The sequence below is a fragment of the Heterocephalus glaber genome, unplaced genomic scaffold (assembly GCF_053883595.1).
Source record: "Heterocephalus glaber isolate CG9 unplaced genomic scaffold, H.glaber_assembly_v1.0 deba00001509, whole genome shotgun sequence".
In the NCBI taxonomy this organism is placed as follows: domain Eukaryota; kingdom Metazoa; phylum Chordata; class Mammalia; order Rodentia; family Bathyergidae; genus Heterocephalus; species Heterocephalus glaber.
Genome location: NW_028258325.1, coordinates 58,639,475 through 58,783,653, shown reverse-complemented (window position 1 = coordinate 58,783,653; position 144,179 = coordinate 58,639,475). Strand labels below are relative to the sequence as shown.

General features: G+C 36.5%; 1 protein-coding gene, 1 long non-coding RNA gene and 2 pseudogenes across 4 annotated transcripts; 2 read left to right on the top strand and 2 right to left on the bottom strand.

Moving 5' to 3' along the window:
- Positions 1-9,588: 9,588 nt before the first annotated feature.
- LOC147825191 (UDP-glucuronosyltransferase 2B17-like) lies at positions 9,589-19,711 on the bottom strand. Of its 2 annotated transcripts, none has more exons than XM_087187757.1 (6): positions 18,934-19,711; positions 17,554-17,702; positions 14,464-14,595; positions 12,674-12,761; positions 11,631-11,748; positions 9,589-10,731 (listed from the first exon to the last, which is right to left on the bottom strand). In XM_087187757.1, exons 1-6 carry the CDS (start codon positions 19,658-19,660, stop codon positions 10,452-10,454), a joined length of 1,494 nt encoding a protein of 497 aa, XP_087043883.1. In that variant the 5' UTR covers positions 19,661-19,711; the 3' UTR covers positions 9,589-10,451. The 2 variants fall into 2 exon arrangements, with proteins under 2 accessions (XP_087043883.1, XP_087043882.1); XM_087187756.1 differs by having other exon boundaries at positions 11,631-11,850; positions 18,934-19,710.
- Positions 19,712-48,228: 28,517 nt separating this feature from the next.
- Positions 48,229-49,386, bottom strand: LOC147825190 (ubiquitin-conjugating enzyme E2 D3 pseudogene; annotated as a pseudogene).
- LOC106009805 (coiled-coil domain-containing protein 152-like) lies at positions 49,258-57,842 on the top strand (annotated as a pseudogene).
- Positions 57,843-58,400: 558 nt separating this feature from the next.
- Positions 58,401-128,159, top strand: LOC147825189 (uncharacterized). 2 transcript variants are annotated; one of them, XR_015441392.1, is made up of 3 exons: positions 58,401-59,045; positions 71,295-71,393; positions 119,323-128,159. It is a non-coding gene; the product is annotated as an uncharacterized LOC147825189 (long non-coding RNA). The 2 variants fall into 2 exon arrangements; XR_015441393.1 differs by lacking the exon at positions 119,323-128,159 and adding an exon at positions 117,043-119,316.
- Positions 128,160-144,179: the final 16,020 nt, after the last annotated feature.

Sequence of the window (144,179 nt, the reverse complement as noted above, 5' to 3'; positions counted from 1 at the left end):
ATAAAAATAAAATAAATTAAAATAAAATGAATCTTTAAAATCTTCTTATGCCTCCAGCTGGTAGAACAGGATTGTGTGTTGGAATCATTGCACAAGCTATGTAAAAATCAAGACACTAAAATTATGCTTTTAACTTCCTCATTGCACTTTCTTTAACCTATGCAGATATAGAAAGAAAATTAGAAGAATTTTGACCCAACCACTTCCACAAAGGCATTTTGAAATTTTCTGTAGACCAGCTCTTGAGTGAAACAGAATGAACTAGTGAAAGTTATTTTTAAGTAAAACCATCCTAACTCTTATGTATTGTACTAAATATAAACAGCAAAAAAAAGACAAAACACATTTACTCAAGAAGATGTACAAAATCTTGACAGGAACAGTAAAAGTCTGTGGCATTTAGACACTTTCACAAGTCACTGTGATAGAGATCCTGTTATAACTAGATGCTTTTATTAAGACCACAAAGATGCCACTCCCTGCAACTTCCAAAGCAGGACCATGATATCTTCTTGGGTTGAATAGGCTACTGACTTCTTCCACACATATTGTCTATCATTGTATTGCATAGGCTAAATTCCAGGTAACCATCATCAACAAAAGTCTTTCTCATTCCATGCACACAATAATATGGCAAAGTTGTCATTGGCACAATCCAATGAGTACAATGGGGCCTAGCCCACTCATATGTTTCAAAATGAGAGAGGGGATCTAAAAAAATAGATGCTAGTGCAGTGCCTTTCTCCCAAAACAAGGATGCCACTGCAACTGATATATGGACCTGCTCCCACCTCTTGTGACAAGGAATCAAACACAAACCTCTCCCCAAGGTTGTTTACTGAATTTGAAAAAGTTTGAGGTATGTCAAGCTTAAGAATACTAATAATTTTATGGGTGTGCATGTTGGTGTGTGTGTGTGTGCATGTGTGTGTGTGTGTACATGCACATGAACAAACACATAATAGGAGTCTTCTCTCTTCATGAAAAATAAATGAATCCAACATTTCAAATCAGCCAAAAGGTAGAATGACAATGTCAAAAACAACACCAAATGTGTGAAAAAAGATTTTAAAAATCATTATAAAAAAGAAAACAGTCCTGGGAGTTGTGAAAACAAGTAACAAAATTTTTAAAAAGAGAACCTAAGTGGCCTGACCAATAAATTTGAAATAGCAAAGGAACTTGAACTTCAGGAAATGCAGATTTTATAAGCACACTCTCTCCCAAAACACAGAGAAATAAGGGATGAAGTAAAGTAAAGAGAATCTAACATAATGTTGAGGAACACCATTTTCTCTGCCACCAAAGTGTTAGGGCCAGAAGAGGAAGAGAGAGAAAGGAACAGAGAAAATATTCAAAAAATATTGCCTGAAACATTCCCATAAATGATGACAAACTTTTACCTCAGATATATTTAAAATTTTGAAAAATATAAATAAAATCGGCTAAAACACAAATATGTCAAGGAGAAATGCTTCAAGAGAAAGCCAGAAAATCTTTCATTACCAAGAAAAACAATAATACATGCACAAATCATGAAGACTTTTCCAGAAGATTAACAGGGAAATAGAAGATCTGAAAAACACTATAAAATGAATAGAACTACAAATATTTAAATTTAGAGTCCTCTTGAAAGAAAATGTACAGTCATCTCAGATATACATTTACAACTCCAAGGCTGCGCCACACAAACATTATTTTCAAATCTCAGTCAAGGTAAATGAATTCAAATCAAAGTATGTGGTGAGACCAAATAATAATGAAGTTAAATTAAGTAATGAAAAGAGACTTGAGAAAATCAAAATTGCATGAAAAATCAACAACATAATCCTAAACAACAAGTTTTTGATAGAATCAAAAGTATAATTAGAACATAATTTATGGATTTGAAAATATACCTAAACTAGTGGTAAAACACCACCATCTAAATGCCTATGGTAAAAGAGAAGAAAGATCTGCTTCTCTATGGTTGGGATTGGGCAAGTCAGTCTGTTCTCTTTTCTTGGTTACCCAAATTACAAAAGCAAGGATTTGGACGATATGTATGTCTCTACATATATTCACTACACAAATACATTCCACATCATGATGTGCTCCACCAAATAATCCAAGTTTCAGAAAAATGGAGAGTCCACAGTTATCTGGTCTTATGTAACAATTTCCAATATTAAAATGCAAATGTCTGAAATCTTGATCCTGTAGACCTTGCTCTATCTATTAACCCTGCCTCCACTGAATTCTTCTTAGGTTTCTGATGAGAATATTTATTTCAGATTGCCTACTTACATTGAAATCTTGATGTCCAATTTATTGCTATGGAATTTTTTCCACTACAAGTGGATGTTTCAGGAAAACATTCTGCATTTTAAAATTTCATCAAATATGAAAGTATTGAGTAGTGAAATTTAGAATGTTGTCAAAATGGGTTATTCCATAGTAAAGAAGAAAATAAAAAGAGGCAAAAATAAAAGATCAAAAACATATGGTAATACATCTTTAAAAAATTCAAAGCTACGAAAAGGAAAAAGGAAAGACTAGTGATGATTGGATCAACAAAATGAAACTGAATTCTTTCAAAGATGAGCATTTATTATCACATCTTTAAAATGAATGATCTGAAATAAAAAGAGCATGGAGAAATAGAGATCTGAGAGTAGAGATATTGCTAACAATGACAATAAAAGCCAGAGCAAACAAATTGAGAGAGAGCACCATAAGGAAAAAATGTGACAAATGAGATTAGATGTTCAAATCACAATAAAAAACATGTTCTGTAATGAATACTAAGGAAGAAAGAAAATCTAAATACTGTCCTGTACAAAAACAGAAACAGATTAAATTAAAAATCAAAATCTACATACAAAGAAAATCCCAGGCCCAGATGGCCTTACAAATACACTTTTTATTTAATTATTTACTTACTTATCTATTTATGGTTCCAATGCATGATAGTTAGATTCATTTGGGAAACTGATACTCCAAGGAATCATCTTTTCTTAATTATTTTAAGTTCTTTACTCCCTTCCCTGATTTCTCTGTTGTCTACTTCCCCTTTGGCTTTCCCTTCTCCAAAAGATATGCTTTCCTGTCTTGACAATATCTTCTTTACTTTACTCTGAAATTAATTTATGTTTTGGATTTCTCATATGGGAGAAACCATGCAATGTTTAACTTTCTGTGTCTGACTTACTTTACTTAACATCATGGTCCCAAGATACATTTATTTTCCTGCAACGGAGATGGCTTCATTCCTCTTTATGGCTGCATAATATTCATATTTTATCTGCTTTGTTTTTCAGTTCATTTGTTGATGGCATTCTAGGCTTTTTCCAAATCTTAGCTCATGTGAATTGTACTGCTATAAGCATAGGTATGCATATATCCATGAAATACAATGTTTTAAACTATTTTTTGGCATATTCCCAGGACAGGTATAGGTGGGTCAAATGTAATTTCTATTTTTAGCTGTTTTGAAAAATCTCAGAAGGTTTCCATAGAAATTCTACCAGTTATTTCCACCAACAATATACAAAGTTTCATCCCCCCATACACATATCCTTCCCGATATTTTTTGCTCTTTTATTCTTGATGATGCCCATTCTTACTGGAATAAGATGGAATCTCACAGTTGTTTTGGTTTGAATTTACCTAATGGCTAAAGTAATTGAATATTTTTGTGTATTTATTGACAATTTTTAATTCATGTTTAGAAAAGTGTCTATTTAGCTCATTTGCCTGTGTCCTGATTGTGTCATTCATATTGGGGGTGTTAATTTTTAGTTTTTTATATATTCTAGATATTAATGCTCTATCAGAAGATTATTATACAACATTAAATATGCTGTCTCCTCTCTTTGATGCCTGTTTCCTTTTCTGCGCAGACAGTTTTGTTTTGTTTTTGTTTTTAATTTGATATAATCTCATTATTATCATTGGTATTGTTTCTTGTGTTGTTAGAGTTTTGTTCTGGAGGAATTCTTTTCATGTGCCTATGGCTTCTAATGCTTCCCATATGTTATCTTCCTGGATTTTTAGAGATCCTATTTTATACCCCTGTTTGATCCACTTTGACTTGATTTTAGTAAAAGGTGATTAAAAAACTATCTAATTCCATCTTTCTACTCGTTGATAACCAGCTTTCCCATCATCCTTTGTTAAAAAGTTATCTTTTCTCCACTCTATATTATGTCCCCTTTGTCAAAGATGGGATTACTAAAGGTACATGGGCTGTTTCTATGTCTTGTACTATATTCCTTTGTTCTACATGTTTCTTGTTGTGTCAGTATCATGTTGTTTTGTTATTAAGGTTTCACAGTAGAATTTAAAATCTGCTGTTGCAATTTCATTCACTTTGTTCTTTTTGTTCAAGATTGATGTGGCTATCTGTGTCTTTTTTGGTGTGATAGAAATTTGGGCATTTTTCTATTTTTACAAAGAATATTACTGATATTTTAAAAGACATTTCATTGAATCTAAGTACATTTTTATTACCATTACTATTTTAATGGTGTTAAATCCACTTATGCACGAATATAGGATATCTTTCCATTTTTCAAGATTCAGATCCTGAGCTTTCATTAGTTGGCAAGTTTTTAATTATGTTTTCAATTTCGATTGGTATTGGGTCATTTAGAATTTTTAGGTCTTCATTTCTTCTGTGTTTTCCATCATTTTGGTGTATAGGTTCTCCAACTAGTTATTGATGATCCTTTGTATTTCTGCTGGGTCTGTTTAATGTCATCCTTTTCATTGCTAATTGCAAGGATTTGGGCCTTTTCCTTCCTTTTTTTATAAGGTTGGCTAAGGATTTGTCAGTTTTGTTTATTCTTTCAAAGAACCAACTTTTGGCTTCATTGGTGTTTTGTATTGCTCTCTTAGTCTCCACTTCATTGATTTCTGCCCTGATCTTTATAATTTCCTCCCTTCTATGGGCCTTGGGTTTGTCCTGCTCTTCCTTCTCTACAAACATAAGAATCAGCATCAAGTTGTATAATTGAGCTTCTTCTGTTTTCCTAATGTGAGTATTCTCTGCTATGAATTTCTCTCTTAAGACTGCTTTCATTGTGTGCCATAGATTCTGATATGTTGAATTGGCATTGTCATTTTGTTGTAGGAACTGTCTGATTTTGTTACCTTCCTCTGTGACACATTGGTTATTCAGAATTGTGTTGTGCAGTTTCCATGTGTTTATGAACTTCTTGCACTTTCTTTTGCTATTGATCTCCAATTTCATCACAGTATGGTCTGACAATTTGCAGGGGATAAAGTCAATTCCTTTGCACTTACTTAAACATGCTCTATGAGTGAGTATGTGGTCTATTTTAGAGAATAACCCATGTGCAGGTGAGAAAAATGTGTATCCTGATTTTTTTGTGGAGGAAAACTCTGTAAACATGTTAAGTTCATTTGTTCAAGAGTTTGAGTTCTAGTATATACTTGTTTATTTATTGTCTGGTCGATTTATCTATTTGTGAGAGTGTGGTACTAAGGTCCACAACTACTATTGTATTAGAGATTATAAGATTTTTCATGTCCATTAGTATTTGTTTTATATATTTGGGTGCACTAGTGTTTGATGAATAGATATTAATGATTGTAATCACTTCCTTTTGGACTATTCCCTTTACAAGGATGTAGTGTCCTTCTTTGTCTCTCTTAATCAGTGTTGGTTTGAAATCCACTTCATCTGCAAAGAGGATAGCTACTCATGCTTTTTGGGGGTGTTACTTTCATATGGAGAATTGTTTTCCACCCTTTAACTTTCAGTCTGTAAATTTCTTTTTGAATTAAGTGTGTTTCTGGTATGTAGCACATTATTGGGTCTTGCTTCTTGACCCATTCTACCAGTCTATTTATTTTGTTTGGTGAATTGAGACCATTAACATTGATGTTTATAATTGATATGTATTGACTTTTCCTTGTCATGACTTTCTTTTTATTGCATTCTCCCCCTTTGCATTTAATTTCTTGACATGCCTGATGGATTCATTCTTCAGGGCTTCCTGGTGTTGTGATCCTCATTGTCTTTTCCTAGGATACTGTTTAAAATTTTTTGGAATGCTGGTTTGGTATTCATGAAGTTCCTAAGCTGCTCTTTGTCAGGAAAGAATCTTATTTCTTCATCAATTTTGAAAGGTACTTTTGCAGGATACATGAATGTGAGATGGAAGTTGTTTTCCTTATGGTTGAAATATATCACTCCATACTCTTCTTGCTTTGTGGGTTTGTGTTGAGTGGTCTGCAATGATTCTGATGAGCTTTCCATTGTATGTGATTTGTTTCTTTTCTCTAACTGCTTGTAGAAATTTGTTCTTCTGTTGGGTTTCTGCAATCTTAACAATTACATCCCTATATGTAGATTTTTTTTAATCAAGGCTAATTGGAATCCTGTATGCCTCACTTACATCAGTCAAGTATTTTTCTCTCTTTGGAAAGTTTTCTGCCATTAATTCTGTGAACAGTTTTTTATGTCATGTGTACTCTCTCCTGTTTCTTCCTTTACTCCAATCACTCTGATGTTATTCTTCTTTGCATTGTCTAGCAGTTGTTGGATTGATTTCTCATGGCCCCTTACTATTTTTAAGAATTTTTTTCTTTTCCTGCTCACTAATGGAAATCCTATCTTCTATACCTGAAATTCTATAATAACATTGGCTCATTCTGCTCAGTAAACTTTCAATGGAGTTTTTAATGTCTTGGAATTCTGTTTGCATCTGTTTTATGGATTCCATTTGTTTCCTATGCTGGGATTCCATCATATTCCTTAGCTCTATTTTTTTAAATCTGTGTCCACTGTAGATGTATTAATCATGTCTTGTACTATGGGCACAATCTCTGCTGTTATCTGAGAATTTTTTTCTGATTCCATATTTTCCAGTTCCCCTTTTGCTGCCAGTTCAGGCTAGTCCAGGTTGTTAAGTATCAGATTGTTCCTCCTGGTAGTCCTTTTGGTTCCCTTATGTGATTTGGAAGTTTTGGAACTTATTTATGTGTCTTCTTATTTCAACAGATGCAGCCTGCTGTGTCTTTATTGAAGGGACCATTTGCTCACCCAGTGATCTTGAATTCTTAGCCAGACACTGAGCAGCCTTTACACTGGTGATCATCAGTACACCAATTCCTGGTTTCAGAGTGGTGGACTTCTAGATCCTCGAGTTGATCTGTTGCCTGCGAAGGCTTCTGGCTGGGGCTCAAGCACACTTGGGATGGTATTTAGGTGTACCTCTCACTGCTGCCCCTACGTAGCTATTGTCTGGGAGGGCCTTTGTTTGGGAACTGTGCACCCCAGTTTCTGTTGTCTACACAGGCTTTGGATAGGGTCTCCTCACATTTATCAATGGTATTGGTGCAGGCCTCTGGTTATTGGTTGTGTGCCTGTGTAGCTCATCTCCAGGCTGGTACCTGGCTGTGGTCAATAGTATGACATGACTCTGGCTGAAGTCTGAGTGCCATGCAGGTCCTCTCTGGGCAGTCTCCTGGCCTGGGAGTGTGTGCCAGAACCTCTGGTGTTTTGTGAGGCCCAGCTGGGATACACTTGTCACCACAGTGCTCTGGGTCACACAGCTGATAACTGGCATCTGGACTCCCTGATGGAATGATGGGCCTGATGTGGGTTTTTTTTATACAATGGTGTACTACACTGGCACAAAGAAGGATATGTTTGAGACATATCTACCTAAGTAGATGCACCTTGAGACCATACTCTTAAGTGAGAAAAATTGAACACACATATTTAAATACTGCATTGTTTCTGTGGTGCAAAAATCCAAAACGGTAACTACAGACCAAAATGTATAATGGATATTGGGAAATGGTAAGAAAATGTTCAAATGGGGATAGTCACAAGGGAGGGAAAGGAAGGAAGGGACAAGAAAAAAAAGAGAATAGAAGAAAAAAATGGAAACAAAGCTTTTGTAATAAGGAAGAAAAGAGGGGTTGAAGGGAGAGGAGGGGAATGGGAATCAAAGAAGAAGGAGGATGCATCATTTAATTATACAAATTCATTATGAATGTTATCATCATATAGATATATATTATAAAATATACCAGTATAATAAACTTAAAAATTTTTAAAGCCAATCAAATATTTTTTACCATATATGAAGAATCAGTATTATCCATCTATCTCTATTATCTAATATTTTCAGGAAGATGTAGTTTAACAAAAAAATCATCATTTAATTTTCAGAGAGTATTGCATGAAGAAATTATAAATAGGTTAAAATTTCTATCAGGTAGTATATGTACAGTATCATTAATGTTCAGAATAATGTTTATGCATAAGTGTTCTTCTGTTTATACTTGTCAGATATCCAAAGTTTAATAAAAGAATATGACTATCACTTCCTCTTCTTGACAATTTAACATAATTTATTTCATTAAAATTAATTGTAATTTATAAAAATGAGTGTTTTAAAAGTCATTTGCATATGTCCAAAGGATAATTGGATCTATCTTCCAACAAACTGTAGAAACATGTCTCTTTTTTGGCAGAGAACTGCTCTTCAATTGGTTTCTTTATTTTCTGTGAGATGTTTTCCACAGTACCTTGTGAATCCACACATGATGACTATATATATTTAAAGACAAGATGTGGAAAATTTTGTGCAATTCATGTTGCTTTCTAGAAGATAGGAGTTTAAAATTGCCACACACAATATTTGGCCCTTTGTTCCATCTTGAGTTTTTTTTCATGTGTTTGGACAGAAAAATAAACACAAAAGTGGCATGAATTTTTGATTTTTTTATCCCCTCATCATGCAATGTCTTGAAGTGTTAGAAGCATTTGACTGAGAAATTAGATATACAACTGGAGGAGGAGCAAAATGTAATATAATCTAGTGGCACCAAACTAAATTTTTAGAACCTCAACTAATATTCCTAAAGTGACAAATTCCCTGTTTTTTATTATTTTTTTGGTCTTACTAATTAGTTACAGAAGATGATTCATTAAGACAAAAACAGAAGCTAGAGATTATTCAGGGCTTCATGTTGAAAACTTCTTTCATCCTTCTCATCTAGGCTAAGACCAAGTTACAAAGTTTCAGAAAAGGAAACTAATTAGGACAAACAAAACTTTGTGAATCAAATTCAAACTTCATAGGAAATATTTCCTGTTTCTTAAGGGATTCGCACTATTAACTCTCCTATATTATAATATATTTGCCTTATCAAATTGCTATGAAATTTACTAAATTCACCGTGCTTTTGCTCTGCCTTAAATTGTTCATTATGTACCTACAAGTAATTTTACTCTTTCTGTTACTTCTTTCCTAATGAAAATGTGATTCTCCCAAACTCCAAACTGTACTTTGTCTAACCCCATTTGCAGGCCATTTTCAGAATTTTTGTATTTTCTTCCACGATAATTTTTCCATTTCACTATATTTCTACATTTCCCTTTGGTTTCCATTCTTCACTTCCACAAAGTCTCTTCTTGTGCCCAAGAAAACAATTGTCATATTTGTGTTAGTAGAAATTGAGCTCCATTTATATTAAATTGTCACTCCCCTACTTTAGTTTTCTGAGAAAATGTCTCACTACTGTTATCTAATTTCTATCTCTGGTATTCTTTGACATACACAAAAGTCAAGAGGACTACATTTTATTTGAATAGAAAAATGTCTCTGAAAATATGATACAATAATGCTTTTCATAAATCAACAGAGTTTGTGGCCATGTGTGACCTTTGGTGGCATGAAGGATGAAAAGATTACCTACAGATGAGACTAAGTTCAATCTACTGAGAGGGTCAGAGGAGCTGTTTCTGCACTGCAAGCACCCAAATCCACTAAACCAAGATCTCTCTGGGTTTTATTTAGAATATCAATATTAGAGAAAAAAGTAGGAGAAAAGCAGTTTGGGCCAGGAGCTGTCTCAAGGCTAAGCACTTTTTCTTGGGGAAGTGGGAAGGACATATCCAGACATAATATACTTTACAAATCTAAACTTCTTGTTGTTTACCCATTTGACTCTCACACAGCCTGTGTGATTTTGCCAAATTTAACAATTCATTCCTCACAGAGCCTGTGTCCTTTTCATCACACTGTTAAATTGTGTCATCTCACCCAAACTGTGTGTCTTTTGCCTATCCATGTAGTTATTAGGGGTAATTTTGCCTCATATTTTAACTGTTCACTTACCACAGATACTATGCCATTTTGTCCCTCAGTTTAATCAATCACTCCTGGGAAGTTTTCCCACATGAGGTTTAAGTGAGTTTCATTTTTAAAAATATCTATGGTAAAGTACAAGTGAACAGTAAAATAGAATTAATATAGGAACTCTGAAATCAGAATTACATATTCCTTAAACAAGATTACACTATATAGGTAAATCAAAAAGGCAAAGGTGTTGTAAATCATGGAGGATCATCTTTGTTGTGTTTTGATCCATGGTAGTTAATGTAAATGAAATGGTCTCATTTCTAATGCATTAAACCCAAAGGAGATCTACTCTCTCTTTTGCTTCTTTCCCTTCTTCACAAACTTTTGAGAACAAAACAAGCAGCTTTTTATGACAAGGAAAGTAACGGTTGCCACACAAGCCAGTAGGAACCCAATCACATCCAGTGAGTGGTACTGGTACCAGGTGAGGTTTTGGGCAAGTGGCCGCAAGTGCTTGGCCCCTTTGTGGCGCATGACAAACTCAATCCAGAAGACTGCTCGGTCCAAGGGCTTCACTGGCTGATCATGGTGAATGGTGGACAACCACATAGCATTCTCCTTATAGCTGAAGGAAAATTAAATAAGGTTAGAATTATTTCAAAATGGTAGAATGTGAATTTTTGGAAGTGGTAAATGTGAATGCAAAAAAATGTTAAAAGAGATTGTTTTTTCAGGAGTCATTTTAGAAAACTTAATAATTTAGAATTTTTAAACATATCGGATTTAAAGATGTGAACAGAAAGGCTGAGGGAGCACTGTTATTTCTAATCTAGAGATTAAAATCAGTTCTTGCCCCAAAGTAAAACAAACACAAACTAACAAAAACATATGACATATTCATGAGACTTACAACTAGTACTATACAGTAAAAACCTGTTAATAGACCTGCCATACAAGGTTCAAATCTGTACCACAGTATGGACCAAAAGGAAAATCTTTGTCAAGTTTCATATTACATGTGTGAGTAAATTTCTTACGGATTGCAGAACTGACCAGAAGGCAGTTTTGAAATTTTCAGTAGTTCAATCATTAAAACTATAAAACAGATGGTTTTCTTTCAATACAGTACTGACTCTTATTTCTTGTCTTTTTATACATATCTCTGTTTTGAGTTCATAGATACATGGAAAGGATCACACCCTTACCACATTCATGGTTCCTGTTTCATTGTTTCCTTTATGTTACTTGTCATTCCTCTGTGAAAATCCTCAATGATTCCTCTCATTCAATTTACAGGCTATTTTAACATTTTACACTCTGCCTAAACCTTGCACAAATATTTGAAATAAGAACAGTGAAAAAATTTATCATGACCAGGAGCCTTGTGTCTAATGATGACTTCAGCATTCAAAAAATTTGTATTTCATTATTTTCATTTCAGACTCGGCTACTTCCTTGGCCTTCATGTGAGAACTTATCTCTAAGTAGAACATGGATTGTAAAAAAAAATTTTTTTGTACTCACGAAGTGTTGTTAAGGACTGTGTCCAGTGCATTTAGCAATTCTGTACTTGATAATGTTATGAATTCCACTTTAACAGCTGCTCCTTTAGCCTTCATGTGAGCAATGTTATCATGTTGTTCTGCAAACAAAGGAATGCCCACCATAGGGATTCCGTGGTAGATTGCCTCATAAATACCATTGGCTCCACCGTGAGTGACAAAAGCTCTGGTGTTTGGATGACCTAAGATTATGTGAATATCAGCATAATAATTAGTTATAAATTTTAAAAATACAATGAGAAATGTACAATATGAGTCCATCTTATGGATAAAGAATTTGCATCTGTATAACTACAGTGACAGTCACAGTAGTCCTCCTGCCTCAGCCTCCTGAGAGCTGAGTTTACAGGTATGCAGCAACACACCTGGTACAATGTCATTCCTTTTGTGTCTCAGATAAAGAAACCAAAGGAAAGTGAATGCTACCAGCAGATATGCTTTACAACTGTAACAATGAATACATGATTTCCAGGAAAAATACATATACTGTGATTAAATAAACCAAGTGACATAGTAATAGGATCACATGTTTATCAGAACTTGTTTTCTTAAAAGGGTAGTTCATCCACTACTTCTGATGTGAAAGTGTGTAAGTCAGCAAGATGTGACACTGGGACCAAAGAGAGTGAATTATTAAGTCAGCATAAAAGTGTGAATGCTTTCCCATTGGAAATACAAAGTCATTGATAATAAATCAATTGTTATTTTGATTAATATTTATAAACCCCCATTTCTCTGGAAAGACAGGTGCAAGCCAACCCGGGAAATTATTATGTCCTCTCTGAGGAGCAAGGGATTTAAAATGAAATCTTAATATTGTTTCGATGGGCAACAAAAATCAGCTACTCCTATTCATTCTGCTTATCCCAAGATTGCAAATATATATAATGAAGTTTGGTTTTAGCTTTGATTTTCTAACAACAAATGTTCCCTGGTTTGCTCTATCTTGAGCTATCATCATTCTTACTGATTTAGGTTTGCAGTATTTGTTCTCCAGTATCTTACCAAGTAGATCATTTTGAGGGAGCCACTTGTACAACCGAGTGTTGGGTCCTAAGGTATCTGGTTTCTTGCCATCAAATCTCCAAAGAACCTGTTAGGTGAAGACTGCATTATATCATATGTTGAATTGTAGAATTTAGACACAAACAAGGTAAGTGCCTTTTGCTATGTAGATTCTAAAACTGAGGACAGGAGGTTAAACATTAAGAACTATGAATATACTCAGACAAATAGAACACAAATAGAACATATTCTATACTTAGTTTTAGATTTAATCATATTTAATATAATCATGTTTCACACAGAGTGACATAGACAAATAAGATACTACATGCTAAATTAAAATATTTTAGACATTGCTATTAAAGCATTTAAATAATTTAAAATATTAAATATTTTCAAAATATAGAAATTGGCAAAGAATTAGTAATTTCTAATGGATTGCATCTTCATTATCATACATGTTTACAATAGTAGCTCTCTAGTTCCAATATTAATACTGACCTATTTTTAAAAGATATCACTATAGTTTATTTTTAATCATTTTTTGCACAAGTTAACATATTAGAATTAGATGCATAAAATATCATTTCTGATGTGTAAATTGTGGAATCTACACAACCAGGTTTTGTCAGAAATCATTTAATTGATTTTAGGAAGTGCATGTAAATTGTTTTGAATTAAAATAATTAATCCTTAATTATAAGAAAAGTTTCAACAGGTATTCTGATCAAAAATCTATAGTATTAAAGCCACTGCTGGGATGATAAATTAAATTTACAAAATAGAGCTAGTTTGGAGTTCATAAAGTATGTAGCTTTTCAAAAATAATTCATATTTTAATGTGCTTAAATTTTCTTCATCTAGTTCTTTTTTCTTCCAAGACGCAATACAAAATAATCTCAGCCTAAATTCACACTATTTGCCATAGCCTAAGAATTTCATTACCCTGTTTGAAAATAAGGTACTGGGTTTGGAAATGCCAAGTTCTTCTCTTAAACTGGACCAACACTTACAAATATTTCAGCTCTATTTACTGTGGGTGTGTTGAAAACAACTGCAGGTCCCCAGCTGAAAGCTGGCATAGGGGAGTACAAAGCTGTTGTATTGACAATAAATAAAATCTACTGTAGTACACAACTATTCAGAGACCGAAGATGAATTAGAAATGGTAGAAAATTAATCCCTGTTTTATATTATAGCGTAGGCATCTGAACATCTTCCCAAGACAGGCTGCTTTCACTTTGACTCTTTCCCTTTTGCTTTCTTGATTGGGGGGACATTAAACTGATGGGATAAAAGCAGAGTCCTCCTGAAGCATACTTTACAATGCACAGGTTCCACTGTGAGGAAAGAAGACAACTCCATTCCATGTTTTACATCTTTCTGATTCAGATATGGATTGTGCCCATTCCAGCTAGTCTTCATCATTTTTTAATTAACATGGATGAGAGGATTCATGGATCTTCAATTGGCTCCAGTTGCTATTTTCTGCTCTCAATATCCCCCTAAAATAAACACCAAAGTCTATTCCAAAATTAGGATAAATTAAAAAGTGGAGCTAACAAGGAAATCCTAACCTGCATGATCTATTCCCAATCCCTTTCAATACTCACTTAATATTATTGTGATACTGCATTTTTAAATAAAATTTAACTCTTTCTGAAACATTGCTAATGTATACAGTGCCTTCACTAACCCTATAGGAAAAATGAGCACTTTTTTGAAAGCAGATCTTTGCAGGGCTTAATGACTTCTTTAGTGGATGTTTGCCATTGAGATACTTTGCCCACCTTTTGTGGAATCTGTGCAAGGGCTGAGGCAATCATATTGGCCCTTTCTGTTGTCATGTTGCTGACCATGGACCCCAGAGAAAACACCACGACACCATGTTCTCCAGAGCTCTGCACAAAGTCTTCCATTTCCTACAAATCATTTACTCAGAAAAACAAAACAACAGCACAGTAAATACTATTTAAAATACTGTAATTACAAAAATGAAAATGATAAAATCAAGAATTAACAGCAATTATTAAAACGGTCTGATAAAATACACTTAAGACAAAGTGATATCTTCAGAATTACAGGTCAAGCTATAAAACTACTAATGTTAATATTTTTGTGCAGTCAATATTCCAATTATTTCTTATAAAATCAAAGTTTTATATTTCATTTATATTATATGATAATCTTTAGAAAATTGTGATTCTCATTTATGTTTCCAGTTTACCCAAGAAAAAGAGAGTGAATTTATTCATTTACTTTACATTATCCTTCTCATCTCATAACCTTATTATGGCTGATTTGTTATTAAACATCTTTGGTGAGACAATTATAGTGCTGATATATAAAATATATTCTATATATAAATCTTACTTTCTATTATGGCTAATTTAGTGTTATCAAGTTTTAAGGAAAACAATTCAGATGTTGTACCAGACACATATTTCATTATTTAATCATTCCCTAAAAGTAGAGGTTTAAGTTACTTTTAAGGTTTTTTTTAAATAAATAATCACTAAATAGATAGATTTGTGCATCTTGATTGATTTTCTTCACATATATTCCAATGAACAACTTATAACAAATGGTATAAATTTTGTTAAGATGATCCAATTTTGTAATATTCTATTTTGTGCAACTTAATAACAGCTATAATTATGTAATTTTTGCCATTTTTAGAATTATTTCTTTGTCCTTTTCTGATATTTCCTGGTCTTTCTAACACTGTTGCTTTTTAATCAAGAAATTCAGATGTATAGACAATATTGCTTAGTTATGCACTAATAATGCCTCAAATATTGGACTTCTGGAGTTATTGTGCAGTCTAAACAATTGCATCATTGGAGGGAGACGGATTTAGCTCAGTGGTACAGCCCCTGCCTCACAACCACAAGGTCCAGAGCTCAATCCCTGGTACCACATATTAAAAAAAGGATATTGCATTTTAACCACATATTCATATTTCAGTTTTATATTGTTGCTAATAAGAAGGTAAACAAAAAGGACTTGCAAAAAGATCACATATCCTGAAACAATACAAAATGCCTCATTACTATATATTTCTTAAAAGTATGACATCGATTTTAAATATACAACTATGGTGTTTGTTCTTAATGAATATCATTGTATATACTGCCAGAATAATTTTGTGGTTCACGGTAAATCAATTTTCAAACAAATCACAGGAATTATGAAGTGTTTAATACCTAAGCAGTGCACTATTACTCTGCACTTGTTTTGCCAGGTCATGTTGATGCCAAGAGCATGTCACTGGAGGGACCTTTACTGAGGTATCCTACCGGCTTGGCATACAGCATTAAATACCTGTTTTGAGAAAGTAATCCATTCCTTTGTACACTGAGATGTAAAACTCTAGGATCTGAATTGAGGAATGGTTTCAATGCTATGAGCAAGGCATGGAGATGTTAGTTAGGGTTGGAAACAAATATTGCTGGGGCCTCACAGGTATGCTATTGACCAATACTCTTTTTTTTTGTAAGGTAGAATACTATCAAAGAACTTCGGTTCTTCTGATAAAATTTACTCATTTGATCTTGTTCATCTCATTGCCTGAAATTCCACATTTACTTTCAAAGAAATCAATAGGATCTTTTCACTATGACTTTACATGAGATTATCATCTTAAACTGTTGGGTTTTCAGTTCAAATTTAATGTGATTATTTTATCAAATATTAAGTAATAAAAAGATAGTAATGATATCAATAGACAACCATTAATTCTGAAACAATTACTAAATGCTACAAATACTTTCCTTTAGCTATTTTATGTTTTATCTCCATAACAGTCAATTTGAACTTCTACTGTGATTATCTGAGTAGGTTTTCGACATGTGTGCGTACCTAGTCTACATTTCATCATGTGTTGCCTGAACTCTTGCAACTACCTTCTAAATGCTTCCCATTTCTACCATTCTGCATCTCTGCAATCTAATTCACTAATGGCATCTTCAATGATTTATTTTATTTAAAAAAGGGAAATCACATCATCTGTTTCCTTGGGTCAATGTTTTTTGGTGTCAAACATTATTTTATTAGATATTTTTCACTCTGTCATCTGGTTCTAAATTAGCTATCTAGCAAAATTAGCATCCTCATAAAATAAGCTTGCAGTTCTTGGGAATTGTTCCTACACTCTTTACTGGTGTCTGTTTTGTGTTTTTCTCTACCCCTCATCCCATACATATTCTTGGACCTTGTTTGTTTATTATCATCATTGTTATTACTTTTACTGGCACGGTTTCTATAATCCCCTTTGAATGTTTTCTTAGTAATACAATGCTTTCCTTTAAAGATATGCTTCACACAACTTTTATTACTTAAATATACTCTATCTTTCAAAATAGTATACAAGATATGTGAGAGGAGAGGACACTGTGTTTATACTGTTTCTAGGATTATTTTACACTTACTGGCCATGTACACTAGTCACTTTATAGACTTTGAATGAACAAATGAATGATAGTGAGGAATAATGAGGACCATAATTAATAGACTCTATTCTGAGGACCTCCTAATCATCCCATATTTTTCTAATGGTAGTGAAATGCAGATACTTCTGCTGAAATAGATTTATAAGTTTTCTTTTTTTAAAAAAAGAGTCTTTCTCTACAGTCAAGGCTGTCTTTGAATTTTCTATGCTGATCAGGTATGGTTGAACAGGTGGTTCTTCTGCCTCAGCCTTTGGAGTTCTGGGATTATATGGATGTGCTGTCATTCCCAAAAGAAATATTGGTTTCCAATTTGCAAGATACTTGTCTGTTTCCCACATATTTCTCACTGTGTGTCAAGACTCTCAATGAATAGTGCAGAGCATTCCCACAGAAATTTAAAAGTAAAACTAAATACAGGACTGTATTTACCTTAGGTAGAGGTTTGGCAGGTTTGCAATGGAGTCCTCCAACAAAATCAAAATTTGGTAAACTAGGGTGAGGGAATTCCAAATCCCAGTAGCTTCGAATGAGCCACATTTCTGCCTTTGCAGTTGTGTCATATATTGTAGTGCGTTTTCCTGAATGGAGGAAGAAAAAAGAGTAAAACCTGGGCAATTACATAACTGTAGAGTGAATATATCATATATTTTAAAAGATGTAGGAATAACGTATGAGTTGACTGTTCATTGACCAAAATATATTGACATATGAACAATAAAATTTTTGTGTTTTATCTGTGGCTCAATTGTGTCTTTGAGTAAGAATGAGGTGAGGCTATGTCTCTAGTATTACTTCAGTATACTCACATTAATAAGCAGTCATCAAAAATTATTATACAATTAAGTATCTATTCCTGTTTCTCTAAAGCTATCAACATAACAGATGCAAATGTAAACAAATGTTCCAGGTTCAGAGTCAAGTAATCCTAGTAAAATTTTGGAGCCAGCTTTTCAGAAATTCCTTCATGTCTACCATTTACAAAGCTGGTACCTGACCCAAGTGGCATGTGAGATCTATAAGATTATGGCTCAACTTTTTGTACTACCCTTGCTTTTGGTTTATTTCAGCAGCTTAATAATATGTACTTATCATTTGCAAGCATTAGGAATCATCTCTTGGAAAATCTGTAGCAATTGCAGAAACAGAGATTAAGCTCATTGTTTTTTCAAATTGAAAAATATAATCAAAAACACTACATGGATGTCCAAATTTCTACAAATTTTAAAACTTAAAATGGATGATTGGTAAGGACTTATCAGAGGATGTTGAATCATTGGAATATGCAAGTTATACTTTTTAAGTCTCGGATAAAACACTGCACATTTCACAAAAGTAAAGGTATATTTCAGATAGAAAAGAAAAAAATAGTTATTTCTGGTAAGGAATCTGATCTCCTCATGAGAAAACAGTTCCCTCGATGCTATTAGATAGTTTTGCTTGAAACATGAGTAACTCTTCAAACTATTTGTCTTCATTCATAAAGATATTAGGGAGGTGCCTAATGACTTTTATTGTAAAATAAAAAGAAGGTGAAATTGATATGAAATTGCAAATTTAAAGCCTGAGTGCTTCACTGTGGAATTGTGTGAACTCCTGGAATGATCTATATGAATTACAGGCAAATTGCTGCAATATGACAACATAATGTAGATATTTCTTTTATATCTGTCAAGTGACAAATGATTATACTTTTTACATCATCATGTACATACAAAATACAAAGTCCTCTTATTTTATGCTCATCCAAGCTCACTTGAAAAGGTACAAGATAGTAAAGACTTCACTCTAATAATTAACAGCATGACTTACCTAAAACTTCACTGTAAAGCTGATTCCACTTTTTCTCATTAAGCATTTCAACCCAAAAGTCAAAATAAAGCATACATATCATGTTTTTTACCCTTTCCATGAAAGTCATTTGACCACCTAGTCCTGACATTACAACAGGTACATAAGAAGGAGGAAGTATAAGGCCTCCTCCAAATTTTTCCAGTTGGAAACCAGGAGAGGCCCGGAGAGTGTACACAAAAGGTATTTTTAGTAGCTCAGCCACCAGCTCACCACAGGGAGCAATGGGATCTGCAAGAAGGACATCAAATCTTGATTCTTGGAGTTTATTCATAAGTATCTTGTTTGAGACTGTTTCTTTACATAAATTTTGCCAAGTATCAGAAAATTCTTTAAAAATTTTTTCTACTTCTGGGAAATATGCAAAACATGAACTTATTGACCCCAAATTCATCCATGTAGTGATCCACTTAGTGAAATATTTTTCCCAGTCATCTCTACTGGCAGAGGTAGTAAAAGTTTCAAATTTAATTCCAGATGATGAATTAATATCAACAAAAATGAAACTTGAAGGTCTCAGAACTGTCACCTCATGTCTCCTCTGGATAAGTTCCTCTAGTATATTCTTTATATTCATCCAGTGGCTGTAGTCCATCGGCCATACAAGCACCTTTCCACAACTTCCAGAGTTGAAATAAAAACTCATTTGTAGCAGCAGCAGAGCTGAGGTCCATTTCATGGACATCATAAATTCCAGTATTGCTCTCAAATTGTGCTATCTTCTATCTTTACTCATGTTTATATTTATGGAGAAAATCAAAAGTTAAAAGATAACTTGTACTGATCAAAGTACATATATCTAATGGATAAGCATGAGTACTGGCAGCACAAAGAAAATACAAATATAAATGATGACAGGTTTTTATGAGAGCATTTTAGTTCTCTATTATGGTTTAGTGATCTTGGCTACCTTGGGGGTAAATAAGCAACAAGCATCAGTCACCTGTATTATGTAAGTGATATTCTGAAAGAGCAGTGTTAAATATAAAGTGACAGTCCCTGCAATCTTGTAACATGGATCTAGAAATACAGTAATTACACTGATCACAGGCAATTCTTGGATATCATGATTCAAGAAAAGTTTTGTAAGAAATTTGATCATGTATAATTTACATATGTACATTTTACTAATTTAAAATGTGTTATTCAGTGTTTCATAATATTTTTACAGAAATATGTAACATTCTAATTCTTAATTCTCAGTAGTATATACTGTTCCCTTTCTCAAGATATCAGCTGGATGTCTGAGTATACCATAGGGAGCAGGGAAAGGGGACATTACTAGAACCACTGCAGATAAGTTTTCCATGAAATCACAAGGTGAATTAGTTTATTAGACAGAAAAGATTGAAAAAATGAGACTTAAAGAAGCTATGCCTTGGGCCTGATCAGTGCTATTCTTGGCAGCAAAGATGACAGCCCTGAGCTTGCCACACCTTTATTCTGGACATCAGGAGAAACAAATGCAAGAGATGACTCAGGGCAGACAGCATTCAGTATATCAGGAAAGTATCAAATGTAAAAGGTCACTCAGGGGGCAGAAGTGGTGGTGGCAACAGCAGTGAAAATCCTAGAACCATGAGGAACTAATCAGATGAAGATTTCCTTCCACCCAGGATGACTCCATATGGTATAATCTTGTCCGGAAGCATCAGGACACCACTGGACCATTGACATTTTAGGTGTGACTGGAGGTGAAGATGGAGTTTTGTCTTGACATGCTGTAGCTGGCCTGTAGGTGGGAAATCTAGGCCCTAATGAAGATTTAATTGTGAAATGATTTTTCCACAAAATTGTGTAGAATTTCTCCCCAACATACAATGCTTAGACTTCTTCCTCTTAAAACAAAGGACTAAAACAAATAAACAGTGATTTCCCTAAAATATTTGAGGCAGAGTGCTAAGGTAAAGTGAGCATGTGGCAATATTTTGAACAGCAGATATTCACAATGGTGTAAGAAGAGAACTAAGCACAGACCAGCAATTGTTCTGTCATTTGAGTTTGAGAACAACTGGGAACAAAGAGGCACTTGTTAGGAAGAATATCAGCAGGAAGACCCTGGTAGTTCCATTCAGACCACAGATACCTCGGGTATTTGCTGCTGAAAATGATTGTGACCCTGAGGCTACTTTGGCATTGTTCCAGGTTACCTTATGTGGTGTTGCCCCGGGAAAAGTACCTTTCTACTGTTGCACACTTTACTACCAATACTCCTACTATACAGGTGACTCTACCCACCTGAGTGATATTTAAGTAACTGACCAGCTTTCCCAGTATCTCAGCTCAACCAACTCTGAAAACTAATCAAGTGTTGCTGCTCACACTCCCACAGCCTTGGAAAATAGGTGGAAACTCCACCCTGAACAGCTCAGCCTATGGAATACCCACAAGGAAAATATTGAATACTCTGTCCATGTCCCTGCTGTCCTTGTTTCATTTCAGTGTTTTCCATTCTCCCACCCTTGATGCTGAAAAACGGCTTGGCATTCTGAGGAATTTGCTCACAGAAGCATTTGGGAGTACACACAAAACACAATCCACTGTCCAGTAGTCTCCCCCCATGGATAGGATACAACTCCATCACCTGTGATGGATATATGTAGGGATGAATGTTCTATCACCCTGGCCAGGAGAAAGACGTGGCATTTCCTCTACACATCTATTCCCCTTACTCTGTAGATTCATATGTTCCACAGATATCCTCACCGAAGTCCCCATATATGTACACATACCTCTAGGCCTTAACAGCCACTCTTACTTTTGAGGACAGACAGTCCATTTCTATGACTGTATACTTTTAAATTCTGATTAATACATCCCTTTTTGTGTCTTACTGACAATTCTATTTTGTGTGAGGGAAATATTGAATGTGCAACCTGTCCTGTGGATGAGGTGAGTCAAGGCTCCCCATCTCCACTTCATGGACTTCCTTGGACCCTGTTTGGTGACAGTTTTCTCAATTCTAATATTTAAATACATTTAAATAAAAAATAAAGAATATTGAGCACATGGAAGGAAGCTTCTGGCTAAACATGCCAATGCAGGTATCACAGAAGAGGAGGCTTTGGGGTGGACATGACCCCACTCTAAGCACAGAGGAGGAGGCTCCTGGACCAACATACCACCACTCCCAGCACAGAGGAGGTGAGCCTCTTGGGCCCCAGCAGCAACCACCCACATTAAAGTGAGAAAACACATAAATAAGACTCAAATCCAGACTTCCAGATCACCTACAGGAAACTCGAAAGGGAAATGAGATGGAATACTCTGATAATCAACCACCTGGACTCCCTTAACTGGTGAAAAAAGAGGATCTACAAAAACTGAAATCCAAAATAATTTATCAGATAACAGGAGAGATTGTGCCCATAGTGCAAGACTTGATAAATAAATCTAGATAGGAGCTGAGAAACATGATGGAATCCAAACATAGGAAAAAACTGGAATCCATAAAACAGATGCAAACAGATTTCTGGTAGATTAAAAACTCCATTGAAAGTCTACACAGCAGAATGAGCCAATGTGAGGACAGAATATCAGATATAGAAGAGAGGATTTCAATTAGTGACCAGGAAAAAAAAAACTGCTTTACAATTATAAGGGGTCGTGAGAAGTCAATCCACTAGCTGCTACACAACCCAAAGACAAATAACGTAGGATTAATCAAACTCAGTGAAGAGGCAGAAGAGAGTACAAATGACATAAAAAAAAAATTCACAGAAGCAATGGCAGAAAATTTCCCAAGCAGGGCAAAAGAACTTGACATACAAATAAGTGAGGCATATAGGACTGCAAGTAGCCTCGTTCACTTAAATCTACACATAGGCATATAATTGTTAAGATTCCAGAAACCCAACAGAAGAACAAAGTTTTACAAGTAGTAGGAGAAAAGAAACAAATAATATACAAAGGAAACCCCATCAGAATGACAACAGACTTCTCAATGGAAACCCTCAATACAAGAGCTTGGAGTAATGTATTCCAAGCCCTAAATGAAACCAATCACCAAACCATATTGAAATACCCTGCAAAAAATAATCTTACAAAATTGAAATAAGATACTTGCTTGAAAAAGAGCACCTTAGGACATTCATGAATAACAAACCAGCACTCCAAAAAATTTCAGACAATATCCTTGGTAAAAAAAAATGAGGACCAAAACCCCAGGAATCCCAGCAAAATGAATCCATTGGGCATGACAGGAAATTAAACACAAAGGGGGAGAATCCAACAAAAAGAAAAATTCATGACAATTCCAAGTGAATATATATATGTGTGTATCTGTTATATATATATATATATATATATATATATATATATATATATATATATATATTATATATGTTATAACCATCAGTGTTAATGGTCTCAACTCAGCAATCAAAAGTTAATAGACTGGCAGAAAGGGTAAAAAAACAAGATCCAACAATATGATGCATAGAAGAAACACACTTAATTCAAAAAGAAAGCTATAGATGGAAAGTTAAAGGGTGGAAAACAATTCTCCATGTGACAGAAACCCCCCAAAAAGCAGGTGTAGCTATGCTCTTTGCATATCAAGTGGATTTCAAACCAACACTGATTAAGAGAGATGAAGAAGAACACTACATCCTTGGCCAGGGAACAGTCCAAGAGGAAGAGGTGACAATCATAATTATCTAAGCACTAAACACTAGTGCACCCAACTATATAAAACAAATACTAATGGACATGAAAAATCAAATAAGCACTAATACAATAGTAGTGAGGGACCTCAATGCCCGACCATCACAAATAGATAGATGTACTAGACAAAAACCAAGCAACAAAATACAAAAATTCAAAGTCTTAAACAAATTAACTTAACAGATGTTATAGATTGTTCCACACCACAAAATCAGAATACACATTCTTTTGAGATAGACATGGGTCATTTTCCAAACTAGACCACATACTTGCTCATTCAACATATTTTAAGTAATTGCAAGGGAATTGCAGTTATCCCCTGTATATTATCAAACCATAGTGTTATGAAATTGGAGATGAATACCAAAAGAAACTGCAAAAATTTCATGAACACACATGGAAATAGAACAAGACACTTCTAACTAACCAATGGGTCACAGAGGAAATTAAAGCAGAAATCAGACAGTTCCTTCAATTAAATGACAATGACAATACAACATGTCAGAATCTATAGGACACAATGAAAGCAGTTTTATGAGGGAAATTCATAGCAGTTAATATTCATATTAGTAAAACAGAGTGAGGCCAATGAACCTGATGCTGGAACAAAAGCTTCTAGAAAAACAAGAGCAGGACAAACCCAAAGCTCATACAAGGGAAGAAATTATAAAGATCAGAACAAAAATCAATTCAATGGAGACAAACAGATTGATACAGAAATTCAATGAAGCCAAGAGTTGGTTATTTGAAAGAATAAACAAAACCAAAACACCCTTAGCTGACCTTTTCAGAAAAAGGAAATAAATGGCCCAAATCTATGCAATTAGGAATGAAAAGGATGAAATTACAATGGACCCAGGAGAAATCCAGAGGATCATCAATATCTACTTTGAGAACCTATATGTCAATAAGATGGAAAACACACAAGCATCAGACAGATTCCTAGATACATATGAATTACCAAACTTGAACCAAGAAGACCAAAAATTCTAAACTACTCTATATCAATCAATGAAATTGAAAACATAATTAAAAATGTACCATCTAAGAAAAGCTTGAGTCCTGATGGATTCACTGCAGAATTCTAGAAGACATTTAGAGAGGAATTACTGCCACTACTGTTTAAACTCTTCAATGAAATTGAAAGGGAAGCAATACTTCAAATTCACTCCCAAATCACCTTGATCCCCAAAGCAGAGAAAGACCCAACTGAAAAAGAGAACTATAGGCCAATCTCACTAATGAACATAGATGCAAAAGCCTTAGTAAGATACTGGCAAATAGAATGCATAGGATCATCAAGAAGATCATGCACCATGGCAAAGAGGGATTCATTCCAGGAATGCAGGGATGGTTAAACATACAAAAAACAATAAATGTAATATGCTATATCAATAAAGCCATGGACTAAAACCATATGATCATCTCAGTAGATGAAGAAAAAGCATTTGACAAAATCCAACATGCATTTATGATAAAAACCCTACAAAAAATTGGAATACATGGTCTTTACCTCAATCTGATAAAAGCCATCTATGAAAAACAAACAGCCAGTATAATACTAAATGGTCAAAAACTGAAATCCATCACACTAAGTCAGGAACAAGACAAGGATGTTCACTGTCATCACTCCTGTTCATTATAGTTTTGGAAACATTAGCCATGGCAATTAGGCAAGAGAAAGAAATAAAAGGAATAAGGAGAGGAAATGAAGAACTCAAATTGTCATTATTTGAAGATGACATGATACTCTATAGAGAAGACCCCAAGAATGCCATCAGAAGTCTTCTAGACCAAATTCAGTAAGTAGCTGCATACAAGGTCAACACACAAAAATCAGTAGCTTTCCACTACAGGAACAACAGACTCACTGAGCAAGAAATAGTCCAAAGAATTCTTTTACAATAGGATCCAAAAAAATTAAAGTACCTAGGAATCAACCTACCAAAGTAAATCAAGGACCTCTTCTCTGAAAACTATAGCATTCTGAAAGGAGAGATTGAAGATGATACAAGAAAATGGTCAGACATGCCCTGCTCATGGGTAGGAAGGATCAACGTAGTGAAAAATCGCCATACTTCCAAAATTGACATACACATTCATTGCAATCCCAATTGAAATCCCAGGAGCATACTTCACAGACATTGAGAAAACAATTAAAAATTCATATAGAACAAGAAGAGACCTAGAGCAGCAAAAGCAATTCTAGGTAACAGAGACATAGCAGGGGGTATTACAATACACAACTTGAAAGTATACTACAAAACTACTGTGATAAAAACAGCATAGTACTGGCAAGGAAACAGACCTGAGGACCAGTGGAACAGACTAAAAAATGCAGAAATAACTCCAGAGCCACTCAGCCACCTCATCTCTGACAAAGGAGCCAAACATGCTCACTGGAAGAAATATAGATGCTTTAAATGGTGCTTGAAAAATTGGATTTCACCTTGCCAAAGATTAAAATTAGACCTATTATTTCTCACCATGCACTAACCTAAAATTGAAATGGATTAAAGATCTTAATGTTAAAATAGAAATGCTGATCTGGCTGGAACAGAGGTTAGGAGGAACTCTTGAAGTCACTGGTGTTAGAAAAGATTTTATGAACAAAACCTCAGTTGCCCCTAGGGCAGAGAAGCTCAGCCAGTCCCAGCACCTGGAAGGAAGCTCCCCACCTCCATCCCAGGCTCCTAAGGCAGAGAAACTCTGCCAGTACCAGCACCTGGAAGGAAGCTCCCCTGCCACCATCCCAGGCTCCTAGGGCAGAGAAGGTGAGCCGGTCCCAGCACCCAGAAGGAAGCTCCCTGCTGCCATCCCAAGCTCCTAGGGCATAGAAGGTGAGCCGGTCCCAGCACCCAGAAGGCAGCTCCCCCACGGCCATCCCAGGCTCCTAGTGCAGAGAAGGTGAGCCAGTTCCAGTACCCAGAAGGAAGCTCTGCCACCGCCATCCCAAGCTCAAAGGGCAGAGAAGCTGAGCCAGTCCCAGCACCCAGAAGGCAGCTCCCCCATCACCATCCCAAGCTCCTAGGGCAGACAAGGTGAGGCACCTGGGCACCAGAAGCACCCTCCACGTGGAAATGAGAAAATACATAAACAAGCCTCAAAAACAGACTTCCAGATCACCTACAGCAACCACAAAGGGAAATGAGATAGAACAATCAGATACTCAACCACCTGGACTCTCTGAACTGGCAACAAAGGAGGATCTGGGAAAAATGAAATCAGAAATAAGTACTCAAATAACAGCAAAGATTGTGCTCATGTTACAAGACATGATTAATAAATCTAGAGAGGACACAGATAAAAAAATAGAAGATAAGAGGAACATGATGGAATCCCAACATAGGAAACAAATGGAATCCATGAAACAGATACAAACAGATTTCCAAGAGATTAAAAGCTCCACTGAAAGTCTGTGCAGCAGAATGAACCAATGTGAGGATAGAATTTCACATATAGAAGATAAGATTGCAATTAGTGACCAGGAAAAGAAAAATTGCTTAAAATCATAAGGGAACACGAGAAATCAATCCAGCATCTGCTAGACGATGCAAAGAAGAATAACATAAGACTGATTGGAGTCAATGAAAAAAGAGGAGAGGGTGTAGATGACATAAAAAAACTGTTCACAGAAGTGATGGCAGAAAACTTCCCAAAAAGGGGAAAAGAACTTGACATACAGATAAGTGAGGCATATAGGACTCCAGCTAGTCATAATCAAAAAAAAATCTACACATAGGCATATAATAGTTAGGATTCCAGAAATTCAACAGAAGAACAAAATTCTACAAGCAGTGAGAGAAAAGAAACAAATCATATACAAAGGAAAGCCCATCAGAATCACAGCAGACTTCTCAATGCAAACCCTCAAGGCAAGAAGAGCTTGGAGTGATGTATTTCAAGCCCTAAAGGAAAACAGCCTCCAACCCAGATTGATGAACCCTGCAAAACTATCTTCCAAAATGATGGAGAAATAAGACACTTTCATGACAAAGAGCACGTGAGGAACTTCATGAATACCAAACCAGCACTCCAAAAAATTTTAGACAATACCCTAGGAAAAGACAATGAGGATCACAACCCCAGGAAACCCAGCAGAATGAATCCATTGGGCATGAAAAATTAAATGCGAAGGGGGAGAATCCAACAAAAAGAAAAAGTCATGACAAGGCTTTTAAATCTTTTAACTTCATCTCCCTAATGAGTGTATAATTCAGTCTTATTATTGTACTGATTAATATTTTTCTGATTCTAGAGTTGCACACCATTCCTTGTGCTATACTGGCTATTTATCATCTTCTTATGTCTACTTTTTAATTGGGTTATCTATTAATGAGCTCCAAGAATTCTTTATATATTCTGGTCATAGATTATATGCATTGTAAATATGGTCTGTTTAAGGACTACTTTTTATTTTAATGATGTCATTTAAAGTTCTAAATATTGATGGACTCTCATTTATCAATTTTTTTCTTTTATACATCATGTCTTTTGTATCCTAGGTAGTTCTTGCCTACACTGAATTCAAAAATATTTTCTCTTATAATTTCCTCTTAAAGTTTTATACTTTTAGGCTTTCTTATTTAGGTTCATAGATCCCTTCAAGTTATTTTCGTGTATGGAAATAAAGGGTTTAGGTTAAATTTCTTATATACAGATACCAGCTGTTCTAGTGTCATTTGCTGAAAACACTATCTCTTCCTCGGCTCTTGAATTGAGTTTATATTCTATAAAATGCTAATATTAAATAATCTGTCAAAACTCAGTGGACCATATATGTGTGATTCTATTTCTAGATTCTCTGTTTTATTCAAATGATCTATATGTCTTTCCTTACACCAACACTGTCTTGATTACTGTAGCTTTAGAAGAGTTCTTAAAATTAGGTACTAAACATATTCCAACACAGTTTTTATTTTTGTTTTTGACTTTTCTAGGTCCTTTTTACTCCTACATAACTTTTAAATTTCAATTCTTCATTTATAGCAAGTATACACAGACCTGAATTTTTATATATACCTTGTGTTTTCTAGTTCTTCTAAATTCAAGTACAAGTTCTAGGAGCTCCTAGAGATTTCTTAGTATTTTCTCTGTAGATGATCATTTCATCTACATATAAAGATTTTGCTTCTGCCATGCCAATCCTATCCTAATTGTGTCATTTTATTGCCAGACTATTTTGGTGGGGCCTAGGTTTCAAAGTTTAATGGACAGATAAAGAGTAAGCATATCTGCCCTTGTTCCCCACCCTAAGAAGAAAGCATTGTATCTTCTCCATTCATATAAGGCATTCTCACTGGAAGTATGGAGTACCTGTCTTTAATATGTTGAGAAGGTTCTGTTCTACTTCTAGTCTCCTGATAGCTTTTACCAAGAACAGCTGTAGAATTTAGTCCAATACTTTTTCTCCAACTAGTGGCAGGATCATATGGATATTTCCTCTCCTCTGTTCAAATGATGACTTTTGGGGGTGGATCTCCCAATGCTGAATCAACACTGCCATCTCTATAACAAAACTGCTTTCTACATACTGCCAGATTTGACTTCTAATAGTTTGTTTTGTTAAACAAATTTCTCTCTAAGTTCATACTTTTTTCTTCTACTATCTTTATCAAGTTTTAGGATTAGCACAATGTTGATTTCCTAAAATGAGGGGAGAAGTGTTCCTTCTTCTTTCTGCTTTGTTTGATATAATTTATCAGTTAAAATGTATATGAGCCTGCTGTTGTCATATAGGTAGGTTTTCAAGATAGGAATATACTTTCTTTAATAGGTGCTATTCAAATTTTATATTCCCCCCAGAGTTAGTTTCATTAATTTGTCTACCAAGTTACTTCTTAGAAGCTGTCAAATTTATTTCAAAAAAGATTTTTGTAGTATGCTTTCTATATCCTTTTAAATTCTGTAAAATCTGTGGTAATGTCTCCTAGATCTTAATATTGTAATTTAAAAAATGTATAAATGATATTGTGCAACAAGAATAAAGGTCTAATAGACCAGGATAATTGGGAGGGGGAGGGGAAGGGAAAAAAAGGAAAGGAAAAATATGAGAAGAGGAAAAAAAATGGAAACAAGGTCTTTGCACATAGGGAAGGGAGGGCAAGGGAAGGGGAAAAATAATAAGAACCAAGAGACTCATGTAATGGTACAAGATCCCAATGATGCATGTAACTGTATTTTATACCTAAAATGTACCAATAAAGTTAATGGGGAGGGGAACCTCAGTTGCGTGTGAACTAGCACAAACAATCAAAAGTGGGTTCTCTTCTTACTAAAAATCTTCCACACTGCAAGAGAAACCACCAACAGAGTGAAGAGACAACCCACAATGTCAGAAAAAATTTTACCTCCTGTTTCTCAGACAAAGGTCTATTATCTAGAATGTATAAAGAACTTTAAAAAATCAGACCTCCCAAATGTAAAGACACAATCCAAAAAAGGGCATCTGAAATGAACAGATATTTCTCAGACTAAGAAATAGAAATAGCAAATAAACATGTGAAAATAATGTTCAAAATCACTTGTCATTACAAAGATCCAAATGAATACAAAGGTGTGATTCCACCTGACCCAAGAAAGAATGGCTGCCATCATGAAATCAACCAATAAAAAATGTTGGTGGGGCTGTGGGGAAAGAAGAACACTGCTCCCCTGCTTGTGGGAGTGTAGACTGTTGCCACCATTGTGAAAATCAGTTTGGAGATACCTCAAAGAACTAGAACTGGAAGTCCCATTTGAGCCAGCTATTTCCCTGCTGGATATCTTCCCCCCAAAATTATGAGTCACATCACAATGGTTTATCTGTGCCTATGTTCATAGCAGCACAGTTTGTAATAGCTAAAACTTGGAAACAGTCCAATTGCCCATCAACTGGAGAGTGGATATAGAAAATGTGGTCTTTTAATAAAATTGAGTATTAGCCATAAAAATGAAAAGTTAGAGACATTTATAGCTAAATGGATGCACATTGAGGAGATATTCTTAAGTGAAATAAATAGGACACACATTTTTAAATACTGAATAGTTTCTCTAGTGTGAGAAACAGAGTGTAAACAAGGACTAAAAGTTGTAACATAATGTGAAGTAGGAAGATAAGGGTAAAGGGGAAGGGGAAGGGCAAGTGGGAGGGGTAGGGGAAAGGAAAGAAGGGAATGGAATTAATATGAGAAAATGAAAAAAATGGAAAGAAAGACTTCGTAGTTAGGGAGGGATGGAGGGTTTGAAGGGAGGGCAGGGGAAGTGGAAAAAATAAGAACCAAGAGAGATTACGTAAAGGTGAAAATTTCCTATGATATATATCATTATATTGTATGCCTAAAATATACCAATAAAATAAAATTTAAAAACAATAAAGTATATTTAGCATTTGATAATATATATTCTTAATTGGAAAATATACATTAATTTTTCTCGACATTTAAATGTTTTTCAGTTAAGTGTTATAAACTTGGATTGTAAAGAAAAAAGATAAATGCAACTTAATTATTGAATTCTACTTTTTAATATTTCATATAATTAAAATCCCAAAGTATTAAATTCTAGGAACAGATTCATTTGGGACTATTTTGATGAACCCTCAGCGTTAGAATGTTATTTGCTTTTACAACTTCTTAACAAAAATCATCCATTATAAACATAAAATGATAAAATCTCTGGCCAAATGTAAATCACTTTGGTTTATACTATTAGAAAAGAACTCTAAGAAGTACTGTTAAATGGAACTTTGTGACACAAGAGTTTTCTTTGATTATCTTGTGTAAAAATTTAATGTGCAAAAATGTTTTTATTAAGTTCAAATATATTATACAAATTGAATTTTTTTCCTCTTAGTTTTTATATGTTTTCTCCTTGTAAACTCTGCAATTATAATTGGTAAATATTCTATCTGAATATAATTCTGTGGGAAACTCTGATCAGAGCAGTGCTTGATATGAATGTAAGATGAAGGAAACTTGGAGTGCATGGTTAAATATTGGATCAGATCTGCAAGGGAAACAGCTAAACAGAATCAATTATAAGTTATTATTATAGATATTGGCTCTAAACATTTTGTTCTCCTTTCCCTCTGATAAGCTTCTTGCCCCAAAATTTTGATAAACTAGATCATGTACTTCATGCAGTTGTCCATCCCTTTCTGTGCCTGTCCCATGACCAAACTTCTATAGAAATTTTGTAAGTATTCTTCTGCATGTTTAGTTTCATATCCTTGAGTTATATATAAGACATGGAAGTTTTAGTTTGGGACTGTTTCCCAGAGGCTTTGTTATGGTGAAGAGGCAGGGCCTCTGTACTTCTCAGTGATTGGACCAAGTCACTTTTCTGAGTAATCTTTCATTCTCTATCCCTCCATGGTTGCACACTGTGACAAGTGTTGCCCTCTTTTGAAAAGAAAAAACTCACCATGGAAGGTGCAAACATTCTGCTGCTGATGAGCATGTGAGGTTTCCTTGAAACTCAACATGTGAGAGATGAAGGCAAAAAATAAGAGGTGATAAACTAGGAAAGCCAAATTGTAACCTACAGCTACAGATCAGTGTGGAGGATCGACCTTAAAAGCCTGGAAATGGAACAATAATGTATTCAAATCTTCATCCCACATAAGAGGACTTAGGCAGCCATGAAATAGCCTGGCTTGTCTGCAGCAAGGTCACAAACTAGGACTTTTCCAGAGGTCCCTTGTCTGTCTCATTGCTAAGCAAGTGGGGGCAGTGTTTCTTTAGATAAACTTTCCTTTATCTTTTGTTTATGTCTTCTCCTTTATGTTAATGTCAGAGATCAAATGTTATCTGAACAAAAAAAAAAACAAAAACACTTTATGCAGCAACTACTGTCCCTTTTGAAAACATCTAGAGACTGAGTTCAGATCCTTTGCTTACTTAATTATTAATTTTCATTCTCCAGCAATGATCTTGGTTGCCACTTGAGGGTAACTTGAACACAATACCTGGAAATCATTGGTTATAAATTAAAATAAACACTTGGATGACTATAGGTGCTTACCCTGCCATGTGGAAACTTTGAAAGGTCATTATTCAAACAAAGGAAGTCCCTTTATAAAAGCGTTCTCACCTCCTTTCAATCCCTCTGAAAGACCCCATCCACTTCTGATCCCCAAGGGAACCAAGAGAGGAGGCCAGAGTGGAGGGGTTTTAAATCATGACAAGATATACAAATGTCTGTTTATTTAATCTGTGCTAGAAACCACTTACAAAACCTGAAGCTGCTTTGTTTCAGCACATCTTTTTACACTTTTAAAATTTTAACAAAAAAAATATGAATTTTTAAATTTTCCTTGTCTTTAATTCTTGATAGCAAGAAAATTGGTTTTATAAAAACAATGCCTCCTGTGGTCTGTATGCAGTAATTTGAATGTTTTTCAGGGACTGTATCTAAAAGACCACAGATATGCATGAAAATGGGATCAATAATCCTCTCATGGGGATGAACATTCTTACAAGTTAAAAATAAACACACAGCTTCTCATCTCTGGCATGCCTATCAATGCCACACTTGCAAGCATATAAATTAAAGTCTGGCTTTGGCTGCCTCTGGAATGCAATTTGGATCTAGATAAATAAATTCATTTCTTTTTCAGTGCAGGACTTATCTTGTCAAGAAATCCGTACACAATTTTAGATAAAATAATGACAATGCATTTACTTATCTTTTTTTTTGTATTAAATTCTATTGGTACATTGTAGGTATACAACACAATTACATTTAGGGTTGTTGGGAATTGTACCTTTACATAATGCATCTTGGTTCTTATTTTTTCCCCATTCCTAGCCCTCCCTTCAGACCCTCCACCCTTCCCTATTTACAAAGACTTTATTTCCATTTTTTCCATTTCTCATCATTTTTTCCTTTCCCTTCTTTCCTTTCCCCTGCCCCTCCCACTACCCCTACCCCTTTGGACCTTTTCTTCCTATTTTACATTATCGATTATTCATTCTAATCATTGGTACATTTTAGGTACACAATATAATGACATTCATCATTGGAAATTTGCACCTTTACATAGTCTCCCTTGGTTCTTATTTTTTCACCCTTGCCCAGCCCTCCCTTCAACCCCTCCAGTCCTACTTATCTCATTTTTTATTTGAAAGCATGTATTTTGCAATGCAATATGATGTTTCTTTGTGTATGCTTTTAAACAGTTTCAATTTGTTTTGGTGATTATTTGATTACTTTTAGCAGAAAGTGCTGACTTTCATCCATTTTTTTGTTCCAAAATATATTTATGTTATAATGCAGTTTTTTGAAATTTTGCTATAATGACGTGGTGTAATTATCATTGAGTTTTCAGATGTCAAAGCAACATGGCATTTAAGGATAAGTTCAAAATAATTGTGGTATATAATCATTTTTGTATGTTCCTCAATATACTTTTTCTAGGGTTTTATAATTTCTTACTCTATGCATATAAAATCAATATTTAGTTTTTATTTTTATCTTGTGTGTCTCTGTGTTTATAATAGTGGTGCCTTATTAAATATGTAAGTAAATATTTCCTCTTGTTATACTGTATATCTCTTTTTTGAAGAACTCTCATTGATTTTTCTTCACATGCCTGCTAATATGCCTAGTTGTAATTCATCAATAAAAAATATGGGCTGATAACAGAGAGAGAGTACTCACTTAAAATATGACCAAATAAAAATAATAACCATTATTTCATACTGTCCTCTACAAATACATAGAATGTCACAATTTATCTATAAGGTTGCTGAATGATGAGAATCTTTGTGCAAGAAATGGATATACATATTATATCTCATTGGGAGTGAATGAAAATTTACTATGTCCTGTTAGATATCCCATTTTATAATATCACAAGATTTATTCAGATCCTATATACAATATTAATACTCCAAAAATATAGTGAAATCAAGCTAGTGAATGTTTTAAAAGGCCATAATCAAAAACAACAAGTAAAAAACCAAACCAAACAAATAAAACGCTGCTTAGTGAAACAGGTGCCTTTCCCAAGCAGCTTGATGTTATAGTAAGTAGATGAAAGTGACAATAATTCTAATCTAATGTACATTCTTCTGAAACAAGATAAGCTGGAAGAGACAAAAAATTTTCTCTTACAGAAATAAAAAATAGTGGTAAGGCTGTGTATATATTGAGTTCAAACAGCATACTTTTTCTCCTAATTTTACAGAAGAATTAATGTAAGCATATATACTTTTTTATTTCTTTTCTTTTTAAGAGCACATGCAATATTTTTCATTTTTTAAATTTTATTGGTACATTTTAGATATACAATATAATGGCATTCATCATTGGAAATTTGGACGTGTGCACAATCTATCTTGGTTCTTATATTTTCCCCCTTTCCCTTCCCCTATGTTCAACTCTTCCCCCCATTTACAAAACCTTTGTTTCCATTTTTTTTCAATTTCTCATATTAATTCCTTTCCCTTCTTCATTTCCCTTCTCATTCCCACTTCCTTTTCCACTTTGCCTCTTTCTATTCCTATTACATATTATTTATTAGAACTTTTAGTCCTTATTTACACTTTCAGTTTCTCACACCAGAGAAACTATTCGGTATTTACACGTGTCCTATTTATTTCACTCAAGAATATTGCCTCACTGTGCATCCTTTTAGCTATAAATGTCTCTAATTTTTCATTCCTTATGAGAGAGTACAACTCCATTTTATTTGAAAAAAACACACTTTTTCTTTGTCCTGTCTTCAGTTGATGGGCAATTGGGCTGTTTCCAAGTTTTAGCTATGACACAGCCATGTTCATAGCTGTGCAGCTATGAACATGGGTACACTTATATTGCTGTGGTATAATGATTTTAATGCTTTTGGAAAGATACCCACCTGGGGAATAGGTGAGTAAAAAGGGACCTGTAATCCTAGTTCTTTGAGGTATCTCCAGACAGATTTCCACAATGGTTGCACCAGTCTAGACTTCAACCAGCAGTGGAGCCAGGTTCCTTTTTCCTCAGAGCCACAGCAGCATTTGTTATTGGTTTATTTCATGATGGCAGCCATTCTTGCTGGGGTGAGGTGGAATCTCAGTGTTGTTTTCATTTGCATATCACTAATGACCAGTGATATTGAACATTTGTTCTTTCATTATTTGCTATTTATAATTCTGTTTCTGAGAAATGTCTGCTCATTTCTGATGGCCATTTTTGGATTAAGTCTTTAAATTTGGGAGGTCTGATTTTTTAATGTTCTTTATATATTCAACATCATAGGCCTTTGACTGAGGAATAGCTGGTGAAAATTTTTTCCCACATTGTGTGTTGTCTCTTCACTCTCGGCGAGTTCTCTTGCTGTCCAGGATCTTTTTAATATGAGGAGATACTATTTGTTGACCCTTTGAGCTAGTTCACATGCAACTGAGGTTTTGTTCATAAAATCTTGTCCTACACCAATGCCTTCAAGAGTTCTACCTAACCTCTCTTCCAGCCAGCTTAGTCTTTCTGTTATACTATTTAGATCTATAATCCATTTAGATTTTATTTTGGTGCATGGTGAGACATATAGTACTAGTTTTAATCTTTGGCAAGTTGAAACCCAATTTTCCAGCAACACTTATTAAAGAGGCTATCTTTTTTCCAGTGAAGGTGTTTGGCTCCTTTGTCACAAATGAGATGGCTGAGTGTGTCTGGAGTTGTTTCTGTATCTTGTAATCTGTTCCACTTATCCTCAAGTTTGTTTCTTTACCAGTACCATGCTGTTTTTATCACAGAATCTTTGCAGTAGTTTCAGTTTGGGGATTTTAGTACACCCTACATTTTCTTCATTAGCTAGAAATGCTTTTGCTATTCTAGGTCTCTTCTTGTTCCAAATGTATTTTTGGATTGATTTTTCAAGGTCCATGATGTATCCTGCTGGGATTTCAATTGGGATTGCATTGAATCTATTTAGCAGTTTTGGAAGTATGTCCATTTTCACTGTTGGTTCTTCCTACTAAGGAGCAAGGGATGTCTTTCCATTTTCTAATATCCTCTTCAATGTCTTTTTTCAGAGTGCTATAGTTTTTAGTGTAGAGTTCTTTGATTTCTTTCATTAGGTTGATTCCTAGGTATTTTAATTTTTTGGATGCTATTAATAAAGGAATTGTTGACACCACTTCTCTCTCAGTGAGTATGTGGTTCATTTTCAGGAAAGCTATTGATTATTGTGTCTTGACACTGTATCCAGCTACTCTACTGAATTTGGCTATTAAGTCTAGAAGACGTTTGGGGGAATTCTTGGTGTCTTCCAAATAGAGTATCCTGTGGTCTGCAAATAATGACAATTTGAGTTCTTCATTTCCTATCTTTCTTCCTTTTATTTCTTTCTCATCTAATTGCCATGGGTAATGTTTCCAAAACTATATTGAACATAAGTGGTGACATTGAACATCCTTGTCTTGTTCCTCATTTTATTGTGAAGGATTTCAGTTTTTGACCATTTAGTATGATATTGGCTTTTGGTTTTTCATAGATGGCTTTAGTCAGATTGATGTAGAGGCTACCTATTCCAATTCTTTGTAGGATTTTTATCATGAATATGTTTGGATTTTGTCAAATGTCTTTTCTGCTTCTATTAAGATGATCATATTGTTTTTGTCCTTGGCTTTATGAATGCGGTTTATTACATTTATTGATTTGCATATGTTGAAACATGTATGGATCCCTTGGATGAATCCCACTTGTTCAGGGTGTATGATCTTCTTGATGATCTTCTGCATTGTATTTGCCAGTGTCTCATAAAAGATCATTTGCTTCTATGTTCCTTAGTGAGATTGGCCTATAGTTCTCTTTTTTGTTTGGGTCTTTCTCTGCTTTGTGGATCAGTGTGATGCTTGCTTCCAGGAATGAATTTTGGAGAATTGATTCCCTTTCAATTTCGTTGAAGACTTTAAACTGTAGTGACAATATTTCCTCTCTAAATGTTTGTAGAATTCAGCAAATGGGCTTTTCTTAGTTAAATTTTTAATAACATTTTCAATTTCTTTCATTTATTTTCAGTTGTTTAGAATTTTTAGGTCTTCATTCAACTTTGATAATTCATACATATCTAGGAATCTATCCATTTTTTCTCTGCTTTAAAACTTATTGGCATATAGGTTTTAAAAGTAGGTATTGATGATCCTCTGGTTTTCTGCTAGGTATATTGGAATTGCACCCTTTTCATTCCTAATTGTATGGATTTGTGCAATTTCTTCCCTTTTTTTGAGAAGGGTGGTGAAAGGTGTGTCAATTTTGTTTATATTTTCAAACAACCAACACTTTCTCTCATTGATTATTTTGTATCATTCTCATAGTCTCCATTGCATTGATTTCTGCTCTGATCTTTATAATTGTCTCCCTTCTATGAACTTTAGGTTTGTTTTATTCTTCTTTTTTTAGAAGCTTGATGTTCAGCATCAGGTTGTTTATTTAACTTCAGTCTATTTTCCTCATATGAGTATTCACTCCTATGAATTTCCCCCATAAGTCTGCTTTCATTGTGTCCCATACATTCTGAAATGTTGTACTGACAATGTCATTTAATTGTACAAACTGTCTGTTTTCTTCTTTAATTTCCTCCATGACCCATTGGTTAGCGAGAAGTGTGTTGTTTGATTTCCATGTGTTTATGAAATTCTGGAGGTTTATTTTACTATTGGTCTCCAATATCATTGCACTATGGTCTGATAATATACTGCAGATAATTTCAATTCCTTTGGATACTTGAACATGTTCTATGAGTGAGCATGTGGTGTATTTCGTGAATGAATCTTGTGCAGCTGGACAGAATGTGTATTCTGATTTCATGGGGTGGAATGCTAAATATCTGTTAGGGTCATTTGTTCAAGAGTTTGATCGAATTCTAGTATTTCATTATTTTTTGTCTACTTGATTTATCTATTTGTGACAGTGGGATATTGAGTTTTCCCACTACTATTCTATTAGTGCTTATTTTATTTTTCTGTCAGTTGGTATTTGTTTTATATAGGTTAGTGAGCTAGTGTTTGGTGCATTTTTATTTATGATTGTCATCTCTTCCTCTTGAATCGGTCCCTTTACATGGATGTACTATCTTTTTTTGTCTCTCTTAATCAATGCGTATTTGAAATCCATTTGATTCCCAAAAAGGGTACCTACTCCTGCTTTTTTTGAGTTCCGGTCACATGGAGTGGTGTTTTCCACCCTTTAACATTCAGTCTATGAGTTTCTTTTTGAATTTGTGTGTTTTCTGTATGCAGCATATTGTTGGATCTTGCTTCTTGACCCTTTCTTCCAGTCTATTTCTTTTGATAGGTGAATTGAGACCATTAACATTGATGGTTATAACTAATGTGCATTGATTTACCTTTGTCATGACTTTTTCTTTTTGTTCAATTCTCCCCCTTTATGTTTAATTTCTTGTCATGCCTGATGGATTCATACTGCTGGCTATCATGGGGCTGTGGTCCTCATTGTCTTTCCCTAGCATATTGTCTAAAATTTTTGGCATGCTGGTTTGATATTCATAAAGTTCCTAAGGTGCTCTTTGTCATATAAGTATCTTATTTCTCCATTGATTTTGAAACAAAGTTTTGCAGGGTACATCAATCTGGGGTGGAGTTTATTTTCCTTTAGGGCTTAAAATATGTCATTCTAAGTTCTTTTTGTATTGAAGGTTTGTGTGGAGAAGTCTGCTGTGATTCTGATGGGCTTTTCTTTGTATGTGATTTGTCTGTTCTCTAATTGGTTGTAGAATTTTGTACTTCTGTTGGGTTTCTGGAATCTTAACTATTACATGCCTATGTGTAGATTTTTTTGCCCATGGCTAGTTGGAATCCTATATGCCTCACTTATCAGTATTTCAAGTTCTTTTCCCCTGCTTGGGAAGTCTTCTGCCATTATTTCTGTGAACAGATTTTTAAAAATCATCCACAATCTTTTCTGCTTCTTCATTGACTCTGATCAATCTATGTTATTCTTTTTTGCATTGTCTAGCAGTTACTGGATTGATTCCTCTTGATTCCTTACTATTTTAAGAAATTTTTATTTTCCTGATCACTAAATACAATCATTTCTTCTAAATCTGAAACTCTGTCCTCACCTTGGCTCATTCTGGTACGTAAACTATCAGTGGAAGTTTTCATCTCTTGGAAAATTGTGTTTGCATCAGTTTTACGGATTCCATTTGTTTCCTATGTTGAGATTCTATCATGTTCCTTGGTTCCTCTATCTTTTTTATCTGTGAGGCTCTAGATTTATTAATCATGTCATGCCCTATGGGCATAATCTCTGTTGTTATGTGAGAAATTATTTCTGATTTCAATTTTTTTCCAGATCCTCTTTGTTGCCAGTTCAGCAAGTCCAGGTTGAGTACCAGATTTTTCCATCTTCTTTCCCTTTGGAATTTCCCTAGGTGATATGGAAATCTTGTTTTGAGACTTGTTTATGTGTATTCACTTTTCAACAGATTCAGCCTGCTGTGCCTCTGTAGGGCAACTTTTTGTTCATCCAGTGGTCTTCAATTGTCAGCAAGCCATGGGGTGGCCTTTTCTCTGCTGCTCATTGGTGCACCAATTCCTGGTTCAGAATGGTTGGCTTCTGGATTCCAGAGCTGATCTATTGTCTGGGCTACCTTCTACCCAGAGCCTGTGTATGACTTATGATGGTATCTAGGAATGTCTATGGCTGGGTTCTATTCCCCCTATGTTGCTGTTGTCTGGGAAGGCCTTTGGCTGGGGGCTGTGCACCCTGGCCCTTGTTTCTAAGCAGGCTTCCTGCTAGGTTCTCTGCATCTTTACTAATTATAATTGGGTGAGCCACTGGCTGTTGCTTGTGTGCCTGTTCAGATCTTTTCCAGGTGGGCTCTTTCCTTGGGCCTGTGTACCCAAGTTGTGGGGGTTGGAGAAGGGCCCTGGCTGGAAGTCCCTGAAGCTACACTGCTCTGGTCCACACTGTTGGTCAATGGGATCTGTGCACACTTACTGATGGTATCAGGATGGGTCTCTGGCTTTTGGATGTGCTCCTGTGTAGCACTTTTCTGGGTATCCCTTTTGCTTGGGCCTTTGTGACCAAGCCACTGGGGTCAGGAAAACATCCTGCCTGGATATGCCTGCAGCCACACCAATCAGTCCACACTACTGCTCATTGGGATCTCAACACTTTATAAAATTGATCTCAGCCCAAGTTACTGATAAATTCTCAATAAACTTTAAAGAATTCATGTTTGAGAAATCTAACTATAATGAAAAGAAGATAATTGGAAACAGTGAATTTAGCCCCCACTCTCAAATACAGACTTATTGGAGTTCAGTTCAGGGTCATGGATTAAGGTGATCACAGATGACTCAAGCATTTTTGATTATTTCTTCTCCAAACACACATATACACACACACACTGTACAAAAAAAGCAATACAAAATGACATATTTGCACCAATTTCTACTGGTGAAGGAAATCCATGCAGAAATGCTTGAAGGAATGGTCAAAGAGAAGCTTTACATGCAACTTAAATCAGACATAAGCTTTAATATTGGGATCAAAATTTATCTATATAGTCCAGTGTCTCTCTGCTTAATGAGAATGTATTACAGCACAACTAGAGGACTCTGCATGCTACAACAAATGTGAAAACTTAAAAACAAAGACTTTTCATTTTGAACATGTGCAGTAATCAACAACATTTGTTGGAGAACTGATGAAATTACATGAGAAAATAATATACCACATGACATAGGAAGATTTGCAAGCAAGAATTATACAAATAAGTAAAAATATTTTATTAAAATAAGAATACTTTTGATGCTCAGACATGACAAACTGTTAATGTAAGACAAGAATGAGAAGAGACTGGTGATATAATGAAAACTATTAAGAAACTTTTGAAATCAGATAGGCATTCCCTGTAGGAAAAACAGTTGAATGTATGAAAAATGAGATGCATTAATAAAAGAATAAGATCAACAGAGAAATTGGTGAATTTATTTTCCTGAATGGATCCTCACTGATAGTCTGCAAGCAGAATTACTAGAAATTGCCAGTATATGTATTAAAATTTATTTGTTAAAACTTTTATTAGGGCTTCCCCTATTCCTTGTTTTTCACCTAATACTCTTTGTTTCTAATTAATTTTTTGTGAACTGATTTGATCTGTTTGTCTCAATATTGATTTAATTATCTCCTAACTCTTCCAATGTGCATGTAACCATGGTGGTAAAATCACCAGTTTCAATTCTCTGACCTAGAAATTCGGATTAATTTTTAACCAACTTATCTGACCTTTATTGATATCATTTCTTTGACACTCACTCTCATTCGGTGTCATCATGACTCAGGATTCTAGCTCTTTAGGCAGTAACAAAATTTATCTTTTAAATTTCTCTGTACATTAGAATGCGTTGAAAAATTCCACAGAGGGGTTGGAGTTTAGCTCAGTGGCACGGCACCTGCTTCAAAAGCACAAGATCCTGAGTTTGAAAGCCAGTACCAGAAAGAAAGAAAGAAGAAAGAAAGAAAGAAAGATATTTCATAGATCATGAATGCAATATGAAAACAGAAAAAGCTAAATGAATTTTTGCTGTTTTGAAAAGAGTCAACATGTAGAATTGATACTTTAGAGATTCAAAGGGGCCAACAGAACAGATTCTGAGGAAAAAGTCTGTTATGACTGTGAGAAGAACCCAAGCACATAAATGTTAATGAAAAATATGACCTCATTAGAAAATAAACATTAGCTTCATTTTCCTGGATGCTTTTAATATAATCCAGATCTCAACAATAAGCTCTGGTTAATATTGTGAGCTAGACAGATGCATTTAGTACATCTGTGGCAACACACAAATGTTGAATTGAAATATAAAATAATAGCAATGCATAATTAAATATAAATAATATTGATATTAATCCTTAGTATACATGATAATATAAATTACAATTAAGTATTTGTACATACCCACATGAGGAACTTTGAATGAGTGGTAAACGCCTATATAAATGGATGAAAAACAGAAAAACAATCATGTGGAATAATGGAACATGATCAGAGAAGTATATTCAGCTATTGGATGTTAGAGAAATTAGCAGAAACAAATATACTGGAGAAACTAACAAATGGTACTGAGAAAACTGGATATTCAAACACAGAAATTTCTTTTATTATTTTTCTTGAATTCTTCCATTGGTATATTTTAGGTATACAAAATGTTTACATTTATCATTGGTTGCCTGTACCTGTACATGATGTATCTTGGCTCTTATTTTTTCCCCATTACCTGGGCGCTCTTCACCCCTCCACCCTTCCCTATTTACATAGACTTTGTTTCCGTTTTTGTTTCTTTTCTCATAATTTTTCCTTTCCATTATTTCGTTTCCCCATTTCTTCCCACCACCCCTACCCCTTTGGACCTTTTCCTATTTCAAAGTATCAATTATTAGTTATTAATCCTTTTAATCCTTATTTACTCTTAATTTCTCACACTAGAGAAATTATTCAGTGTTTACACATGTGTGCCCTATTTATTCACTTAAGAGTAGGGCCTCAATATGCATCCATTTAGCTATAAATGACTCTAGTTTCTCATTCTTTATTGCTGAGTAGTACTCCATTTTATAAAAAAAACCACATCTTCTTTATCCAGTTTCCAGTGAATGGGCATTTGGGCTGTTTCAAAGCTTTACTTATTACCAACTATCCTGCTATAAACATGGGTGCAGATATATCTCTGTGGTATGATACTTTTAAATTTGGGGAAAATACTCAGCAGGGGAATAGCTGGGTCAAATGGGACCTCCACCCCTAGTTCTTTGAGGTATCTTCACACTGATTTCCATAGTGTTCACACCAGCCTGAACTCCCACTAACAATGGAGAAGGGCTCCTTTCTCTCCACACCTCACCAGCATTTGTTATTGGTTGATTTCTTGCTAGCAGCCACTCTTTCTTGGGTAAGGTGGGATATCAGTGTTGTTTTTATCTGCATCTCTCGAATGACCAGTGATGTTGAACACTTTTTCATGTTTGTTTGCTGCTTTTACTTTGTCTGAGAACTGTCTCTTCATTTCAGATGCCCATTTTTGAATTGGGTCTTTGAATTTGGGGGGGTCTGATTTTTTTCAGTTTTTATATATTCTAGATAGTAGCCTATTGTCAGTTGCAGCTGCTATAACTTTTTCCCACATTGTGGGTTGTCTGTTAGCTCTGTTGGTGGTTTTTCTTGCAGTCCAGAAGATTTTTAATAAGATGGAATCCCAGTTGTTGATTCTTTCTGCTGGTTGCCATGCTACTGAGGGTTTGTTCATAAAGTCTTTTCCTATGCCAATATCTTCAAGAGTTCTACCTAACTTATCTTCTAGCAAGTTTAGTGTTTCTGTCTTAATATTTAGATCCTTAATCCATTCCAATCTTAGTTTAGTGCATGGTGATAGATATGGGTCTAGTTTTAATATTTGGCAGGTTGAAATCCAGTTTTTCCAACACCATTTATTAAATAGGCTATATTTCCTCCAATGAGGGTGGTTGGCTCCTTTGTCAAAGATGAGGTGGGTGAGTATGTCTGAAGTTGTTTCTGCATCTTCTAATCTATTCCACTGATCCTCAGGTCTGTTTCTTTGCCAGTACCATGCTGTTTTTATCTCATTCCACTGATCCTCAGGTCTGTTTCTTTCCTGGTACCATGCTGTTTTTATCACAGTAACTTTGTAGTGTAGCTTCAAGTTGGGTATTGTGATACCCCCAGCCATGTCTCTGTTGCCCAGAATTGCTTTTGCTATTCTAGGTCCCTTCTGGTTCAAAATGAATTTTTGGATTGTTTCCTCTAGTTCTGTGAAGTATATCGTTGTAATTTCTATCAGCATTACATTAAATCTATATAGTAGTTTTGGAAGTATGGCCATTTTTGCTATATTGGTTCTTTTTAACTTCCTCCTTTCCTATCTTTATTAGTTTTATTTCTTTCACTTTTCTAATTGCTGTAGCTAATGTTTCCAGAACTATATTGAACAGGAGTGCAAACACAGAAGTTTGAGGCTAGAAACATGTGTCATAACACACTGAACTAAAATAAAAATTAATTAAAGACCTAAATGTTAAGAAGAAGGACAATCTGCCAGAATATAAAGTAGGTAAAACTCTTGAAGATATAAGTGTAGGCAAGGACTTTCTGAGCAGAACTCAAGGCCACAAGTAATAATACTAAGAATCAACAAATGAGATCATATAGGATATAAAAAATCTTCTATAGTAAGGGAAACATCAACAGAGTGAAGAGTCAATCTACAGAACGGAAAATTTTTTGCCATCTATTCATGAGAAGAGGACTAACATCTAGAATACATAAGTAACTCAAAATATGCATCCATGAAAATAAAAGACCTAATCATTCAATGAGCATGTGGAATAAATAGACAATTCTCAGAAGTGACACTGACCAAAAAAGAAAAAATTCTCATGTATCACTGGATATTTTAAAAATAAAACTTAAAACAACATTGAAAAAACATCTTACTCCAGAAAGAATGGCTATCATCAAGAAATTAAATAAATTCTCTTGATATTATGGAGGCAAGGAAACACTTCTATATATTTGTTAAGTATGTAAAATAGACACAGCTCCCAGAGCAGAGGAGGTTTTCAGAGCCACATACCACATCTCCCAGAACAAAGGAGGTGAGCTGCACAGGCACCAGCAGAACCCCCACCCCCTGTCAAAATGAGAAGACACATAAACAAGCCTCTGACCCAGATTTCCAGATAACTTACAGCAACCTCAAAGGGAAATGAGATGGAACAATCTGATACTCAACAATCTGGACTCCCTGAACTACCAATGAAAGAGGATCAGGAAAAAATGAAATCAGAAATACTTTCTCACATAACAGCAGAGATTGTGGTCACAGTGCAAAACATGATTAATAAATCTAGAGAGGACAAGACAAAAACATAGAGGAGTGAAGGAAAATGATGGAATCCCAACATAGGAAACAAATGCAATCCATAAAACAGATGTAAACAGATTTTCAGGAGACCAAAAACTCCATTGAAAGTCTATGCAACAGAACGAGCCAATGAGAGGACAGAATTAAAGATATAGAAGATAAAGTTGCAAATAGTGACCAGGCAAAGAAAAAATGTCTAAAATTGTAAGGGACCATGAGAAATCAATCCAGCAGCTGCTAGACAATGCAAAGAAGAATAACATATGACTGATTGGTGTCAATGAAGAAACAGGAGAGATTGCAGATGACAAAAAAAAAAACAAACAGTGTTCACAGAAGTGATGGAAGAAAACTTCCCAAGCAGAGGGAAAGAACTTGAAATAAAGATAAATGAGGCATATAGCACTCCAACTAGCCTTGATCAAAAAAAAATCTACACATAGACATATAATTGTTAAGATTCCAGAAACCCAACCAAAGAACAAATTTCTACAAGCAGTTGGAGAAAAGAAATAAATCATATACAAAGGAAAGGCCATCAGAATCACAGCAGGCAGTGCAAACACTCAAGGCAAGAAGAGGTTGGAGTGATGTATTTCAAGCCCTAAAGAAAAACAACAGCCAACACAGATTGATGTGCCCTGTAAAACTATCTTTCAAAATTGATGGAGAAATAAGATACTTTCCTGACAAAGTGCACCTGAGGAACTTCATGAATACCAAACCAGCAGTGCAAAAATTTTAGACAAAATCTTAGGAAAACCCAACAAGGATCACATCCACAGGAAGCCCAGCTGAAAGAATCCACTGGGTATGACAAGAAATTAAAAGTAAAGTGGGAGAATCCAACAAAAAGAAAAGGCCATCCCAATGGTAACTCAATACATATCAGTTATAATTAACAATGTTAATGGTCTCAACTCACCAATCAAAAGAAATAGACTGGCAGAATGTGTCAAGAAACAAGATTCAAAAATAGGCTGCATGCAAAAAAACACTCTTAACTCAAAAAGAAACACATAGACTGAAAGTTAAAGTGTGGAGAACAATACTCCATGTGACAGAAAAGTGAAAAAAAGCAGGAGTAGATATCCTCTTTGCAAACCAAGTGAATTTCAAACCCACACTGATTAAGAGAGACAAAGAAGGACACTACATCCTTGTAAAGGGAAAAAATCCAAGAGGAAGTGATGACAATCATAAATATCCATACACCAAACACTAGTGTGCCCAACTATATAAAACAAATACTAGTGGACAGGAAAAATCATATAAGCACTAATACAATAGTAGTGGGGGAACTCAATACTCCACTATCACAAATAGATAGATCAACTAGACAAAAAACAAGCAATGAAATACTAGAACTAAATTAAACTCTTGAACAAATCAACTTACCAGATGTTTACAGAGTGTTCCTCCTCAAAAAATCAGAATACACATTCTTTTCAGATGCACACTGGTCATTCTCCAAAATAGACCACATACTCACTCATGAAACATATTTAGGTAACTACAAAGGAATTGAAGTCATCCCCTGTATATTCTCATACCATAGTGGGATGAAATAGAAAAAGAAACCACAAAAATTTCATAAACACATGAAAATTGAACAACATACTTCTGACTAGAAAATGGATCACAAAGGAAATTAAAGAAAAAAATCAGAGAGTTCCTTCAATTAAATGACAATGACAATACAACATATCAGAATCTACGGGACACAATGAAAGAAGTCTTACAAAGGAAATTCATAGCAGTGAATACTCATATTAGTAAAACAGAATGAGCCCAATTAACCTGATACAGAACCACAAGCTTCTAGAAAAAGAAGAGCAGAACAAACCCAAAGCCCATTTAAAGGAGGAAATTATAAACATCAGGGCAGAATTCAATGCAATGGAGACTAAGAGAACAATGCAAAAAATCAATGAAGCCAAGAGTTGGTTCTTTGAAAGAATAAAATTGACAAGCCCTTCGCAAACCTTATCAGAAAAAGGAAAGAAAAGGCCCACATCCACGCAATTAGGAATGAAAAGGGTGAAATTACTGCAGACCGAACAGAAATCCAAAGGATCATAAATTCCCACTTCAAGAATCTATATGCCAATAAGTTGGGAAACACAGAAGAAATGGACAGATTCCTAGATATGTATGAATTACCAAAGTTGAATGAAGAAGACCAAAAAATTCTAAACAACCCAATATCATTCAAAGAAATTGAAAATGTAATTAAAAATTTACCGACTAAGAAACCCCTGGGTCCTGATGTCTTCACTGCTGAATTTTACAAGACATTTAGAGAGGAACTCTACTACTGCTGTTTAAACTCTTTGATGAAACTGAAAGGGAAGCAGTACTCCCAAATGCACTCCTGGAACAAAGCATCACCTTGACCCCAAAGCAGAGAAAGACCCAACCAAAAAAGAGAACTATAGGCCAAGCTCACTAATGAACATAGATGCAAGAATTCTTTCTCTTTTTTTTGGTTTATGCAACTTTATTGAAGAAAAATAAATCAATTACTAGCAGAGCTATTAGTTGATCACTCATCCACTGACAACTTGCATCATTTACTCAGTGCTATATTTAACAGTGTTTTGGAAGATAGATTAACTAATAGCTCCAAGCCTCCTAACAATTTAAATGAAAATTACAAAATGTTTTGAGACCCTATTTTGGAATACAAAGGGTGTTTGAGTTCCAATTTCCATTCTCTGTAGAACAAGAACAGGTCATTCCTTTATTGACATGCATAAAATACATCACATTTTCTGTTCTGCCGATGCTATAAATTCAATACCAATTCTCCAACCACATCAGTTATGAGCATAAAGTATATCACGTAACCTCAAATCTCTAACAGTGGAAGGCTTAACAAGAATGGATGCTGCTAGAATAATGCTGCTTCCTTGCCATGACAACTGAGCATCCATCTCCCCTCCTCAGCTGGCTTCTTCAGCAGTTAGAGCTGTGAGGAATGGTTTAGTCTCATAACCAAGTTAGAGTGAAGACATTGGCCACATAATACACATGCTCCAGTTTTTTAAAAAAAATTCTGAATCTTGGGCAACTGTTCTCTTGTAACTACTTTAAAATTTCTAAAAGCAGTTATTGTCCAAAGCTGGTAGAGCTTAAGTCTTCTCAGATGAGCATGTGAATGAATGGAGGGAGGTAAACAAAAAATAAAATTAAAAAAGATGAGGTCTGATAGGGGAGCAGCCAGATAAGAAAATCAAAAAAGGAACAGTAGTTTAAAGTTTATTCCAGATATAATGCAGGTTATTCTGATTTTAAGGTAGCATCACATGGCATACTTCTGAGTCCATTCTCGAGATATTCTGTTGTACTTGTCTCTGTTTTATAGATCCGTGCAATCTCTGGCACTAGGGGGTCATCTGGGTTTGGATCACATAGCAGTGAACAAAAGGATAAAAGAACTTTAGAAATAGTTAAAGCAGGAGACCACTGTGATCTTAGGATATCGAGACAAATGCTGCCATTACTGTTAATATTTGCATGATAAATTCTTGTTGTAAATGCAACCTTAGGTGGTTTAAAGGGGTAGTCTGTAGGAAAATGAATTGTCAAAAAGAATACACCACCTTGATATGGGCTGTCATTAGGTCCCATAATTGTGGCTTGCCAGTGGAACATGTCATCCCCAACTGGGCCTGCAGAACATTGTGCTGGAGGGTCACGGGCCAAATCACTAAGTTTCTTATTAATCCACTTCAGCGCCATGGTCCGTGCTGTCCCGGCCCTCAGTGTCCGCGTGTGCTCAGTCCCGCCGCGTCTGGATGGTCCTCGGCTCCCAGCGGCTCAGGCACAGCCTTGGTACGGAGGAGGCGAATCTCGCGAGAAACGCGCGGCAGCCTGGCGGGAGCTGGAGCTCAGATGCAAGAATTCTTAATAGACACTGGCAAGCAGAATGCAGAAGATCATCAAGATCATACACCCTGACCAAGTAAGATTCACCCCAAGGATACAGGGATGGTTCAACATACACAAATCAATAAGTGTAATACAATGTATCAATACAGCCAAGGATAAAATCCATATGATCATCTCAATAGACGCAGAAAAAGCATTTGACAAACTCAAACACACATTTATGACAAAAACCCTACGAAAAATTGGAATAGATGTTCTCTACCTTAGTCTGATAAAAGCCATCTATGAAAAACCAACAGCCAATATCATACTAAATGGTCAAAAACTGAAATCCTCCACACTAAAATCAGGAACAGGACAAGGATGTGCACTATCACCACTACTGTTCAATATAGTTTTGCAAACAGCCACAACAGTTGGACAAGAGAAAGAAATAAAATGAATAAAAAGAGGAAATGAAGAAGTAAAATTGTCATTATTTGCAGATGACATGATACTCTATATAGAAGACCCCAAGAACTCCAAAAAAAGTCTTCTAAACTTAATAACCAAATTCAGTAAAGTAGCTGGATACAAGGTCAACACACAAAAAACAATAGGTTTCCTTCCTCTACACTAAAAAAAAGACTCACAGAGAAATAGGTAAAACAATTACTTTCACAATAGAACCCCAAAAAATGCAATACCTACGAATTGACCTAACAAAAGAAACCAAAACCTCTTCTCTGAAAACTATAGTACTCTGAAAAGGGAGATTGAAAACAATATCAGAAAAAGGAAAAACATGCCTTGCTCCTGGGTAGGAAGGATCAACATAGTGAAAATGGCCATACTTCCAAAACTGCTATATAGATTCAATCCAATTGAGATCCCAGCAGCATACTTCATGGACCTTGAGAAAACAATTCAAAAATTCATTTGGAACAAGAAGAGACCCAGAATAGCAAAAGCAATTCTAGGTAACAGAGACATGGCAGTGGGTATTACAACCCCCAACTTGAAACTATGCTACAAAGCTACTGTGATAAAAATATCATGGCACTGCCAAAGAAGCAGACCTGAGCACCAGTGGAATAGATTAGAAAATGCAAAAACAACTCTGGACATACTCAGCCTCCACATCTTTGACAATGGAGGCAAACACCCTCACTGGAGGAAAGATAGCCTCTTTAATAAATGTGGCTGGAGTAATTGGGTTTCAACCTGCCAAAGATGAAAAGTAGAGCTATATCCTTCACTATGGACTAAACTAAAATTGAAATGGATTAAATATCTAAAAATTAAAGCAGAAACACTGAACCAACTGGAACAGAGGTTAGGTAGAACTCTTGAAGACATTGGGGTTGGAAGAGATTTTATGAAGAAAATCTCAGTTGCCCGTGAGCTACTTCAAACAATCAAAAAGTGACATCTCTTCTTAATAAAAAGCTTCTGCACAGCAAGAGAAACCACCAGCAGTGTGAAGAGACAACCAGCAATGTGGGAAAAAATTATCAATCACTGAGACAAAGGTCTACTTTCTCGACTCTATCAAGAACTTAAAAAAAAAAATACCTAAAAATGGGCATCTGAAATGAACAGACATTTCTCACACAAAGAAGTAGAAATGGCAAATAAACATATGAAAATATGTTCAACATCACTGATCATTTGAGATATGCAAATGAAAACAATGCTGAGATTGCACCTCACCCCAGAAAGAATGGCTGCTATCAAAAAACCAATGAGTAACAAATGTTGGCAGGGCTGTGGGGAAAGAGGAACACTGCAACACTGCTGGTGGGAGTGTAGACTGTTGAAATCACTGTGGAAATCAGTATGGAGATACCTGAAAGAACTAGGACCAGAAGTCCCATTTGACCTAGCTATTCCCCTGATGGTTATCTTCCCCAAAGAACTGAAAGAATCATACCACAGTGATATATATGCATGCATGTTCATAGCAACACAGTTTGTAATAGCTAAAAATTGTAAATAGCCCAAATGCCCATCAACTGAAGACTTGATAAAAAAAATATTTTTCTATAATGGAGTACTGCTCACCCATAAAAAAATGAGAAATTACTGACATTTATAGCTAAATGGATACACATTGAGGCAATATTTTAAAGTGAAATAAAAAGAATACACATATGTAAATACCAAATAGTTTCTCTAGTGTGAGAAACAGAAAGTGTAAATAAAGACTAAAAGTTGTAATAGATAATGTGAAATAGGAAGAAAAGGGGCAAAGGGGAAGGGGTAGGGGAAAGGAAAAAAGGGAATGGAATTAATATGAGAAAATGAAAAAAGGAAACAAAGTCTCTGTAAATAGGGAGTGATTAAGGAGTTGAAGGGAGGGAAGGGGTAGTGGGAAAATAAGAACCAAGAGAGTATGTAAAGGTCCAAAATTCCAATGATGAATTTCGTTATATTATATACCTAAAATGTACCAATAAAAGGGTATACAGTTTAAAAAAAAGAATGTAAAATAGTGCAACAACAATAGAAATCAGTGTGGAGATTCCTCAATTTGACCCAGCCTTTCCCTTCCTAGGTATCGTTCTGAAATTTAAAGTTAACATATTACAGGACTACATGCATACTAATGTTTGCAGTAGGACAGTTTTAATATCTAAATCTTGGAAATGGCCTCAATGCCCATTAGCAGATGAAGGGATAGAGAGAATGTGGTTTTTATCACATAATGGAGTACTAGTCTGTCATAAAGAAAGATAAACTTGAGGAATTAATAGATGAATGGATGCAATTTGAGACCAAAATGCTAAGTGAAATAAGTGAGACACAGAAGCTTAGTGTATGGGTTCAATTATATGGGGAGAGAGAGAACACATAGGTATTAAGGAGAACTTTTTTCCAATGGATAAGTGAAAAGACATGGATTGAAGACAAAAGGAAGGGAGGAAAAGAGGATGAAAAAGTATTGAAGTGAAAAAATAGTGAATATAAAATTTTTGAGAAGGATATCAAGATTTGGAACAACATGGAGGGAGGGGAAATGTAGATGATGAAAGAAGTAAAAGAAGAAAGAGAAGGAGAAAGAGAGGAGGAGAAAAGAATTAAGATCTATTATGTGTTTGTATCAACTCTGTATGATAAATCTAATCATTATGTATTGCAAATATGTACTAATAAAAAAAAAGAAATGGAGAGTCTAGCAGCTTTTTCTCATTTTAACTTAGAAAGGTGTTTCAATTTTTGAGGGGGTAAAGGCAGTCTAACTTCTGATTACAACCAAATTGAAGCAGAAGATTAGGATTTGCCAAACCTGGCTGTGGAATGGAAGGAGAATTGTTAATTTCAGAACCTCAGAACACTTGCACAGAATGGTTGCCAAAATCATGAGAACTCATTCAAGTTTTTAACAGGCTGCAGAGTGGAAAATAGGAAAGTACAGTAAATTGAGCTCTTGGCTATTGTTTCCTATCACAATGGGCCATACTCATGTTATAGAGCATGCTTCTTTTCCTACTTTTTCTTCACCCAAATGCTCTGCAGAGCCTGTTTCTTCTACTACCTTTAATAAATGCAAAACTCTACAAATGTTTGCACTTGTCTTGCCCAATTCCCTTATAAGGACAAAATAAGCTAGAAACCACCTCTAGAAGGAGACTACAGTACAAGAAAATACCCAGTAAATGACGGGTCACAAAATGGTGAAGGGCCCAAGGTTCAGAACATATAATTTGATAGCCTCATTTCTTCTTGATCCTAATTTTTAGTCATTAGAAACTCAGTTCCCTTCCCCCCAAAAAGGGGAATGGAATTAATAAGAGAAAATGAAAAAATGGAAACATAGTCTTTGTAAATAGGGAGGGATGGAGGTGTTGAAGGGAAGGTAGGGGAAGGGGGAAAAATAAGAACCAAGAGAGTATGTAAAGGTGCATATCTCCAATGAAGAATGTCATTATGTTGTACACCTAAAATGTACCAATAAAAGGATATACAAAAAAATAAAGTATATACAAACTAAAAAAAAAAGAAAAAAGAAACTCAGTCCTCACAAAGGCCAAGGGATCTTTGACTGGGTAATGCTTCTATAGGGAAAGTAAGAAATGCTTTCTATATCTTTCACAATTTTCAGAAAACTCTCAGTCTCAGCATCCATCATCTTTTTGGAATGCATCCTCAAAATCTGGGACTCCTTTGACCCATAAATCCTAAAAACATCCACTATCTGTCATCTTTTTACTGATCATGCATGCCTGAAACTCCAACGAAAACACTTAATTGTGTACAAACTGAGCTAGTGGTCTCACCACATCAAAAAATGAAGTACTGAATCATAAAGCAAATTTAGGAGATTTTCAATTGGAAATGAAGAAAGATTGAGGGGATCCTAAAAGTAGAATTTTTGTATGGTGCCTTTGTACAGAACTTTTTATGGTAAGTATAGCATGACCTTCCTTGATAGTTTGAGGCCAATCAGGACAAGTATGCCTGTTAATTTAAAATGATATAAAAAACAGAGATTCTCTTATCCTGTTACTCAACATTATAGCATTTTTAAAAAAACTGTAATTTTAAATAAAAACTAATTATCTTGCACTTTAAGTTCTTCAAAACTCAGGAGCTTAGTTGGGAGTGGTTGCAAATCTGTTTTGCAGGAAGTATGCCGTATTCCATATTTTCTGAGGAAGTTAAATCTTGGTCAAAAGTCCTAGCACATTGTTATTACTTTAATTCCTATCAATATGACTGGTCACCCAACTCTACTCTAGGTCCTTTCCCTACTTAGGGGAAATTTTCTTAAGCTAACTAAATAAACTATTTATATTTATAATAAATAAATAAACTTTATATTTGTGAAACATAACTCTAGGAGATGAGGAATAATGATCACTTTTGTTCAGTAAAGTGTGGTGACTCCATAAAAGAATACAGCAAGCCTGAATATGGAGTGATAGGTGATAATGAGTCTAGTTTATTAAGCTGGGATTTTTATTGATACAGTTAGTGGGGTTAGTGGACTGGGTTACATGTGGTGAGGTAATGAGACAGTGTGAGATTGGCTGGAGGGGGACAAAGATGGAGATCAGAGCCATTATTTTCATGGTTTTGAGGATAGTAAAGAAAAACAAGGTCAGGCTTCAGGTATGGCGGCAATAAGTTCTCACTGAGTTCCTTCAAGCTCCATGGGAGCAATATTATTGTAGGGGCAACTGCTGAGAAACAGGGTGGTGGCCACTTCAGAAGTGAACAGAAATATTGATGTTTGGAAGAACCTGAGACTTCAGACTTTCCAGAGTCTGAGAGACACAAGGGGTAAAAAGAATTGGGAGAAATATAAAAAGTGAGCCAAATAAAAGGTGTCAGTCAAGGGAACCAGGAGTTGGTTAGTTAATCTGGAAGGGACCAGCATGACAACTTGTCTTGTATGATGGCTTTAGCATCCAGACTTCTGATCCATCTCATACAAGTATGGACTTGTGGGTGAAGAAACAGCAGGTCTCCTGGAGAAAGGTACAGAGACAACCTTTCTCTGGAAAGCATGTTCAAGCCTTGCCAGGTTTGGAGCACAACAGCAGCCAGAGAATTGATTTAATCTTGCATGTTAGTGAGCTCAACAACTGTGAAAATCAGTGAAGGTGATTGGAAGTCTTGTCATCCAAGGTGGAAGGCGGTCTAGTAAATTTGGTGGTGGTCCAATTCTGCACAATAGGAAGGAATTTTGTCTTTGTGAACCAGAGTAGTAACTTTTATTTGGTTTCAGTTGGGAACTGAGGTTTTCAGCATGGGCAGCCACAAGGTGGACTGCTGTGGCTCAACCTGCAAGGCCCACTTTGTTTTGAATATAATTAATTTGGAAAGATTGCTGAGAAATGTTGAATGGAGACATTTGGTTTGGCTGACCCAGTATCAACCAAATTGGTGGCTATTCTGATTCCTACCAGAAGAGGAATTAACTGAACAGCCTGAGATAATCATGGTTTGTCATTGGTCACACAATGGCTGGATTAGCAGAAAGCAGACACAGAAGGTGAAGAAGCTGATCTGAGTTGGTGTGCACTTGTTAAAGGTGCCTTAGAGCCATAGGTGATTATTTCTGGGAGCACAGTTAAAGTTGAGGAAAATGATATTAATTCTTGTATAAAGTACAGAATTAAAGGAGTGAATTCAGAGAGAGAAAGAGTCATGAGAATGACAAGTAGATATTTGGGAGAAGTTTGCTGGGAGGAGACACAGAACAGTCTTGGCTTTTAAGGTAATAATGAGAAGGGCAAGAGATGAAGGGTAATGGGAATAGCAATCTTAAGGAGAATGGTGTCAGCTCTCTCCTATGTTGGTCAGTGGGTGGCCTTTTAAAGGTTTGTCAGTAGGACCTGTTTGCCAGGGTTGAAATTTAAGGTAATAGTGAGTGTCAAGCCTGGTGAAGGAGAATGTCACCATGTGCTTGTAGGAAGATTCACATGGTCTGAAGGGACTGAGTCTTCTAGGGAATAAGTGGGGGGAATGGGCCCATGGTTGAGGGGTGAGTCAATAGTAGCTCAAAAGGATATGAAGGAGGAACAGGGGAAATAAGTTTGTTCATATAAAGTGCAGTTCACTAGTTCATATCTGAGAACAAGGGAAGGAGTACAGTGAGGTTATTTGGGTCTCTTGGGGTTTGGTGAGTGAGAAAGTCAAGAGGGAGACAGGATAAGTGTTTTGGTTAGGGCTGTAAACTTTTTGTGAGGTGGCATTTTTGGGGAAGGGATTGGGTCTCAATTTTGTGTCTGGGGTCAGACCTCTGAGCACATATTGGGGGTTTGTAAAGAGAGTCAAAGAGGGTAAGAACATCACTGGATATAAGGAAATGGACAATTGAGTGTCACAGCCCAAAGTGAGTTTTGTAAATGTGAAGCCAAACATATCTTGAAAATTGATTTGGAAGTGAGGAATCTGAGGAAGGAATAGGGAGAAAAGTAGGATGTGCAGAGATGAAAACACGATTTTGGAAGAGGACTGTTGTCCAGAGCTTGAGATGTATGTCCTGTTCCAGGGGGAAGAGACACTCAGAAATCAAGGAGTGAAAGAGAGAGCAATTTAAAGGTGCTGTCATGTAGAGCTGAAAAGGCTGGCTATCAACTCCCACTGCTAGTGAGGATTTAACTGTAAGTCCTAGGAATCTTATCAAAGAGCAACACATGGGCCAGTGTAAGGAGAAATGAGATAGATTTATCCTTGCCCAATACTATTACCCAGAGCACTAGAGTGGTGATTGGCTAGTGTACAAGGGCCACAGGCCCTGTCAGTCTTTGGCTAGAAAAACTGGTCCCATTAGATTGGCAGGGCAGTTCATGAAGTGAATGGGCCAACCTTCATGTAGGAATGGGGACAGTCTTGCTTCTAGTGGCCCTATAAACTACATAAGGGTCAGGGTTTTGTGCAGGGCTGTGGATTTGGGCATTCTTTTTCCCAGTGCCTCATTTTGCCACATTAAAAGCAAGGTTCAAAGGGCTTAGACTTTTGTTGGTGTAATTGGCTGGCATGTGGTTGTGAGAAGGCAGAGTGCAGATTTATTAGATGCCCCTCTGGAGGCCTCTCCATTCAGTTCTTCATTTTGTTAGACTCTGAAGGCAGTGGGTATGAGTTCATAGGACATAAGAGTTTGAGGACACATCTCAAATTTTTGAGCTGTGGCCAATTGAGGCAGGGGAGACTTTGAGGAACCAGGAACAACAGCAATTCAAGCGTGGATCAAAGTAGCAAAGGATGTACAAAAAAGATTAGCAGTGTGAATATTGACAAACTTATAAAGGATTTTTCACAAATGAAAAAGAAAATGATAGAAACCAGTGGAAAGGATAACATACTGAAAATTCAGTTGGAAAAGAGTACCTCTTTATTAAAAGTAGTGCAAACAAAGAAAGCCTCAATTTAAAAAGAATGAGCTGCTCTTCATGATATGATAAAAGGGCTACAACAGACCACTGAATATCAACACAATTTGAGAGGTAAAAATGAACAACTAAAAAGAAATGCTGATATGACAAGGGAAAAGCTGAAATCTCACAAACAGGACTATTAGAATAATATTGCCAAAATTGTACATGAAATGAAAATCAAAGAGGAAGAACATAAGATAGAAATAAGCAAACTTTATCAAGATATGCAGAAAAAAGTTGAATTAAATGAAGACAATCACAAAGATCTAATAAAGAAAAAGGAGATGGAAATCTCAGAGTTAAATGCAAAGTTAATAACTCAAGAAAAAGAAAATCAAAATGAAATAATCAAACTACAGCTGGAGTTTGATGCCAAACTATCAAGAGTTCAGGCTAAGTAAAACCATATCCAGATGCTACTATTTCCCCACAGAGTATCTACAGAAGGAAGCTTCAACATCTTCAAGAAGAAAAAAACAAAGAGATTGCAGTTCTTCATAATACCATTCACAATTTGGAGCAGCGCCTTTCTATTGGCAAAGATTCTCACCTTAAATGTAGATGATTTTGAGTATAACAGTAAATTCATTAATTAATATTTCCTTTTTTAAAAGCAATTGAAAAATTCACTTCCATTTTCAATATAAGTATGCTGCCTAAATAGCCTAAATAATAAATGAGACAGCTTTAAACAAAAAAATAAAAAATAAAAAAAATTTTGAGCTGTGTCTTGATGTCAGGGAATTCTTGGGAAATAAGTTTATCAAAGTTTATGGACTTAATGAAGGCCTTATGTAGATCAATGAGAACATATTGGACAAAGTCTTGTCATTTTTCCCAACCACTGTAACAGGGCTCCTGGCCCCATCTAGGGTCTTGTCCACAAATAGCAACTGTGTTAGGATCTTTGTGATTACTTTGGCTGTGGGCCTCATTGGCTGTATGGACTGTAATCATCCAAAACCCTTCTCCCTCATTGTACAGCTGAGTGATAATGAGAATGATATAAATATTTTTCAGTTGCAGTCAAAGTAGCAAGTGAGATTAATGAATTACTTAATGTAATATGAGGAGTTAGACAAGAAGAAAGTGAAGTGAGATTTCAGTTGGCAGAGATCAAAGAGGAAAAACAGGATGTGGATGTAGGTAGGGGTAGTAGTGGCAACAACTTTTCACAAAAGGGATTGAGAGATTGGTGGGCTCATCAAAGCTGATCTGGCAGAAGGAAGACTGAGTCACAGGTAGCAAGAGAAGTGATGATGTGTGCAGAAGGAGAGTGTTTTGTGGTTCAAAGTGTTTGTGAGAGGAAGAATCTGGGGCTGAAGCCTGGTATAGAACAGGCACAAGGCATTATCTGATGTAAGAGAGAGCAGAATGAATAGAGAGGGGAGTGAAAATAGAAGGCAAAAAAAAGCCTGAACATAGGAGCCCTCTTCCCATTTGTGTGACCTCTGGAGAAAGCAGTGAAGGTCAGAAGATCAGAAAATCAAGTGAACCGTGTTTTAGCCCAAAAGTGTGCTTATCTAGCTACATTATAGGAAAGATTAAGGTGTTTTGGCTTAAGAGTAAATTGGAGACCAATTTGAGACTATTTATTGAGGAAGCACACTAGAGGTTTGTTTGCCTTTAAGAGGAACACAAGCGGTTCTCATGATAGGGCAGAGTCAATATTGCCCAATGAGAAGAAGGGCAATCAGGATCAAAGTGAGTGTCCCCTAGATGAACACCAACTCGTGGAGGAAGGAAAAATGGAGCAACCCATACCCTGGTAAGTCTATTGTGTGGGGGCCAAAGTTGGGATTCAGGCCTCATTTGGACTTGGATGGATGAGCACAGAGACAGAAATCCTTGACAGCTCCCCAGGATGACTTAATACAAAGTATGGAGTGGCAGAATTTAGAGAGAGATGTTGTGAAGAAGTCATTGTTGGGCTGGAGGCAATGAGGTCAATGGTTCTTATGGCCCAAAGAAGTTGAGATTGGGAGGCTACAAGGTGGGAGGGCTCTAGATTGCCATCTCCTCAATTTAACAACCAGAGGTTCAACAAACGATGATGATCTCACCAAGAAACACTACATTTGAGATTCCAGGCAGGACCTCCTGGAGTACTCCAGGACTTCAGTTTATTAAATTGGATAGTGTTAAGGGTATTACTGGGATGGGGTTATGTGTGGTAGGCAAAGGGAGGTATGTGATTTAGGGAGTAAGAATGTCTGAGTATATGTCTGTTCTGCTGTGGTTGCACTGTAACCTAGCAGTTGGGGCAGGTGTATCATGTCCTAGCAGAGTAGGTATTGTTATCTAGGCTCAGGTGACTGGCAACAGCCATACCACGATCTCAGCTACCTGGGAGAGGGGATCAGAACTATCAGCTTGAAAAACAATCTATAACAGATCACACACAGTCATCTTCTATATCACCCCAAACATCAAGTTATTGAAAATAGAGGTCTAGGTATATTATTCTCAAATCAAATCCTGGATGTCACAACTACCCAAAGATGAAGAAAACTAAACCTTTCATCTGAGAGCCACTAGAGGACCTTAAACTCCTCTTCAAGATAAAACTACCTGAGTCCTTAAAAGAGAACTCATGCTTAAAAAGTTGTAATTTTATTATAGAGAATATTATTGAAGAACTCTGCAGTGGGTCTGTGATTTCTTATAAGACAGTACCATGCAAGTGAGAGGGAGAGAAAGAGAACAAAAGACACAGACACAGAGTTGAGAGCAGAGCTGGGTCTTGGGCTAATCTAAGCTGCTCTGGGCAGCAAAAACAAAAGGCACCAAAGACATCCAGTGTTTATTCATAACAAGCATGTGAAGGAGGGAGGCAGGGCAACTTCAGGACACCTGGTGATAGCAGATATCACAGGAAGGACTGTGAAAGGGAAGCACTAGCATATCTTGCTGAAGGTAAAAAGTTAGTAATTCAGAAAGAATTTAGTTGGAGTTGATCTGACCTTAGCTGGAAGTTAACTTAGCAGGGCTCTGCTACTTCATGGAGTAGGATTTAAGTCTTGGTAGTAGCCAATAGCAGAGGGGGTCTACTCACCCGACTTTTACAATCTGACATTCCCATTTGAGTTATGTAATGCTTTGGTCAGACACCTAATATAATACAGCCCAATTATAGAGGCAAGAAGATTGCATCACTTATACCCTGCTAATACTAGGCAGAGGTGTCTGCTACATCTCCTCCTTTCTTTTTTGGAAACATCAGCAGCTACCACAGAGTGAGGCAAGGTTTCATGGCATCTACAATCATCTGGTTGTGGCTCCTCACCGGCATGAAATACCTGGGTATTTCATTGGTTGCTGGGTCTCAATGGCAGATGAGATCAGTCTGATGATCTCTGCAGGACTGATTTTGTTCTTTGTTGCCACAGAAGCATACTCTGGCCACTATATTAATTGCATTGAGCCTTTTTACTTTTAGTTAGGGCATCCTTTGACAACACTTGTGTCTAGGATATGTCTGTAGTTTTACCTTTGTATCAATGGAGTTGTGATAGAGTATATTTGTTTTCCATAATTGCATTTTAAAAGTTTAAAATGAAAGTAACAAGGGAAGGTAACAAAATCTAATTGAGCTTTTAGAGGTAGTTGTACTCCCCCTTTTTTGTTTATGTAATTGTGTTTTTATGGAAAAGAAATTACTCCCAATAATGATTTATCCCTGTGGGTTATAAGGACTCATAATGTGTCTAAGTGACTTAGCTGTCTATAGTATTTTTCTTTTTAAAGAGCTATCCCCAACTGTGATTAGAGGAGAAAGGACTTAGTTTCAATTTAACTGCTCTGAGCTGAGAAGTGGGGAAGCCCACAGTTAGGAGCCCCTTCTGTGGAGCTGATTTTATAGACCTTAAATAAAAATCACATTGTAATTTAGCAATTATAAACTCTCTAAATCAATCTGGTGGATTTTTGTTAAAAGACACATTTTTTGTTGATAATCAGTGTGACTACTTGGAATTTGGCAGCCTATAGCCAAGAGTAAATAGCATTTTTTAAGAAATTAGAGTATGTATAATCAAAGTAGAAGCATTAAAATAAAAAGGCAGATTGGGGAAGAGCCATGTTTAGAGTCAGTTTTTCATTAAATAAAATAGCAATTATAACCTGTTGACTCATAGTCCCCTCCAGTAATAGAGATTGTCTATAAATCTGATATTTAATCATAATATTTTTCTAACTTTAGCTGTAAAAAGATTAAAAATGTAGTAATTTTAAGAAACAATTTTCGCTAAAAATTTTGAAAACATTTGTTGGGCTCTTGTAAATTTTATCATAGTTTTATCTAGTGACCTGTAACAGTGGTTAGCCACTGGTGTATCTGGAAACTGTCAGGAGTCAGCAATTGGAGCCTCTGTTATATCTAGCTTTATTACTATGGTTTTGACTTTATATATCTTTTACTGATATTTTCTACTGGCTATTCAAGTTAAGGTGACACTTATATTAATTAAAAATAACCTATTTCTGTCTATCAAGGTCACTTAAATCTCCTCAGCCATTACTTTGTAACTCTTTATAGAGCTTCTCAGCTCCTGTCAATGTCAGCTGACAGGATGGGTCACAGCCTTGCTTGACTATGTTACTTTCTGCAAAAACATGGGAGATTTTTCCCTCTGGATAACTCCCCTCTGGCACATGGCATTATTGATTCTTATCTTTTTGTTGCCCAGAAATCTCCCTGCTCAGGAGGTTGGGTGACTTACCAAAGCTGTAGTGTCTTGTAGAAAAGGTTCTCTCAAGTTCTGGGACTTTTGTTGACCTTGAAGGGCCAGGACCAAAATATTGGCCATCTTCTCAGCCTAGTTACCTTTCTATTTCTGGTCTCTAAACTTTAGTTGTTGTACACCCAGTAGACCAGAACAATACCATTAACATTGCAGTGGGAGCAATGAACTTAACTATTATAATTTTACCTAGACATCAAGCACTTTGAAGTAAAAAATGTAGTTACAGGACTGTTATTTTTATCAATCATAGATGTTCTAGTAGTTGAATCGCTGTAGAATGTTAACAGGAAAAATGCTGTAAATCAAAATCCACACATAGTATTTTAGCATGACAATGATGATAACATTATCTTTGTAACACATTTAAAGGCCCATCTTAGTGTAAAACAGCCACTGTTAAATGCATGCATCCCACTCCAAAACACAAACAACTATTACCTAAGTTATTATCTTTTTTTTCTAAATTGTTTTCTTTTAATAGGATGCCATCTAAAGAATATATATCAGCCCTTAAATGTACCTGTTATCCTGAGTAGCTGGAGCATAAGACATAGGTGAATATCTGAATCAAAGAAGGTTATTACCATAAAAAATATGTCAGAAGAGCTGTACAATCAAAAAGCATGAATACATTTAATACACCAGAAAAGTAGCAATGATAAATATCATGGTTCCATGAAACACTTTGTGCTGTGATTTGATTTGGTACCAAAACAACTCTTTTTTTGCTTAAATCCTTTATTGGTACATTTTAGCTACACAATACATTTATATTTATCATTGGATACTTGTACCTGTATATGATGTATCCTGGTTCTTATTTTTTCCCCATTCCCTGTTCTCCCTTCACGCCCTCCACCCTTCCCTATTTACAAAAGTTTTATTTCCATTTTTTTCTTTTTCTCATAATATTTCCTTTCCCTTCTTTCCTTTCTACTTCCCCTACCACTTCCCCTCCCCCACTGGACCTTTTATTCCTATTTCAAATTATAAATTTTTTTTTAATTGTTTTAATCCTTATTTACACTTTCAGTACCTTACACCAGACAAACTATTAGGTACTTACACATATGTGTCCTACTTATTGCACTTAAGAGTATGGCCACAAAATGCATCCATTTGGCTGCAAATGTCTCTAGTTTCTCATTCCTTTTTAAAATTTTTAAAATAATTTTATTATCAAACACAAACACATATGAAAATTAAAACTTCAAAGAACAATCCAAGGGGAAAAACTACAATAATATTCAAATAAAGTAGAATTCAAATAAAACAAAAGTGAAAAGCACTTAAACATTTTTCCATATAACTTAAAAAAGCATCTCAAGCACCAACAAGACACCAAAGGATGTGATTTGTTTCAGAAAGATCCCCAAAATCAACACTGAACAAATAGCAGTCTGGAAAAACTCCAGTTAGTTAGCAGACACCACCAAGCTTCTCGCTAAGTTAAATTTTGATACAGTCATATGACACGTGATGGAAACACAATCCCAGAAATATGTTATTAGACAATTTCATCTGTGTGTGTCTTTAATTACACTATCAGTTTCTCACACTAGAGAAACTATTCAGTATTTACATATATGTGTCCTATTTATTTCATGTAAGGGGATGGGCTCAATATGCATCCATTTAGTTATAAATGTCTCTAGTTTGTTAATCTTTATGGCTGAATAGTACTCCATTGTACAAAGAAATCACATCTTTTTTCTCCAGTTTACAGTTAATGGGAACTTGGGTTGTTTCTAAGCTTTCAATATTACAAGCTGTGCCACTATGAACATGGGTGCACATATATCACTGTGGTATGATACTTTTAATTCTTTTGGGAAGATACCCAACAGGGGGATAGCTGGGTCAAGTGGGACCTCTAAGGTTAGTTCTTTTTTTTGGTACTGGGGATTGAACTCAGGTCCTTGTGCTTGCGAGGCAGGCAGCAGAAGCACTGAGCTAAATCCCCGGCCCAAGCCTAGTTCTTTGAGGTATCTCCATACTGATTTCCACAGTGATTGCACCAGTCTGCACTCCAATTAACAATGGAGAAGGATTCCTTTCTCCCCACACCCCAGCCAGCATTTGTTATTTGATGATTTCTTAATAGCAATCATTCTTTCTGGGGTGAGTGGGAATCTCAGTGTTGTTTGCATCTGCACCTCTCAAATGACCAGTGGATGTTGAACATTTTTTCATATATTCATTTGCTGCTTTTATTACTTTGAGAAATGTCTGGACATTTCAGTTGCCCATTTATGAACTGGGTATGAATTTGGGGGGTCTGACTTTTTTCTGTTCTTTATACATTCAAAACAGTAGTCCTTTGTCTAAGGTACAGTTGCTAAAAATTTTTCCCACATTGTAGTTGTCTCTTAGGTCTGGTTATGGTTTCTCTTACAGTGGAGAAACTTTTTAATAAGATCCCAGTTGTTGATTCTCTGTGCAAGTTCCCATGCCACAGAGGTTTTGTTCATAAAGTCTTTAGCTATACTAATGTCTTCAAGAGTTCTACCTAACTTATCTTCCAGCAAATTTAGTGTTTCTGTCTTAACATTTAAATCTTTAATGCACTTTGATCTTATTTTAGTGCATAGTGATAGGTATTGGTCTAGTTTTAATCTTTGTCAGGTTAAAATCCACTTTGTCTATTTATTAAATAGGTTCTCTTTCCTCCAATGAGGGCAGTTGGTTCCTTTGTCAATGATGAGGTGGCTGAGTATGTCTGGAGTTCTTTCTGCATCTTCTAATGTATTCCACTGATCCTTGGCCTGTTTCTTTGACAGTACCATGCTGTTTTTGTCACAGTAACTTTGTAGTATAGTTTCAAGTTGGGGATTGTGATAACCCCTGCCATGTCTCCATTGCCTAGAGTTCCTATCACTATTCTAGGTCACTTCTGGTTCCAAATGAGTTTATGGATAGTGTTCTCTTGGTCTGTGAATTATATTGTTGAAATTTCAATCAGCATTGCATTAAGTCTATATAGCAGTTTTGGATGTATGGCCATTTTCACTATATTGGTTCTTCCTACCCAGGAACAAGGGCTGTCTTTCCATTTTCTTATATCCTCTTCAATCTCTTTTTTCAGAGTACTGTGGTTTTCTATGCAGAGGTTTTTTGCTTCCTTTGTTAGACTGATTCCTAGATATTTCATTTTTTTGGAATATATTGTGAATTGAATTGTTTCCCTAATTTCTCCATGGTGACTCTGTTATTTGGGTACAAGAAGGCTATTTTTTTTAGTGTTGACCTTGTATCTAGCTACTCTACTGAATCTGTCTATTAAGTCTTGAGGTCTTTTGGTGGAGTTTTTTGTGTTTTCTATGTAAAGGAATTATCATCAGTAAATAATAACAGTTTACCATCTTCCTTTCCTATTTATATTCCTTTTATTTCTTTCTCTTTTCTAATTACTGTGGCTAATGTTTTCAGACCTATATTGAACAGGAGTGGTGATAATGGACATCCTTGTCTTGTTCCTGATTTTAGTGTGAAAGTTTTCAGTTTCTGACCATTTAGTATGTTGTTGGCTATTAGTTTTACATAGATATCCTTAATCAGGTTGAGTAAATTCCTTTTATTCCAATTTTCTGTAGGTTTTTTTATTATGAATTGGTACTGAATTTTGTCAAATGCTTTTTCTGCATCTATTGAGATGATCAAGTGTTTTTGTCCTTGGCTCTGTTAACATAATGTATAACATTTATTGATTTACATATGTTGAACCATCCTTGCATCCCGGGCATAAATCCAACTTGGTCAGGGTGTATGTTCTTCTTTGTGACACTCTGTATTCTGTTTGCCCGTATCTTGTTGAGGATTTTTGCATCTATGTTCCTTAGGGAGATTGGCCTGTCATTCTCTTTTTGGGTTGTGTTTTTCCCTGGTTTTGGAATCAAAGTAACACTTGCTTCCAGAAATGAATTTGGAAGTATTGCTTCCCTTTCAATTTCATTGATGAGTGTAAGAGCAATTGTGATAGTTCTGCTTTAAATGTCTTGTAGATTTCAGCAGTGAAGCCCAGACCTGGGATTTTCTTTGTTGGTAAATTTTTAATTATATTTTCAATTTCATTCTTTGTAATTGTGCTATTTAGAATTTCTATATCTTCTTCATTTAAATTTGGCAATTCGTATGTATCTAGGAATCTGACCATTTCTTCTGTGTTTTCCATTTTATTTAATTACAGGTCCTCAAAGTAGGCATTGATGATCTTCTGGATTTCTGCTGGACCTGTTATGCCTTTACCTTTTTCATTCTTAATTGTATGGATTTGAGACTTTTGTTTCCTTTTTAATAAAGTTGGCTAGAGGTTTATTCAGTATATTTATTCTTTTGAAAAACCAACTCTTTGATTCATTGATTTTTCTATTGTTCTCTTAGGCGCCATTGCATTGATTTCTGCTCTGATCTTTCTAATTTCCCCTCTTTAACAAGTTCTGGGTATGTTATGCTCTTCTTTTTCTAGGAGATGAAGTTCAGGAATAGGTTGATTATTTGAGCTCTCTCTGTTTTCCTAATATGGGCATTCCCATATTATTGCTATGTATTTCTCTCATAGAACTTCTCTCATTGTGTCCCATTGAGTCCTGTATGTTGTACTGGCATTATCATTTACTTGTAGAAATTTTATAATTTCTTCTTTAATTTCCTCTGCAATCCTTTGCTTGTTCAGCAGAGTGTTAGTCAATTTCCATGTGTTTGTGGGGATTTTCATGTTTCTTATGCTATTGATCTCCAATTTTATTGCACAATGTTCTAATAATATAGAGGGTGTAAATTCAATTCTTTTACATTTACTTAAACATGTCCTATGAGCTAGCATGTGGTCTATTTTGGAGAATGACCCATGTGTAGGTGAAAAAATGTATATTCTGATTTTGTGGGGTGGAGCACTCTGTAAACATCTAGTAACTCCATGTGTTCGAGATAGCTTGGTTCAGTTCTAGAATTTTGTTTTTGACTTTTTGTCTAGATGATCTGTCTATTTGTGATAATGGGGTATTTAGGTCCCCCACTACAATTCTATTAGTCCTTATTTGGTTTGTGATGTCCATTAATATTTGTTTTGTATAGTTGGGGGCTTTCATATTTAGTGTATATGTATTTATGATTGTCATTTCTTATTCTTGGATTGTTTGCTTTACAAGGATGTTGTGACCAACTTTGTCTCACTTAATTAGTTTTGATTTGAAACCTATGTTGTCTCCAAATAAGATTGTTACCCCTGCTTTTTTCCAGGTTTCTGTCACATGGAGAACTGTTTTCTATCCTTTTAATTTCAGTATATGAATTTCTTTTTGCATTAGATATGTTTCTTGTGTACAGCATATGGATAGATTCTGCTTCTTAATCCATTCTGCCAGTCTATTTCCTTTGATTGGTGAATTGAAGCCATTGCCATTGATGGTTATAATTGATGGATATGGCCTCATCCTTGTCATGATGTTTTACTTTTGTTGGCTCTTTTATTTTTAATTTTTCCCCTTTCCTTTTAGTTTCTTTGCTTGCCTGTTGGCTTCACTCTTTTGGCACTCATGGATGTGTGACCTTCATTGTCTTTTTCTAGAACATTGTTTAGGATTGTTTGGAGTGCTGGTTTTGTGTTCATGAAATTTCTCAGGTGTTCTTTATCATGGAAGTGTCTAATTTCCCATCGATTCTGAAAGATAATTTTGCAGGATAAAACAATCTAAGTTGAAAATATTTTTCTTTCAGCCTCTCCTTGAATGAGAGTTTGTGATGAGAAGTCAGCTGTGATTCTGATGGGCTTTCCTTTGTATGTGATTTGTTTCTTTTCTCTAACTCTTTGTATGATTTTATTCTTCTGGTGGGTTTCTGTGATCTTGACTATTATATATCTAGGTATAGATTTCTTTTTGATTGTGGTTAGTTCCATATGCCTCACTTATCTGTATGTACAGTTCTCTACCTCTGTCTGGGAAGTTTTCTTCTATTAATTCTGTGAAAAGTTTTTTTTTTATGTCTATTGTAATTTCTCCTGTTTTTTTCGTGGACTCCTATCAGTCTTATGTTATTCTTCTTTGAATCATCTAGCAGCTGCTGGTTCGATTTCTCATGGTCCCTCACTATTTTTAAGAAATCTCTGTTTTCATGGACACTAAGAACAATCCTGTCTTCTATATGTAATGTTCTATCTTCACATTCCCTTAATCTGCTGTGAATACTTTCAAGGCAGTTTTTAATCTTGTGGATCTATGTTTGAATCTGTTTCATGGATTCCCTTTCTTTCTTATGTTGAGCAATCATGGTTTCCCTTTCGTTTTTATGCTGGGCATTCATGGCTTCCAGCATGGTTTTGAACTCATTTATTTTTGTATCTGTTTCTGTTCTAGTGGCTCTAATCATGTCTTTCACTCTGCTCACCATCTCTGTAGTTATCTGGGAAATTATTTCTGTTTTGAAGTTTTGTAGAGCCTCATTCATCTGTTTTGTTACTTCCTATGCTATCACTTCAGGGTGTCCAGAGGGTTGATTATCAGACTTTTCCACCTCATATCCCCCATAATTTGCCTTTTTTGGAGGTGGAAATCTGAGTTTGTGACTTGCTTAAATGTCTTCTCATTTTTGTTTTTGGTACTGTCCTTGGTATATTTCCTGGGTTGATATTTTGAAATTCCTTATTGTTAGTATTTTTGTTGCTTGTATTTAGAACCCTTGTGGAATGATTGCTTTTCAGATGTGTCTTCCAGTTATAGCTGGTCTTTTGGTTTTGAGTCTCTAATGACTCTGAGGCTATCTCATTTTCATTATACAAGAAGGCAATCACAACACCTTAGCCCAAATGATATAATCAACAATGCCATAGCAACAAGCACAGCTTAGAAAATGACAAGTTGTGGTAGTTATTAATCTATCACCTTTAACTGTGTGATTAAATCAAAATCAAAGAGCAACCCAACATATGTTTATAGTGAATAAACTCTTCAATATAGCAACTTTACCCTTCAGGATGGCAGGTTAGAAGGAGTTTGGGAGGGAAGGCTAGATAGGTAGAGGATAGGGAAAGGTTAGCAGTGAGACAATAGGACACAGTAAGAGCACACAAACTGTAAGAAACTGTTGATGACAAGAGGAAAAGACAGAATGAAAGAGCAAAAATGAGAACAGAACAACCTAACAGCAATAGGGGGGCTAGAAACTATATTTACTTACCTTTAAAACTAATTACAATAGAGAGAAGGAAAAAGAGAAGAAAATAAAAATAAAGAAGAAATCCATATTAGGGCCATAACCAGGAACCAAAAGGGAGATGAAAACAATGTGGGCAGCAAGAGAATGAGTGAGAGAGAAAGAAAAGAGAAAAGAAAGTGAAAAAAGGAAGAAAAAAATAAAAATTTGAGAATAGAAAAAAATTAAAAATAAGAGAAAAAAATTGCAAATAACAAATAAAAAATAAAAATGAAGGGCTTCTTTCAAGGTATGTCCCTGCTATCACAATGGACAATGTGGGCAGCAGAGTGCAGATATAATTCAATGAGTCTCAGCAAGCCAGTAGCAGACTCGTGATATTCAGGCAGATTTCTGGCTGCAATTCCCAAGTTGAGCTCCTTGTCCTCCTGCAGGGTTGAAGTCTGCAAAGTTCTACTGCAGATTCCACTTGCCATTCCCCTGAAGATTGTCCAGGTTCCAATGGGAGGTGATGATCCCTCCAATGTACAAAGTATGGTGGTCTTGTGTGCCTTTATTGCAGAGGTTCTCTTCACTTTTCCAGTGGGCTTCAATTTTCCTCAAGTAGCCTGAGAGTGGCCCTCTTTCTGTTGTTCACTCCTGCCCTATCTTCTGGAGCTCACGACCATGGTTTTTATGACCCCCTGTGTCTCTGTAGTATGGAACCAGGCAGTGGCACAGCCAGGAGGCCAGAGTCAGGGGGACCCTTCATGCACCCACTTGGCTAAACTGGTTGTTGTGGGTGGAGTGTGGGGGCTCCAGGCTGCCGATTACCTCACCATCCACTGGCTGATCCCCAAAACATCATTTTAACAAAATCCTATTGTTTTCCCAAACAGAAAATTTAATCTTGGTGTCCTCCTGGTGACCAAAGTCTGGACAATATCTCAAGACAGCTGCTCCTTTACTCACAAAGAGGAGTTTCATTTAGTAGTATCTCTAAACCTGAGCCTCCATTTAATTAATGACAAATTTTTGATAATCTAAAGAAAACAGATTGTAACAACTAAGACATCATATTTAACTAATAAAAATTTTTGAATTATTGCATGCAGATGATACTATGCATTTAAATTTTAAAATGAATTTTGACATCATTTTGATAAGGAAGCAATCTGGGAGTAAAGCCATGACTCTAATTTTAATAACATTTATCTATAAGCCAATTTAAATTGTAGGCAAATATTTTTTTAAATGATCTTTAAAGGCAAAAAAGAAAAAATATTGAGCTCAAGCAAAATAGCTACATGGTTGAAAACACATATGCACAAACAAACAAACATATAAGACAACTTATTCAAAAAAACTAGAGTGCACTCAAATGAGTTTGACCAAATTGAATTATAATATCTCTACACATTTTTGGTTCATAATTGTTAATTAGCTCAGTCAAAAGTGTTTGGAGGTGAATTAACAAAGAACTCTTGTAATTAGAATTAGAAGGAATAAAACCTTTTATACCTGTAAATACAAAGACAATATTTAAAGTGAGCTCTTCTTTAATAGCCTTTCCTTTTTGTCTCACTTACTATAAACCTTTATAACAAACGTGAAATTAACAAACATACATATTTCCTGTGATAAATCACTTCCACATACTTTCTCAACATATATATGCTTTCCAGTCTTGTCATTGTATATCTCTCTTTTTATATTTTGAAGAAGACCGAACTTTTATCATACAAAAACCTCTGAAACAAAAGTTTATCTCTTCTACTTTGGAATTTCTTAATATTTTTTCTCCGTCTCAATTAGTATAAATCTTCTATAACAAGCTGGTAAAGCACACTGGTATAATCCTGAGTTAAAGTTGTTATCTGAAGTCTACAAGCAGAAAGTACAGACAGCAAATTAACCCTATAATTACAATTCAAGACTATTCAATATAGAAAAATGTTTTAAGCACACCATTTAAACATTAATTTAAATTGGAAACTGAAAGTACATTTGTCAGTCAGATAAAATCTGTAATTTATCTTTTCCTGTGATTTCCCTCTTCCTGACAGGACATCATAGCTTCCCTGACTGATTCTTTAGCTGTATACTGAAATTGCCCTTCTTTGTTTGTTTTCCCTATGGAACAGAAAGAAAATCTGCAGTGGGCCCAATTGCTGTGAAAAAGCACATGTCTTTGAGTAACGACCTGTGAAGTGACTGGAGCCACCTCAGGTGCCATTTTAAGGGTGAGGCTGACTCTGAAGTGATTAAAGCCTTACCTTCACTATATAAATCCTTGTGATGTAGGCCTGGACCCTTATAGAAGCTTGCATATCGGGACTGACAGCCTGACCACTCCTCTCTATTTTTGTACTGCTATTTTTTCAATTTTCTTGTTCACTTTGTTTCCTCTTATCTGAAGTCCACTGAAATACAAATAGCCATGCAGCTGAAACCCACTCTGGAGATTAACCCTGACTTCTATCACAGGACATTAGACAAGCCTTCCTGTGGATGCCTTGACTCTCAAATCCTTCTTGCTGCCCCCATACAACTTGAAGCAGTTAGAACACTCATTTGTTCCTTCTCTCTTGGGGCAGTTAGAGTCATCTCTTTAGAGAGGGAATTTGACAAAGTACTAAGACAGAAATCAGGAGTGTATTAAGCAGTAGGGACAGTGGCTGCAAAATGGAGTTGAGAAGCCAAAAATAAAGTTTGGTGATTAACCATCCTCCATGGATATTATAAAATATCCGCAAAATGTCCTATAGCTGAGCACAATCTCTCCAAATTATGGTCAGCCAGGCCATTAGCTCAAGGGTGGGTGGGTGCTGTATGTGCACTACATATACACTGCATAGATTAGACTTTAGAATGTACCCTCTGGATCCCATTTATTTACTGATGCTGATCAAAGAGGAGAAAAATAAAATCACACTGAAGGTACTGGGTTCACAAAGTTCAGAATCCCTATCGGATTCTACTCCTTTCTGGCAGGCAGCCTTGGGTGGAGCAGAGAAGAGAACAGTGTTCTCTGTGTTATCTGTATCGCATTGAGAGAAAAGGATGAAACATGACTTCAATTTAATGCAATCTGATCTGTCAATTTTTGATATTATCCCTCAAACCATTGCAGTTCTGTTCAGAATATTATTATTTATGCCTATGTCGTGAAGTGTTTCCCCTAGGTTTTCACTTAGAAATTTCAAAATTCAGGTCTTAATCTTAGTTCTTTGATTTCTTTTCAGATTCTTTTGAAAGAGCATGAGAGGTAGGGCTCTAATTGGAACTTTCTATCTATGAATGTAAAATTTCTCATCAAAATTTGTTAATGACATTGTCCTTTCTTCAATCCATGTTTTAAAAGCTATTGTCAAAAGTATATCTCCAAGGGATATTTTTGTGTCCTCAATTCTATCTGTAAAATTATATTTTTTGCTTTTAGTGAAAGTATATGCTTTTACTACTAAGACTCTTTAGGCATTTTATTTTACTTCCACATATTATTGTACTTCCAGCATTGTTCTGCTTGCTAGAATTCCCTTAGGTATCCTGGGCCTTCTGTGTTTGCATATTAATTTTAGCACTGTTATGTCTCATTTCTATGTGAAGATGGGAGAGGATCGGGAGACTGGGGGGAAAAGGAGTGATGAGATGGGAAAGGAAAGTGCAAAGGATCTACATTATATGTATATGCAAAATTTCCCAGGATAATGTTTTTATAAGGGTTCTAAAATTCTCTAATAATAAATGTTGTGTGCTATGTTCATATAGTTTCTGTATGTTTACTTGCTCTTGATTTCTAGTTTTATTTCATTATGATAGAATAAGACAAAAATGATTATTTATATTTTTAAATATTTAATGTCATAAAATATGCAGTATTTTGGAGAAATTTTCATGACCTGCTAGATATTGCATTGTGCTGTTGTGAGATGCAAAATTATACGTCTTACATCAATTTGATCTATAGTGTGATTATTATGAATTAGACCTAAAATGACCCCAAAACAGAATATACCTGTAAGGTGATTGGATTATGGGGGTGCAGAATAGCTAGCCAGCTGTTGACAGCAGGAGAATTCTCTGAGGAGATGGGTCACTGGGAGTTTGGCCTGGAAGTGTTTATCTCCCTGCCAAGCTCCTCCTTTCTCTCCATTTGTCTGCCATGCTGTGAGCAACTCTCCTTCACCATGACCTGCTGCCATGCAATGCTGCTTTGGAGACAACCAATTTTGGACAGAAATGTGAGCCAAAAAAACCTCTTTTTATAAGTTGTAGGTGTCATGTATTGAATGAGAAGAAAATGACTAAGAGAGCAGTTTAACACTGTTGTTTCCCTCCTCCTTCTCCTCCTTCTCCTCCTCCTCTTCCTCCTCTTCTTTTCCTGGCATGGATGACCTCTCTGTAAGAGCGGGTAATAGGAATTAACACCACCCACTGTTATTACATTGAAGATTATCTAGTCTTTACAATGGAGTGTTTTTAATGATATTCCATGAATAATACTTATATGCACTATATTTTCTTGTGGATTGTTTCTTTTACTATAATGTAGTGACCCTTGTCTCTTCTGACTAATTTTATCTTTAAGTCTGCTCAACTGAGTACAAGTACTTTTAATCCTTCTTGTTTTACTATTTTATTTGCATTGAATATGGCTTTTCATCAGTTTTGTTTCAGTCTATGTATATCTGTCCCAGAAAGGTGTTTTTCCAATTTGAAACATATACTTGGTTTTTCAGTGCTAATCCAATTCACATTTCTGTCTTTTACATAGAAAGTTAATATCATTTACATTCATAATTATAGTAATGTATATACTGATTCCAGTTATTTTGTTGAATTTCCATTTAATTCATTTATGATTCTTCTTTACTTGTCTACTTTATATTTTTATTTTTATTAAGATTTATTAAGAAAATTAGTACATTGCTCATCAAATTCACTGAGGCAGTATCACTGAAGTGAATTGGTGGACAAACATACATTACAATACTACATGCCTTACTGAACTAATATTTCTCCTTTGTCTTTTAAATTATATTATTCATTTTTACATTATGTTTTGCAGGACATAATAATTACATTTACTGCAGGGAGATATTACATTCTTAATGAGATTTGTTCTTTCTCACATTTTATTCCTGTTTTTTTTTCTCTTCTGTGTGTATGATTTCCTTTATTGATTCATGAAAAGCTGTTTTAATGGTCATAAGTTCCTTTACTTCATGTTTATCTTGTAAGAATTTATTACTCCATTGGTTATGAAGGCTAACTTTACAGAATACAGTAACCTAGGTGATCAGCTTTATTTGCTCATTTGGAAATTGAAAATATATCATTCTTTGCCCTCTCAGGCTTTAGATTTTCTGGTGAGAAATCTGTGTTGTTCTGATGGGTTTGTCACTATGAGTGATTTGGCTTTTGTCCTTTTCAATTTTTAGTATTCTTGGTTTGTTCTGAATTTTTGATATCATAACTATATTATATTGTGGAGGGATTCTCTTTTGATCATGTCTCTTTAGGTTCTAAATGCTTCCAGGAGCTTAGTATTTACTTTATTCTCCATATTTGAGAAATTTTCTGTTCTTATTTTGCTGAATACTTTTCTTACTCCAGTGGCCTGTCTTTTAGCTCATTACTTGGGATCTATGAGTCTTTTTTAATGTTGTCTTTGGCAGAGCTGTTACATGTTCTGTTCATAGGGTTTTTTTGCACAATTTTCTGAATGCTCTAGTTTCCCCCTGTCTTCTAGTCCTGATATTTTCTCTTGTGCATGAACTTATCTATTTTTAACTGTTTATATCCTTTACTTATTGTTCTTTTAATTTCTAAGGTTTCTGCTTGATACTTTTCCAAACCTTTATCTCTAGTAAAGTGCTTGTTTTTAACATATACTTTCTTCTTTAATTCATTCAGCTGTTATTGGTATCCATTTTGAATGCATGAGTCATTTTTGCAATAACCATTTGCCTGTCATTTCATCAACTTTGCAATTATATGCCTATGTGTAGATTTTTTTGATCAAGGCTATTTGGAGTCCTACATGCCTCACTTATCTGTATGTCAAGCTCTTTTCCCCTGCTTGGGAAGTTTTCTGCCATTATTTCTGTGAAGAGACTTTTTATGTCATCTGCACTCTCTCCTGTTTCTTCATTGAGCCCAATCAGTCTTATGTTATTCTTCTTTGCATCATCTAGCAGCTGCTGGATTGATTTCTCATGTTCCCTTATAATTTTGAAGCAATTTTTCTTTTCCTTGTCACTAATTGCAATCTTATCTTCTATATCTGAAATTCTGTCCTCACATTGGCTCATTCTGCTGTGTAGACTTTCAATGGAGTTTTTCATGTCCTGGAAATCTATTTGCATCTGTTTTATGGATTCCATTTGTTTCTTATGTTGAGATTCCATCATGTTCCTGAGCTCCTCTGTAGATTTATTAATCATGTCTTGCACTAGGGACACAATTTCTCCTGTTATCTGAGAAATTATTTCTGATTTCATTTTTTCCAGATCCCCTTTTGTTGCCAGTTCAGTGGGTCCAGGTGGTTGAGTATCAGAGTGTTCCACCTCATTTCCCTTTGGGGTTGCTATAGGTAATCTGGAAGTCTGGTTTTGAGACTTATTTATGTGTTTTCTCATTTCGACTGGGGTGGGGGGCTATTAGCACTTTCACAGATTACCTCCTCTGAGCTGGGTGAGGTGGGACAGGGGCCGGGAGCAGCAGTAGGGATGGTGACCCAAAATCCCTTTCTTGTGGGCTGGGAGCAGCCAAAGGGATGGTGGCTGGGAAACCCCTTCCTCTGGACCAGGAGCAGTGGGATGGTGGCTCAGAAGCCCCTCCCTCTGGGCCGGGAACAGTGGGACTCAGTACCTTGGTCTGGTGGTCTGGTGTCCTCTGCGTCTTTGTGGTGTGGAATCAGGTGGCTGCCTGTCTGCACTGGGGTGACTGGGTGTCTTCCAAGCAACTCAGGACCTCGGTAGGGAGTGCACAGACCTGCCTGTCTGCAGCAGGCTATTTCGGCGTTTGTTCTGCATGACTGGGCACCTAGGTAGGGTGTGCATTTCATCAACTTTGATATTTATGAATTCAGTGTTGGAGAGGAAGAGCTTTGAAGTAATTTTTGCCTTGTTTTCAAGTTCCCTGTGTTCCTATTTTGAGATTTTCTCATGGGATGGAAAAGATTCATGTTCCACATTTATATAATGTTGTTGACATTGATCTTATACTTTGGGTCCAGTACTGTTTGTTTCATGGATTTGGATATGCATATGTTCAGTGAATATAAGTTTGTAATTGTTATCGCTAGTGTGAGGTCCTCCCTAGTGTCTACTGTTTAGAGATGCTTTGGGCATGGTTAACTATGAGAATTAAGCTCTGAAGATCCAAGCCTCCTGTTTATTTTAGAATAGAAGCTACAGTCTCTTTGCCAGGTCCAAGGTCTCTGGGAATGAGTTAAAGTATTATTAATGACACAGCTGTGATCCAGATATTAAAATAAAAAGAAAACCAGTTATTATTAACAACTATGTCACTTTGTCAATAGTAATAAAATCAGGAAATCAAATAGAGGCAAAAGCAACCTGTGGACATTGACATACCACAAGCACAAATAACACACCACCATTAACCATAGAAAGATCTAAACTTATAATATAATCACTAAGACAAACCACATATTGTCATACAGTAAATATCTACTAAATGCACCACCTGTACCTTCACTAAAAATAGAACAGTATTCAATAGTAATAGCATAGGTTTTACTGGATAAAAGACCCATAAAGCATAATGATTGTACATGGAAAAATACAGAGGTTGGGCTATGAGAATAAAAGATATGAAAAAACATAATTTGAAAAATTAATCAGTGGAAAATGAAAGGAGGAGAAAAAAATGAGAAAGAGTATCCATTTGAGGCACAATGATATATTAATTGTATTCAGTACAATTAAGAGAAAAGATAAAGATGAACAAAGGAAAAGAGAGATGCTCATTAAGGATTAAAAAAATGAGAAGGAATGAAAAATAAGTTTAAAGAAGGGAAGAAAGGAGTCAACCCACAAACCCAAAGAAGTGGAAAAAATTGAGTCAAAAATTCCTCTGTATTTTTGAATGTGTGGTTTCTGTTCAGCAGCTACACACTAGAATCCAGCAAGCCACAGTTTTGTGCACCCAGCTTTATGACCTACTTTTGTGTGAGGTGCTCATTGCTCCAGCTACTCTCTATCCATGCATCCCAGAAAGTGCAAATTTCAGAGCCAGGATGTGCCTTGCTCAACTTGGTAGGCAGGGAAAGCAAACAGACCATTGGTCTCTACAGGATGATGCCATAGCGCAGGTGCTAAGCAGATCCCTGGACTTTATGCCAGCACTTTCGGGTCCAGCAGCCTCTGAAAACTGCACTGGTGGTTGTCCATGTCTTTTCCAGGCCTGCACCAGATTCTCAGAGGATATACATCTAGCCTGCATCGACTTCATGGCTCTGTCCCATGGGTGTCTATCACCCAGTCACTGTGGGAGAGTAACCCTGGAAACCATAAACTGGAGTTGTTTATAATAGCTCTGTGGCTCAATTTTAAACAAATAACCCCTCTAACAAATGGTACCTGATGAAACATTCATAGGTAATATATCAGGTTCTGTAAGTTTCCCTTCTAAACCACTTTTTCAAACCACTTTATACACTGACAACTTTGTAGTTATGACAAGTAGCATCTTGCAAACTGCTGAGATGTATTAAATGTGCTTTTCCTTTTACCCCCAGTGAATTGTTTAAACTCTTTTTAATAGGGCTAATCTTTACATTTTCACAAGTCATAATTTTGAATATGCTTTTTTCACCAAACGTTCAAGTTCTCTAAATCTTTCTGTCTGTTTTTCTCCCAATTTTTACCATAAATCTCACCAAAAGGAATCAGTAATATCTATGCTGAAGCCTGAGTACTTTATTTCCCTCTAATTTCCTTTCCATATAAACTAGTCCATAATGTTGAATTTGCTTTTCATGAAAGCTCAGGGCATGAAAAAAGGAATATACCTTGTGACATGATGCAGCATAAGTGACCTTGAATACAAATCCTGTAAGAATCCTTATTTCCTTCTCTAGATAATGTCTTATTTGCTGTTCTCATTGCTGAGACAAAATACCCAACACTCATAGTTAAAGGGCAAAGGTTTACTTGACTTATAATTTGGAGAGGTTTCAGTCCATAGTTGCCTGGCTTCAAGGCAGGGTTTCATGGCAGAGGGGCATCATAGAAGAGAAATCATCCATGCCAAGCAGGCAGGTGAGAGTATGCAGGCAAATGATCTTACCAGTTTTTTCCTGTGCATTTTATACTCTATCTAGGCTGTCAGGATTAAGGTGGTGCCAAAACCAACAGTGGACTGATTTAGTAATTACACACCCTATATCCCAGCATCACACACTCTAGATTCAGCCACTTCTTAAAAAAACCCAACTATTACTGCATGAGGCTTTGGGGAGACATGTAGACACAAAGATTACATTCCACCCTTGATGTCCCCCAAAGACCCTAATGAATATTCCTTTATGCAAAAATTTCTTAATCCATCTCAAAGAATTCCCAAAGTCCTAAAAGATTCAGTATTGCCAGAAAGTCCAAAACCCAAGTTCTCTCTGAGATTTAAAAGAAACTCTTATTTGTATGCTGGTGTACAAATGAAAAGAAAATTAAACACGTCCATCATACAATGGCACAACATAAACATTACCATTTCAAAAGGTACATATATGAGGATACAGAAGAATGGGAAGAAAGCAAGCCCAAAATCCAGCAGGGCAAACATTAAGTCCTGTAGTTCCATATGCAGTATCTGAGGCAATCTGTGGCAAGATGTGAACTCCAAAGGGCTCAGGAGGCTCTGCCCCTGTGGCACTTCCAGTGGTGGTAGTTTCCATGACTTCTCTCTTGAGCTCGCTCTATTCCCTCCTTGCAGCTATCCTCAGATGAACCACCTTTCTGACTTCTTCAACTTCTGGGATCTCCACAGCAAACCTTGCCTTCACAATCACACCTTCACACACTTCCCTCTCAGGGGCACACTGCCTTGCCTTCTAGGCCTTCTTTTTAAATCTGGATGGAAGGCTTCCAGATCCCACAACTCTTGCATTTTGCACACACCCAAAACCAGCATTACATGGATAATGCCGAGATCTCCACTACATTTGTGGAGCTGGCATAGGAAACTAAATCCTGAGACACAGTGGAAAGGACCTTCCTCCAGGTGAAGTAGGGGGAAGGTTTTTCTAAAGCATACACCCCTGTGAGGTCCTATACTTATTCAGTCTGAGGAAGATTTCTTAAATCTCTCTCTCTCTCTCTCTCTCTCTCTCTCTCTCTCTCTCTCTCTCACACACACACACACACACACACACACACACACACACACACATCTCTGGCATAAACTCAGTCTGCCTGAGCCCATGGCTCCCTTTTTGGGTGTCTGGGATTATGTCTCAATCTCTCCATATTCAAGTGTTCAATCAGGTGATAGCCCATGCTATCCAAGTTCCTTGATAAAGTGTATGGATTTACAATTGAGGATCCCAGTAGTTTATTTTTCTCTCACTCTCTCAATCTCTAAAACACCATAATTCTCCTTTCCCCAAGTCTTTCCCCTTCTTGCTGTGGCTCTCAGCATTTATATGCATTGGGCAGAGAGGGAAATGTCATCTGCACTTTCACCAATGTATAATTTGTGACTGTCTGGCAATGGGTTCAGGCTTTAAACTTTGGGTTTCCTAGGTGTGTTGTAGATACTGAGACATAAAAATTTTCAGAGTGGATTTTAAAGAAAATCTAACATTGTCCAGATAGTGAGGGGCATTGCCTTGGTGTATCAATAGATAGCACACAAATATTACAGACTCCTTTGCCCTGGGGCCCAAAGGTAGTATATCTTCTGGGACACTACCAGCTTCTATCTATCCCAGAGATGAGAGATATCCTTCACAGGGTGAGATTTTCCAGTTTATCCTGTCCTTTTTGCCATTGTCCACCCAGACACAATTAGACCTTGGAGTCAGGCCCTTCCTAGCTGGACCCCCTCCCATCTCCTCCTTCTCACCTTCCAGTTGTTCTGTCAGGAACTACTATCCCTGACAATTTCTATATAACTGCAACAAAGATAGGGCATATATAGGGAGGAATGTGCCTGGGAGCCTTTTCCTGCTCTATGCCTTGGAACTTCTCTATTCAGACTCTTGGGGTAATTAGAAAGCAAGCAAATAAACTTAGGCTGTCCTTAGATAGACCTTGCATATCCTGGTTTCCCACAGGAACAAATAAGCCTCAATTACTTTGGAATCTTGCTTTAACAGCCATCCTAACCTTTTGAAAAGAAAGGATCTCTGGGAGCTCTCTGTGTTTGAGTCATGCTGTAAGCATCATTACTGGGAACACAAGATGGTTCACTGAGCCCCAGTTAACTTATCAGGGGAGAAAAGACAAAAGTGGGAATGGCTAGCTCCAAGCCCATGCCTGGGTATATTACAGATAAGCCCTGATTGTGGTAAGAGGAGTCAGGATGGGAGAACAAGGCTGCACTTGATCTTCACAGTAATATGGAATGTTCTCTATCTCTGTTCAAACACAGTATTTCTTTCCCTATACAAGGCTTGTTCTAAGCCCATGTATGAGTATAGTGCATTCAAGCCCTGACAGTGAGAAGTGGAGCCAAGTTGTGTGTACAATGCCTCACTTGGTCTCCTGGCAAGATGGAGAGTCCTTTGTCTCTTTCCAAATAAGAACTGGACTATAAAAGCTGGATCCAAGCCCATGCATGTGTCTACTGTGGATGAGATCCAATCATGGTAAGGGAAGCCAGGATGAGAGATAAAACATACACTTGGTCCTCCTGGTGAGACAGAGAGTGTTCTATCTCTTTCCTACACCAAGTCTTTCTCTCCTTCCCTTTTCCAGGTGGGAACCATGTCATTAACAATTCCACCATGCTCACCCTTGCTGGCAATTTAAAGACTTGGAACAATTAGATTCCCAAAGTTTTAGGAAGAGGGCCCCAATATTTTATTATACCAATTTCTGGCCAGGATAACCCCTACGTGATTGAGAAGTGTAGCCAGGAGGAGGAATTATGTCTTGTTTCTTGATGTTTCCCCAAAGCTTCATACAGTCATGGGGAGGGGTTGGCTTTTGAAAGGTGGCTGGATCTAGGGAGTGTGATGGTGAGACTGAAGATGTATTATTACTAAATTAGTCCACTGATTGGTTTTGCCTAATTGAGGGTATGTATAATAGGAAGATCCACCCTTGTTACGGGTGGCACCACACAAAGTAGGCTGTGGGTAGCCTAGAAGGGAGAGGCAGGGTGCTGGCCTTCCTTTTTCTCCAAATCCTTGTGGTCTTCCTGCCTTCTGCCCGGTATAAACAGTTTCTCTTTTGTTATGCCACCCTGCCACGAACCCAGGCATATATTAACTGAAACCTGTACAAGGTGTCAGCCAGAATCATCTTTTCCTCCTTTAACTTTGAGTTCCAAGTATTTTTTTCTCAGCAATGAGAACGTTAACTAAAACAAGGCTCTAATTTACAATACTATATGCTAAATGCCCCTGTTTTACAAAAAGGAAGGGATGTAGAATAAAGTTGCTTTTGTCCACTTGTTCTTTGCTCTCAGAAAACACCCTGAGGGGATCTCTCAATGTTTCATTGTCCCTCCTCAGTTAGTTGATTTGTTTCCAATCCCATCCCCTTTTCTCAGTCAGGAGAGATTCCATTTTAAGGCTCCAGGCTCTGCCCTCCCCTTTCTGAAATCAGGTCCAATGCCCTAGTAGCTAACTTGTTGCCAGTCAATACCAATGTCAGAGCAGAACCCAAACTACTCCTATTCACTAATGCAGAGATTAGATAAATGAAGCAGGATTTGAGGACTTCATGGATAATCCTGTTGAATGTTTGGGCTTTCAAAAGAATCACCTCTCTGTTCAAACTTACTTGGAAGGACATAATGTTCCTCAGAAGTGAGACTCTGAACTGTGGAAATAGGGAAGGAGTTCTGGGAACCACAGTGAGGATAAGAAATGCCTGTTAGAAGAGTCATAGACATACAAGAAATGAAGCAGGTGAAGGCAAAGAGATCCTATAGGCTACTAGGAGGGGAGACCTGTCCATTCTTCAAGCACCACTGAAATTATCAAACACTCACTGGGGAAAGCCTCTTTATTCTTTTGTATTAGATTAAAGGACTAAAACCAGTAAGAGTCAAGCAAGGAAATTATGCTAAGCTGGGACAGATTTATTGGGAAAAAAAGAAATTCCCAATAGTATTTTTATAAATGCTCAAGGAAACTATGCCCAAACATACCCTCATAGACTCTAATATTGGAGAGGGATAAGTCATACTCAAGGGCAGATTTATTACCTAATCCACCTTTGATATTTACCACAAACTTTAAAAGCTGTCAGCCAGTCCCAACAAGGATTATTTATGACTGGGTGATCATCCGCAAAATGCTATGCAGTTCTTTTACAATAAGAAGAGAAAAATTCAACAGGTAACAAAGGAAAGGCATGAGAAAATAGTGGCTCTTCTTTGAGACCACCCACATAATGAGCACAAATTTTGGTGTCATTTCAAGAAGCCAAAATATTTTAGAAAAGAACTATTCATAACAATAGGAAACTAATGTTAACCTCCCAGTCCCAGTTCTACTTTCTTGAGGGACAAGTGGAAATGCCCATTCAATGTCAGGAACACTCACAGTGAATGTCCACAGGGTTCCATATTCAGGCCCTTTAACTCATGTTCACAAAAAGGAGTCCAGGATCGGACTCAAAACAGGGGAGCAGGCTCATTGATTTTCTCATTAATACTGGTGCCAGGTTTTCTGCTCTTGCCTTTTCCCCTTGCCAACACTCTACATGCAAGGCTATAGTCCAGGGTGTCTCAGGATATCCTCTGGAAAGATATACCTCTGTACTTGGGACAGGCCACTGGAGAGATTTACAGTTTGTTCATTCTCTATAATAATATTTGAAATCCCAGCCCCATTGTTGAAAAGAGATCAACTGTCCAATGCACAAGTTCAAATCTTGCTTCCTCATGGAGGTAACTCTATGGAAATTCTTGCCCTCCAGGAATTATATGTGGACCCAGTTGTGTGGAGAGATGAACACACAGTGGGGAGGGCAAAGACAGCTTTGCCTGCTAAGATTCATCTCTAAACCCCACTCTCTTTCTCATTCTCTCTGAAGAGAGAGAGGGATTGAAGCCTATAATTCAGAGATTAAACAAGAAGGGACATTTATAAGAAGTTCTCAGTACCTATAATGTGCCTATGAATGGAGTGGAAGGGTCCTAACAGGTGCAGATCAGTTCAATACCTCTTTAATGGGTCAGTGCTGCCAGTGGATCCGGTCATGCCCAGTTCTTAAAATTTGTTGATGCAAATTCTGGCCTTGGCCTGCTTTTTTAATGTTTTGAATATTAAAGAAGCTTTCTTTTGTGTTCCCTTGACACAAGAAATTCAGCACCTCTTTGCCTTTGAGGATCCACTCATCAGTGTGGGACTGTTGATGTGGAGAGTCCTCTCACAGGGATTCTGAGAGAGTCCTCATGTCCTTGGCCTAGACCTAACACAAGTCTTGAGTGGAAAGAAGGAGGTAATACTCTCTTGCAGTATGTGCATGATATGATGCTCTGTGCAGATGGAGAGACCTAAACATGGAAGTGAACTGAAACCAACCTTAAATTTCTAGCCTCTCAAGATTATAAGGTGTCCCAAGAGAAGAGCCATATTTGTCAATACAAGATCAATTACTTGGGTAGGCAGAAGGGCACTGACATCAGATAGGTCCCCCCCACTTTAAGCCTTCCTTTGCCTAAACATGTCAAACAGCTGGGAACCTGCTCAAGGCTGGCTTGGTTTTGTAGAATTTGTATTCCAGGATATTTTGAGAAAGCTAGACCACTTTATCACCTTCTCAAAGAGATCCAGGATGCAGGAACCCAACTTCTTGTCCAAAAATAAGAGGCCAAACTGGCATTCTAGTGCCACAGTGATCCTGTGAAAGGGTCCTGCTCTGGGATTCATAACTCAAAATAAATATGTCCTTTTCTTGCTGAAACACAGGTATAGGCTTTGGGAGTACTATGGCCTATCCATCAACTGCTAGCTTAGTTTACAAGGAACTAGTTCCTGAGGCCAGATAATGGCCAGCCAGTTTATGAGCTTAGCAGCAGCAAGCATAGTAATACTGCATGCTCATGAGCTCAGCCAAGGAAGGACTCCTATAATCAAGTCCCTCCATGATAATGTGTGACTTGTGAATGCCCCAATCCACCCCTGGATCTCTGATTCATTAACTGTCAAATATCAGGTTCTCTTGTTAGAAGGCCCAAATCTAAATATTGAAACTTGTTAGAGTCTGAATCCTCCAACCTTCCTGCATGATCCTCAAGAACAGGGCAAATGTGATCACATATGCACAAAGGTCCTTATCCAGACCCAAAAGCTGAGGAGAGGATCATCTAATCATTCTCTAAGTAACTCAGAGGATGAACTGATCACTCACAACAGTTCCTTCATTCAAGAGGTACTTAGAAATGCAGGGTATGTAGTGATTGGCCATGTGGGAGTCATGTCCATTACCTTACAATGCAAGGACTAAAAAGCCAGAGGTCATTACACTCACTAAAGTGTGATATTGACAAGAGATGAGAGTAAACATCTATACTGATTCCAACTATGCATTTTATGTGGTCCATGCTCATTTTGGTATCTAGAAGGAATGGAGCCTGAAAACTTCAACAGGACTCCCATATTTCAGAGATTCTAGAACTCATTGAAGCTGTTCACTTGCCTCAAAAAGTGATAGTTATTCACTGCCCAAGAGATCAAGGAAAAGCACATTTTATTGATGTGGGCAGTAGAAAGGCCAATGAAGAGACAAAGGGAGCCACTTGTCAGCAGCCAGAATGCTATATCTTGTCCTCCACTAAGCTATAATGTACAAGACTCTCTGCTTATTCTGATAGGGATATTCTGCCGGCCTACAACCAGAGATGGTCTCTTATTTCTAAAGGATTATAGGCCACTCCAATGGGTCACTTCTTTCTATGGTGAATCTTAGCATGGACGGTAATTAAGAGTAACCATGATATCTGTTATCTAGGATGGAAAAACATACTTCAGTCACCAAATCCTTCCCAGGGGAAGGGCTAGATGCACTGACACAACATAATGTGAAGTATGTCTAAGGAACAATCCTCCCAATGCCTGAATAGGACTACAGAAGTGAAATATTGAAGCAGTTATGCATATGAAGAATGCAAATTGAATTTACCAACATGCCAAGACACTGATATAGCCAATTCATATTATTCCTAGTTTACTCCCACACTAGTTTTATTGAAGGCACTTCTACCAAAAAATGAAAAAGATTGAGAAGTGATCAAGATCCTTCTCTGTGAGATTTTTCCAGGATTTGGAGTTACTCAGAATCTCCAAAAAAATGATGAGTGCACCTCCCACTCAGTAGTTACCCAGGAATTCTCAAATTATTTGAGGAATTGATATCAGCTTCATTGTGCTTAGATCCCCTAGTCTTCAGGACAGGTAGGATGAGCTAATGGTATACTCAAAAGACACTTGCTATAGTAGGCAGAAGAATGTAAGGCACCTTAGAAACAGCTCTTAACTGTGGCCTTATGCAGGCCAGAAATATGCCCAGGTTCAAGGGTCTGCCTCCCTTTGAACCTCTGCATGAGAGAACCATCCACAGAAACAGTATCCTCATCAGTGGGAAAACCAAGGGACCCTTCAGGCAAGTGATATCCCTAGCCCATTCCAGCAAATCCTGTCAGCTTTGAGCCAAACAACACACTGGACCCACTCCAACCCATGAGCCTTGAGACCTAGGTACTTGTCAAAGCACTAGACACATTGGGACGGTCACTATATGGTGGTTTTTTCCACCTCCACTGCAGTTAAAGTGACAAAACATGGCCCCTGGATCCATCACTCCTGCAAGATTATTGGTGAACCTCTCCCCGGAAATGACATCTGTAGAAGAGGAGGACAAAAAGCCAGAGGAGTCCCTCACTTCAATTATGATTAGTGAGATATGGGAAACAGTGCAAAATGTTGTGAAATACCACCACCTTAGGTTGCTTGGATGTAGCTAAGGGTCTAGCTATGTGAGTGATGTATCTATTTAATGAAAATGCAATGTCATGTTTCTTATAATTCTTTTTAAAAAGGCAAAAGATAGGGTCATTGGATAGGTTCCTTATTAAATTTCATGAGAAGAAAAAGATTACACTGAATCAATAGTTAGCAGTGATTCCTTAGTGATAATAAAAGTCATCCTACACAAGCACCATCCTGTATCTTGTCTCACTCACACCAACTCTGGATGTTTCCATATGTAATTGCAGGTTAATTTCTTCATTTTTCTTTATATTCTCTATTATATTACAGTATTGTAATTTTTATATATGAACATGTGGTGGTCATAGAATTAGTCTTCTGAGTTTCTATTATTTCTCAGTGGGAAATCACTTTGATTTGTGAGTACTTTAAGTTACAATCATGTCCTCAGAAAGAACTGTTCACAAATGAAAGTTTTACTGTATATAGTTTTGATATAGTGACAATGAATAATTTGGCTTTCCCATACCTTTTTCCACTTTGAAGTATGGAGGTATGCTATAGTTTTTTCTTGGCTATCCCACAAAAGTGCATGCATCCATACCTTGGCCCCTCACCAGAGCACTACCAGGAAGCTGTAGAACACAGTATGTAGGGTCAAGTGGAAGGAAGTTTTCATTGATCATGCCCAATGTAGAGAACATTGGCAACCTAGCTCTTCTTTTTCCACTTTCTTTTTCTCAGCCATAAGACAAAGGGCCTTTATGAACATACTTTCTCACCAGTGGCCCAAGAACGATGGTGACACATGACTAGTGAAAACTCCAACGCTTTCAGTGAAAATAAGACTTTCCAACTTAGAATTTCATTTTCTCAGGTATTTTGACACTATAGCATGAAGCTGACTAACATGGAGAGAATAAATTGAGCAATAAGAGTTCATTATTTTTAATAATAATATATAATTTTTTTAATTGGCAGGAATTAGGTATATGAATAACCAACAATTCCAAGAAAACTTCTTTTCATTAGGGTGAATTGACTTAATCAAGAGACTGATAAGTTATCCAGTGGGGAAAGGCATGAACACTCTCCCACAAGGTTCTGTGTAGAGCACAGCAAATTGATGACAAAATTCTCCCACAGCCAGTTATGCACAATCTGTTCTACAAAACCTCTGACTTTCAAGGCACCAGAAACTTATGCAAAATGAACTTCTTTTAGTTAAAATGTGATGTGTCACAAGTATTTTGTTATAGGAATATGAAGTGAAGTCAATCAAAAGAAAAGTAGTTAACTGGATACAAAATAGAATTGCACAATACAGTGGATAAACTATTAAATATTGAATTACATACTCCAAAATCATGTCATATAGTATATGTATTTTCTAACATGAAAATTTGTTTTAAAATACCCCTGACTCACAGCATTCAAGAAATGCTGATTCAGCTATGTTATCATTTGATCTCTAGTTCTATGTAAAGGATGTTAAAGGTATAAGAAAGATTTGATTATCATTGTTCTTGATAGTACCACAGAATGTATATGAAAAACAGATGACCTTAAATGACAAGTCAAAACTTAGTGTAAAATATCAGGTACTAAACTAAGGGAACAAACAAACTTTTATAACTCTGAAGGATTCTAGGTTCTGTTTGTTCATCTGAAATCCACATGAAGAGGGAGTTCATAGTATTTCTTTACTTTGAAGTAAGAGTTTTACTTTAACTTCTGGATTGATTTGCCTTTGGATATAACCATGAGTAAATAGAGAATAAAACCCAACTCTAGAAGCTTTACAGTGTGACAAGATACGTATGAAGTGGACCTTAGTCCTTCTGCTGAAGAAGCTATATGCTATTTTGTCCCTGGAAGCTGTAGAAAAGTGCTGATGTGGCTCACAGAATACAGCCACTTGACCAACAAAAAGACAATCATGGATCCACTTGGCCACAGAGGTGGTGGCTATCCTGACAACATCAGCTTTCTTCCTTGTTGATCCCAATAAATTACCTGATATTCAATTTGAAGCTTACTCTACATATTTGAGTAAATGCCATTTTGAATATGTTGGCACAAAATGAGTCAATTACTGCCTCTATGAAATTCCAAAATCATTGTAGACATAATATTCACCACTGAAAAAACCCTTTGAGTAATATCTTTTGATAACCTCACAAAGACCAGTAGATATACAGTTTTGAATAAGAAACATGAAATAAAACCTATGAGAGTCAATGTTGAATGTCCTTCTTGCAGGAGCCACTGTTCCCTATTGTGCAGTGCTAGCTCATTTGCTCTAATTACCCTTTGTGTAAAGGTTCTTCTTCAGTTTTGTCCTCATATATGGAAAACTCAATGAAGATTCAATTCCCTCCTTCCTATGTGCCTTTTATTCTGTCAGAGTTAGGTGATCAACTGACATTCTTGAACAGCATAATAAATATATTTCATGTGCTTTATTTTAACTTTTCCTTAGTAGAATCAGTTTTAAATGAAGGTCTAGGTAAGTTTGTGTGTAATTGTATTACTGGAATGACTTTTTATGGAGAATTGTGGAAATTATTTCAACTTGTGCAGATCATTTTTCTGATGTATGAATTACAATATCTATTTAAATGCTCTAAATTGGGCTTTTTCAATCTACATTATTCATCAACAAATATATAAAATCATAAGCCTTCATTACTAAAATCTTTTTGAAAATAAACATATATCTAGTTACCTCATACTTTATTTTACAAAAACTACATTTCAATTACAGAATATATGAAATAAATTGAGAGGGAGCACAAATCTCTATTTTAATAATTTGTAAAAGTTTTCCATCTATTACTTTCATATACATAAGGAAGTATATATGTGCATGATAGTTTGGCAATTTTTTAGTATGAGCTACATGTAATAGTTGTTGCTAGGATTTCAAACTTACTCTCTAAAACCTCAGAATTCACTTCAAAATACTACTGGGATCAAGGGAGTAGCTTTTTATTTTTAAAATTATGGTGAGTAGGGCCAGGGATTTAGCTCAGTGGTTCTGGCACCTGCCTCCCAACCACAAGGTTCTGAGTTCGATCCCCATTACAAAAAAATAAAATTTATGGTGAGTACCCCCAGGAAAGCCATCTCTACAGGTATGGCATTTGTGATTGGTTGTGGAGCTTAAGAAGTTTGAAATTTATTTTACTTTTGCAGACTTGAAGAGAAAATAAATCCATGTTTGATTCTGTTCTGGATAAATTAAGAAATTATTTGTGATTATAAATATACTAAGTAATATTAGAGCTGAAATTTTACTCATATGATTTATTTAAGTATATTTTAAAACATTAATTACAGTATGTATAATATATGCATACCTTGCCTACATTATTTCAATTCATTTCAGGAAATTCCACAGTATATTAATGTTAAAATTCTCTCAGTCTTTTGGTTGTCTATTTTTTTTTCCATTCAGCAAGCCATAGGACATTGTTTCAAATGATAGGGAAAGTTGATATATGTCCAGGCAAAGCTCGTGGATTTGGAGTCTCCTTGCTTTTCTTATCAAATTTTCATTTTACTAGAGGACTTTTCACAAAACCTGCCAAATCCTTGCCTAATATTCACATATCTATTTGCTATAAATTTGCTCTAAGTTTGCATTTTACTGGGAGATGACTCTCCATTCCTCATTCAGAAAGTTTGCTTCAATGTGAGAGGTATGATAGTGGGATAAAATGTCCTGAGAATTGTAAACTCATATTTCTATACCATCTCAAGTATCTTCATTTCATTATTTTCACAGAAAAATCTAAAATCTGGAATCCTTTGAGAATTCAGGAAGGTTAATTAACTCTTGCATGGTGTAAATCTTAAGAATCAATCATTCTATAAAAAATATTTATCAAGTGACTACCATGCACCAGAGGGAAGTGCTGGATATAAAGAGAAGCTAAGTTGACAGTTTCTACAACACAAAGTCTTTATATTCCACTGAGATAGAGAGACTAGAGCAAGTAGATAAAGCCTGTGGGGAAAGTATTACCAGAAGGGAAGACAGTAAAAGTTAAAGTAAATTCCAGCAGAGATCATGGAGTGCTTGATAATGGAGGTGACCCCTGAACAATGTGCAGGATCAGCTGAAGGGATGAAAGGGAGAGATGAAGGCAAGCATATAGAGTAGTGGGGAGTGTTTCCAAGAATTGCAAATTTAGTTCCAGGAATTGCAAGAGTTCCACCAACAGGTGACAGAACCTGGACAATAATAAGGTTCAGTGAGGTGAATATGCCCATTACTGTATAAATAGCCTAAATTCATATTGGGTTAGAAGTGTAAAAATTAAGTAAATACCAATTAAACACTTAAGAAGGAACTGGTACATTGTAATCCAGAGTAATATTGATGGCCGAAATGATTCATGCTTTTCTATCACCAATACCATTTATTTGCTTCTAAAAGACCTACCTTGTCTTAACTTTAACAGACTCTACCCATAGCTAAACAAAGTAGAGTGATTGCTGCAAATGACTAATGTTTGGGAGTTTTTCCATCTAGTAAATTTTATCATATGATAAACAATGATGTATACATGAATCTGAATGATGTTCAGCCTTGAGGATTAGAAACCTACAATATGCCTGAAACAAATTACCACTGGTTTTCTCTAATTAAAGAAGCCAGTCTATGTAGGTTATGGGATTTTCATCTACTACTAATAATATTAATGAGCTCATGTGTTTCAGTTATTTTGGGTGTGCCATCATTTAACAGGAAGTAATTGTCCTTCTGATTAATACTTATTCTCAGGCAAAATTCTACACAATACATAAGCTGTTGATTTAAATGTAATTGTGTGAATCTGAAAGAAAAGACTGAAGAGGATATAAGAAAATGGAAAGACATCACTTGTTCCTGGGTAGGAAGAACCAGTATAGTGAATATGGGCATACTTCTAAAACTGCTATGTAGATTCAGTGCAATCCCAATTGAAATCCCAAGAGTATATTTCACAGAACTAGAGAAAACAATCCAAAAATTCATTTGGAAACAGATGAGACCTAGAATAGCAAAAGCAATTCTAGGCAACAAAGACGTGAGAGGGGGTATCACAATCCTCAACTTGAAACTATACTATGAAGCCACTGTGATAACAACAGCATGGAACTGGCAAAGAAACAGAACTAAGGATCAGTGGAATAGATTAGGCAATGCAGAAACAAATCCAGAAATACACAGCCACTTCATCTTTGACTTTGGAGCCAACCACCCTCACTGGAGGATAGATAGCCTCTTTAATAAATTGTGCAGGGAAAACTGGATTTCAACCTGCCATAGATTAAAAGTAGACCCATAACTTTTACCACACACTAAAGTAAAATCGAAGTGAATAGAAGATCTCAATATTAAACCAGAAACACTAAACTTGTAGGAAAATAGGTTAGATAGAACTCTTGAAGACATTGGAATAGTAAAAGATTATATCAACAAAACCTCAGTAGCACAGAAATTAGCACAAAGAATCAACAACTGGTATCTCATCTCATTACAAAGCCTCTGCACTGCAAGAGAAACCACCAACAGAGCCAGGAGACAACCTACAAGGTGGTAAAAAATTTTACCAGCTTTTCCGCAGACAAAGGACTACTATCTAGAATATATCTAGAACTTCTAGAATATATGAAGAACTTAAAAATATCGGACCTCCCAAATTTAAAGAACCAATCCAAAAATGGGCATCTGAAATGAACAGACATTTCTCAGACCAAAAGTAAAAGCAGCAAAGAAACATATAAAAAATGATAAACACCACTGGTCATTTGAGAAATGCAGATGAAAATAACAATGATATTCCAACTCTCCCAAGAAAGAATGGCTGCTATCAAGAACTCAAGCAACAATAAATGCTGGAAAGGATGTGGGATGAAAGGAACCCTTCTCCAATATTGGTGGGGATTCAGACTGGTGCAACCACTGTGGAAATCAATATGGAGATACCTCAAAGGACTAGGTTTAGAGGTCCCATTTAACCCAGTTATTCCTCTGCTAGGTGTCTTCCCAACAGAGTTAAAAGAATCATACCTCAGTCATATTTTTGCACCCATGTTCAGAGTGGCACAGTTTGTAATAGCTAAAACTTGGAAACAGCCCAATTGCCCATGAACTGGAGACTGGATAAAGAAGTTGTATTGTTGTTTTTTTTAATAAAATGGAGTACTACTCAGCCATGAAGAGTGAGAAACTAGAGACATTTATAGCTAAATCGATGCAAGCTGAGGCCATATTATTTTAGGGGTGTGGGGTTGATCTGCAAGTTTATTTAATAGAGCACACATTCACAGAGAGCTGTAATACCATTTCAACACATATCATCTCTGCAGAAAAATATCAGAACCTCATTTTTAGGGTGATTGGGTTTCCCTTGTATTTGAAAGCTAGTGTTTAAAAATAGTTTTTAAACTTAAGGCAGCCTGCACTAATCAATAATAAGGATACAGTTCTCAAAGCAGCAAACAGTGAAGGATTAGAAAGAATAATTATCTCCTCTTACAAATCCAAAACTAAGTGAAACAAACAAGACACACAGGTGTAAATACTGAATAGTTTCTCTGGTGTGAGAACCTGAAAGTATATATAAGGATCAAAATGTATAATAGATAATGTGAAATAGCAAGTAAAAGCCTAATTTGGAAGGAGAACTAAGAGGGGTAGGGGAGAAGAAAGAAGGGAAAGGAAAAAATATGAGAAAAGGAAAAAATAGAAACAAAGTCTTTGTAAACAGGAAGGGATGGAGGGGTTTAAGGGAAGGCATGAGAATGGGAAAAAATAAGAACCAAGATATATCACGTAAAGGTACAAATTCCCATTAATGAATATCATCATATTGGGTTCTAAAAGTATACCAATAAACAATAAATAAAGCAAATGCGTGAGTTTGGGCTACCCAATATGAATGATAACATTTTAACGTAAAAAATAACTGGAAACAAACATTCTTGACTGTACTGTTATATGATGTCCTACAACAAGGACTTTTCTTTGCATTCTTTTTTTTTTTTGGTACTGGAGATTGAACTCAGGTCCTTGCGCTTGCACAGCAGGCAGCGAAACCACTGAGCTAAAGCCCTGGCCCTCTCTGCATTCTTAAAAGCACGGGTATAAAATTGAGATTGTATTCAAGCCTATAACACAATATTGCATTGGGATGAAAATATTATACATGGTCACATTAAAAGATGGAAAAACTGTGAAAAAAATTAGTGCATGGTCTAAAAACTTAACCTTCATTTTAGAGCGATTTCTACATTGAAATTAAGGACAAGTGAAAATGTCAGTACAAGAATGAGGACCAGGAGGAGGATGAATAGCATTCTCATTTTGACTCATGGAAGAAGGCTCTATTGTTACTTAGTTACACATGTAAACTTCCACCAAAGCCAGTATTACGAGAACAGCCCTCTTGCTCTTTTTATATCTTGTGATTATTCTCCCATTGTTTAGTTTTTTGTTATTATATCTTAGGCAATTTTTATGTTGCTTAAAGAGAAATAAAATATTTCAAATTTCCCAAAAGGTGAACTATATCAGAACCCTTAACAATGCAAATAACCATTAGATTTATGCATGAGGTATAAAGAATAAAGTCACATACAGGTACTCAATGTAAATAGCACTTTTTCATGAAGACACTGCAAGAAACTAAAATATGTTAAATAATGATTTAAAAACATGTTTGCATACCATACTCAAAACCAATTTTTTTTTTGGTACCAATAATTGAACTTGGGTGCTTGTGCTTGCAAGGCAGGCAGTGGGACCACTGAGCTAAATCCCCGCCCTAAAAAACAATTTTATTAAATAACTCTTAACTACAATAAACCATAACATGAACCCAGTTACTAACTAGTAAGCAAACAATAAATAAAATAATGATTCTCTTTGTAAGAAAATAGGTACATATAATAGGATACCAATGTCTATCCAAATTACATATGCATAGTTATATAAATAAAGACCAGAATGAAAAGAAGCAAATTTTGAGTCAAAAATATCTCTGCATAAAATTATGACTGAATACAATTTTCTGTTTTACCTTTTCAATTTTTCCAAATAATCTTTCAACAAACTTTTTTTTATTTACCTGAGATTATTACAGAATGATAATGAACAGTCCATATCAGTGATTAAATTGTAAAAGCAAAAAAATCATGTTCAAATTTAGGGGGAATATTTTGAGGGAGATCAATGATTATGTGTTTTCATCATAATGAATACTTTTATTTAAACATTCACTGTATATTTTGATCACCCTTGTATATTCTACAGAAGTAGAGAGAAACATTTTCTATAACACAGAGACAAACATTTTGAGCTGGGAAAAAATACACTGACTAGATCTTACTTCAAATATTGCTGCAGATCACTGGAATCACCCGGAATATATATAATCTAATGAAGGCTGGAATGACTAAGGTTTAAACTGATTCCAAGAGTTTAAAATTTTGCTTTTGATGTTTTCTCTTTATTCAGCGAGTTGTTTATGCCAATTATTAGGATTAGAGTGTATACCTTGAATTGGACAAATTTGGTCCTTACTTTACAGAATGAAAAGAGCCAATCATTTAAAATGGAAGGAAAAGATAAAGATATGTGTATTATTTTAGCAAGATATTCAGGATAATTTTGGTTCCTGTATTAATTTTAGTGGGAGAGTTTATTGAGTAATGTAAAATTAGTCTTGAAAATTAACACATTTTAAACATTGGCACAGAACAAGAACCGCATGGGAGGCTAACTCTCAAATATTCCAGGCAAACATATTTTTAATAGGAGATTGTTATACTGAGTGAGCTGCTCAATAATTTGACTGATTTTTTCCACTCACGGAAGTACTGGGAAGATACCAAGCATCACACCACACTGATATATGCACACCCATCTTATATAAGCACACTTTATTTTTATTTTTATTTATTTATTTATTTTTTGTACCGGGGATCGAACTCAGGTCCTTGCGCTTGCACTGCAGGCTGTGAAACCACTGAGCTAAATCCCCGGGCCACAGCACACTTTATAATAGCTAACTTTGGAAAGAGCCTAAATGCCCATCAATCAATAAATGCATAAAGATTTGGTTTTTAATACAATAGAGTACTACTCAGCCATAAAGAAAGATAAGCTTGAAACATTTATAGCTAAATAGATGTATCTTGAGGCCAAACTCTTAAGTGAAATAAATTGAACACATGTGTGTAAATACTGAATTGTTTCTCTGGTGTGAGAAACTGAAAGGATAAATAAAGTACAAAATGTATAATATGTATTAAGAAATAGGAAGAAAATGTTCAAGTGGGTAGGGGAACTAGGGAGGGGGCAGGGGAAAGGAAGGAAAACAAGAGAAAAAATGTGAAAAGAAGAAAATTGGAAACAAAGCTTTTGTAAATAAAGAGGGGAAGGAGGGTTGTAGGAAGGATAGGGGAATGGAACAAAATAAGAATCAAGATACATCATGTACAGGTACAAATTCCCTATATGAATGTGATCATTGTGTATACCTAAAATGTACCCATGAATTAACTAATTACAAAAGAAAAAGAAAGTACTGTGAGACTCGCACACTGGAGCACACTAGCTTTCTATGGGACAGTCAGTTATACACAGTGCATTCCTCTGGGACATCAATTGTATTGTGTGACTTCTGTGCTGATTAATTAATTAATGGTCATCTTGCTTGAGAATGCCCAGCTGAACTGGGTTATCATGGGTTTGGACATGGAAGACCACTTAAAGGGGATTTTTGTCAGAACAGTATAAAAGGAGAAGAGGAGGGGAAGAAGTCATGCTGATTTTCCTTGAAGAATCTTTGGCTGTTCTCTTCAGGGGAGTTCAGATCCTTGCCTTTTCCAGGAATGGCTGCTGTTCTCTTCAGAGGAGTTCTGTTCTTCCTGTGCATCTTCAACATCATCTCCCGGGTTTTGGCACAGACACTTTGGCTGCCAGCACTGGGCTTCTGCTCTGCCCACCTGGGCTTTCTAGCCCCCATCATTGGACTTGAAATTTCTAGGAAGGGCCCTCCAGTATTCTGTCAAGGGTTCCCTGGCCTTCTGATGCAGACTCATGAATGAGCTATCCATAGTCTCTAGGCCTTTGGCTGGACTAAAGTGGGACTTTGGCATGTGATCCCAGGCTTCAGCAGAACTCAATCAGGACATTACTGTCTGATCCAGGTCCTTACCTGGACTGTTCAGATCTTTACCACATGGAAAGAGCTCTTGGCTTTACTATATTTCACTCTGGGCAGACATTGTCAGCTACTCATGTTAATTTTTGTGTCCTGCATTAAATCTGTTTTTTCCTTTCAAACACTGACTAATACAACTTTGGAGCAAATTTCATATTGTGACCAAGACCAGAAGTAAGGTCATGTAAATATGCACAGTTTCAATGTGATGAAATTGTCAACTGGGGCAATGAGAATTTTTAACTTGGACATAGATAGCTCTGTACATAAGATAGCTAGAACTATTGTAAAGAACATTCAAGCCACAGTGCCCTTTTTTAAATGACAGAAATTCAAACATTTACCTCCAAACATTTATGAGTTCACAGCATGTGAATGTTTGGGAGAAACAAAAATAGGTAAGTTTCATTTCCATTTTTTTTCTTTTCTCATAGTTTTTTCTTTCCCTCTTTTCCTTTCCCCTCTGCTCCCTTCACTCCTTCATCTTTGGACCTTTTTTCCTATTTCAAAAAAAAAAAAAATGGAAATGAAATCTATGTAAATAGGAGAGGGTGGAGGGGGTGAAGGGTGAACAGTTAATGGGGAAAAAAACAAGAACCAAAATATATCATGCACAGGTACAAACACCCAATGATAAATGTAAAAAAAGTACCAATAAAATTAATTTAAAATAAATAAATAAAATAAATAAAAGTTAAGGGTTAACATTCTCTAGAGCTGAAAAAAATTCATGTAATTCCATTTCAAGCATAATTTTTCACATTGCTAATAAGTAGGAAATAAAATGTAATTCCAAACTAAAATAATCTCTTGATAACATGCCCAAAATAAGCCAAAGTGATTTAGTAGAACTGTAACAAATAGAACTAAGACACAGTAAAGGGCTGATTGAAGTATCTAACTGAAAAGAAGCCACTATTAGTAATTGATATGTAAATTCAGTCTTGATATAATAATTCTAACAGCATCAACAATAATTACTGTATAATGACTATTACATTTTTTCTCTAAACACACATACACATTTACGCAGATATGGATGAGAGACCATCTATAAGTTATTACACAACTTCCAAAGATAATGAGTGATTTGCTCAATAGAAATATAGCTAATGATTCCTGCCCAAGGATTTAGTTCAGTGGCACCGCACCTGCTTCACAAGTGCAAGGTCCCAAATTTGATCCCTGGTACCAGAAAAAAAAAGAGAGATGTAGCTAGTGATTTTTCAGGTAATATTTGATTTTCTCTCCTTGGATGTTTATTGTACACCATTCAGTGGTCTTCACTGTTCTGTTTCTCTTCTGTGGAAGATCACATTCTTCCTCATAGGAAATCGAAGACTTTGCCCAGAGCTGTTGGTGGACAATTACGAACTGAATCTGTTAAATGCTATAAAAGGTTTGATTTCAGAAACTTTTGTATAAAAAGTTAACTGTTACAATAGCTCTAATTAATCCCAGAAGTCACTCTTAACATAAAAACATATGGCAGATACTAAAATAGGAAAGAGGTTATTTGTGATTCATATAACTTTGGCATTAACATTGTGATCAGAATGAGTATATTTAAGAGTTGCAATATGAGGATGAGTAAGGAAGGTACTTCATGCAGATAAATCAAATTCATAAATTTCCACATATTTAAATCACAAAATTTTGCCCTACAAGTACTTACATTTTAAAGGATTCCTGAGGGCACTCCACATGCTGCAAACCTAATCAGAAAGTATTTAAATGTCAATTCATAACTGCAGGAGGAGCACAATAATGTTAAATGGGCAGTGAAAACAGGCTGAATTGCAACCTGTAGTGCAAACTTCCCATGAAATCCCTGACTCTGTCCTAATTTGAGATTGGGCCTATTCAGTGAATTGGTCAGTGGTCTTTCAAGAAAAACAAAATGGCCAGAGTTCAGCCCTGAATCCTAGTACTCAAATATTCAAGCACATTTAAAGGAGGAAAATAAATGGCCAAGATGGAGTAAAAGGCCCACCTACTGTGTGAAGTAGTAAAATAGAAGAAATTAAGGATGGAAATGCCCCTACCCTGGAATTGGACCCAGTGTAATAGAAAACATGCCTCAGAAACTGGAACATGATTTGTAACTGTGAAATTTCTTTATGTTATGTGAATGGTAAATTATTATATGTTTCCAAAAAAGAAATTGCCATAGGTGATGAAGAGAAGCCCATATCAGATAAGAAACTAACAAAGCAGCTTACAAACTTGCAAGACCACAAATGAAATGACCATATATGAAATGAGAGGGTTTTGATCCTCTTCTCATGCCAGGCTTGCTCCTACTTGGCATTTTCTTATAATCTTCTTTCTCCTCCTTAAAAGAAGTGTTAATCTGCTATTATAGAAAACCCATTTAATGCTGCCTTAGAGACTCTCCATTTCAGAATCTGTGTCTTCACTATTATTGAGGTAATATACCACCATGCATGTTGGAACCACTAGAAGTTTATTTGCACATGTCACTTCTTCAACCAAAATTGTTCTTTAATTTTCTCTACCAGCCAATCTTGCTTTCATTTTTCAAGACTCAAATCACAAACCACCTCTTCAAATATGACCCTCACTCACCTATTAATTAGACATAGGAACTTTTGCTCTGAGATTTGAAAGCAAGTTCAATGCAGTTTCATGGTTCTAAGTGTGATCTAGAAGATGCTGTACTTTTAAAAGGCTTATAGTCCACACTTCTCATTTCATTTCAAAGTCTTACAATTAATAATTTGGCTAAAATATTGTCAATCTTAGAATGGGCAAAAAGCAAAGCATTTATAACTCACAATGGAATGAGTAGCATCTATGAGGTGATGAACTGTAGAATTCTTGGAGTGAGTATTCCTTTGTGGATAGATGTGAGCAGAAATGAAGCCATCTTATCCTGCTGTCTAGCTCTAAATTTGCTTTCTAAGTCTAAACTAGCTTGTGGTAGTCACCTGACTTGTGTGCCTATGTGATAAACTGTGTGGTAACCATACTGAGTGATAACCATATGGCCTGTGTGCCAAAACACCTATCTTGTAAACTTTTTCACAATATTTTTAACAATGTTTTCTAAAAATATATAATTTTACTATGAAAAGTATATTTTTACCACCATAGGATTAGCCCATTTTCTGTACACTACTATAAGATTAGCACATGTCATTTGTATTAAACTCCCCAAGGCATAAGAGACTAACCTTTCAGCTGCTCTTCAGCTCAGTCTTCTGACTCAGTGCTGAGGACTCTGCCCCAGATGCTGCTTTGTGCAGAGCTCTCACTGGACTTCAACTGACTGTGACTGTCACTCTGTCCATCTGGAATGCTCTGTTCAGTTCCCTGGGTGTACCAGTGTCTGGATAACGGTGAGTACCACTTCTTAGGTTCTAGATCACAGTGAGCTCCAGTGCTCAGTCTCCAGATCACCATGAATTCCAGTGCTGCCTGTTGCACCACCCACTCTTCACAGGGCATGTTGGCTTGGTGGAAGAAAGACTTTACACAGCTGGCACTGTCTCCAGCTTCCAAATTATGCCATGGATGAGCTCCCCTCTGTCTTGCAGTGAATGTGATAAATGATCAATAAAGCTTTGCACTTGGGATATTGTACAAGTCTTGGGATCTTTGTTTGGCAGATGCACTGATTACCTTTGGCTCCTCTAGGACACAATGTGGCCTAACTCAGAGGGCCCTTTGGCCTGGAAAGTAGCCTTCACACAAAAAACTTGGCATAGTTGTCAGGATCCCAAAACCTGAACTTGAGCTAAGGAAAAAGCTAGGACAAGGAATACCATGAAGAGTAATAATTGGGATTGGCCAAGCTATGAGCAGGATTCAGAAAACTAACTCTTGTTGGTAGACCCTCATTGGATTTAAAACTAGCATATTGTCCATGGGGGAAATTGACAAGATGATGAATTTAGTGTGGTAGTTAAGAAATGTACCCCTCATAAGGATATAACCTGAGAGAATAAGAAAGAGAATCAGACAGAAAATGAGGGAAAGCCTGCCAAAAATGAGCCTCAAGATGGTAAGAAAATATTGATGGGCCCTATGACCCTACACTACCTATGCCATCTAACAAAAAGGAACTAACTACCAGCACTCCTTTTCAAGCTCTCATAGATATAGATGAGGACAGAATGAAGGGCAAAACCTTTGCCTGCAGAACCTTACAGGGAGAGAAGACCACTGAGTATATTAATTCCAAGGCAATTTCTACAAAGGAAATGGCTAATTATGGACATGAATTATCTGAACCTCAAGTAATAAGAGAAACTAGAGAAATGACCAGACAAGAGATAGTCCAGATTAGGAAGGTTTTTGCACAGATCTTAGACACAGGAGGGAACTATCCAAAATCTGGAGAAGTGGAGCCAAACCATGATGATGATTGGACAGGAAGCTCTAGCACTTGTTAACCTAGCTGAAGACCCACACATAAAGCAACAGATTAATGACCTAACCTCCCAAAACATGGAGGTAAATTCACCTTTATGGCACTGGATACAAACAGCCTATAGGCGGACCAAACCTTCTGTCAGTGTACTCAGTACACTCAGGGCTGGAGTCAAAGAAGCATGCACAAGGTACCAAGATGTTGACAAAAAATGGCATTATTTCAGAAGGAGTAATGCACAGGGCTGGAATGGGACTCCCTTCTGGGACAACAAACTACTGGGGAAGTGAAAAGAATCTTTTTGTTATTCACAGCTAAGCATGTACAATTAAATTAACTTCAAATTATACAGGAAGAAAATATCTATGAAGAACTGCATGAAAACCTGAGAGTACTCAGGGACCTGGTGGGAAAAAATAAAATCACCTTTGTCACCAGGATTGAACAAATGCCTACAGAGGAAAATGAAGGACTGAAATATCAAAACTTTCAACAGAAACCAGGGCAAATTGAATCACTGAATCAAAATTTTAAACAGAGCAATCAAAAATAGACAAACTGCAAAACAGAAATACAAAAAGGAGAGGAGACTGTGTGCCATATCACCCAAAATTGGGAATCTACAGGAAAAGCAACCCCTTCCAAACCAACCCAGGGACCCAGAAGAATGGAGAACATGGTTGAAAAATTAGAAAAAAATCATGGCTAATGTGACCCAAGGTCTCACAAATCTTACCTGGGTCTCAACAAGTGACTTGGATGGGCCAAACTTGGTCCAACACCTCCTTCTAATAAGATCAATAGTATAAGGAGGTGGAGGAAAAAAATTACCCCATTGTGACGTTTAGAATATATGAAGAAGGTATAATTTGTGGGAAATTTCTTTTGGATATAAGGAACCAAATTTCTGTATTAAATATAATACAAATAATCATGGGGAAGAGCACCCCCACAAAATAACAGAAGGACTAGGGGGACCAACCTTAGTAACATCCACACATCTCCACCCTATTGAAACCAAAATTGAGACCAAAATTTAGTTAAGTTAGCATCAGTAGACATTAAACCCATAATGTTGCCCATCCATTCAAAAATAGCTTTATAAAATAATACAGAATTCCTCTTGATAAATGAATATTTAGAGGGGAGATATAAAAATATGCATAAAAAATCTCAAATATTAAGCTTGCAGGTCATTTGTTTCTTTTGATACCAATCATGTGAGTGAATGGCCCTTTGGTAACTTCAGCTGTAAATGATACAGGTCTACGAAGTCTTCAGAAATGTCCTCCAAGGACAACCTATCTCAACTCAACAAATATCCAGAACCACAAGAGATGAGAAAGAAACGGAGACTTTTATTCTAAGTCCCTTCATTTGAAGGCAGTTTGACAATAACCATAAAATAGTTGATATGTATTCAATTATACATTCCAAGTGCTTTTTAAATTAATACATAGGTACATAAGTGGGAGGATTTTAAGGTAACATTTAGAAATTTACTATTAAACATGAAAGAAAGCCATCTTGCATACAGGTAAATAGTTCACTATAAATTAAAATAAATTTAATGGCACATTATTTAAAGTCTCTGTCACCTGTGAAAAAAAGATGAAAGAAATGACATAACCTACATCATGGACTTGTTGAAACAATAGATGTGTTAATGTAGTGAACAACCATAAACAGTTGTTTTATGTATTAAAACTCAATTTGTACTATTATATTAGTAACCTGAAAGTGAAGTTCTAAATGACATTAGTCTTTATATAATTACAAACTGTATTTATTAAATATAATTTCAAAGTACATTTTAATTTTAACATATATTAAGTGTTAAAAATAAAGAATTGCAGCATTTTCTATTTCAAATATGGCAAATTACATTTATGGAATGAAACAAGGACTGACAAATTAGAGACTCTGAGCTAAATTTGGTAACCACTTGATGATTTTTTAACATGATTAAAATTTTTAAAGTTCACCATTTTAACCACTGTAAATGTAACAATTTATTTACAAGATTCTGTCACCATACATATAGGGAAAGGTAATGGGAGTTTCCAGAGCCTCCTCCAGCAGTGCTGGACTCCTGCAAGCCAGAACAACATCTGCAAGATAGGAAAGTGGATATTAAAAGAAACACAGAGACAGAGACTTGAGAGAAACTGAGTCTTGGGATGATCAAAGCTGCTCTGGGCAGCAAAGACAAAGAACTCCCAGTGTTTATTCATTACAAGTGTGGGAAGGGGGCAGGCCTTGCCACACCTGCTGATAACAAGTATAAAGCAGGCATGACTGTAGAATGAGGGTAAAACCATATCTTTGCTGAGAGTTCAAACAGTTATTTCAGAATGGATGAATTTATTTGGAGTCAGTTGAACTTGACTTGGAATGAACTCAGTGAAGCTCTGCTATTTTCAATGTAATACAGCTGAAATATGGAGGTGCAAAAAGTTTGTGCCAATATAGCCTGCTAATACTGAAGAGAGGTGTCTGGTACCCATGCTCACTAAAAGAAAGATAATTTTATGCACTTTAACATGAAACTTTAAATTTATTTAAAATTTTCTTATGCCTCCATCTGGCAGAGCAGGATTATGTGTTGGAATTCTTGCATAAGCCATGAAAAACTCAAGACACTAAAATTATGTTTTTAATTTCCTCATTCCACTTTTCTTTAACATATGCATCTATGGAAAGAAAATTAGAAGAATTTTGACCCATCCACTTCACAAAGGCAGTTTGAAATTTTCCATAGACCAGTTCTTGTGTGAAACAAAATGAACTAATGAGAGTTATTTGTTAGAAGAATCATCTTAACTCCTATGTATCATACTAAATATAAACAGCAAAAAAAGAAAAACATTTACTCAAGAAGATGTACAAAATCTTGACAGAAACAGTAAAGTCAATGTGTGAAAAAAGATTAAGAAAAGAAATCATTATTTATATAAAAAAAATACTGGGAGTTGTGAAAACAAGTAACAAAATTTTAAAAAAACTAAGTGTCCTGAACAATAAATTTGAAAGAGCAAGGAACTTGAACTTCACTAAGTACAGATTTTATAAGCAAACCCTCCCCCAAAACACAGAGAAATAAGGAACAAAATAAGGAGAACCTTACAGAATGTTGAGGAACACCATTTTCTTTACCATCAAAGTGTTAGTTCCAGAATAGGAAGCAAGAGAAAGGAACAGAGAAAATATTCAAAAAATATATTATTTGAAACATTCCCATAAAGGATGACAAACTTTTACCTCAAATATTTTTAAAAGTTTGAAAAATATAAATAAAATAGGCTAAAACACAAATATGTCATGGAGAAATAAATGCTGGAAGAGAAAGCCAGAAAATCTTTAAGTAGCAAGAAAAGCAATAATACATGCACAAATCATTAAGACTTTTGCAGAAGATTAACAGGGAAATAGAAGATCTGAAAAACACTATAAAATGAAAAGAACTACAAATATTTAAATTTAGAGTCCTCTTAACCCTGCTCCACTGCTGGTGGGAGTGTAGACTGGTGCAACCCCTGTGGAAATCAGTATGGAGATACCTCAAAGAACTAGGACTGGAAGTCCCATTTGACCCCGCTATTCCCCTGCTGGGGATCTTCCCCAAAGAATTAAAAGAATCATACCACAGTGATATATGTGCACCCATGTTCATAGCAGCACAGTTTGTAATAGCTAAAACTTGGAAACAGCCCAAATGCCCATCACCTGGAGACTGGATAAAGAAAATGTGGGGTTTTTAAAAAATAAAATGGAGTACTACTCAGCCATAAAACTGAGAAATTAGAGACATTTATAGCTAAGTGGATGCACATTGAGGCAATATTCTTAAGTGAAATAAACAGGACACACAAGAATAAATACCAAATAGTTTCTCTGATGTGAGAAACTGAAAGTGTAAATAAGGACTAAATGTATAATAAGTAATGTGAAATAGGAAGAAAAGGGGCAAAGGGGAAGGAAGTGGGAGGGCTAAGGGAAAGGATAGAAGGGAATGGGATTAATATGAGAAAATGGAAAAATAGGAACAAAATCTTTGTAAATAGGGAGGAATGGAGAGGTTGAAGGGAGGGCTGGGCAAGGGTGAAAAATAAGAACCAAGAGAGATTATGTAAAGGTGCAAATTTCCAATGATGAATGTCATTATATTGTATACCTAAAATGTACCAATGATTAGAATGAATAATTGATAATGCAAAATAAGAAGAAAAGGTCCAAAGGGGTAGGGGTAGTGGGAGGAGCAGGGGAAAGGAAAGAAGGGAAAGGAAAAATGATGAGAAATGGAAACAACGGAAATAAAATCTTTGTAAATAGGAATGGGTGGAGGGCGTGAAAGGAGGGCTAGCAATGGGGAAAAACTAGGAACCAAGATGCATTATGTAAAGGTACAATTCCCAATGAGAAATGTAATTGTGTTGTATACCTACAATGTACCAATAAAAGAATTTAATAAAATAAAAAATAAACAAAAATAAATTTAGAGTCCTCTTGAAACAAAATATACAGTCATCTCAGATATACAATTACACTCCAAGGCTCCACCATACAAACATTATTTTCAAATCTCAATCAAGATAAATGGATTCAAATCAAAGTATGTGTTCAAGCCAAATAAAAATGAAGTTAAATTAAGTAATGAAAAGAGACTTGAGAAATCAAAATTGCATGAAAAATCAATAACTTATTCCTAAACAACAAATGTTTGATAGAATCAAAAGTATAATTAGAACACAATTTAGGGATTTGAAAATACACATAAACTAGTGGTGAAATCCCATCTAAATGCCTATGGTAAAAGAAAAAAAAGATCTGGTTCTCTTTGATTGGGATTGGGCATGTTAGTCTGTTCTCTGATCTTGGTTACCAAAATTATAAAAGGAAGGATTTGTACATATGTATGTCACTACATATATTCACTAGACAAATACACTCCATTACATGATGTGCTCTAAAAAATAAGCCAAGTTTCAGACAAAAGGAGAATGCAAAGGTATCTGCTCTTATATAACAATTTCCAATATTAAAATGCAAATTGCGGTGGCTCCACACATGCCATTCCACCTCTACTGGGACAGAGGAGGTGAGCCAATCCCAGTACCCAGGAGGAGACTCCCTGGGTGCAATTGCACTGTTCCCATGGCAGAGGAGGTGAGCCAAGCATGCACCAGCAGCAACCGCCCCCTGCCTGGAAATGAGAAGACACATAAACAAGCCTCAAAAACAGACTTCCATCACCTATAGCAAGCCCAAAGGGATGGAACACTCTGATACTCAACCACCTGGACTCCCTGAACTCGCAACAAAAGAGGATCTGGAAAACATGAAATCAGAAATAATTTCTCAGAGGAGAGGAGAGCTTGTTCCTATAGTGCAAGACATGATTAATAAATCTAGAGGGGACACAAATTGAAAAATAGAGGAGCTGAGGAACATGATTTTATTCCAACATAGGAAAAAAATGGAATCCATAAAACAAATACAAAACAGATTTCCAGGAGATTAAAAACTCCATTGAAAGGCTATGCAGCAGAATGAACCAATGTGAGGACAGTATTTCAGATATAGAAGATAAGATTGCAATTAGTGACCAGGAAAAAATATTGCTTTGAAATTGTAAGGGACCATGAGAAATCAATCCAGCAACTGCTGGACGATGCAAAGAAGAATAACGTAAGACTGATTGGAGTCAACGAAGAAACAGGAGAGAGTGCAGTTGACCTAAAAAAAACTGATCACAGAAGTAATGGCAGAAAACTTCCTAAGCAGGGGAAAAGAACTTTGCAGTTTATCTCAAGCTGTGTGGGACATTCATTCAGAACACAGAGCTAACAGCGGTATGGGTTGAATCCATACTCAGCACTCTGGGATCCCTTGAGCCTAGGTTGAGCTCTCACTAACTTCTGCAATCCTAGACCCACCAGAATGTGTCTGACCTCTAGGACCAGTCCCTGAGCAGCCTGGTTCACATGAGTGTTCCAAGCACCCTGGGCACAGCAGACCCTTCACCCTGAATTTAGGTAGAGCCCTGAACACAGTCCCTGCCTGACACAAAAATCCAGTCCTCTACCTGGTTAAGCAGCAAGGATTAATGGCTGCGTATTCTGCCTGACATCTGGACAGCCATAAAATACCACCCAGTGCTCTGCTCCCTCACTGGGCTTGTATATACCTGCTCATGCTAGTCCTGAGTTGATTCATTTATCTTCTAAGCATCCACAGGAATGACAGTCAGGGCTGAAATTCCACAGGAGCCTCCATGTTCCAGGAGCCTGTCCCCCAGACACTGGAACACACATCTAATAACCAGCATTGAACCCCAACAGGGAAAAATCCACAACAGGAGCCTCAGAAACAAGGTCTCACACATTCTCTAGTCCAGTCACCCAGCACGAAGAACTGCTAAAAACAGAGGACTATTGAGAGAGGTTGCCTTGAACTGAGTGACCTCCATACAAACTCACAGTCTACAAAGAGGGGCAAATAGGAGTGTGACTAGTAAGATTAAAACACATATATGGAAATGTGTAGGAGCTTTGCTCTCTCTCTCTCGCTCTCTGCATTAGTGGTATGTTTTTGATTTTTTTTTCTTTTTTGCAGAGGTTATATTTCAACCACCCATTTCTATTTACATCATTTTACCTTATTTTGATTGATTTTTTGATAATTGCTCCTTTTACTCTTTCTCTCCCCTTCCTTTTCTCACTTTCTATCTTTCAAATAGTTCATTCCATATTTTTCTTACTTTCTTTTCCTCTATTTTCATCTCTACCCCTTGTTATTCATCCTTTTCCTAGGTGTCCCTCTCTGTTACTGCTAATACCACTAGCTTCCTTTACCCTTAACAGGACCTGCTACATCAACCTTACCACATTCTGAACATCTACCACTGCATTTTTTATTCATGATCAATTTCCTTTGTTCTTTTTTTAAGTTTTCACATTAATACCCTTAGTCTTATGAATCTATCAATAGTTAACTATATCTTCCTATACCTGAACAATGTTTATGGTAAAAAAAAAGGATGAGTTACTCTATGGAGGGGATATTGACTCTATATAATTTTCTGCCTCATCCTCAATTTTGTTATGTACCTATAAATTTTATACCTAGGGTGAAAAGTGACAAAGTATTAGTTATTACAGTTGTCACTTTCCAGTGTGTGTTTGATGCTATAGTTATTATTGATTGTACTAAGTTAGCCAAGGTGACATAGCTGCTGTGATCAATTGATGTTCCTTATATGCCAACTCCTAGATTGTCTGGGACCAATAAACAATATTACAGCCCAGTAACAAAGATCTCGGTGTCAAGCCAAACAGGCTGCAAATGCTCATCCCTATTAAACAGAAAATGTAGGATCCCAGAAGGGACTTGAAGGCCAAAAACCAGCTACTCCTACAATGTAGCTCTGAAACATAGAAATTACTTAAAGAAATCTTGGTACTAGGGATAAAACTACCCACATTAAGCTATTTACAAGCCTTGGTGTGGAAAACTAATTAAAAAAAAAGAGTAGGAAAAGAGAAAACACAGAATCAAGATGCAATCTAAGACAAAAGATTCACCCGATAAAAGCCAGAAGGCATTAAGGTGGGAGAACTCAAAATCTTCCCACCTAAATTTTATGAAATGGTAGCAGCAGAAGAAACAAAGCAGATAATAAATTTCTGTATGGAAACAAATTGCACAGGTCATTAAACATTTAATGACTGTAATGAAGAAAATGGCAAGTGAATCTAAAGTTGACACAGAGAAAAAATAGGGGACCGTAGGGAAACCATGAGTGCCCAATATAGGAAAGAACTGGATGCCAGAAAACAGATACAAACAGATAAGCCTTGAAACATAATGTCTAGTTTGAATGCAAATTGTTTCTCCAGATATGGTAACTTTTATAAGGCACTAGAAAATAATCAAAGTTAATAAAAGGTCTCAGAAATCATCTCCTTTTGAGAGATTCTTCCATCCACAGTAAAGAAAAATGCCAATGTCATTGGGAGAGGAAAGAAAGGAAAAGGAGAATCAGGATGAGGACAAGAGTTAGCACCAGTCTGATTATGATAAATAGTAATCACAGGTGTTATTTAGTTGCATAAAACAGATTTCAAAGAAAGCCTCTTTTAGGAAGCCTTTGTATATTATTCATTTATTATTTTGTTGTTGTTGTTCTGAGGATGGAACTCAGGACCTTGCACTTGCCAGGCAGGCACACTGCTGCTGAGCTACATCCCCGGCCCTTTATGGTTTTTTAGTTCATTTTGCTGTGGATTTTTTGGAATACTGGATATTAAACCCAAGGCCATTTGTTCACTTCTTTTTAATGAGACAGTGGCCTCCCTAGGTTACTAAACTGCCCAAACACGTAATCCTCTGCCTCAGCCTCTCAGAGCACTGGGTTTACAAGCATCCCTCACCAGACTCAGCTGTCTTGTTTATGCATTATATAAAGTAACTGTTCCTCTTAATTGCTTTTTTCTCATTGATTGTTATATTCCTTAGTTTATATATTATTTAAACATAAATGAAATAATTGTACAATGTATAAAGCAAAATGCATCAGTATATTTATATGCATGTATGACCATTGCCTTTATGTTGCACCCAAATTAAGATATGCAGAAAAAATAATCAGACCTATGTAATGAACATTTGTGACACACATAGAAACATATATATGTATCTTACATTAAGAAATGATTTAAAACTTATTATATGCATATACCCTATCAACAGAGTGATTATTATTAAGAATGCTTAACTACTTTAAGCTGTAATTTAATTAGAAAGTGGTTAAAAAATGATAAATGTAGTAGACTTTTTGAGAGAGGATTACTTGTCATTTTATTTTATGAATGTAATAAAGACCCAAATAAAAGCACGAAAATTTTGAACCAAGAATTCTCTATGAAATCTATGTGTTCTTCCATAGTTGGATTGTCTAAGGGTTTTTCTGGGTTTTTAAAATTCTTTTGAGGTACTACATGTGAATGATTCATTCTATTTTGGGGGAGCCTCAGTTTTGTGGATTCCTGCTCCTATATTTATAATTTCCTTCCTTGCACTAGCTTTGTGTTTGGAATGTTCTTGCTTTTCTTGGACCTTTGGGTGCATTGCTAGGTTACTGGGGTGGGGGTTCACTGTTTTTATGATTTTGGCATTCACAGCTATAAGCTTCCTTTCTAGAACTGTTTTCTTTGTGTCTCAAAATTTTTGGTATGTTGTACTAGCATCATGATTTAGTTTTAGCAACTGTCTTGTTGCTTCCTTGAGTACTTATGTTACACACTCTTTATCAGTGTAGTGTTTAGTTCCACTGTGTTTGCATAATGTCTGTGTTTTCATTTTTTATGATTTCTAACTTTATTGTGCTGTGATATGACAATATGAGTGGCATAATTTCAATCCTTGTAATTTACTCAAGCTTGCTTTCTTGGCTAGTATGTCATCTATCTTGGAGGAAGTTCCTTGTGCTGCTGAAAAGAATGTGTACTTTGTTGCTGGATGTGACACTCTATAGATATTTATAAAGTCCTTTTTTAAAGGTTTTGTTCAGCTGCTTTACTTCTTTGTTAATTTTTGTCTAAATAACTTATTTGTGTTAGTATGGTATTGACATCCTCCACTACAATTTTGCTTCTCTACATCTAGTCTTTTATGTACTTTAGTAAGTGCTTATTCCATTTTCAGTGCATATATGTTAATAATTGGTATTTGTTCCCCTTGGATTGTCCCCTTAATCAACATGTAGTAACTTTCTTTTTCTCTTCTTTTCAGTTTTAGCTTGAAGTTGTCTGAATATAGGATAGTTACACTTGCTATTTTCAGGTTCCCAGTGCACAGAATATTGTATTCCAAATTTTGATTTTTCATCAGTGTTTTTCTTTGGGAGTAAAATGTGTTTCTTGTAAAGAGTGTATCATTGGATTTTCTTTCTTGATCCATTCTTTGAGTATGAGTCCAGTGGGGTATTAAGACCATTCTCAACTTGTTATTGCTTTTTTATACTTTTGTTGATTCCCTAACTTTCTGTTCTACATCACTGTTTACTTGACCTGGCATAATCATTCTATGATGCCTCCTGTCACTGTTAGATTAATCGCCTCTTTCTATGGCAATCTTTGAGAAACTTTTGCAGTGCCAGTCTGGTGTTCATGAATTTTTGTAGATGCTGTTATATTTCCATCGGTTTTGTGGGATATATCAGCCTGAGTTGGAAATTATTTTCTTTTGGGGTTTAAATCTTTTTACTCCAAGCTCTCTTGGCTTTCAAAGGTTTATGGTGAGAAATCTGTTGTATTCCTAATAGGTTTGCTTTATAAATGTGTCACTGATTTTCTTCAAACCACTTGTAAGATTCTGTTTTTTTGTTGGACTTGTGGGATTCTGATTTTGATGTGTCGTGGAGATCTTTTCTGATCATGGTTATTTAAGAGTTCTATATAACTCAGTTATATAAATGTTAAATCATTTTTCATATTGGGAAGAATTTCAGCTATTTTTTCAGTATTTTCACAGGTTTTTATGTCATTTGCATTGTCTTATAATTTTTCACTAATTTCAGTTAATGTTAGATTAGTCTTTTTTTATCACCTAGGAGATACACAGTCCATTATTCATGTCCTCTTGTTGATTTTAAGGTATCTCTCATTAATTGGTCATGAACAGCAGCCCTATTCTAGTTCTGGCTCTGTCCTCACATTGGTCAATTCTGCTGCTCATACTTTTGATAAAATTTTAATATCAAGATTAATACTTGAAACCCTTTCATAAACTTCAATTTTTTAATGTACTGTTCATTTATGTTTCACACCATTTTATTTGCTCTTTTAACATTTTATTAATTCTTCTATAGACTCATTAATCATATTGTTTATTTGCCTAAGGTTTTTAACTTACATGTCATATGACCTTGGGAAATGTCATCTTAATCTGTTTTGTTGTCTTCCCTCATATAATTTAAAAGAATTCAGCTCTGTGTTTTTGGATTTCCTCCCCTTCAAGCCACGTGCATCAACTGTGGGGAGTTGGGAGTTTGTAGAGGTATTTTGTTGGTTTGTTTTCTCCTGTTTTCTATGTTTTGGTTGATTTTGTGTTCAGCCTTGGAGGGTGATTATAGAGGAAAGCTTTTTTTTTCCATTACGGTGACCTCTTTAGTTTACTAATTTTCAGTGGTGTCCTGTCAATATGGCTACATATTGGCCTTTCATTCTGTCATGCATTTAACCTTTTCCATTTACCTGAGATTGGAGTTTACACATTTTCCAGAGATGTCCCAGAGTATTGTCAGTGACCTCCAGGCAATCCAGTTATTGGCATCCCATGAAAATCATTTAAAAGCAACACATATGTCATCATATCTGTGGTAATAAAATCTGCATCTTGCCAGGTATTTAGCTCTGTGGCACTGCACATGACCGACAAGTGCAAGGTTGTGAGTTTGATCCCCAGTTCCTAAATAAATAAATCTGGAACAATTATAGCATCAAATATATACTAGATATTTGCTAACCACAGGGACAAAAAATTATCACATTTATCCACAGAAGAGATCATTATTACAGTATGAACACTAAGATAAAACAAATATTAACCTGTTTGTGATCTACAGTAAATATCTACCAAATCTACCTAAATATCTACCAAATGCAATAATTTTTTCTCTAGTTACACTAGAACTGTGTTCAACCACAGCAGTATAAAGTTTAACTAGTAATCTATAAGCTTAGTAATTATACTATTAAAGTAGAAGATGTGGGGAACTAGGAAAAAAACCAAAATATGAAAATTTTTAAAATAGCCTTTTAAAAGGAGAGAAAGGTAAATAGTGGGATGTATTGATAACTTATTAGTCATAGAGAACAGTCACAAGAAAGATCAAGCAAGAAAAAGAAGAAAAAATGTGAACACAGGAAAAACAGAATATAAAACCAAGAAGGAAAAACTGTTGAAGAAAAAAGAGAAAAGAAATTAAAATAGAAACAAAAACAAAAATAGTAACTCCTCCAAAAACCTAATGAAGGAAAGATAAAAATGATACAAAATAGGAATAAAAGGTAAGAAACCCAGTTGTGTCAAAGGAAGCAATTGCAGAGACATTGAATGAGTGGTTTCTTTCCAGGATGTGCATCTCTTATGATCAAGCCAATCAAAAATTTTTATGCTTTGTTTTAAGTCCCGTTGGTTTTTAATGTGACCTCTGTGCATCCAAGGTTGCTCTACTTATTCTCTCTACACTGTGTTTGCCATCCTAGCCATGGTGACTCATTATTCCGGTTAGCAAATGGGGAACTTGATCAGCCCTATCGCCTCTGCTGGAGTTAGGCTCCAGCCTGGCTTTGGTATAGGCTGCCCATTGTCCACAGCTGTGAGATCTGGTTGCTTCCTTGTTTTCATGAGCATTGTCCTCATCCAGGATTAGGTCATGTGGTTATTCTTCACTTCTGCTACCCTATGACACAGGGTAGCAAAATACAGAGCCAGCTTGGAGTTGTTGGGTGTTTGCCCACTTGCAACAGGGGGCAGCATTCATGTGGCACACATAGGCCTACATGCTTACGTGGGAATATTAACCTTCTCTTCCCATGAAGGTCTGCTTTTCCCATGGGGGCAGGGTGCTACTTCTCTGGCCAAGTTTATGATATTCACAAGTCACTCAGGAAACTTTTGTCTCCTGTACTCTTCTCCATTTGGAGTGATAATATTAAGAAATATGGAAATATTCTTTTCTATAGAGACATGAATTTTAAAAATTGGTGCAGAGAATGAACCACAAATCAGAAGAGTTGTCAAGCTTTCCTGACACACAAGTTTTCCCGAGGACACTGTTTTTCTTCGAAGGACAGTTTAGAATGTGAATGAGGCACTCAACATTTTGAGCAGCTCTGCCATGGAGAAAGACCTGAGAGATTCTCCCACTGTGCTGCAAGAAAGAGCTCTTTGTGGAACATAGTGAAATCATGAGTGTCCCCCATAGCCAGTTATACCAGCATGTTCTACTATCTATGAATTTTATGGACAAAAATGTATCATGTAAAGAAGCCAGAAATAAAGTCAAGCAAATACACATATTTTCAACTCAATGGAACCATGTTTAGTTTCAAGATAACTGTGTATTGATTTGGACATAAATAGGATTCTTAGGACTATATCAAAGAATATCCAAATCACAATACTCCCCTTGTGAATGTCTGTAGTTTTTATGCTTTGCTTTTAGGTGATATCCTAAGAAATTTTGGGAGACTCACAAATTATAAAATGATGAATAAAGTACTGTGGAGTTTAGAAAATTTACATATAAAATCAACCCATCCATAAGTAACTTTTTTTCAGTGCTTACAATGTGTAGTATGAAATATTATAGATGAAAAACTTATGTATTTCTCCAAATAACTTGCTTGAAAAAAATGAGAGACAGTGAAATAGGAGCAATTAAAATACAACTCAAGACTGACTATATTACCTAATTGAAAACTCTTGCATTAGCAATTAAATTATAAACTAATATTTAGGATATATATATTTGTTACATTTTCTCCCCAAATTACTCCATAATGTTCACATTTTTTTCCTGACACACACAAATGTGCACACATTTACACAAATACACATGAGAAGGCATGTAGATCATATTACACAATTGCTTATAAAGAAAAGGAGTAAGCCAAATAAAAAAATACCATTAGTGTATTAATATCTAATAATACTATAATTCCCTCAGATTTTGTACCAATCAGTGTGATAGTGTTTTTTGTGGTATTGCTTTTTATTGAAGAGAAAATTTTTCCTCATGGGAGATGAAAGACATTATTTAGAGCTGGAGAATATGGCATTGTAGAATTTTCTCTGGCATTAGTAATCAAAAACATTACAATGGTGAAGGTCAATGTGATTTCATTAGTCCTTGCAAAATTTCACAAAAGTTTAGACATAATGCCATCTGGGGCACAAGCCCTGTGGTACTAATCTGGATGGGCAATTATTTAGTAAGTGTTTATGTTTCACAAGAGTAAAGGCATAAATTAGACAGAAAAGAAAAAAGTGGTACAGTAGGTGAAGATTTTTTCCCAAATTGTGGGTTGTCTCTTCACACTGCTGGTGGTTTCTCTTGCTATGCAGAAGCTTTTTAATAAGAAGACATCCCACTTGTTTATTGTTTGTGTTAGTTCATGGGTAACTGAGTTTTTGTTCATAAAATCAACATCTACACCAAAGTTTTCAAGAGTTCTACCTAATCTCTGTTCCAGCTGATTCAGTGTTTCTATTTTAATATTTAGATCTTTAATACATTTTGATTTTAGTTTAGTGCATGGTGAGATATATAGGTCTACTTTTAATCTTTGACAAGTTGAAACCCAATTTTTCCAGTACCATTTATTAATGACACTATCTTTCCTCCAGTGAGGGTCTTCGGCTTCTTTATCAAAGTTGAGATGGCTGAGTGTTTCTGGAGTTGTTTTGGCATTTTCTAATCTATTCCACTGGTGCTCATGTCTGTTTCTTTGCCAGTACCATGCTGTTTTTATCACAGTAGCATTGTAGTATAGTTTCAAGTTGGGGGTTGTGATACCCCCTGCCATGTCTCTGTTAATGTCTACTATCTAGAATATATAAATAATTTTTTAAAAATCAGACTTCCCAAATTTAAAAACCCAATACAAAAATGGGCATCTGAAATGAACAGACATTTCTCAGACAAAGAAGTAAAAATAGCAAATAAACATATGAAAAAATGTTCAACATCACTTGTCATTCGAGAGATTCAGATGAAAACAACACTGAAATTCCACCTCTTTCAAGGAAGAATGGCTGCTATCATGAAATAAATAACAAATACTGGTGGGGCTGTGGGGAAACAGGAACCTTCCTTCATTGGTGCTGAGAGGGTGGACTGGTGCAAGCACTGTGGAAATCAGTATGGAGATACCTCGAAAAACTAGGACTGGAAGTCCCATTTGACCCAGCTATTCCCCTCCTGGGTATCTTCCCAAAAGAATTAAAAGTATGATACCTCAGTGATATATGTGCACCAATATTAATAGCAGCACAATTTGTAATAGCTAAAACTTGGAAGCAGCCCAAATTCCCTTCAACTGGAGACTGGATGAAGAAAATGTGGGGTTATTTTTAATAAAATGGAGTACTACTCAGCCATAAAAAATGAGAAATTACAGACATTTAAGCTAAATGGATGGACATTGAGGTGATACACGTAAAAGAAATAAATAGAACACGTGCAAATATCAAATAGTACCTCTATTATGATAAACTGAAAGTGTAAATAAGAATGAAAAGGTATAATAGATAATGTGAAATAGAAAGAAAAGGGGCAAAGAGGAAAGGGGATTTGGAGGGATAGGGGAAAGGAAAGAAGGGAATGGAATTAATATAAGAAAATGAAAAAATGGAAACAAAGTCTTTGCAAATAGGGAGGAATGGAGGGGTTAAAGGGACGTCAGGGGAAGGGGGAAAATAAGAACAAAGAGATATTATGTAAAAATGCAAATTTGCACTGATGAATGTCATTATATTGTATACATAAAATGTACCAATAAAATAAAATTTAAAAGAAAAGAAAAGAAAAAGTAGGTTTGTTCTGGTAAGGAAACTGGTCTACTCATGAGAAAACAGTTCCCTCAATGCTACTAAATACTTTTGCATGAAATATCTGTAATTCTTCAATCTACTTGTCTTCATTCATGAAGACATTAGGGAGGTGCCTAATGACTTTTATTGTAAAATAAAAAGAAGGGAAATTTGATATGAAATTGCAAAATTAAACCCTGACTGCTTCATTGTGGAACTGTGTGATCTCCTGGAATGATCCTTATCGGTAACAGGCAAATGCTTACTGTATGACCACATAATGTAAATATTCCTTTTATATCTGTCAGATTGACAAATAATTTTACTTTTTGCTTCATCATGTTCTCATAAAAGACAAAGGCCTCTTATTTTACATTCATCCAAGCTCACCTGCAAATGCAAAAGATACTAAAGACCTCATTCTGCTAGCTAAAAGCATGACTTACTGGGCAAGGCATGTTCCAGTTCCCTTTCTGTCTCTCTTAGAAGCTTTCTTTTCCTTCATAAATTTTTTTTACTCTTTTAAAAAAAAGAATGTCTGACAGCTACCAGCACACAGGAGGCTTCTGGATCAATGTGCCACAGCTCCCACTACAGAGTAGGAGGCTTCCAGCCCAACCTAGCCCCATGCCCAGCAAAGAGAAGGTAAGCCATGAGTTGTAGGGAACAGGGGAAGGGGACATTACCAGAACCTCTGCAGTAAGTCCTAGTCTCTTGTGTGCCATGGCAGCACAAGGTGAATTACAGGAAAGGTAGACAAATGAGACTGAGAAGAAGCTGAGCTTTGGGTCTGATCAGTGCTGCTCTGGGCAGCAAAGACAAAAACCCCCTAGCTTGTGGCACCTTTTATTCAGTACATGGGGAAACAAATGTAACAAGTGAAATGAAGAGTTCAGTACTTCACATTGGGATAAACAAGGTGTAACAAAAGACTAGGGGACAGTGGAAATCTAAAAACAGTGAGGAAATATGCAGATGAAGATTTGGTTCCTCCCTGGCATCTCCCTCAGTTGTGGTCCTGTCCTGGAGCATTATAGCATCCAGCATTGTGGGACCACTGAGGTCTCAGTTGTGACCCAAGACCAAAATGCAATTATGTCTGCAATGTCATAGCTGGACTGTAGGCAGGAGAACTAGGCTTATTCAAATGATTTTTCCCTAGAATTGTGTAGCATTGATCCCAACACATCTCCCTTTCTTTTTGTTTTATGTGAAGGTGTTTTTAGGAAAAGTGAGCACACCCAACAATAGCTTGACCCTATATATTGTGAGTATCTATAGTGTGTTTGACTGGCTTATCTGTCTATAATAAGCATAATTTCTATTAATTAGGGTGGTAAAAGGATGAAAAATCAAATAATAAATTTACTTATTTATATTTTTAAACAATGTTGGCTAAAAAACTTAAAACTTTTGTTGAACTCAAATAGCTATTGTCTTGTATAGTTATACTTTTCTACTGGATCTTCCAGACCAAGTTACAGTGAGACCTATATTAAATAAAGTCAATCTCTTGCTATCTAACAAGGTCAATTAAGTCTCCACAGGCACTGTCTTGGAACCATGCATAGAGCCTCTTAACTCCTCTGTCAGTGTCAGCCATCAGGATATGTCACGGCCTTGCTTGACCATATTTTCTGCAAAAGCATGAGAGATATTTTCCTCCAGGTGACATTCCTTTGGCACACTTTTTGTTGGATCTTACCATTTCGGTGTTCAACAACCTCCCTGCTCAGGAGGTTGGGTGACTCACCAAAGATGTAGGATCTTGGAGAAAGTCCCCTCATGTCCTGGATCTTTTTGTTGTAGTTGAACTTGGAGGGTCAGGGCCAAAATATTGGGGGTCATCTTAGCCCAGATACCTTTTTAGTTCTGGTCTCCAAACTTTGGTTATTGAACACCCAGAAGAGAAGAACAATAACATTAGTGTTGTAAGAGGAGTAGTGAACTCAATTATTATAATTTTAACTGGATATTAAGCATTTTGGAATAAAAATATAGTTTAAAAACTGTTATTATTGCCAATCATGTTTGTTCTTGTGGTTGAATCCCTGAGTAGCTATCTTTTTATAGGATGTCATCTAAGGAAAATGTATCAGCCTACAAGTGTGCCTATTATCATAGGTGGCTGGAGCATAAGAGAAGGGCAAATATCTGAATCAAAAGATTATTACCATAAACAATGTTAGAAGACCCACACAATTAGAGGGCATAAATACATTTCGTACACCAGAAAAGGAGCAGTAATATTACAGTTATATAAAACACTATGTTCTTCAATGTAGTATGGTACCAAAAGCATCTTTCTAATAACACTCTTTTGTTTATACCACAGAAATTAATCTTTTGAAGATGACCAATGTAGACTGAAGGATGCTAGTTAGCAAGACAGACTCTATATTGCTGCTGAACGACCCACCTGCCTGCCCTTTAGATGAACTCAAAAGGAGGAAGCTTAGAAACCTCCTCCCCTTAGAGTCTTTTAGAAACAACAATTAATCAACTATTGTTTTACACATGTTCTAACAGCAGGATGTTCCAGTTCTGTACCTGTTGCTTGCTTTACTAGTTCTATTCCATAGGGGGGCTTAGAAACTTCTAGCCTCAAAGGTGTATAAAATATGTTAATCTTCCCCCAGTTGAAGCTTGAATCCAATGCTCAGCTTGGGTCTCAGCTGGTAAAAAACTCTTGTGTGGATTTAATATCGGTCTCTGGTTGGTTCTCTCTTGCTGGGTACAACATACTTGGAGGCCCCAGTGAGATAGCTAGCTGCTCTGGAGCTTATTATCTTGGAGCCTTTGTTTCTTTTTAGGAGAGAACAGGATCAGACATTGGCAGTGTTTGGCCCCACTGGACACTGGTCTGTGGAAGGAGAAGCCACCCTGATGGTATTCCAGGGCTCCGGCTAGGCCAGTCCCAGTCGGGCCCTATTGCCAATCAGATCAACCAACCCACAGGAGTTTATTGGGAAAGCCTCTAGAGGTAAGAATCAAATGATTCTTAGTGCACTGTGGGTAGGTAGGAGGAAGCCAGACGTGGTGCAGGTTCCCCCTATCTAGAGTCTCTTCGTGACAGTGAGCAGGCTCAACTGGGTTGGAGTCCTCAGAAGAGTGACTCCCTGGGTGGGTTCTGAACCCATTCAGCCCCAGAGGTTTATGTGACCAAAGTCTGTTGCTGGCTGTTTATTGTTGTCTGTCTGCTTGCTTTGTGTGGCTTTTGCATTTTCACAGGCTGAAATTATGGGTTTCTCACAGTCCATGGAAGGAACTCCACCTGATTGTGTTTTGAATAACTTCAAAAAATTTATTCCACAGAGAAGATGAATATGGCATGAAATTTTCTAAAGGCAAATTGCGAACTCTGTGTCAATCATAATGGCCAAGTTTCAGAGTCAGTTGGTCCCTGGTGGGAATTTATTCTGTGCACATTGCTCACAAGGCTTGGAATGTGGTCACAGGAGTCAGAGCCCCGCAGGTCCTGATCAACCTTTGGAACTCAATCAGGACAGGACTATGGTCCATCAGCCCTGTCTTCCTCCTCCCTTTTTCCTTTAAAACAGACAGAGCCCAGGGGAGGATTGATTTATGTCCCTTTTACAACTAGTGATCTTTACAATTGGAAACATCAAAATCCCTCCTTCTCTGAAAAACCTGAGGCATTAATCTCTTCTTGAGTCTGTTTTTCATACCCATCAGCCAACGTGGGATGATTGCCAGCAGCTTTTACAGATCCTGTTCACCACTGAGGAACAGGACCACATTTATCAACAGACAGTCAAAGAGGCCCTGGGGCCAAACCCCAGCATCATTCCCAGAACTCCAGGGCATTCAGCCAAGGCTGAAACAGTAGTTCTGTCAAGACACCCTGAATGGGACCCCAATGATGATGATGGTAAGAAGAGGCTGGGGACCGACCGCCAGCACTTATTAGGGGGACCCTGGGCAGAGGCCAGAAAGCCCACTAATTTGAGTAAGATAAGTGAGGTTCGCCAGGGAAAAACAGAGTCTCTGGCTGGATTTTTGGAGAGACTCTTGGAAGCCTATAGAGTTTTCACTCCTATTGACCTAGAGGCTCCCAAAAATGCAGCAGCTTTAAATCTGGCCTTTGTTTCCCAGTCAGCACCAGGCATTAAAAAAATTACAGAAATTGGAGGGATTTGAGGGAAAGAATAGAACTGAACTCCTGAGCATAGCCCAAAAAGTTTATGATAACCATGATGCCCCCCAAGGAAGTCATAGCCAAGAAACTGGGGAAAGTCACTATTGCACTCCAGACACAAGAGACAGTCCCTCCAGACAGAAAAAGAGAAAGCTGCCTTTTTGGCTTTAAAGAAAGCCTTAATGTCAGCACCAGCCTTGGCCCTACCTGATGTCACCAAGCCCTTTTGGTTGTTTGTGGCTGAACGAGGAGGCATAGCCAAAGGAGTGCTAGCTCAGACATTAGGGCCTTGGAACAGACCTGTGGCCTATTTGTCTAAAAAACTTGATCCTGTGGCAAGTGGATGGCCTACCTGTTTGAGGGCAGTTGCAGCCACTGCCCTCCTGGTCAAAGAGGCAGATAAACTCAGCCTGAGGCAGGACCTGGTCATCACTGCACCCCATGCAGTGGAAACATTGCTGAGAGGAGCCCCAGATTGATGGCTCTCCAATCCTCACCTGACTCAGTACCAGCACCTGTTGCTGGATATTCCATGCTTCAAATTCGCCTGAGAAATGACCCTCAATCCAGCCACCTTACTCCTGGACTCTGACTCATACACATGCCGCTTCATGACTGTCTGGACACGCTGACAACTTCTACCACCAACAGCTCAGATCTGACTGATGTTCCCCTGCAAAGCCTAGATGAGACCTTCTTCACCAAAGGAAACAGCTTCATGGAAGACTGAGTCAGGTGTGCAGGGGAGGTCGTAGTCAGTCCAGAAAAACAGGTACACTGGACACAGGCATTAAGCCAAAAGACTTCAACGCAGAGGGCTGGGCTAACAGCCTTAACTCAAGCCCTGTTATGTTGAGACAAGGCTGTAAACATCTACACTGACAGCTGGTATGCATTCACCACTGCCCATGTGCATGGTGACATCTACAGACAGAGAGGGCTATTGACATCAGAAGGAAAAACTATATAAAAAAATTTTGGGGCCGTATTAGGGGCAATTTGGAAACCCAGGGTGTTGGCCATTATTCATTACAAAAGCCACCAAAAAAGAGACAGCTTTGAGGCCCAAGGTAACTGAGAGGCAGATGATGTGGCCCAATGAGTGGCCAGAGAACCAGTGGGGTCAATAGACACTTTGCCCACCCAACCCTTTGGCTACCTGCCAAAAAGACCCACATATACCCCAGAAAAAAAAAATCCAAAAGTGAGGGGGTACAAAACTGGACTCAGGCTGGTGGAAAGAGACAAATGAATGAATTTGTCTCCCCCAAGTCCTGGGGTAACTTGTTCATCAGTTACATCACTTAACTCACCTGGGAGAATCAAAGTTAAAAAGACAAATGAGCTCTAAGTTTTCAATCCCAGGACTGACCTCTATGGTCCAGGACATCAGTTCCAGGTGTCAGGTGTATACACAGTTAAACTCCAAGACAAGACCAAGGAACAAAGGTAATCAGCTATGGGGAAGAGAGCCAAGGGAACATTGGGAACTTGATTTCACTGAAATAAAATCCAGCAGTAGGTTCAAATACTTACAATCAGCCAACACAGTAATTAAGGTTTTGCTCCAGGAGATAGTTCCCTGATTTGGCATCCCTCGTTACCTGGGGTCCGACAGTGGGCCTGACTTCATGGCACAGATATCCAAATTGTTGGCAAGGGCACTACATATCAATTGGAAGTTACACTGTGTCTATTGCCCACAAAGTTCAGGGCAAGTAAAAAGGATAGCTAGAACCCTGAAAGAAACCCTGACTAAATATATTCTAGAAACTGGGGGTAGGTGGCCTGATCTGCTTCCTCTAGCCTTGTTAAGAGTTAGATGTACCCCATATGTGACAAGTTTACCCCTTTTGAAATCCTGTATGGGAGGCTGCCGCCACTCCTCCCTAAGTTAAACCTTGAACAGATAACAGAGAGTTCTTGTGTCTCTTTACTTCAGTCTCTTCAAGCCTTACAGATTCTTCAGAGTGAGATCCAGGCTACAAAACAACAGGCTCAAGAACAAAACCTTCGCGACATTCCAGCCCCATGGTTTCAAGCCAGGAGACCTGGTCCTGATATGCTTGGTTTGCTTGCACCAAGGACTTGACTAAATACATTCCCAAATCAGTCTTGGCTACCCAATCTGCAACTTTATTTTGTGTCACCATGTATGTTGTTCCACAAGTCTTGTATTATAATAAAAAAGGGAGCCATGAACATCTGGGATTAACCACTGAACACTAAAGGAGTAAATGGGCTGCCCCTGTTTTAGTGCCCATTCTGGTGGGATTAGGAATAGCTGGGTCAGTGGCTATTGGAACTTCCTCCCTGATCCTTCAGGACACAAATTTTAAAAGTCCTAAGCCGCCAAGTAGCCAGAGATTTGGGTCACCTGAAAGACTCGATCTCCAGATTAAAAAACCAGGCTGATTCCCTAGCTAAGATGGTCCTGCAAAATCAAAGGGGACTTGACCTCCTGTTCATAAAACAAGGAGGGTTATGTGTATCCCTAGGAAAAAAAAACCCTGTTGCTTCTATGCTAATCAGTCTGGTGTCATTAGAGATACCTTAGCTATGGTCAGGGAAAATTTAAAGACTAAATATGCTCAACAAAAAGATCGAAATTGGTTTCAAAATCTATTTTACTGGTCCCCATGGTTAACTACCCTACTTTCTGCTGTAGCAGGCCCCTTAGTTATCTTACTTCTGTTTTTGCTCATAAGATCTTACATTACAACTGCTCTAAATATGTTAGACAGAGGGTTGATACAGTTAAACTGATGGTGTTGAGACAAAATTATGAGATTTTAAAGGATGTTTAAAAAAATTCAAAGAGTAAATAGAGGAATCAAAGATTTGATTAAGTTAAAAGAACCAGTGGGGAATGAAGAACCCTAGTTAGCAAGACAGACTCCATATTGCTGCTGAACAACCCACCTGCCTGCCCTTTAGATGAACTCAAAAGGAGGAAGCTTAGAAACCCCCTCCCCTTAGAGTCTCTTAGAATCAACAATTAATCAACTATTGTTTTACACATGTTCTAACAGCAGGACATTCAGCTTCTGTACCTGTTGCTTGCTTTACTAGTTCTATTCCATAGGGGAGCCTAGAAACTGCTAGCCTCAAAGGTGTATAAAATATATTAATCTTCCCCCAGTTGAAACTTGAGTCCCATGCTTGGCTTGGGTCCCGGCTGGTAATAAACTCCTGTGTGGATTTAATATCAGTCTCTGGTTGGTTCTCTCTCACTGGGTACAACATAGACATATCACAAACTTCAATGATAACCAATGTAGTCAATTTATAACATATTTAGAATTTAAACTTCAATGATAACCATTGTAATCTATTTATAATAACATATTGAGACAATATTTGTTGCGGTGTGTCTCCCATAAGATTATGAAAATTACTAGGGGGTCTCTTTAGTGAATTAAGACCAGAATAATTATTTTCTGGGTGGCCAATTTTTTATTTACCAAAGAAAGTACCCACAGTGTCTATTTACTTTGACAAATAAATAATAAGAATATATATATCTTATTATTTTACAACTGCTTATTGCAATTTCATTATTGCATATAGGTGACAATACACATTACTTTTATAAAATAAATCTCGGTGGCACTTTGATCATTTAGAAACCTGGGAAGGAGGCATGCCTTTAATTTAATAACATTTATCTGTAAGCCAATTTAATAATAGGTGAATATCTTTTAAGAAAAAAGTTTTTTTTTTCAAAAAAGTGAAAAGGAAAAGAGAAAAAAGAATTGAGCTCAACTGTACAAACAGACACAGACAACAGACAAACATATAAAGCAATTTATAAAATTAGAGTGCACTCAAATATATTTGGCCAAGTTGAATTATAATATCCTTTTTATGATTATTAGATTTATAATTGGATATGACTGGTCAAAAACTTTAGTATTCAATTAACAGAGATCTCTTGAAATTAGAATCAGAAGGAATGAAAGAGCTTTTATACCTGTAAATATAAAAAGAACATTTTCAAGTTGTCCCCCCCTTTATAAATTTTTTACCATAAATCTATAATTATTATTCCTCTGGGGGCATCATCTCAGTCCTGGACCCTGCCCTGGATTTGTTGGTCGTCGCTGGAGAGGTGGGTCCTTCAGGTCCAGCTGGCTCATTGCTCTCAGCCAGGGTGCTATCATCCATTCTCTGAGATGTTGGCGGTTCCACCAGCGTGATCCACAGTCTCATGTTCCAGGAGGGCAGCCACAAGGTTACATCATTATCTGTCAGGACACAGGCAAAACCTCTCCCCAAGTTATTAAGGCAGTGGGGCCATTCCACTTACCTGTTTGGACATCTTTCCAAAGGACTTGTGGTTTCTGAGTCTTAATCATGCCATCTGTTTGTCAATGGAGCATAGCAGGTGGTTGTGTGGAACCTGCTACAGGATTCAAAAAATTGAGTACAAAAACAGCTATATCTAAATGAGCTTGTGGAGGCAGCTTATTTCCTTGTGATTGTTAAGCAATTGATGTTTGAGGGTGGCATGGGCCCTTTCTACTATGGCTTGTCCTTGTGGATTATACCAGTACTATGCTTAACATGCCAAATAAGAAAGAATTTTTGGATAAATTCATTAACATATGATGGACCATTGTCAGTTTTAATATTTTTGGGCACTCCCATAGCAGCAAAGGTAGACAAGCAGTGTTGTTGAACATGATGACCTTTCTCACCAGAGTGACACATGGCATGTAACATATGTGAAAAATGTATCTATAGAGACATGTACAAATCGAGACTTTCCAAAAGAGGGGACATGTGTCACATCCATCTGCCAAATCATATTGGCGGCTAGGCCTCGAGGGTTAGTTCCCTCAGGGGGAATGGGTTGTCGAATCTGCTGGCAACTAGGACAAGCCATAACTATCTGTTGTGCCTGAGCTTGAGATAGCTTAAAATCATGTTGTAGTGCCTTGGAGTTCTGATGGAAATAACTATGTGATTCCTTAGCCTGATCAAAAGCAGCAAGGAATCCTATAAGCTGATCTGCTTGTGCATTGCCATAGGAAAGTGGCCCAGGAAGGTTTGTATGTGATCAAATATGTCCAGTATAAAAGGGAGCAGTTCTTTGACATATGGCCTTTTGTAATCTTAAAAACAAGTTTAATAATTTGGGTTCTAAGGTAGAGTGGACCATAGCTCCTTCCAATCTTTGAGTCAAACAAACTGCATAGAAGGAATCACGTAAAATATTGAGAGGTTAGGAGGGAAAGTTTTCGATCACAAATAAAATGGCTAGCAACTCTGACCGTTGAGCAGAGAGACCAGGTGTAGGCAACACATAACTAAAGGAAGAGCTCCAAATTGCTGCTTGGCCCTTAGAGGAGACATCGGTGAAATAGTTTGAGGCACCTTGCAATGGCTGAAATTGACCAATCTTGGGGAGAATAAACTCATGTCATGAAAAAAGCTAAAACAGAGGATCACTAGGGTAATGATTATCTATGTGTCCAGTGAAATCTGCAAAGGCTACTTGCCAATATAAAGCAGTCTGTAGCAGCATCTGCATTTGATCCTTATCAATTGGGATAATGATGAAATGAGGGTCAGCACCAAATAATTGTCGGGTATGACTACATCCCAAGGAAACTAGTTTTACAATTTGCTCTAGATATAATTGTAGAGATTTCACTAACTGGTTAGATAAAAACAACCATTCCATGGAAAAGACCCATTCCTCATACCATTGCCCTATTAAGCCTGTAGGTGAGTGGGGGGTGTTAAGCACAAACAAATAAACTGGATAATTAGAGTTGATACAAAAAACCTGACAGTTATGCATGCTTTGTTCTATTAATTGTAATTCCTTTTGTGCCTCTGGAGTTAACTTTCGAGGGGAATTAAGATCAAAATATCCCTGCAATATTTTGTACAAATTCTGCAATTGAGAAGTTGCTATCCCTATCTTAGGCCTAATCCAATTAATATTACCTAATAATTTTTGAAAATCATTTAACGTTTTTAATTTTTCTGTCCTAAATTGTATCTTTTGTGGCTTAACCGATCATTCTGCTAACAAGGTACCCAGGTAAACATAAGGCTCAGATAGTTGAACCTTTTCAGGTGCTATGCACAATCCAAAACACACTAAATCCTTCTTTGCAACAGCAAAGGCCTGTAAAAGTAGCTGTTGTGTATTTGCAGAGATTAGTATGTCATCCATATAATGTGTTAAATATACAGTAGGGAATAATTTGCGAGTAGCTTGAAGAGCCTGTGCTACAAAAAGCTGACACAATGTGGGACTGTTAGCCATTTCTTGAGGCAACACAGTCCACTGAAAGTGCTTCATTGGTTCTTTAAAATTCGTACTATGTATCGAAAAGGCAAATCAAGGTCGGTCACGTGGCCACAAAGGAATGCTAAAAAAGCAGATTTTTAAATCTATAATTAAAAGTGGCCACTTCTGGGGGATTGCCACTGGGTTTGGTAAGCCAGTTTGCAGTGCCCCCATTGGAATGAGGCTTGCATTAACTGCATGTAAGTCCTGAAGCAAAGGCCATTTGCCTGACCTTTTAGGAATAACAAAGATAGGTGTGTTCCAAGGCCTCACAGATGGTTTTAAATGCCCTTTGTTAACTTGTTCTAATATGAGTTGTTGTAGAATGGTTAGTTTCTCCTGTGGTAGGGGCCATTGATTAAACCAAATGAGATCATTGGATTTCCATTGTAAAGGCAAGGCTGCATTGGGCAGAGAAAATTCTTCAATAGCCCCAACTAAAAATTTTGATCATATCCAATTCCAAAGTGATTATTTTTTTGTTTCTGTTCTATAGGCTGTGTTGTTCTCTGAAGTTGCTTGCCTAATCCTTTTTCTGGTTCATATCCCATTTGAGACATCATCTGCTGGTCCAGTGAAGTTGCAGGGGGTAAAGTAGTCACTACGACTCTCCATTCTTCCAACAAATCTCTGCCCCATAAATTTACAGGTATGGGAGCTATGTAAGGACAAACATGTCCCAATTGACCATCAGGCCCTTCATAAGGCAGAGGAATGGAGCTTTGCAAAACTTGTCAGGGGGGTGCCAAGGCCTAACAGAGATGTTTTTGTTGGTTTTTTTCCCCCAAGATGATGGCCAAAAACATGTGCCAATCATGGAGACATCCGCTCCTGTGTCTATCAATCCTGTAAAGAATTTGCCATTCAATTTAATTTTGCATATGGGCTGGTTTTTGGAAATCTCTTGGGTGAAATAAATCTCTTCTTGAGGAATTTCTGGCTGAGGATCCTCTCAGGAATTTTTAAGGCTAACATTATTTAATTGTGGTTTAGGCAAGAGCAACAATTGTGCAATATAATCTCCTTGTTCTATTACCCAAAGCCCTGTGGAGCTAAGAGGAACACATAATTCAGAGGTACAATGAGAATCAACAATAGCTGGAATAACAGTAACGGCTTTCAAAGTTGGAGAGAATTTTCCAAGTATCAAACCAATGGTTCCGGGGGGTGGGGTGGGGGGGGGTCCATGAATTCCTGTGGGAACAGATACTGGAGTCTCGCCTCCCAATAGGTGAACTCTCTGAGCAGCAGGAAGATCTATTCCTGAGCTCCCCTGTGTTCCCCTGATGAGGGAAGAAATGTCCCTCCAGACACCCATGCTGTCTGATTTTGTACTTGTGCACTGGTCTGAACTGGGTACCACTGATTCAGAGGGACTGGAGCCCCCCGGCCCTGATCCCCTATTGTTTCCTGAGCCCAGGGAAGAGCTTGATTTCCATTTCCTGGCAGCAGTGCACCATCCCTATCATATTTGGAGCAGCAATCTTTAGCCCAGTGAATGCCTTTTTGGCATCAAGGGCAAAGGCCAGGAGGTAACTTATTTTCTCTGGATGCCTGATTCAGTGGCTCTGGGTCAGCTTATAAAGCCACTTTCATTTTGCAGTTTTTTCTGAGATGCCCCGTTTTTCCACAATTAAAACATTTTAAATTGCTGTGTGTACCGTGTAAATGTTGGGAGATGGCTTAAGCCATCAGATCCGAATTGTATAAAGGAGACCCAATATTCTGGCCTGCCTTAATATATGCTCCAAGATCCTTAGAGGAGCAAACAGGATTTATTGCCTGTTTTGCAATCCATATTAGCATTTTCATAGGCTAGCTGTAAAATCAGGATTTCTGCTGCCTGGGAATTAGAAATCTGTCTCCTAACAGTTTGTTGTAATCTTGCTACAAATTCTATGTAAGTTTCCACTGGCCCTTGCATGATTTGAGTAAAAGATTTCATTGGTGTACCCTCAACTGGCACAGAGGCCCAAGCCCTCTGCAGGAGGTCCTCTAGCTTGTGAAAGAGTAATGCTGGGCAACAGGCCTGCCTGATTAAATCTGAAAAGTCACCTGTGCCTGATAACACGTCAATAGTAACTTCTCTTGACTGAGCATCTCCGTGAGCATTTTTATGAGCCTGTTCCCTGATTAAAGAATGCAGTTCCACCTCAAAGTGGAGATACAGAGCTGGGGATAGGAATGTTTTTGCAAGGTGAAAAATATCATGAGGAACCAGAGAATAAGTCTGAAGTACATTGTCCAACAAACCCACTGTATAGGGGCTTTGGACACCATTAGTTAGCACACTCTGCCTAAGGTCCTTTAGGACGTTAAAATCAAATGAGGCATGAACATAAATGTCCACCTCCGGGTCATCAGGATCAGGCAAACTGAGACAGGAAAGCACAAAGGATCTCCCACTGCCTTGCTTGATGTCACAGCCTTTTGCAGGGTATGGCGATAGGGAGTGGCCCCAGAAGAGGGCTTCACAAGAGGGGCAGCTAGACCTTTGTGAGATGGCTGGGGGGCTAGAGAATTAGGGTCTTTCTCAGCATGCTGTGGTGGTGGAGCAGAAGCCACAGTGAGTTGAAAGCAAACTGGAGAAAAAGCCAAACAACAGGAAGCCTGGACAGAAGGGCGTGTGGGGGGAGGGGTAGCCAAGGTTTCCTGGACTGACTGAGAGAATTTGAGAGCACAATGGACTAAGGCCCAAGTGGGGAGCGTTCAGGGGGAGAGATGATAACCCCTTCCCTGGGCATCATGGAGAATGGTACCTACACATTCCGATGCTATTAAGTTAGTTGTCCCTTCCTGGGGAAAAGATAGGGTGTACATTTGTATGTCTTTTAACAAATCTATCACAGCATCCTTAGGTACTGGGTACATAGCTTGCTTTAAAAGCAACTTAAGTAATTTGGCAAAGTTACACTGCTCTGTTGACAGAGACTGACCCATAGTTATAACTCAGCAAAGATAGAAAATTACCCCCAGCTGGACACTCTTACCACCAGTGTCCCTCGTCTGAGTCCGGAAATCATCCTGGGAGATCCATATGTTGTCTCTTTTACTCCAAGTTTGTCTCATAGGCGAGTTCACTTGTGGATCTGATTCACATCCATGTTGGGCATCAAATGTAGGGAACAGGGGAAGGGGACATTACCAGAACCTCTGCAGTAAGTCCTAGTCTCCTGCGCATCATGGCAGCACATGGTGAATTACAGGAAAGGTAGACAAATGAGACTGAGAAGAAGCTGAGCTTTGGGTCTGATCAGTGCTGTTCTGGGCAGCAAAGACAAAAACCCCCTAGCTTGTAGCACCTTTTATTCAGTACATAGGGAAACAAATGTAACAAGTGAAATGCAGAGTTCAGTACTTCACATTGGGATAAACAAGGTGTAATAAAAGACTGGGGGGCAGTGGAAATCTAAGAACAATGAGGAACTATGCAGATGAAGATTTGGTTCCTCCCTGGCATCTCCCACTGGTGTGGTCTGGTCCTGGAGCATTACAGCATTGCAGGATCACTGAGGTCTCAGTTGCAACCCAAGACCAAAATGCAATTATGTCTGAAATGTCATAGCTGGCCTGTAGGCAGGAGAACTAGGCCTACTCAAATGATTTTTCCCTAGAATTACGTAGCATTGCTCCCAACAGTGAGTGTGCAAGGAGCAACACAACACCCCACATCAAAATGAGAAGACATATACACAAGCCTCAGAACTAGACTTCCAGATCACCTACAGCAACCCCAAAGAGAAAGGGGATGGAACACTCTGATACTCAACCACCTGGACTCAATGAACTAGCAATGAAAGAGAATCTGGAAAAAATGAAACCAGAAATAATTTCCTGATAACAGCAGAGATTGTGCCCATAGTGCAAGACATGATTAATAAATCTAGAGAAGACACAGATAAAAAAATAGAGGAGCTGAGGAATATGATGGAATCCCAACATAAGAAACAAATGGAATCCATAAAAAAGATACAAACAGATTTCCAGGAGATTAAAAAATCCATTGAAAGCTTATCCAGCAGAATGAGCCAATATGAGGACAGAATTTCAGATATAGAATATAAGATGGCAATTAGTGACCAGGAAAATAAAATTGTTTTAAAATTGTAGGGGACCATGAGAAATCAATCCAGCAACTGCTAGATGATGCAAAGAAGAATAAAATAAGACTGATTAGAGTCAATGAAGAAACAGGAGAGTGTACAGGTAACATAAAAAATCTGTCCCCAGAAGTAATGGCAGAAAACTTTCCAAGCAGGGGGAAAGTATTTGACATGAAATAAATGAGGCATATAGGACTCCAAATAGCTTTGATCAAAAAAAAATCTACAAATAGGCATATAATTGTTAAGATTCCAGAAACTCAACAGAAGAACAAAGTTATACAAGAATTTAGAGAAAAGAAACAAATCACATACAAAGGAAGGCACATCAGAATCACAGCAGAGTTCACAATGCAAACACTCAAGGCAAGAAGAGCTTGGCGTGACATATTTCAAGCCCTAAAGGACAAAATTCTCCAACTCAGATTGATGTACCCTGCAAAACTTTCTTTCAAAATTGATGGATAAATAAGATAATTTCATGACAAAGAGCACCTTAGGAACTTCATGAATACCAAACCAGAACTCCAAAAATTTTAGATAATATCTTAGGAACAGACAATGAAGATCACATCCCCAGGAAGCACAGCAGAATGAATCCATCAGATGCAACAAGAAATTAAATGTAAAGGGTCAGATTCCAACAAAAAAGAAAAAGTCATGACAATGATAAGTCAATATTTATCACTTATAACCATCAATGTTAATGGACTCAATTCACCAATCAAAAGAAATAGACTGGTAGAATGGGTCAAGAAGCAAGATCCAAGAATATGCTGCATACCAGAAACACACTTAATTCAAAAAGAAATTCATAGACTGAAAGACAAAGGGTGGAAAACAATACTCCATACAAAAGGAATGTGAAAAATAGCAGGAGTACCTATCTGCTTTCCAGATTGAGTGGATTTCAAACCCACACTGATTAAGAGAGACAAAGAAGGACACTATATCCTTGTAATGGGAACAATACAAGAAAAAGAAATGACAATCATAAATAACTATGCAGCAAACTCTAGTGTGCCCTACTATATTAAAAAAAACTAATGAACATGAAAAATCATATAAGTACTAATACAATAGTAGTGGGGGACCTTAATATGACACTATCACAAATAGAAAAAACTAGACAAAAAACAAACAATGAAATACAAGAACTCAAGCAAACTCTTGAACAAATGAACTTAACATATGTTTGCAGAGTATTCCACTGCACAAAATTAGAAAGCACATTCTTTTCAGCTGCACATGTGTCATTCTCCAAAATAACCCACATACTCACTCATGAAACATATTTAGGTAAACACAAAGGGACTAAGTTACCCCCTGTATATTACCAAATCATAGGGTGATGCATTTGAAGATCAATAGCAAAAGAAACCACAAAAATTTCATAGACACATGGAAATTGAAAAACATAATTCTGAATAACCAATGGATTACAGATGAAATTAAAGAAGAAATCAGACAGTTCCTTCAATTAAGTGGCAATGATAATACAACATATCAGAATCTATGGGCCACAATGAAAGCAGACTTATGAGGGAAATTCATAGCAGTGAATACCCATATTAGGAAAACAAGGCAACCCCACTTAAATAACTTGATGCTCAATATCAAGCTTCTAGAAAAAGAAGAGCAGGACAAAACCATACCTCATACAAGGGAGGAAATTATAAAGATCAGAGGAGAAATCAATGCAATGGAGACTAAGAGATTGACACAAAAACTCAATGAAGCCAAGAGTTGGTTCTTTGAAACAATGAACAAAATCAGAAAACCCTCAGCCAACCTTATCAGACAAAGGGAAGAAATGACCCAAATCCATGAAATTAGGAATGAAAAGGATGAAATTTCAATGGACCCAGCCAAAAGCCAGAGGATCATTAATATCTACTTCTAGAATCTATACACCAATAACATGGAAAGCACAGAAGAAATGGACAGATTCTTATATACACATGAATTATCAAAGTTGAACAAAGATGATCTAAAATTTCTAAACAACCCAATATCAATAAATTAAATTGAATATGTAATTAAAAACTTATCACTAAGAAGAGGCTGGGTACTGATGGCTTCACTGCTGAATTTTACAAGACATTTAGAGAGGAACTTCTACCTTTACCATTTAAAATCATCAATGAAATTGAAAGGGAAGCAGTACTCCCAAATTCATGCCTGGAAACAGGCATCACCTTGCTCTGCAAAGCAGAGAAAGAACCAACCGAAAAAGAGAAATAAAGGCCAATCCCAATGATAAACATAGATGCAAAAATCCTTAAGATACTGGCAAATAGAATGCAGAAGATCCTGAAGGAGATCATACACCCTGACCAAGTGGGATTTATCCCAGGAATATAGGGATGATTGAACATATGCAAATCAATCAATGTAATACACTATATCAATAGAGCCAAGTACAAATACCATGTGGTCATCTAAATAGATGCAGAAAAAGCATTTGAAAAAGATTCAACATGCATTTATGATAAAAACCCTACAAAAATTGGAATAAATGGGTTCTAGCTCAATCTGATAAAAGCCATCTATGAAAAACCAACAGCTGTTATCATACTAAATGGTCAAAAACTGAAATCCTTCACACAAAAATCATGAAGAAGAGAAGGTTGTCCACTATCACAACTCCTGTTTGATATAGTTTTGGAAACCTTAGCCATGGCAATTAGACAAGAGAAAGAAATAAAAGAACAAAAATAGGAAATGAAGAAGTCAAATTGCCATTATTTGCTAATAACATGATACTTTATATAGAAGACTGCAAGAACTACACCAAAAGTCTTTGAGAATTAATAACCAAATTCAGAAAATTAGCTTGATACAAGCTCAGCACACAAAAATCAATAGCTTTTGCTACACGAACAATAGTCTCACTGAGAGAATAGGGCAAACAATTCCTTTCACAATACCATGCAAATAATTGATATATCTAGGAATCAACCTAACAAAAAAAATGACAGACTTCTCTGAAAATTATAGCACTCTGAACAGAGAAATTGAAGAGGATATCAGAAAATGGAAAGACATCCCTTGCTCCTGGCTAGGAAGGATCAACATAGTGAAAATAGCCATACTTTCAAAACTGCTATATAGATTTAATGCAAAATCAATTGAAATCCCAGCAGCATACTTCATAGGTCTTAGGAAAAAAATGCAAAAATTCATTTGGAACAATAAGAGACCCAAAATAGCAAAAGGAATTCTAAGTAACAGAGACATGGCAGGAGTATCACAAACCACAACTTGAAACTATACAACAAAGCTACTGTGATAAAAACAGTATGTACTGGCAAAGAAACAGACCTGAGGACCAGTGGAACAGATTAGAAGATACAGAAACAACACCAGACACAATCAGACACCTCATATTTGACAAAGGAGCCAAACACCTTCACTGCAGGAAAGAAAGCCTCTTTAATAAATGGTGCTGGATAACCTGTGTTTCAACTTCCCAAATACTAAAACTACACCTATAGGGCTGGGGATTAAGCTCAGTGGTTTCTCTGCCTGCTGCACAAGTGCAAGGACCCCAGTTCAATCCCCAGTAAAAACAAACAAAACAAACAAATAAAACTAGACCTGTATCTCTCACCATATACTAAACTAAAATCTAAATGGATTAAACATTTAAATATTAAAACACAAACATTAAACCAGCTGAAAGAGAGTTTAGGAAGAATTCTTGAAGATATTGGTGTAGGAAAAGACTTTATAAACAAAACCTCAGGTGCCTGTGAAGTAGCACACACAAACAAGTGGGATCTCTTCTTATTAAAAGCTTCTGTACAGCAAGAGAAACCACCAGCAGTGTGAAGAGACCACACACAATGTGAGAAAAAATTGTTACCACTTGTTCCTCAGACAAAGATCTACTATCTCAAATCTATAAAAACTTTAAAAAGTTAGACCTCCCAAATTTAAAGACCCAATCCAAAAATGGGCATATAAAATGAACAGTCATTTCTCAAAGAAGTAGAAATAGTAAATAAATCTATGAAAAAATGTTCAACATCACTGGTCATTCGAGAGATGGAAATGAAAAGAACAAGATTCCACCTCACCACAGAAAGAATGGCTGCTTTCATGAAATCAACCAATAACAAATGCTGGTGGGGCTGTGGCAAAAGAGGAACACTCCTCTACTACTGATGTGAGTGTATACTGGTGCAACCACTGTAGAAGTCAGTATGGAGATACCTCAAAGAATTAGAATTACAGGTCCCCTCTGACCCTGCTATTGCCCTGCTGGGCATCTTCCACAAAGAATTAAAAGAATCATACCGCTGCAATGTATGTGCACGCTGGTTCATAGCAACAGTTTGTAATAACTAAAACTTGGAAATAGCCCAATTGCCCAACAACTGGAGACGGGATATGGAAAATTTTTTTTATTAAATGGAATACTACTCAGTCTTAAAGATTGAGATATTAAGGACAATTATGGCTGAATGGGTGTGTATTGAGGCCAAACTTTTAAGTTAAATAAATAGACACATATGTGTAAATATTGAATAGTTTCTCTGGTATGAGAAACTGAAAGTTTACATGAGGGCCAAAAGGCATAATAGATATTGAGAAATGGGGGGAAAAAAAGGTCCAAAGGGGAATGGGAACGGAATTAATATGAGAAAATGAAAAAAATGGAATCAAAGTCTTTGTAAATAGGGAAGAATGGAGGGGTTGAAAGGAGGCCAGGGGAAGGGCCACAAAATAAGAACAAAGAGGGATTATGTAAAGGTGGAAATTTCCAATGATGAATGTCATTATATTGTATATCTAAAATGTTCCAATAAAAAAATTTTTAAAGCATGACTTGCCTAAAATTTCACTGTAAAACTCATTCCACTTTTGCTCTGTAAACATTTCAAACCACAAGTGAAAATAGAACATGCATAAAATATTTTTTTACCCTTTCCATAAAAGTCCCTTGACTACTTAGTTTTGACAGGTACATAAGAAGGAAGAACTATACTCTGTCCTCCATCTTTTTCCAGTTGGAAGCCAGGAGAGGCACAGACACTGTACACAAAAGGTATTTTTAGCAGCTCAGCCACCAGCTCACAACAGGGAGCAACAGGAACTCTAAGAAGGACATCAAATCTTGATTCTTGGAGTTTTGTCTTAAGTTTCTTGTTTAAAACCACTTCCTTACAAATATTCTCCCAAAATAACAGTACATCCATTAAGAATGTCTCCATCACTGGAAAATATACCAAATGTGTATCTATTGAGTCAATATTCATACTCTTGGTGATGCATTGAATGTAAAGGTCTTCCACTTGGTCGCTATAGGTGGATGTAGTAAATGTTTCAAATTTAATTCCAGATTGATTAATTAACATCACCAAAAATGGAATTTGAAGGTCTCAGAACTGTCACCTCATGTTCCCTCTGGATAAGTTCCTCTATTACATTCTTTGTATAATCCAATTGCTGTATTCCATCAGGAGTACCAGAAATTTTCCACAGCTTCTAAACATGATTCTAGCAGCAGAAGAGCTGAGATCCATCTCTCAGACATCTTGGTAAGATGAAGTATTTCTTTTCAAATTGTACTACCTCCTCTCATCAACCATGCTTTTATTTAGGGAAAAATTGTCCAAAGTTAAAAAATAACTTGGAATGAACAAAGTACATATATCAAACGGATAAAGCATGAGTACTAATAGCAGATAGGAAAGGCAAATGTAAAAGTTGACATGATTTAATAAGAGCATTTAATTTCTCTTTTAAGTTTAAGCAATTTCAGCTAGCTTGGACTCAATGACTAGCATGTTTCAGGCACCTGTATTGTGTAAGCTATATTTAAAAATGCAATAACAGTGGCAAATGCAAGGTGACTGTCTTGTGAGACATATCTTGAGCTACAGTAGCTACATCATGTACAGGGAATCTTGAAAGTCATGACTAAAAAATTTTGGTAAGAATTTTGATGAAGTATAATTTATATATGTATAATTCAATAAATTAAAGTGTCATTTGTTGTTTGGTAATAATTTTTACAGGTATGTAACGAACTCTCTACCAGTTTAAGTACAGGAAATTTTATTTTATTTTTTCTGTTATTGATACATATTTGCAATAATAATGATTACATTCACTGTAAAGGATCAATACATGTACATAACATATTTAAATTCAATTATTTTTCTCCTGCCCTCTACCCCCATTTTAATTTTTCCAGCATCAGATTCATTTACTTGTCTTTCTAAAACATTAATTCAATTGGTGCATTTTAGGCATACAATATAATGACATTTGTCATTGGAAATTTGTACCTTTACATGATCTATCTTGTTTCTTATTTTTTCACCATTCCCCTGGCCTCTTTACAACCCCTCCATTCCTCCTTATTTACAAAGACTTTGGTTTCATTTTTTCATTTTCTCATACTACTTTCATTACCTTCTTTCCTTTCCCCAATCCCTCAGAATTCTCCTTTCCCTAAGGACCTTTTCTTCCTATTTCACAATAAATAATATGCCTTTTGGCCCTTATTTACACTTGCAGTTTCTCAAACCAGAGAAACTATTCAATATTTACACATATGTGTCCTATTTATTTAACTTAACAATTTGGCCTCAATGTACATCCATTTAGCCATAAATGTCCCTAATTTCTCAATCTTCATGGCTGAGTAGTATTCCATTTTATTTTAAAAAAAACTTTTATTTATCCAGTCTCCAGTTGATGGGCAATTGGACTGTTTCCAAGTTTTCGATATTGCAAGCTGTGCTGCTATGAACATGGGTGCACATACACCTGAGTAGTATGATTGTTTTACTTCTTTTGGGAAGATACCCAGTAGGGAAATAGCTGGGTCAGATGGGATCTCTAATCCTACTTCTTTTAAGAATATTCATACTGATGTGGGATCTCAATACCCATTGATAGAAACAAATAAATCAAATAGACAAAAAATGAAATACTAGAACTCAAATTCTTGAACAAATGGACTTAATAGATGTATACAGAGCGTTCCACTCCACACAATCAGAGTGCACATTCTTTTCAGCTGCATGTGGGCTTTTCTCCAGTAGGGACCACATACTCACTCATAGAACATGTTTAAGTAAGTGCAAAGGAACTAGAGTTATCCTCTGTTTAATACCAGACCATAGTGCAATTAAATTAGAGATCAATAGCAAAAGAAACAGCAAGAATTTCATAAACACATGAAAATTTAACAACACATCTGAATAACCAATGGGTCACAGAGGAAATTAAAGAAATAAGACTTTCTACAAGTAAATGACAATGTCAGTACAGCTTATCAGAATCTATGGAACAAAATGAAAGCAGTCTTATGAGGGAAATTCATAGCAGTGAATACTACTTAGGAAAACAGTGCAAGCACAAGTAAACAACCAGATGCTGAACCTCAATTGCCTAGAAGGAGAGTAGGACAAATGCAAAGTTCATACAACAGAGAAAATTATAAAGATCAGAGCAGAAATAAATGCAATGGAGACTAAGGGAATGATACAAAAAATTAATGAAGGAAAGAGTTGGTTCTTCAAAAGAATAAACAAAATTGACAAACGCATAGCTAACCTTACCAGAAAAGGAAAGAAAAGACTCAAATCTGTGCAACTAGGAATGAAAAAGGTGAAATTACAATGGACTAAGTAGAAATTCAGAGGATCATCTATACCTACTTTGAGAACGTATACACCAACAAGGTTTAAAACACAGAAAAATAAGACAGATATGCATATACATATAAATAACAAAGGTTGAACCAAGAAGACCTAAAAATTCTAAACAACCAAATATCAATCAAAGAAATTGAAAATGTAATTAAAAGTGTACCAACTAACACAAGCCTGTGGCCTGATGGCTTCACTGCTGAATTCTTCAAGACATTTAGAGAGGAACTATTGCCAATATTGTTTAAACTCTTCAATGAAATGGAATGGGAAGCAATAGTCTCAAACTGATTCCTGAAAACAAGCATCACCTTTGTCCCAAAAGCAGAAAAAGACCCAAGCAAAAAAAAAAAATTATAAACCAAACTCACTAATGAATGTAGATGCAATTGTTTTTGCTTACATTCTTTTATTCTTACTTTTTAGGTATACAATATGTTTACATTTATCATTGTGTGCTTGTACCTGTACATGATGTACCTTGGTCTTACTTTTTTCCCCATTACCTGTGTGCCCTTCACCCACTCAAAGATTCTTAAAAAATACTGGGAAGCAGAATGCAGAAGATCATCAAGAAGATCATACACCCTGACCAAGTGGGATTCATTCCAGCGATGCAGGCATGGTTCAATATAACACAAATCAATAAACATAATACACTATATCAATACAGCCAAGGGAAAAAAACATATGATCATCTAAACAGATGCAGAAAAAGCATTTGATAAAATCCAACACACATTAATGACAAAAGCCCAAGAAAAAATGGAATAGATGGTCCTATCTCAATCTGATAAAAGCTGTTTATGAAAAACCAACATCCAATATCATTCTAAATGGTCAAAAAGTGAAATCCTTCTCACTAAAATCAGGAACATGAAAAGGATGTCTTCTACCACCACTGCTGTTCAATATAGTTCTGGAAACATTACCACAGAAAATAAAGAAGAGAAAGGAATAAAGATAGGAAACAAAGAAGTCAAATTGTCATTATTTGCAGATGACATGATATTCTATATAGAAGATACCAAGAACTCCACCCAAAGTTTTGTAGACTTAATAAGCAAATTCAGTAGAGTAGATGGACATAAAGTCAACACACAATAATCAATAGCTTTCCTGTACATGTACAACAGACTCACCAAAAAACAAACTGGAGAAACAACTCCCTTCACAATAGCATTCAAACAATGAAATACCTAGGAATCAACCTGATGAAAAAGATCAAAGATCTCTACTCTAAAAACAATAACACTCTGAAAAAAAGAGATCAAAGATGATGCCAGAAAATGCAAAGAATTTCTTGCTCCTGGGCATGAAGTACCAATATACTGAAAATGGCCAAATTCTAAAACTGTTCTATATATTCAGTGCAATCCCAGTTGAAATTTCAGCAGCTTACTTCAAAGAACTTGAGAAACACATCCAAAAATACATTTGGAAGAAGAGACCTAGAATAGCAAAAGCAATCCTAGGCAACAAAGGCAAGGTAGGGGAATCACAATCTCTAAATTGAAACTGTACTACAAAACTACTGGGTTAAAAACAGGATGTACTGGCAAAGAAACAGACCAAAAGATTAGTGGAACTGATTAGGAGATGCAGAAACAAGTCCAGACACACTCAACCACTTCATCTTTGACAAAGGAACCAGATACTTTTACTGGAGGAAAGGTAGCCTCTTTAATAAATGGTGCTGGAAAAGCTGGGTTTCAACTTGCCAAAGATTAAAACTAGACCTATATTTCTCACCATGCAGTAAACTAAAATTGAAATGGATTAAAGATCTAAATATTAAAACAGAAACACTGCACTAACTGAAAGAGAGGCTGTGTAGAACTCTTGAACACATTGGTGTAGGAAAAGATTTCATGAACAAAATCTCAGTTGCATTTGAACTAGGACAAAGAATCAAAAAGTGAGATCTCTTATTACAAAGCTTCTGCATAGGAACAGAAACCACCGAAAGAGTGAAGAGACAACACACAAAGTGGGAAAAAAATTTTGTCATCTGTTCCTCAGACAAAATCTACTATCTAGAATATATGAAGAACTTAAAAAAATCAGACCTGCCAAATTGAAAGACCCAATTCAAAAATAGGGATCTGAAATGAACAAAAATTTCTCAGACAAAGAAGTAGAAATAGCAAATACTTATGAATAAATGTTCAACTTCACTGATCATTCAAGAGATGCAAATGAATGCAATGCTCAGATTCCACTTCATACCAGAAATAATGGCTGCTATCATGAAATCAATCAATAACTAATGCTGGCAGGGCTGTGGGTAAAGAGGAACACTTCTCCACTGTTAGTGAGAGAGTACACTGTTGCACCCACTGTGAAAATCAGTATGGAGTTACCTCAAAGAAGAAGGATGACAGTTCCCATTTGACCCAGCTATTCCCCAGATGCATATCTTTCCAAAAGAATTAAAAGTCATACCACACCCATTTATGTGCACTCATGTTCATAGCAGCACAGTTTGTAATAGCCAAAACTTGGAAACAGCCCAACTGCCCATCAATTGGAGACTAGAAAAAGACAATGTAGTTTTTTTTTTTTTTAAATGGAGTGGTACTCAACCATAAATAAAGAGAAACTAGAGACTAAATGGATGCACATTGAGGCAATACTCTTAAGTGAAATAAATAGGACACACATGTAAATACCAAATAGTTTGTCTGGTGTGAGAAAGTTGATGTGTAAATATGGATCAAAATGTATAATAGATAATATGAAATGAGAATAAAAGGTACAAAGAGGAAGTGGGATTGGGAGGTTTAGGGAAAGGAAAGAAGGGAATGAAATTAACATGAGAAAATGAAAAAATGGAAACAAAGACTTTGTAAATAGGAAGGGATGGAGGAGTTGAAAGGGAGGATGGGGAGTGGGGAAAAATAAGAATCAAGATATGTTATACAAAGGTACAAATCTCAAATGATGAATGTCATTATCTTGTATACCTAAATTGTACCAATAAAATTAATTTTAAAAGAAAGAAAAAATTTTCAACAGCACTGGTCATTCAAGATATGCAAAAGAAAACAAGGCTGTGATTCCATCTCACCACAGAAAGGATTTCTGCTATCATGATATCAACCAATAACAAATCTAGTGGGGCTAGTGAAAAAAATAAAGGAACCCTTCTCCACTGCTGCTGGGAGTGTAGACTAGTTCAACCCCTGTGGAAATCAACATGGAGATACCTTAAAAAACTAGAATTAGGGGTCTCATTTCACCCAGCTATCCCTCATCTGGGTATCTTTCCAATAGAATTAAAAGAATCATATCACAGTGATATGCGTGCACCCATGTTCATAGCAGCACAATAAGTGATAGCTAAAACTTGGAAACACCACAGTTGTCCATCAACTGGAGATGGGCTAAAGAAATGTGGGGTTTTTTTCTTTATAAAATTGAGTATTACTCAACCATAAATGAGAAAGTAGAGACATTTATAGCTTAATGGATGCATGATGCCATACTCTTAAGTGAAATAAATAGGACACACATGTGTAAATACTAAATAGTTTCTCTGGTGTGAGAAGCTAAACATGTAAATAAGGGTCAAAAGGCACAATAGATATTGTGAAATAGGAATAAAAGGTCTAAAGGGGAAGGGGAAGTCAGAGGGATTGGGGAAAGGAAAGAAGGGAATGGAATTAATATGAGAAAATGAAAAAAATGGAAACAAAGTCTTGATAAATAGCAAGGGGAAGAGGGGTTAAAGAGAGGGCAGGGGAATAGAAAAAGAATAGGAACCAAGATAGATTATGGAAAGGTACAATGCTACTTTTACATATACTTTATTTTGAGACAAAAAACATTCATTCATCATAAGTGAGAAACTGTGTATCTTTCTACATCAGTACTATTTTGATGGACGTGTACAAGTACAAGTGATGATTAAGGGGTACAAATGGTTCAAGGAAATGGATTCCAAAAAGAACTGAGCTGGCTGTGATTAATAGAAAAACTCAAGCTCCAAAATGTTGAAAAGATTGAGGATTTCTGGGGAGGGGCAATAGCCAGAAGGGCCTGTGCAGGCAGTATTATGTTGACTCCATATCTCTGTCTTAAATTCCACCTCAGGCAATATATTTCTTCCAGATTTAAGTGTAGATAATTTAAAATCCTATGCCTGATGAACTGAGCAGAACAAAGTGACAGAATTTGAAACATAAAGAGACAGAATATACAAAAATAAAGCCATCCCTGTTCTTAGCCTGACTACTATGAGTAAATACAAGAGACATTTTACCCAACTGGATCTATTCTGCTTAAGTAGAGTCATCAAAGGACTGAAAATTCCAAATGAGATATCAAGAGGCTCAGAATAAAAATAGAGTCACCAAAAATCTGAAATGAAAATTGAGCCATGAAGGGATTCAACTACATGGCATTAAGTAGATTAAAAGTGTTATTTGATAACATCTTACTATCATCTGTTTTTCATGTAATCAACATCTGATTTTCATTTAGTGCTCTTGTCATTTTATTTCCTTGGCCATAAACATGAAATTTTTTGGTAAACACTAATTTTATTATGAATTATTGAAAGATTCTGAACTGATTTGATGTTTGTCTGAATTTTTATTGAATTCCCTCCTAACTCTTGCATCATACATGTAATCACTGTGGAAAAAGAAGAATAACAAAGAAGAGTACAAAGAATAGAGAGAAGAATGTTATAGGATCGATCAGACTCAATGAAAGAGTAGAAGACAACACAAATGACATAATTCTGTTCACAGAGGTAGTGGCAGAAAATTTCCCAAGCATGGAAAAAGAATTTTAAATGCAGATAAGTGGGGCATAATGAACTCTAATTATCCCATTTTAGAAATATCTATGTCAAGGGCATATAATAATCAAGATTCCAGAAAATCAAATCAAGAATGGAGTATTAAAAATTATTAGAGAAAACAAGCAAGTCACCTATAAAGTAAGGCCCTTCAGAATCACTGCAGACTTCTAAAACAAACTCTTAAGTAAAGAAGAGCTTGTATCGAGGTATTTCAACCCCTAAAAGAAAACAAACTTCAACCCAAATTGATGTACCCTGAAAAACTACCTTTCAAATTTGCTGGAGAAATATGATACTACCATGATAAAGAACACCTGAAGAAATTCATAACCACTAATCCCGCTCTTGAAAATGTTTTGAAGGACATTCTCAAAGGAGATAATGAAGACTCTAACACCATGAACCCAAACAAAAAGAATACTCCAGGCATAGTAAGTAATTGAACAGAGTTGCCAATGAGGAACCACCAATATGAAAATAACATGACAAGGATAAGTCAAAAAATATCATTTATAACTAAGAATGTAAATTGTTTCAGTTCACTAATCAAAAGACAGACTTCAGAGTGGATCAAGAAGCAAGAACCAACCATATATTGCAATACATTTAACTCAAAATCAA

Excerpts from the sequence above, each read along its gene's own strand:
- LOC147825191 (XM_087187756.1), bottom strand. The coding sequence starts at position 19,660 with ATGATGTCCATGAAATGGACCTCAGCTCTGCTGCTGCTACAAATGAGT. Across the intron at positions 14,596-17,553 it reads CTGCCAAACCTCTACCTAAG|GAAATGGAAGACTTTGTGCA; the intron begins GTAAATACAGTC and ends AATGATTTGTAG. Across the intron at positions 10,732-11,630 it reads ACAGTCCTTAACAACACTTC|CTATAAGGAGAATGCTATGT; the intron begins GTGAGTACAAAA and ends ATTTTCCTTCAG.